Below are 122,946 nucleotides of genomic sequence, written 5' to 3'. Positions count from 1 at the left end.
CAAAGCGCAAAGCATAAAGTTGGTTCCACAGAATAATTTCCCAGGAAGCAAGTATCCTTACTTCCCTTTCTAGAGAAGAATTGAGCCTCTGGGAGGGAAGGCAATGTGTTTAAGGTCACATGAGCAAGGGATTGACATTCTCATCAGTGCCTCACCGCCTTGAACCCGGGGCAGATAGAGGACAGAGAGATTCTGCTCATCTGTCTGCCTTCATCTCGGCGGCCTCCTCCCTGAAATGTGTCCTCCGTCTCCAGATGAGGGCTGCAATGATAACTTCCCTGTTGTAGATATGCCAAGAAAATGAAGATGCAAACCAAAATGCACCTGACATGTATAGCAAAACCTAGACCCTTCTCAGTTCTGCAAACTGATAAATGAATCTGGCAGGAGGGATGGGTCTGTAACGAGAGCCATGTATCCGAGAGGACAGTTGGCCGTGAATGCATTCACAGATGTTGGGCTAATTGTAAATCAAGAAAAGGGGCTCACAGAAAGATTCTGCATTGGCTCACTGGACAAGAGAGTATTTTACACTTTAATATCGGTCTGGGAATGTGAAAAGAAAACATGTCCTAAGCTGGCAGGATACACAAAACACTTCTTGAAGCAACTTGTCAGTGTCAACACATTAACACGCCTACTTTGGGTCTAGTGATTTCCCTTCCACAGATCTCTCCTTTAAGAGACATTTGTTCATGGACAGGAAGATGAATTCCATGACATTATTATAATACTGAATACTGAAGCTAAGGGCACACTCTGTATCCATCCAGCCCATGGAAGCCACATCAGGCTTCTCAAGGTTGAAGACAAGGAAGTGTCTGCACAGTTGCACAGGCATTGGAGATCAGAAAGGGCTCCCAGACCGCTACTATGATTTCTTGGTCTGTTTTATGTGTGGCATGGTAGTCAAAAACATCTTATCTGTAAGAAGAGTAAGTAGAATGTCCCATAAATAATTAGACAAACACATGCATGGGATACCATGCAGCAAAATCAGGAAACACGCTAATTTGGATGGATCTCAAGGACATTCTATTTGATTACCAAGCACAACAGTGGTCATGAAGTGGAACCAGCGTGAACCTACGAGACAATCTATGTGTGTTGTAAATGGCACAGGTCGAAGTGGAGCTGGCTGTCCAGGCCCTTTGGCATCTGGAGGCCGGTGTTGGATCCTCTGTCAAGCACTGAACTTCATACAGTTGAACTTTGGTTCTTCCCTCTGGGGAATAAATTACTTGTTGGTTTTATAGAAGCCCACAGTTGACACTTAGCACTTTTAAAGGGACTTTGGAGTTGTAGAGAGATGTTGGTGATTTTAGAGAAACTGGATATTTTACAGATTTGGACATTTGTAATGTTTTATATTGATATTAGTGTCGCCTTGGGGACAAATGAGATAGGAAAGTTTCTAGCTGAAAAGTGGTGCTGTGCATCAAGTTGAACAAGGGGTCAGTTGTGCTGGCTAGTCTTATGTCAACTTGACACAGCTAGAATGACCTGAGGGGAGGAAACCTCAATTGGGAAAATGTGCCCACAAGATTGGGATGTAGGCAAGACTAAAGGGCATTTTCTAAGTTAGCAGTGGATGTGTGAGGGCCCTGGGTGCTGTAAGAAAGCAGCTGAGCAAACTGTGGGGAACAAACCAGTAAGCAGCACTCCTCCATGGAGTGGCCCCAGTTCCTGCCTCAGGGTTCCTGCCCTGACCTCCTTTGATGATGGGGTACCCACGTGGAGCTGTAAGATTGAAATAAGCCCTTTCCTCCCCAAGTTGCTTATGGGGGTGGTGTTTTATCACAGCATAGAAACTGCATCCCTGGTATCCCCAAATCCACTCTTCTTTCTGGGGATCTAATGCAGGTCAGGAGGCTTGGTGGGAAGTACTTTTTCCACTGAGACATGCTATGTGTCCTGAGAGTGTTATTTTTGTTTTCCAGTTGTCCCAACTTTATTTCAGGCATTATTATTATGTTATCATTGTAAGTAGTATCTCACTGCAGTTCGAGTCTACCACTAACAGCTTACATAGTATAGGTTTGCCAACACTGAGACCTTATTAACAAAACCCAGTGCACTCATACTTCCTTAGTTTCTAACCTCCTTCCTTTTCCTGCAGGATACCATTCCTGACCCCATGTGACATTTGCTGTGTTTGGCAATGAGTTTGATTTTTCTCGTCCGATGACCTCAGTTTTGGTGTCAAGGATTTCATACAACAGCCTTCTAACAGAACTTGATGTTTTCCTCAAGATTAGACTAGTATCATGGCTTTCTGAGGGGAAGACCACAGTGGTCATCATCACATGCAGTGGTACCCGTGATTTCACTAAACCTAAACATTTCATGGGTGTTGACCGTGACCACCTGGATAACGTAGGACTTAACAGGTTTCTCCAGCCAGAAGTATTATTTTTAAACCACTTTCCAAAAATGTATTCATTAGAAAACGGTTGCAAGCTTAGCCGGAATACAGTGGTGAGGACTGAGGAGATGTCTCATTGGTAAAATGCTAGCCTGAGTTTGGATACCCAGAGCCTACAGAAAACTCAGAGCACACACTGTGTGCCTGAAGACAAACACAGGACCCCCGGTGCCTGGAAGCCTACCAGGCTAACCAAATCAGGGAGCCCTTACTAAAGGAGATGCCTCAAATAAGGAAGAGGAGAGTAAGGACAGATGACACCAACCTCCGGCCTTCACATGCACCTGTACACACACAGAAAAGGGAAGAGCCATGCTCTAGGCTCCTTGAGGGAAGAACACCAACACTAATGACTTGGGGTGCTGCTTCCCACCCTGCCCGGCTTTGCCCCTCAGCCTGTCTCTATAGCAGGACACAGGATGCTGTTTCCAGAGAAAGTGATTTTCTTTTCTAATTTTTAAGAGGAAATGTTTATTTAGCTGATTTTTTTTCTTTTTGTCACATTTAAGGCTATACTTTCTACTATAGACAAATGTCATACACACATGCATGTACACTATATGTCTGTTACACAATTTAAATATATAATACAGGCAACATACGTGTATTGCTACATGCATGTTCTGATGGTTTATACTTTTGCATTCCACAAGTAACCTGGGGTAACATTCTTAGTGCAAAGCACAAACACAGCAAGTTGTAAGTGGTAAGGATATGGAACAGAATATAAAAGGCAAACAAGAGAAAATCAGAGAGTAGTCATTTGTAAAATTCTGGTTTGAGAGCTGAGCATACGAATTTGGCGTGAGCAGCCCAAGAAGCCATCAGTTGTAGCAGGTGCTAGGGGAGCCTGTTTCTACCTAAATGTTCTATTACAGAGAAATGTTCTAATGGCCAACCTGACTTATCTCACCTAACACTAAGTCCGGCAGAGGCAACACAGCTGGCTTGGCTGCTTGACCTTGTAAAGCCTCATAAACAGAAGAGCCCCAGGGCCTCCCATGGGCTTCACAGACAGTGGGTTCCTGGCAGTCATAATCAAGTAAGCAAACACAATTCTAATGCCAGACCCCGTTGTCATCACAGCAGCTATGGAGGTTCCAGCACCAGGAAACTCGACTGCTGTGTCAATGTCCCAGAAGACAACGCTGGTCAGGAACTTCCATCCCAACCTGGAGAGTGGAGCTGCGGCAGGATGGCTGTGTGGAAGCAGGAGGCAGGCATGGGCTGGATGAGATCCCCAGAACAGGAGCTGACTGCAAATGGAGAGTGAACAGTGCTTCCATGGGATGCTCCTCTTCAATCTGCACCCCCAACTCCTCTAAGCCCCTGCTCAGCCCACGGCGCTCAGTTATTTCAGAGTTTGCATGGTTACGGTAACCATTCTTCTGTTACATAGAGATTAAGCTGTCTATAACCCAAGGTTTCCTTCATCACTAATAATATATTGCTCCTTTACAAACACACGTTTAGGTGTTTCAGAAGATAAACCTAATCTCAGATGACAATGTTGGTGTGTGGGTCACCCATAAGGCATCCATAATGTGCCCCAGGGTTACTCATTCTGTTGAGCTTAACCACCTTATTTGCACAGAGATCTGATACTATCAGTGCACCAACAGGCCTATTTAACAAGTATGTGAAATAGCTATTTTAATGTTAATTTCCCTATCTGCTTATGAGATATGAGAATTAGGAATCTCAGCCTGGAACGCTCCCTTATCTGACCAAGTTATACTTATGACATTAAACTTGGAGAGTAAATATGCAAAGTTTCCATACTGGCACTTTTGGTCTCACTTTAGGTAGAACAACACAGGAAGCTCAGAGATAACAAAACACTGAAACACTGACAGCGAACAAGAAGAGACCTGAGCTACATTAATACCTAACAGCATCTCAGCAGGACACATGGGTGCCCTTGTAGGGACAGGCCATGGGAGCTGTTCTTCTCTACCTGGAGATGCTGTGGTTCGAATGTGGTTCAGAATTCAGGTTCAAGTTTAACGCTCCAGTGGCGGTATTAAGTGGGCGCTCCTGGAGCTGAGTAAGGTGCTGCTCCTGGCCTCGCCAATGCCCTTGTAATGTTGTCTGTGCCTTCTGCCACCAGAGCACAGTTGCTCGGCCTGGTATGGAGGTGGCAAGAGACAACTGGAGGCAGGGATTATTTACCATACACCATCTCCTGGCACCGACATCGTGGTCTTCCCGGACTCTACAGCAAGAATTCTGTTCTTTCAAGTGATCTAACTTCAGTTATTCTGTCACAGCTGAACAGACCAGCACAGCGCCCGAGTGGACAGGACATGCCACGGTTCACTCTGCAGAGGCTCTGTGATAGCCAAACTCTCTTGTGCATCACGGCTTTTGTTTGTAAGTTAACCCTCTGAAGACATTCTGTTCTCCACATTGCTACCTCCCGTCCCTTCATGTACTTCGTGTCTCTGCCCAACTGAAAGCTGTTCTCCTTGGTGTCCTGGTTCTGCCACAGTGCATCTGGTAAGGATTTGGGACAGGCTGCCTTCCACTACTGACTTGGGTCCTTCACCTGCTGTGGGGATGCTTGGCTGCTCTAACTCTGTATTCCTGTGACCATTCTTCCTAGACCATTTAAAATGTAAACAGAACTTCTTCAATTTCATACTGACCATGCATCCCCCCACCCTCTCTGTCTCTGTCTGTCTCTATTTTCTCTCTCTCTCTCTCTCTCTCTCTCTCTCTCCCTCTCTCTCTCTCTCTCTCTCTCTCTCTCTCTCTCTCTCTCTCTCTCTCTCTCTCTGTCTCTCTCTCTCTCGCACGGACCTGCCTGGGTAGGTTTTCTGATCTCTATTTAAGGTTCTGATGTCCGTGTCCACCTAACCTGTTTAAACAGCAATATTGTAGTTTTAATTATGTAACTTAGCCCTCTAGAAGAGCAGTTTTCAACCTGTGGGTCGCCCTACCTTTGGAGTTCAAATGGTCCTTTCATGGGGGTCACATAAGACCATCGAAAAACATACTTACATTACAATTCACAACAGTAGCAAACTTACTGTTTGAAGTAGCAATGAAGTAATTCTGTGGTTTGGGGTCACCACCACAGGATTAAAGGATATGAGCAGTAGGAAAGCTGAGAACTGCTGCTCCAGAAAATAACTTTGTAAATCCCGCCTGGCCTTATTTTAATAGCTTCTTGCTTGTAGCTCTGCCTTGTGAATGAATACAGGCTTATGGCATTTTGACCAGCTACCTAACTCTTCAGCCAACAATTCCACATCTGTAGTAAGTGAGGAGGCCTAAAACCTACTGGAGGCATTTTCAAAGCTTAATTTTTCTTGCAAGTCTACCGGACCAGAATTGGCACTGTAGCATTTAACTCCTTGCTACTCCTGGTTCTGACTCACCAGAACCAGGTTTTTGCTTTTATCGGTGTGCTTTCTACTTGGGTAAGGGATTCCTCTACAAACTTTGTTTACATGATTTGTAAGGCAGTATGAGAACTTAAGCAGCCTTAATTATATTACTTAATAATTTTTCATTATGTATTTTTGAGGGGGAAATAAGCGTTGGGCTATAATTTAAACCAGTCTTGAATTCATGATCTTTTGTGAGTCTCACTAAATTTGATTGCTTTTTGATTAATTAATTCAATTAGAGATTACCCCAAATCATCATGCTATGGGTGTCAGAATAAACTTAGTCCTGTGGTCACAATGTTCCCCATCTGGAATCAGCTTACTCATTTTAGTTATGGCCTTTTAAGTTGTATTTTACAACTATGATTACATCACTAATCATATTTTAAGGTAGTCTCCCTAGGAGAGGATGAAGCATCTTACAGGTAAGAGCTGGCCTGGTGCCTGCCAGACTGGAGTTTTGGTGAACACTTAGAATTCTCAAAAAAAGGAAAGTCATTAGGCCCCTTCATTTTGCTACTTATGCTAAATTCTTAATTTAAAATGTTAACCACTATTTAGTAGAACCCTGAATTTCAGCACCCTACAATTCTCAGCTCTGCCCTTAGCTATATTCACTTCACACTGCTATGAACATGACCCAGGGAAAACCCCAATCACTGGCAGTGAGTGGATGGGTTTGGGGATTCCCCCATACGCCCTCCTCTTCTGTCCCTGCTGAGGATACAGCCTACAACCACCATGTTCTGTCTGCAGCCTGTCACTACAGAAGAGTCTACAGATCTCAGAGGCGAATGATCAATCACTAGAGCAGGGCAGGCAGGACGAGCAAGGCAGGCAGCGTAGGGATAACCTCTTATGCAGTGTGTAGAAGCACCACCTGTCAATAAAAAGCTGATGACCAATGAGATCAGGCAGGATTAGAAGGTGGGACATCCGGTATTGGTTGGAACTCTGGGAGTTAAAGTGGGAAGATTTCCCCTGGAACTGAGGAGACAAACATGAAACTGAGACGTAACCAGCCGTGTGGCACACACGGAATAAGTAACTGTAAGCTACGGTTGGTCAGGGAATAAGCCTAAGCTTATGGCACACTCATTTATTCATAAATAAGTCTCAGAGGGAACTGGAATGTGGGTAGAAAAGACTTGGTTACAAATGGCTCACTGAATGTTGACTAGAAATCCAAGCTTAGAGCCTGAGAGCTCCCAGGTGGAAGATGGTTTCTTAGCTAAGAAGCAGAAAAGCGCGGAGAGGCAATGCAAAAGGCAGCGGTTTGGTTGTTTGGTTTGGTTTGGTTTGGTTTGGTGGTTTGGTTTGGTTTGGTTTGGTTTGGTTTGGTTTGGTTTGGTTGTTTGGTTTGGTTTGGTTTGGTTTGGTTTGGTTTGGTTTGGTTTGGTTTGGTTTTCTTAAAGCCCCCGCTGAATAGAAAAGCTGGCTCTTCTACCAGGGCCTCGAGGCACAGTAGCTGTGGCTTCTCCCAACAGCATGGTTCCAGAAAAGGGTTGGAAAGGGAGCTAGAGAGAGCTAGGCGTCCCACGGGAAAACTGCAGCCCAATTCAGCTTCACCCAGAGAAGGGGACCAACCCAAGAGGGGCACAGCCAGGGCAACATGTGGCCTGAGGAGCCTGCAGACGCACAGAAGAACAGCTGGAAAGACATTTTCGTGGTGCTGCCTTATGACTGAGGGGCTCCAGACTTATAAATTGGTAATGTATGAGTTTGAAAACGGTAAGAGAGAAACAAATATTTAGTTTCAAAAAAATAAAATAAAATGAAGTCCATAGAGAATTAAATAATATTAAAGAGAATTCCCCAGAGGAAAGAATATAGAAGAAATTAATATACAAAAAATATTAAATTTAGAAAACATTAAAAGAGAAATAAATACACATAGCAAACAGAGTCTCCAAAGAAAGGAGAAAAAAAAAATAAAGCCTCTGTCATATTTTTCCATTTTTGTGAAGAGACACCATGACCAAGGCAACTCTTATAAAGGTCAACATTTACCTGGGACTGGCTTACAGTTTCAGAGGCTCAGTCCTTTATCATCATGGTGGGAACATGGCAGCATCCAAGCAGGCATGGTGTAAAAGGAGCTGAGAGTTCTACACCTTCATCTGAGGCAGCCAGGAGGAGGCTCGCTCTTCCACACTGGGTAGAGCTTGAGCACAGGAGACCTCGAAGCTTGTCTACACAGTGACGCACTTCCTCCAACAGGGCCACACCTCCTAATACTGCCACTTTCCATGGGCCAAGAGTATACGAACCCCCACAGCCTCCAAAGGAGGGTAGGAAAATAAGTCTCCAAAGGAGAGGGCACTCGAGCGGAATGGAAAAATTATACAAGGCATTTGGAGCCCAGAGTTTGGTTTTGACCATCAATATAAAAGCAATTATATATTCAGTAATGATTATGATGTTATAGACCCTCTCTAAGATTGGAATAAAGCAGACTGAGATAAGGGCAGGATTTAAAGATGGATCCTAGCTTACAGGTCACAGAACAGACCTTAGAGGATTATTTTAATCAGAATGAACAATCTTCAGAAGAATCCAATCTGAAACCAAATGGCAGATGAGAAAATCCACGAAGGCTTGAGGAATTAGAATGGCAATCTGTAGGGATGGTATATTCCAAGTTACAAATCCAGATCTGCTCAATGCTACCTTAGAGCAATGTCACTCAGTAGCCTGTGTTCTATTTTATGGAGTTTGGAGAATTAAGATATGTACATATGTTAATACACCATCAATCGATACTCAAGATTTCAATATTTCTGCCATGAGTTCTGAAAAGGCTGATTCTGAGACTGTACACTTATTAGAGGTGATGGCTATCTTGGAGATGCCTTGAGATTAAACCTGGCAGTGCTCCAGAGTGTGTCTAGCAAAATTAAACATTTCTGCATGTTACAGGTATACCACACGATGCTACAGGACAGTTGTAGCAAGATCTAATCACACTTTAAAGGAGAGGCTTAACAAACAGAACAGGGTAGCAAAGACCCTGAGAAATAGTTTACATAGTGTTTTATTAACTTTAAGTTTTTTGAATGCTAACAATAAAAACCAACTGCTGATGAGAAACACTGGATTATGGGAAAACTGCTCAACTAAAAATCAACTTGTCTATATTGAGAATGTCTTAACCTCAGAACGGAAGGCAGGAGATGTACTGTGTTGGGGAAGAGAATACTCTCTTGTTTTAGCAGGAGAAGACAAACTATGGATTCATCAAAATCAATAAAAATGAGATTTGACCAGGGGAGAACTCCTGAAAACTCTGACTACAGACAGGAAGAATGAAATCCAGAAGATCAACAAAGCAGGTAACTTACATTGCTGATCCCCTACATGAGAACAGCTCTGAGAGCGGCTGAGACATTTTCGTTTTCCCTGTTCACAGCCAATAAATCATGTTCGCTACAGAATCTTCGAGACTTAATGCCATCATTTCAAACAGCACGGATGGAAATCTATATTGCTGTTTGGTCGTACGGTCCAAGCGAACTTATAAATTGATCCTGCTGGAACTAGAGCAGAGAATCATCTTTCTGTGAGTCGTACACACTGCACGCAGCATGTACATGCTAACGCAGAGATGCATATTACCTATGAACGCTTACACGCTTAGAAAGTAAAGGACACTGAAAGAGAGGTGGCCCTGTGATTCAAACTCACAGACCGCCTCAATCACTGCTTCTTGCATGAAATAATTATGCTCGCTACTTCCGGGAAAGCTTCTATACGGCTGACCAAGCCTCCAACTGAAACAACTGATGCTCTCTACATCCGGGAAAGCTTCTATATGGCTGACCAAGCCTCCAACTGAAACAACTGATGATATCTACTTCCAGGAAAACTTCTATATGGATGACCAAGTCATCCAACATCACAGCTCCAGCCAGGACATCAGGCTAGCCCTGCACCTTCCCATGACACAGAGGCTAGGGAACAAATGAGGCACTCACCTAGCTTTCTCAGGGTCCCCAAAAGAGAATGACGTCCCAGACAGGAGGAAGTAACCTTAGGCAACACCCCGTTGCCAGGACGTGGTAATGGATGGTTGTTGTGATCTGGGGGGTTGGTAAGGGAACAAGGTGTTAACCACCTTTGTCAGGGAGGAAACAAAGTGAGGGGCTTAGATTCAGGGATCTCTTTTTCTCTTGCTTTTTCTTTTCTCTATCCTTCTTTCTTTCCTATCTGTATTACAGGGAAAGAAGGGAGAAAGGATAAAAGGAAAAAGGGGGGTGTAGGAATGATATAGGCATAATAGGATAAAAGAGTAGATTACTGAGATCTACATTTAGACCAAAGAACAAAATCAAGCCAAATAATTTTACATTGGTAAATACCCAGGATCACAGGAGAGGCCACAACATCTGCCCCAAGGATCCAGAGATGCAGGAACCCCTTGCTCAGCCAGTGACATGGGATCCTTCCGGTCTGAACCTGTGCCCTGAGTGGACCATGGCCGTTGGCTCTACAACCAGCCCTACAATCCCACAAGGAAGACCAACTCCCAGGTGCTCTAAGACGCCCAGGACCACAGTTTGAACCTGCACCTGGAGTAGACCTGGGGTGCTGGCTCTGCATCCACTCTTAAACACCCAGAGGAAGCCTGACTGCCAGGTGTTCTGAAACGCCCAGGATAACAGGACCAGACGATCACAGAGGAAGCTCAGGAGATTGGACATACCCAGGAGCACTGGAGCTCTGACACACTCAAGATAACAATTGAGGCCACAACATGTTTCCCAACAATGACCCTGTGACCCCCACAGGAACCATGTGAACACAACCCCTGCCAGCCAGAGGCACAGGTTCCTTCCAGCTTGTAGCTGTGCCTGGAGCAAACCCAGAGCTCAGGCCCCCCATCCACTCCTGCATCATCCAGTGGTAGCTTGACTCCCAGGAGCTCTAACATACCCAGGCTCTCAGAATCACAGGATCACAGAGACAGCTGGACTCTGAGAAGTTCTGACACAACTAGGATCCCAGGAGGGACAGGCTCCAATCAGTGACAGCCAGGGCAGGAGCACTAGACAGAATCAAATGTCAAAAGGCAAAGCCCAAGAACACAAGCAACAGAAACCAAGGCCACTTGGCCTCATCAGAACCCAGTTCTCCCACCACAGCAAATCCTGGATGCCCAAACGCACCGGAAAAGCAATATTCAGATTTAAAATAACACCTTATGATGACAGAGGACTTTAGGAAGGACATAGATAACTCACTTAAAGGAATACAGGAGAACACAGGCAAACAAGTAGAAGCCCTTAAAGAGGAAACACAAAAATCCCTTAAAGAGTTACATGAGAAAAAAAAAAGTTACAGGAAAACACAAGCAAACAGGTGAAGGAATTGAACCATCCAGGATTTAAAATTGGAAATAGAAACAATAAAGAAAGCACAAAGGGAGACAACCCTGGAGATAGAAAACCTAGGAAAGAGATCAGGAGTCATAGATGTGAGCATCACCAACAGAATACAAGAGATATAAGAGAGAATCTCAGAAGCAGAAGATTCTATAGAAAACATTGACAAAATCATCAAAGATAATGTAAAACGGAAAAAGCTCCTAACCCGAAACATGCAAGAAATCCAGGACACAATGAGAAGATCAAACCTAAGGATAATAGGTATAGAAGAGAGAGAAGATTCCCAACTTAAAGGGCCAGTAAATATCTTCAACAAAATTATAGCAGAAAACTTCCCTAACCTAAAGAAAGAGATACCCATAGGCATACAAGAAGCCTACAGAACTGCAAACAGATTGGACCAGAAAAGAAACACCTCCCGTCACATAATAGTCAAAACACCAAATGCACAAAATAAAGAAAGAATATTAAAAGCAGTAAGGGAAAAAGGTCAAGTAACATATAAAGGCAGACCTATCAGAATCACACCAGACTTCTCGCCAGAAACTATGAAGGCCAGAAGATCCTGGACAGATGTCATACAGACCCTAAGAGAACACAAATGCCAGCCCAGGTTACTGTATCCTGCAAAACTCTCAATTAACATAGATGGAGAAACCAAGATACTCCATGAGAAGACCAAATTAACACGTATTTTTCCACAAATCCAGGCCTACAAAAGGATAATAGATGGAAAACTCCAACACAACAAGGGAAACTACACCCTGGAAAAAAGCAAGAAAATAATCTTCTGTCAACTAATGCAAAGGAAGAGAGTCACACAAACTTAACTCCACCTCTAACAACAAAGATAACAGGAAGCAACAGTCACTGTTCCTTAGTATCTCTCAACATCAATGGACTCAATTCCCCAATAAAAAGACATAGACTGACAGCCTAGATACGTAAAAAGGACCCAGCACTTTGCTGCATGCAGGAAAGACAGCTCAGAGACAAAGACCTCAAAGTAAAAAGCTGGAAAAAAAATTTTTTCCGGAGCAATTGGTCCCAAGAAACAAGCTAGAGGAGCCATTCTAATGTAGAATAAAATTGACTTTCAACCAAAAGTTATCAAAAAAGATAAGGAAGGACACTTCATATTCATCAAAAGAAAAAAATCTACCAAGATAAGGGCACCCACATTCATTAAAGACACTTTACTAAAGCTCAAAGCACATATTGCACCTCACACAATAATAGTGGGAGACCTCAACACCCCAGTCTCAGCAATGGACAGATCATGGAAACAGAACTGAACAGAGACACAGTGAGACTAGCAGAAGTTATGAACCAAATGGACTTAACAGATATCTATAGAACATTTCATCCTAAAAGAAAACACTACTATCTTCTTCTCAGCACCTCATGGCACCTAACTGGTCATAAAACAGGCCTCGACAGGTACAAGAAGACTGAAATAACCCCACCCATCCTGTCAGATCACCACAGACTAAAGCTGGTACATGGGTGGAAAAGGCTGTGGTTACAATCAGAGCAAAGGTCATGAACGTTTTTCCCTCATGGACTAACTCAAAGGTCGGATAAACTCAGCTTCGACTGAGTCAAAATGTTTTGATAGGTAAGTCAACTTAAGGTTGTTTTCTATCAGATCTATAAAGTTTCTGAGTAACCTAGGAATAGAATGTTCTTAGCAAGTTTCACCTCAGCCGACAGCCACACAATGCTTCTGATTAAAGGATCACGGTATGAGAGCCATCACGGGGCCGTGCACCCCGCAGAATATTCAGGGTCTATACAGCAGACTGCGAGGCTGGGATTCTTCAGCAGGGCAGCAGGGTAGGAGGTGCGCACCTGCCATCCCCGGGGTCTGGAGGACTTTGCTACACGGCAAGTTCAAGGCCAGCCTCAGCTATACAGCGAAACCCTAAAAAATGAATCAAGGAAAAGAGCCAGAAAAGAGGGTCTATGAAATGTGGGAAGTCCTGCCTTTTCTAACTTCTAAAATGTCTGAAGTCCTGAAGTCCCAGCTCGGCTAAGGCATCAGATAACCTAAATGTCTTTGACTTGAGAAATGGCCCAACGAATCACCATTAAATCAATAACCCTTTCAAGTTTGTTGTTGACACTTTGAAGGAAATTGGAGTCTTATTCATAAAAGAGTACAGCCTGTCTGTATAGAAGACATGGTCAGTAATCAATTCCAAAAGAATGAAAACCCAAGGTGCGGTTAGAAGCGGCTAAGACTAAACTTGGCTCACCATTAGCATAAAAAGCAAAACAATTCTCACTACTGAGAAAACTCTTGGGTGAAAAGATCCCCCAGTGTCCAAGGCTCATCTGCTGATGGGGCAGAGACCCCCTCATAGATGTTTAAGAAATGAGATCCATTTTTGCAAGGCATTCAAACTAAGGCATTTTATTAGCTGGCTTTTCAACTTAAATAGTATCTTTGTGACCTAAGAACAGGTGTCCGTCACTTCCCATCACACTCCAGAAGGCAGACTAGATGGACGGTTTCATTTTCAGCACAAAATAGCTTTACTCTGTTACCTTCACTAAATCTTTTCTTAGTGTTAACCAAAAAAAGCACCAGGTCACAGATGGACTCTCCCAGCCCCAGTAAGATAGGCTTCCTTAGAACACACACAGCAGGAGAGTGAAAACAGAGGCTTCTGGTTTTGGCTTGGCTGGAGGTTGAGTCCACTGAGTTAAGTGTCTTCTGATCTTCACAGTCTCAGCACAACAAATGCATTTACTGCCACCGCAAAAGGAAGGAACGAGAGTCCAATGCTGGCAGCCTGGAAGCCGGCAGCCTGGAAGCCGTGCGGGAGTGATCGTTAATACTGGTGGGCAGCTACCTGAACTTTAGTTTCTCTCATCTACACAATCATGACTGCATGCCGTTTCCTTAGCTGCACCACTGAGTGCTTCAGGGGCTGTCTCATCTGGAAACGTGGGGAGGACTGGACCGTCACTCTTTTATCTGTAAAATGAAGAAGAAGAAGATGATGCCGCTAGCATTTGACTCTTTACAACAACTGCGTGAGCCATTCCTCCCCTCACGAGTTCTCCCCACCGCTGGCCTGATACTTAGGCTTTTTTATTTTAAGATAAAATATTCATATTGCTTATGAGAATGTAGAAAAAATTCCAACTACTGAAACTTCAGTAGTTCTGTTCTGGCTATCGACTTCAAATGTCACTGCATTTGTCATATACAAGAGACATGTTTCAGAAAATGTTTATAGCTACATTAATTCAATTTTTTGGATGAATTATTTAAAATCACTGGAAGCCATTAATTTAAAGAAATATGGCTTCTACTAAGTAAAATCGGGACTCCATTCATCTGCCTGTAATGAGAAAAGCATTTGATACTTTTCTCCTCTTATCATTTAAAAACTATTTTAGTATAAATTTTAATTCCTTGTTCCAATATCATATATTCCCTTAAGCCATAAAACACCTCAGCAATGACCTTTGCCAGGTGAAACAGACAGACAGAGATAACTGGACACAGCAGATACCTCAGTGACAACGCCAGCAGCTACCGTGGAGCCACCATAACGCAGCATAAACCGCCCCAGCTCCTTGAAGTCTTTGTAGAGCTCGAGAGCCACTGGTCTTTGTGTCTGCAGCTCTACCAAGGCATTCTGGCCCTTGGTCAACAACCTGTTAGGAGTACAGGGGAAAAGAAGGGACAGATGACCACTGGAAAGGTGAGCGGTTCACACTCAGTCTTCCAAATCCAGGAGAAAAAGTTGCATACGTGTATGTTTTAAAAGGCAAGCATATGCCTTTGAATTTTTCTGGGCTAAAAGAAACTAAAGTAATTCTAGATTTAAGAACCATTAGGTAGATCTCAGGGGTGTGTGTGTGTGTAAGCCAATCTTAAAATACACCTCTCTCCCCTCTTCAGGCCCACTACATCCTATCCCCATAATGCTCAAACACCCATCTCAATCCAAGCTACGTTACCATTCCCTGGGGAAGTCTACAAGTTTAGCTGTTTAATAAAGTAAATGATACCAGTTTAATATCAGGATGCTAACACTTAATCCTTTTTATAAATGTACTATTTAATTTTGCAGTTTGGGGATTCACCCATGGGCTTCACACGTGCTAAGTGTATTGTACTAGACCTTGTAGCAGATACAGGGGGGAAACTCAAGAGTAGACACATGAGCCAACATCAACTGAAAAGACCTCCACATACTTGTCTGGGTCACACAGGCCAGACACAACCCCACATGCAAGAGCCTATGTATCACTACGTCAGATAAGAATCCTACTTCAGAGCCCAGCATGGCTGTCCTTTAGGGGCTCTTCCCAACAGCTGACTCAGAGGACTGCAGAGACTCACAGCCAAACAGTGCAAGGAGCGTGGGACTCTTATGGAAGACCAGGGGGAAGGACTGCAGGCCCTGAGGGGGGACATAGGAACTCCACAGGAAGACGGACAGAGTCAACTAACCTGGACCCTTGGGGCTCTCAGAGACTGAACCACCAACCAAAGAACATACCCAAGCTGGACCTTGGCCTCCCTGCACATAGCAGACATGTACTCTGGTTTTCATGAGAGTCCTGAACAACTGGAGTGAGAGCTGTCCCTAAAGTTATTGCCTGTCTATGAGATATGTGCTTCCTGCCGTGCTGCCTTGTCTGCTCTCAGTGGGAGAGGAAGTGCCTAGCCCTGCAGAGACCTGATGTGGGAGGGTCAGGGGAGGATACCCAGGGGGCCTCCACCCTCAGAGGACAAGGGGAGGGAGGAGGAAAGGAAGGATTGTTGGAGGGGGAGACTGGGAGGAGGAGCAGTGAGCAGGATATAAAGTGAATAAAAAGAAAATGAAAAAGAAAATATGGCACAGTTGCCATTAAAAGAAAAAAGAAAAAGGAAAAAGGAAAGAATCCTGTCTCTGTGCCTTGTAAGGCGTGTCACTTCCCTGCTTCGTGTGGTTGCTGAGGATCTAACACGCAGGAAGACACACACGACAGCCTAGAAAACATGGATCTTCTAGTGTAGTGCTTCCCAGGTCACTGGCGTGAGAAGCTAAGGACTCCTTCAAGAGAGAGGCAGAGCAGCCCTTCCCTCTGCTCCTGAGTGTGGAGACTGTCTTCACAGGCGGTCAGCACAGTACCAGGCCTTGCACAGGTGCAGAAGGTGAGAGAGGAAGGGGATTTTGGGTGGGATTCCCCATGGGCTCAAGATGAGGGAAACTCCAAATTGCAGGCAGCCAAGCAAACTGGGATGGCCTGAACTTGTACCAAGTAAGAGTCTGTATTTTGCAATATGTACTTGCATTATTTTATTTTTATTACAGTTGGCTTAGTTTCTCAGAAAGTACTTCCTGTGTCAGTCAAAGAACTGTGCAGCCTCAGACTAGACACTAGGCAATAATCTGAAAACCGACATGGAGGTGATCACTGCAGTGGAAGGGTATGTGGACGGGGGCAAACTTCCTCCCAGGGTGGAAAAGGAAGGTGCTAGGGACATGCAGAGACCCTTCTCTTAGACTAGGGACAAGCTCACAGCGCAGATGACAGAGGCAAGGGAAGCACAAGACTGAAATCTAAAACAAGGCCAACAAAGTGAAATTCATCTTTAAGAACGTAGGACTTGGGGGTGCAGAGACGGCTCAGTGGTTAAGGACCAGACTTGGGTCCCCGTCCTTACACAGCAAGCACACAGTACATCAGCTGAGCCATCACTGGTCCCTTAAAGAGTTATTTATGTATTATTTTTTAATCAGTCACTAAAAAGTGATCAGTAGAAAAGGTAATTTGGATCCCACTTATCCCAGCACACACTTGAGCTTCCCTGTAAGGAAGTGCTTACACGTTAGTGTCTATCTACAGTTTCTGCATTGGAACACTCACTTGGGCTTCTTCTTTGTGACTTCACCGGTACTTTTGTTTAGGACACTAATCAATCGCTTAATAACAGCAGGCTCACTGACGGTTTGGTAGTGTAACAGCACCTAAAACAGACAGACAGACAGAATGGGAATACTGAAGACTTGCTATAGCAGTTCCAGCCTTTGGAACTCACCAGTCACCACAGCTCCGTCAAGTCCTACGCTAGTGAGGGGCTCCTTCCCATCTCTAGCCTGCACCCAGAGTGAACTTCAGTGGGCTATATAGACAGCCTTGCTGCCCCCTTCCCTTGGGATAGCTGAAGAGGACAGGACCTGGGGAACATGGGAAAGGTGAAGAGCGGCTGCTGTTTCTAACACTCACCACCATGGCGGCATCACAAGGAGCCGCAGGTAAAGGCTCTAAGAGGCTAAGCTTTCCTTCCCATCTGTCTCCTTCCCATCTTTCACAGCACTGGGACAGGGTGAGAGAAGGGGCTTAGAAAGAAGCACAGATGTTTAGCAACTGAACTGCTTCATCACGGGCACCGAGGGAGGGAGGAGGAGCCATCATGTTCAGCAGTGATCACTACACCATTCTTGGGCAACAAGAATAAAATATCCCATGTGCAGACACAATGACGGAGAACAACATTTATAAGCATCCCTGAGTACCAAGCACCGTGGGACAGAATGTATAGGCAAAGGTTTTATTTATATAGGAGATTAGACAGGGTTTAAAGTGTAACAAACGAGGGTTCAATCACTTTCACCTGGACAAAGTTCCTTAGCTTATCCACTTAAGGTTCCACACACTGAAATGAAGATGCTCAGACGTCACGTGGCATCAACAGCAGCCAGCACAGGGGAATGCCCACATCCAGGAGACCATCTCTGACCACCCGCCCTGTCAGCTGACCTTAGATGATGACATCATACACTGACTATTGGGACTGCGTTTTAACATGAAGGGAAACAGCAGAACCTGGTCAGTTATTTGGCTATGGAACTTATGTCGCCTGAAACAGTTGAAACTACGAGTCCCTGGCTCTTCCCATGTTGGCTTACTGAGAGTCCTACAGAAATAACATGGGCACAATTCTCTATTTTATAAAGAAACTTTTTTTTTTCTTTTTTTCGGAGCTGGGGACCGAACCCAGGGCCTTGCGCTTGCTAGGCAAGTGCTCTACCACTGAGCTAAATCCCCAACCCCAAGAAACTTTTACAAAGGAAAAAAGGGGAAGCTTTGGCAGTCAAAGTCAAAACACAGGTGACTATCCTTCCTCAAATAACCTGCTTTGAGTGTTAGCAGCCTGCCTAACGTCTGAGAACAGTGCAAGACCACATTCTCAGAGAACAGCAAGGCCACCACACTTTCAATGCTTTCTGAGCATCATTCGGGGCCATTCGGTTTGTGGAAGCAGACGTGTTACATCTGGAATTTCCGAACCACAATGGTGTGCACTTGTGGAAAGGAGACGCAGCTGGCGGTAGAGGGCTTGCACACTAGGCATTGGGTCCTATCCCCCATCCTGGAAGAAGAGTGAATAAAGGAGATAACAATTGTGAGGGGTGTGAATGTCAGGCCTAGACTTTGGGAACCTTCTATAAGTCATATCAAGAGCAGTAATGGCACCGAAACTCTAGTACTCCAAAAAGGTAAAACACCTTTCTTCTTTAATGGTACTGCATGATGTGAGGTGCAAAGACTTCAAAGGAAGTAATTCCTCAGCAGGCAGATGGCAGCCACATGCTGCAAAGAGGAGGCCAATTCCAAGTATTCAATGGCTATAGGTCTTAACATGTACACTGAGAGGTAAGTGCAAGATCTAAGAGACATCGCTTCAGGACCAGAGTCCCCACTAGCCTCACACAGGACTATGTCTTCATGGCCTCCCAAACAGCAGAGAAAAGACACATGTGACCTCCCTCCCACCACTTGCTGAGCTGTATGTGGGTCCTAGAGTAACCCCAGGACTGACCAATGGGCTGTGAACAGACGGGATTGGGTTCCATGTTTCCGTCTTTCTCTACAGCATCGTGTATTATCTAAGACGGAAATTTGTCAGACATAGCTGAGATATCTATTCGCAAACAAGAGAATTTACTGTATATCACCCTGATGTATAAATATCATATATAAGAGCAAACTCATTCATAATGCAGGAGTTCACAATCTGCAGCACTGTGTTAATGGGAAAGTGCATCATGTCTCATGGTGAAAGTGACGATAGCCTGGGTCCTGGTCACCCAGTAACAACCAAACAAGAGTCTCTACTTTGTCTGTAAATATGGACAATGCTAACACAGGTGCAGAACCTCTACCCAATTCTCAGAGCCCCCAAATCTGAAAACTGAAAAGTCCTTCTCCTAAATCTACTACAAACCTATTCATGCAATTAGGTGCAGGGTGTTTCATGTGTAACTGACATTAGTAAGTTACAACAGAAGCAGTATGTTTCAGACACAGTGGTGGGTGTTGCTTCATGTTGTCTCTTCCTATGAAGAGTTCTAAACAGCATGTGTGCATTCAGTGTTCTGATAAAATCCTTAGTATTTCTGAATTCTGAAAGACACTGGCTTGAGAGCGTCAGGGATTGACCTTTGCTTCATCGGTGATTATGAGACCCAAACCATCTAGTGCTTTACTACGTTTTTATGTTAGGCAACAAAATAATCTTCCTCAAGTAGCCTTTAAAAAAAAAATCAGCAAATATATGATCATCTGAGATTGCACAAAGGTGCGGACATTATTCACTGGGGAACTAACAAGTTGTTTTCTTTTCTTTTTCTTTGAACAGATGCTGCTAGGAAACTGGATGAGCGAACTCAAAGAACTGAGTGGCAGTGCAGCTCTGCTCAGCAGCACACAACCAACCACAAAGGGACCTTGGCCTAACGCACAAGACAAACCACAGCGCTGGAAAAGAAAACCCAGGCAAAGGCTTCGTGATGCTGCCTTCGTGATGGTGGCTTTGACACTGAGCTCATGGACTTGCCACCAAAGGGCACAGCTAAGAAAAAGAAACTGGATTTCTTCAAAACTAAAAGTGTATCACACTGCAGACACTAAAAGAGTGAGAAGACAACTGCTTACTAGAATATCCTCCAGAACTATGCTCAGGCTTTGCACCAAGATGGTGCCAAAATGGAGGAAGGAAGCTCCTGCCCCTCCCGAAGCCAAAGCCAAAGCGAAGGCCTTGAAAGCTAAGAAAGCAGAGCTGAAAGACGTCCACAGCCACAAAAATAAGATCTGAACGTCACCCACCTTCCAGTGGCCCAAGACCCTGCGGCTCAGAGGCAGCCAAAATATCCTTGAAAGAGTGCACCCAGGAGAAACAAGCTTGACCACCATGCTGTCATCAAATTCCCCCTGACCACCAAGTCAGCCTTGAAGACAGAGCACAACAGGCTTGTGCTCATTGTGGATGTCAAGGCCAACAAACACCAGATCACACAGGCCGTGAAGAAACTCTGACATTGATGTGGCCAAAGTCAACACCCTGATAAGGCCTGACAGAGAGAAGGAGGCGCATGTTCACTTGACTCCTGGTTATGATGCTCTACATGGTGCTAATAAGACTGGAATCGATCAAGCCAGTCAGAGGGCCTCCCAGTACCTGAGATGCATGACTCCGCCGCTGGCCTTCTCTTCCCCAACTGGAGAATACAGGCCTTCTGGTTGCTGCCCTCATGGAGAGCTGATACCCAGCCCCAAGGAGAGACTTCAGGCCCGAGACCACAGGTAAGACCAACTTTTCTGCTCAAAGTGACCTGCCTGGTGGACTTAGGACACACAAAGGCGAAATTCCTCTGGGACCAGACACTTCTGGTTTCTAGCTGACGCCCGAACCTCGCTGATCCTAGCCCACAGCTCCCTGCTCCCAAACCCTGTGGGAGAGAGAGCTCATCATCTAAACGTGTAGGCAATCCTCAGACTGCAGGGCAGGAGAGACCGCCACTTCTACCCACCTTTGCCCACATTCTAGGCCCAAGAGGAAACTATATAGGGCCTCTGGGAACAGGAATATAGGAGCAGTCAAGCTGCAAGAGCCCTGTGATCCAGACAGGGACTGGATCTGAACGGACCCAGTCAAACAGCTCCCTGCACCCAACTCCCGTGGGAGGGAGAGCTAGACCTTCAGAAGGTCAGACACACCTGGGAAACCAGAGGAGACTACTCTCTGACCACATATCTGACTCTAGAGGAAAACACCTAACGCCATCAGGGGCTGCTGCGCACAGGGACCCAGAAGTAGGGGCAGGACTCTCTGGTTGCTGCCCTCACAGAGAGCTGAAACCGAACCCTGAGGAGCGACATCAGGCCTGAGACCAGAGGTAAAAACAACTCTTCTGCTCCAATTGACCTGCCTGGTGGACTCAGGACACACGGCCACAGGAACACCTGAAGACCAGTAAACAGGAACGAGTACACGCCTGAAAGCAGAACACTCTGTTCCCATAACTGGCTGAAAGAAAACAGGAAAACAGGTCTACAGCACTCCTGACACACAGGCCTATAGGACAGTCTAGCCACTGTCAAAATAACAGAACAAGGTAACACCAGAGATAACCTGATGGCGAGAGGCAAACGCAGGAACCCAAGCAACAGAAACCAAGACTACATGGCATCATCGGAGCCCAATTCTCCCACCAAAGGAAACACTGAATATCCAAAAACACCAGAAAAGCAAGATCTAGATTTAAAATCATATTTGATCATAATGATGGAGGACTTTAAGAAGGACATAAAGAACTCCCTTAGAGAAATACAGGAATACACAAGTAAACAAGTAGAAGACCTTAGAGAGGAAACACAAAAATCCCAAAAACAATCACAGGAAAACACAATCAAACAGGTAAAGAAAATGAAAATGGAAATAGAAACAATGAAGAAAGCACAAAGGGAGACAACCCTGGATATAGAGAACCAAAGGAAGACACAAGGAACTGTAGATACAAGACTCACCAACAGAATACAAGGGATAGAAGAGAGAATCTCAGGAGCAGAAGATTCCATAGTAATCATCGACACAACTGTCAAATATAATGTAAAACAGAAAAATCTCCTGGCCCAAAACATACAGGAAATCCAGGACTCAATGAGAAGATCAAACCTAAGGATGATAGGTATACAAGAAAGTGAAGATTCCCAGCTCAAAGGTCCAGTAAATATCTTCAACAAAATCATAGAAGGAAACTTCCCTAACCTAAAGAAAGAGATACCCATAGGCATACAAGAAGCCTACAGAACTCCAAATAGATTGGACCGGAAAAGTAACTCCTCCTGTCACATAATAGTCAAAACACCAAATGCACAAAACAAAGAAAGAATATTAAAAGCAGTAAGGGAAAAGGGTCAAATAACATATAAAGGCAGACTTATCAGAATTACAGCAGACTTCTCACCAGAGACTATGAAAGCCAGAAGATCCCGGACAGATGTCATACAGACCCTAAGAGAACACAAATAAATGCCAGCCTAGGTTACTGTATCCAGCAAAACTCTCAATTAACATAGATGGAGAAACCAAGATACTCCATGACCAAAACAAATTTACACAATATCTTTCTACAAACCCAGCCCTACAAAGGATAATAAATGGTAAAACCCAAAACAAGGAGGCAAGCTACACCCTAGAAAAAGCAAGAAACTAATTGTCTTGGCAACAAAACAAAGAGAAAACAAACGCACGAACATAATATCACCTCCAAATATGAAGATAACAGGAAGTAACAATCACTATTTCTTAATATCTCTCAACATCAACGGACTTGATTCCCCAATAAGAAGACACAGATTAACAAACTGGATACGTAATGAGGACCCAGCATTTTGCTGCCTACAGGAAACACACCTCAAAGACAAAGACAGATACTACCTCAGAGTAAAAGGCTGGAAAACAACTTTCCAAGCAAATGGTCTGAAAAAGCAAGCTGGAGTAGCCAATCTAATATTGAATAAAATCGATTTTCAATCAAAACTCATCAAAAAAGATAAGGAAGGATACTTCATACCCATTAAAGGAAAAAATCATCCACCAAGATGAAATCTCAATCCTAAATATCTATGCTCTAAATACAAGGGCATAAAAGAAACCTTACTAAAGCTCAAAGCACACATTGCACCTTACACAATAATAGTAGGAGATTTCAACAGCCCTCTTTCATCAATGGCAGATCATGGAAACAGAAATTAAACAGAGAGATAGACAGACTAAGAGAAGTTATGAAACAAATGGACTTAACAGATATTTATAGAACATTCTATCCTAAAACAAAAGGATATACCTTCTTCTCACCACCTCATGGTATTTTCTCCAAAACTGACCATATAATTGGTCATAAAACAGGCCTCAACAGGTACAGAAAGATAGAAATAATCCCATGCATGCTATCGGACCACCACGGCCTAAAACTGGTCTTCAATAACAATAAGGGAAGAATGCCCACATATACGTGGAAATTGAACAATGCTCTACTCAATGATAACCTGGTCAAGAAAGAAATAAAGAAAGAAATTAAAGACTTCTTAGAATTTAATGAAAATGAAGGTACAACATACTCAAACTTATGGGACACAATGAAAGCTGTGCTAAGAGGAAAACTCATACCTCTGAGTGCCTGCAGAAAGAAACAGGAGAGAGCATATGTCAGCAGCTTGACAGCACACCTAAAAGCTCTAGAACAAAAATAAGCAAATACACCCAGGAGGAGTAGAAGGCAGGAAATAATCAAACTCAGAGCTGAAATCAACCAAGTAGAAACAAAAAGGACCATAGAAAGAATCAACAGAACCAAAAGTTGGTTCTTTGAGAAAATCAAAAAGATAGATAAACCCTTAGCCAGACTAACGAGAGGACACAGAGTGTGTCCAAATTAACAAAATCAGAAATGAAAAGGGAGACATAACTACAGATTCAGAGGAAATTCAAAAAATCATCAGATCTTACTATAAAAACCTATATTCAACAAAACTTGAAAATCTGGAGGAAATGGACAATTTCCTAGACAGATACCAGGTACCGAAGTTAAATCAGGAACAGATAAACCAGTTAAACAACCCCATAACTCCTAAGGAAATAGAAGCAGTCATTAAAGGTCTCCCAACCAAAAAGAGCCCAGGTCCAGACGGGTTTAGTGCAGAATTCTATCAGACCTTCATAGAAGACCTCATACCAATACTATCCAGACGAAATTGAAACAGATGAAGCATTACCGAATTCCTTCTATGAAGTCACAATTACTCTTATACCTAAACCACACAATGACCCAACAAAGAAAGCGAACTTCAGACCAATTTCCCTTATGAATATCGACGGAAAAATACTGATTAAATTCTTGCAAACCAAATCCAAGAACACATCAAAACAATTATCCACTATGATCAAGTAGGCTTCATCCCAGGTATGCAGGGATGGTTTAATATACGGAAAACCATCAATGTATACCACTATATAAACAAACTGAAATATAAAAACCACATGATCATTTCATTAGATGCTGAGAAAGCATTTGACAAAATTCAACACCTCTTCATGATAAAAGTCCTGGAAAGAACAGGAATTCAAGGCCCATACCTAAACATAGTAAAAGCAATATACAGCAAACCAGTAGCTAATATTAAACTAAATGGAGAGAAACTTGAAGCAATGCCACTAAAATCAGGGACTAGACAAGGCTGCCCACTCTCTCCCTACTTATTCAATATAGTTCTCAAAGTCCTAGTCAGAGCAATCAAACAACAAAAGGAGGTCAAGGGAATACACATTGTAATGGAAGAAGTCAATCACTATTTGCAGATGATATGATAATATATTTAAGTGATTTCAAAAGTTCCACCAGAGAACTCCTAAACCTGATAAACAGCCAGCAAAGTGGCTAGGTATAAAATTAGCTCAAATAAATCAGTAGCCTTCCTCTACACAAAAGAGAAACAAGCAGAGAAAGAAATTAGGGAAACGACACCCTTCATAATAGACCCAAATAATATAAAGTACCTCGGTGTGACTTTAACCAAGCAAATGAAATATCTGTATGATAAGAACTTCAAGCCTGGGGCTGGAGAGATGGCTCAGTGGTTAAGAGCACCGACTGCTCTTCCAAAGGTCCTGAGTTCAATTCCCATCAACCACATGGTGGCTCACAACCATCTGTAAAGCGATCCGATGCCCTCTTCAGGTGTATCTGAAGACAGCTACAGTGTACTTGTATATAATAAATGAATAAATCTTTAAAAAAAAAAAAAAAAAAAAAAAAAAAGAACTTCCAGCCTCTGAGGAAAGAAATTGAAGATCTCAGAAGATGGAAAGATGCTCATGGATTGGCAGGATTAATATAGTAAAAATGGCCATTTTACCAAAAGCATTCTACAGATTCAAGGCAATCCCCATCAAAATTCCAATCCAATTCTCCAGAGTTAGAACAATTTCCAAATTCATCTGGAATAACAAAAAACCCAGGATAGCTATAACTATCCTCAACAATAAAAGGACTTCAGGGGGAATCACTATCCCTGAACTCAAACAGTGTTACAGAGCAATAGTGATAAAAACTGCATAGTATTGGTACAGAGACAGACAGATAGACCAATGGAATAGAATTGAAGACCCAGAAATGAACCCACACACCTATGGTCACTTGATTTTTGACAAAGGAGCCAAAACCATCCAATGGAAAAAAGACAGCATTTTCAGCAAATGGTGCTGGTTCAACTGGAGGTCAACATGTAGAAGAATGCAGATCATGCTTATCACCCTGTACAAAGCTTAAGTCCAAGTGGATCAAGGACCTCCACATCAAACCAGATACACTCAAACTAATAGAAGAAAAACTAGGGAAGCATCTGGAACACATGGGCACTGGAAAAAATTTCCTGAACAAAACACCAATGGCTTATGCTCTAAGATCAAGAATCGACAAATGGGATCTCATAAAACTGAAAAGCTTCTGTAAGGCAAAGGACACTGTTGTTAGGACAAAATGACAACCAACAGATTGGGAAACGATCTATCCTATAACTGATAGAGGGCTTATATCCAAAATATACAAAGAACTCACAAAGTTAGACTGCAGGGAGACAAATAATCCTATTAAAAATGGGGTTCAGAGCTAAACAAAGAATTCATAGCTGAGGAATGCCGAATGGCTGAGAAGCACCTAAAGAAATGTTCAACATCTTTAGTCATAAGGGAAATGCAAATCACTGAGATCCCACCTTACACCAGTGAGAATGGCTAAGATCAAAAACTCCAGTGTCAGCAGATGCTGGCGAGGATGCGGAGAAAGAGGAACACTCCTCCATTGTTGGTAGGATTGCAGACTGGTACAACCATTCTGGAAATCAATCTGGAGGTTGCTCAGAAAATTGGACATTGCACTACCTGAGGACCCAGCTATACCTCTCTTGGGCATATACCCAAAAGATGCTCCAACATATAACAAAGACACGTGCTCCACTATGTTCATAGCAGCCTTATTTATAATAGCCAGAAGCTGGAAAGAACCCAGATGCCCTTCAATAGAGGAATGGATACAGAAAATGTGGTACATCTACACAATGGAATATTACTCAGCTATCAAAAACAATGACTTTATGAAATTCATAGGCAAATGGACGGAACTGGAAAATATCATCCTGAGTGAGGTAACCCAATCACAGAAAAACACACATGGTATGCACTCATTGATAAGTGGATATTAGCCCAAATGCTCGAATTACCCTAGATGCACAGAACACATGAAACTCAAGAAGGATGACCAAAATGCGAATGCTTCACTCCTTCTTTAAAAGGGGAACAAGAATATCCTCGGGAGGGAATAGGGAAGCAAAGTTTAGAACAGAGGCAGAAGGAACACCCATTCAGAGCCTGCCCCACAAGTGGCCCATACATATACAGCCACCAAACTAGATAAGATGGATGAAGCAAAGAAGTGCAGGCTGACAGGAACCGGATGTAGATCTCTCCTGAGAGACACAGCCAGAATACAGCAAATACGTAGGCGAATGCCAGCAGCAAACCACTGAACTGAGAACGGGGCCCCCGCTGAAGGAATCAGAGAAAGAACTGGAAGAGCTTGAAGGGGCTCGAGACCCCACATGAACAACAATGCCAACCAACCAGAGCTTCCAGGGACTAAGCCACTACCTAAAGACTATACATGGACTGACCCTGGACTCTGACCTCATAGGTAGCAATGAATATCCTAGTAAGAGCACCAGTGGAAGGGGAAGCCCTTGGTCCTGCTAAGACTGAACCTCCAGTGAACGTGATTGTTGGGGGGAGGCGGTAATGGGGGGAGGATGGGGAGGGGAAGTGGTTAGGGGGATGTTGGCCAGGAAAGCGGGAAAGGAATAACATTTGAAATGTAAATAAGAAATACTCAAGTTAATAAAGATGGAGAAAAAAAAAAACAAGTCAGAAAAAAAAAAAACTGGACTCATTTAAAGTGAGTCCAGTTGGCTAATTCTAAATATATGCTTTTGTTCAACATAAAAAAAATTATAGTCAGAACAAGGGCTTTGGTTTGGGGTTATAAAGGTCTTGAGATGGACAGCAGTAATGGTTAAACAATACAGAGTATACAGAAGCACACACTTACCAAAGCAAATTTTCTTAGATGTAGTAACAACGAAAATATAAATTAAGTTTAATGTATCTTATAATTTCCTCTTTAAAAAATTAAGTGCTAACTAAAAGAACTTTAATTGTTTAAGAAGGGTTATCTTAATTTTCTTCTACTGCTGCAAGTAGATATGAGCACTTTTCCCATTCCAATTTGATCCTGATAGGCAGTACCACAGTGGTTCTCAACCTGTGGGTCGTGACCCCTCTGGAATGGAGTGCCCCTTTGACTAGCGTCCCATATCAGATGTCCTGTATATCAGATACTTACATTATGATTGATAACAGCAGCAAAATTATAGTTATGAAGTAGCAACAAAAATAATTCTAGGTTGGGGTCCCCACAGCAGGAGGAACTGTATTAAGGGTCTCAGTGTTAGGAAGGTGAGAAGCACTGCTGTATAGGCAGGAAGACAGTGTTACTCTTCAAAGTAAATGCTGCCATCTTGCCCTGCCTCCACTGGTGAACACTAACTACTCCATGGGCAAGCACAGACCCAATGACCTCGCTGTCCAGGAATCTGCTTCATTCATAAGTCCTAAATGGCTAACCACAGAATACTCAATTAAAACAACTCTTTTGGTGAAACTCTTTAAAAGGTGAAAAAAATACAATATGCTTATTAAAGTACGTAAATGTTTAATAAACACAATGAGTATTTATACAGAAATAAGAATCATACGTAAGTGAATCAATGCTTAAGTAAGTTTCTTCTGGTTCCTCAAACACCATCAAAGCTTTAGCAAGTTGAAAGCAATTCCTATTCCTACTTTACTTCACTTCTCTTGAGAGTTCCCAGGCTCAAGATCAAAATAAAAAGTAAAATTAGAATGATTAGTAAATTTGGGCTGCACGTCTTTCTAGATTGGAATAAGGTGTCAGTCTGACACACAATAGTACATACTTACATAAGTAATAACTTTTCTGGATTTATAAAAACAAGGGCTCTGTGCAGTGCCGTCAAGGCTGGGGACAAACCCTCTGAGAAGCCCTCTCTGCTGTCACGGAGCATCTGCACACTGACCTGACGGGGAAGGAACTGCCTGACTGTTAAGCTACAAATGCAGAGAACGGCATGAGAGTGCGGTCTTAAGTCCATGAGGACATACTGCAAGTGATTGGTCAGTAATACCTTGCAGACCAGTCACCTCACGCAGGGTCTGAAGGAGCTGCTTTAGCACAGCTGTGGAGAGAGCTCCCTCTGGGCACACCTGAAATCTGTGCACACATGCAGGGGGTGGTTCTGATGCTAAGGGCCTGCTCCCCAAGTGGTTTTTGATCTGTCAGTAAAGAAAGCCAGAGGCCAAATGCTGAGTGGAAGGTACAGACAGGCGAGGGGTCCCAGGACAGGCTAGGTGTGAATAGCCACTGAAGTTTAGGGCAGGTGGGAGGAGCAGAGACAAGAATTTCATTAAGGGCATGCTTTTCTAGGAAGGAGATAGCAATGCTCAGCAATTGTGCCCTAAGGCAAGTTGAAAAGGAACAAACTCTGTGTGAGTGTGTGTGTGTGTGTGTGTGTGTGTGTGTGTGTGTGTGTGTGTGTGTGTGTGTGTGTGCCTTTTATCTGTGGATTCAAGGGAAGCTGGGAGGGGCTGGTCGCAAAGACCAAACACATGCTGGGTCGATAGCATGTGAGCATGAAACAGGCTATCTACATATTAACAGAAGGTATCTATAGATTATGCAATTACTATTTTCTATATTTCTGTGGCTTTGTAACTGTTAATCTATCACTTTTGTAATCAAAAATACTGAAGACATATTAAACAAACCAGAATTTAAAAATACTAGTAAGCCTTACTATCCCATAAAAAGTCTATCATCCCCCAGCCCCAAAAAACTATATTATCAGCAGTTTGAATCAACTTATTATGAAAAAATACCTTCCCTTGAAAAAGTTCTCAAACTCAAGAATGAAATGTCTTCAGGGTTAAAAGCACTGGCTGCTCTTCCAGAGGACTGGGGTTCTACTGGGGTGGCCCTGTTTCTATGTATAAAATGCTAAATTCTGAACCTCAAATCAGGTTGCCATCCAGACCAGTGCATGCCCATGTACACTGCCTGGCCTTTGCTGTGCAAACCTTGCTCCCAGTTTAAAGTGACTAGTTAGTAAAAGGCCCGTGACTGGGCAGAGAGAAAGTGACTGGTTAGTAAAAGGCCCGTGACTGGGCAGAGAGAAAGTGACTGGTTAGTAAAAGGCCTGTGACTGGGCAGAGAGAAATTGACTGGTTAGTAAAAGGCCCGTGACTGGGCAGAGAGAAATGCAGGACCCGAGAAGCAAGTGAGGGATCTTGAGAGCCCACAGGGGAGAAGGAAAGAGCAGGTGGAGAAGGGAGGAGGCCGCTGGACCAGGAGCGTGTGGTCGGAAGTGCATCCTGAGGACAGGCTGATAGAGCAAGAGTGGCCCAGGTGACACTCACACACAAGGTGACAAGGGCCATGGTTTGGATCCAGGTGAGAAGAGCATAGAGCCTGCCCAATCTAGACTCACAGCTAGTAAATAAAACGCTGCGTTTCTGTGTCTTTTACATGGGCTAGCTAGAACAAATATTTCATTAACAGATTTGATTCCCACAACTTCCTGCAACTCCAGTGCCAGGGACCTCATGCTCTTCTTACCTCTGTGGGCACACACATGGTATACCAACATACATGAGAACACGCACCCACACATAGAAAATAAGTGATATAGATAATATATAGATAGATGTATAGAATGTATCTATAGAATTATAATATACATACTATATATAAAATATATAGAGAATAGTGCATGCATGCATATATACATATACATATACACATACACATACACATACATATATATATTAAAGAACCAAAAAATTACTTTCGAATCCTAACTTCTTTTCCTAACTTAGAAAAGTCATTCGGGTGAAACAAGCAGCACCTTTTGGGGTGAGTTAGGACTTCCCTGAGTCCACAGAAGCAAGGGCAAAGCACTGGACACTTACAGGAAAGCCTTTAGTGATGGGAACTTCAATATTGAAGATGAGAATCCGGGCTCTGAAGCGAGTGCAAGCTTTAATGGGTTCTTTGGGTCCACAAAATATGCAGCCAACACTGTGACAACAGAGACAGAGGTGAGAGTGAGCCGAGATGACAAAGTCCCCGTAGAGAAAGAACAACAACTAAGCCAACTATGGATTGCAAACCCATGCGCTCTGACACCGTGTATCTGATAGGAAGACTGCTTAAACCTGTTTTCTTACTCACTTGATTTTGATGATATCCATCCCAACCAAAGTAAGACTAACGTGATCTCCTGCTGCTGCCCAATCGACAGGTTCGTCGTGCAGAGTGATTCCTGGAAATGAGTAAAAGCCGAAGCCTATGGTGAAACCTCTCTGCAGAGCCGTTCACCACAGAGCCCCCTCACTAGGTCACATTTGCTCTGAGTGGTCAGCGTGAGAAGTGGAACCTAGCGTGGACGGAGCACCACTCTTCACAGCTCAGGCTCTAGAGCTTCTCCTTAAACACAATGGTGAATGCCCACAGGAGGCTGGGTGCCCCAGTTAATCAAATATTTTACTCATTGACACAATGAAGCTAGTCTCTCAGTGGGCTTTGTTTAAACACTGTTATTAACAGGCACAGGCAGGTAAGGCATATGGTCCAAACAACTGATATTATTAAATTATTCCTAATGGCAGGAAGACAGGACTGGCAACGGTGTTGGCACTGGTTTATTCCCCTGGGCTTCCCTGCGCTTCCCTGAAGCCCTGGGTTCTGGGCTCCTAGAGTATACCCTATCCTGGACAAGCGGGTTTCATCTAGAGAGTGACCTAACGGAGCTGGGTGGGGTCTGTGGAGCACTGGTGTTCAGTCGAAGGCCCACTCAGCAAGCCCTTACCATTCTTGCTCAAAGACGCCTTCTTCCCAGAGTCTGCATCCCACTCTCATTACAGGAGGGAGAAGTAAAGAAACAGCAGTAAAATCTAACCTGAAAATAGTGTGGGGCAGCACCACGCCCTGTAAACCTGTAAACTGCACACCCACTCATTCCGACAGTCCCGAAGAGCAGCTCCTGTGGCAGTGCTCGCTTCCTTGTTACATGGCTTCACGGGATAGGTTACACTTAGGGGTTAAATGACTTTTCCCTGGAGGTGGGCTTGTGGTGAAGACAGTGAACAGACCAGCCATGGGAGGACTGCTCTAGACTGACATGGTTTTTTTTTTTTTTTTTTTTGGTTCTTTTTTTCGGAGCTGGGGACCGAACCCAGGGCCTTGCGCTTCCTAGGTAAGCGCTCTACCACTGAGCTAAATCCCCAACCCCAGACATGTTTTTAATAAATCATAATCCTCTCATTTTCTTATGAAACCATACTTCCCCATCTTGTGACATGTTATTTTAAGACAATATTCTTAGCTTCAAAAAAAATTAGATATAAAATTGACAAATTTAAATATTAGTCAAACATCAACTAGTTAAATTTAACTTTTAAATGCAACTGAAAATGGCCATACCTATATTTACTAGGAAACAGGGATTTGAAAAATACAAGGTAGTTAATTTAATAAAGTAAAAATTGTCTTTGAACAATCTTTTTTAAGAGCTTTTCCTTTCTATTGACAAGTTTCCTAAAGTGGTTACCATGGTTTCCTCCCGAGCATCTTCCTATTTCACACCTACTCTTTCCAGGCTCTCTCCATGGCCAATAATTACAACAAGGGGCTTCCTTTTCCTTCTAACACTCCAGACACTTGCTAAGTTTTGTCAGACAGCCCCGGCTGGCCACCATGTAAGCCACAGTGTAGTCTAAAATGGCCCAGAAGTAACAGCAGCCCTCTCGCCTCAGCTTCTCCAATGCTGGGATTGAGGCCCACGCCATTCACTAAAGTCTGATGTCAGTAAAGTGAACGAGTGACTCTGAGTTGCTACTTAATGGCCGTCAAGCCTCCCTTCTTGAAGGACATCATACATGCACTTCACGTATTCCAACAAAGAACACACAGATCCTCACGTGAACCTAGTGAAAACAGTGGTCAGAGCCATGGGCTGGGACTGCTATGAGCCCAGGCAAGCCCCTCAGAGCGGGAACGTCTCTGAACAAGTGCCAATAAGAGGAAATGCTCAGTCTCCATATGGAGTAAGTAAGAAACGCGGGCTTTCAAAGGAAATGGAAGTTTAGTTCCACGCTCTTAACTAACAACTGCGATTATTAGTATTTCCAAGTGTCCCAGTTCTCCCCCCCCCCCCCGTGTGTGTGTGTGTGTGTGTGTGTGTGTGTGCACATGCGTGTGAGGACAGAAGTCCACCTCAGGTATTGGTCCTCAGGTACCAATCATCTCATTCTGTGCTGCTGCTTGTTCTAAGGCAGGGCTTTGCCAAGTAGGGCTAGTCTGGCTGCTAGTGAAACCCAGAAGCTGCCTGCCTGCTTCTCCAGCTCTAGGACTGTTGCTATGTGGGCTCTGGAGGCTGAGTCGAGCTCTCCCTGCTGGCGAGGTAGAATCTGACCAGCTGAGCCACCTCTGTAAACAACAGAGCAATAGAAAGTGGGTCTTCTTAAAACACACATGCCATGGTCTCTGTCAGGCAAGAAGAGAGGAGTCAAATGGAAACAATATATTTCCATTACCATAGGATCTTTAAATACAGCTTCAGCGTATTACCTAAACACACATTGACTCATTTCTTAAGCTCCCTACGGTAGCTCACACACGGATCTCGGCACTTCCCTAACAGGAATTCAGAATCAGCGTCCACCACCTAAGGGCGTGGAGTCAGGAAGAGAAGAGCAAACAACAGCAGCGAAGTCTTAAAGGACACTCAAATGTAAGACTGAGCACACACTAAGGTAAGAGCAGTCAAGGGAGGTGTCAGCATTTCCATAGCTGCACATCTGCTCACACTTGTTAGAAACAGCATTACTCCACCATGAAACACCCTCCATCTCACCCTGAACTCAGAAAGCCAGACTAAGGCTAAGCAGAACTGAGAGCTTTTTAAGCCACATTTAGACAAGAGCCTACACACAGGAAAGGCTAAACCTGGGCTGGGAATGGAATGGTTATCATCAGCCAGCACGGCGCCTCTGGAAAAGCAGTGGAGGGGGCACCTTAACCGGCTTCAACGGTACGCCTTTCACGCTGGGCTCTTACTTAGGTCTTCCTCTATTTACCACACACACACACACACACACACACACACACACACACACAGACAGAGAGACAGAGACAGAGACAGAGACAGAGACAGAGACAGAGAGACAACCAAAGGTATCACATATACATATAAACATCATCAAAGCTGCTAACGGGTTCTGAAATGCAGATTCTGTGGTGACAAGTTGCCCGCTACTGACTAGCTACTATTGGGCTGGATTCTTGACTCTCCTCTACAAATTATAATTTTATAAGACTATGTCTGGTATGTATATGGCAGGTTCGGTCTTAAACCAGATTTTATGACTCAGTGCACAAAAGAGAATGTTGTCAGCGTTAGAATGTTTCATGTACACATAGACGTATACCACAACAGGAAAAATCGTTTATGTTTTTATATTTAGTGTTCAACAGTTAGTATCATTTTGACAGTTAGTTACGATTTCAGTAAGAGACATTTACTCTAGAGCTCTCAGTGGACTGCTGAAGAAGAAACCCGCTGTCTAGGCCTGCCCGCTGTCCCTGCCTGCCCGCTGTCTCAGGCCCACCCGCTGTCCCGACCTGTTAGCAAAAGCAGGCGGCAGGCGGCTCAGTACCTTTGGCAGTACAGGTTTCATTGGGCGGCATGGCTAACAGTCGGTCACCAGTCTGGACATAGCCGGCTTCAATCTTACCAGTCACACAAAAGCCAGATCCTTGATCTGTAAAACATACCAACATCATATATGAAACACATAGTAACATTCTCTGGTAGTTAATACTGCGGCATTTGTTTCCTACATAATTTATGAAAGGCCAGGAGTCAAATGAACACAAGCAGTGGTAAGGTCAGAAGTTTCAATACCTCTACTAAACACGGCACTCCATATCCAGTTTTTCTAGCAAATAAAATTACTCAGATTACAAAAACTGAAGGTTCATTTCTTTCCAGATATTGACTGACTAGTAAAGACCAGGGATTCTATAAGCTTAGGGGTAAGAGAGGGAAACAGAGTCATTTATTAAGAAACATGGGCCAGTAAAGAGACAGACAAGAGCAGTGCCCCCCAGGGCCACAAGTATGCAGCCAAGAATCCACAGCGGCACGCTGGGGTAAGGTCGCTGGCCCGACACACGCAAGGCTCTGGGTGAGGGACGGTGGGAGACAGAGAACTAAGGAGAGATGCTGACAGCCTCAGCTAACTTCGTGTCTGAGACTCAGGTGGCCGGACACCCTACAGCCACTATTCTGAGGCAGAGGTGACACTTGGGAAGAAGCATCAGGACGTGACTACACCCACAGCCACTATTCTGAGGCAGAGGTGACACTTGGGAAGAAGCATCAGGACGTGAGCAGGACGTGAAAGCAGGCAGAGCGAGAGCAATGAGGCGTGAGAACGATCTTTCAGAGCCTGGAAAGGAAGCCCACACAGCCAGGGACAGGCCACAAAAATGAGGTGGCAGGAGAAAGTGGGCCACAGAAAACCAGGGAGAAAACTGTCAGAATGGGTATGATGATACTGTCATCAAAATGCAAATGTCAGTGCCCAGGAGTCAGACCCAGAGAGCGCTGCCTCAGCAGGACAGCTGAGGGAACCAGCAGAGGCAGAAGCCAGCCAGGAAGCTGCCCAGAGACAGAGCAGGAGGTCAAGACCCCAGTTAGGGACACCGCCTGCTTGCTGTTTCTAACAGATAACAGGCATGTCAAAAGCACTGCTTTACCCCTACCTCCACCCCTCTGGAAGCCAGTCACGGTGATGGGACTTCAATTCCGTCACTTCCTTTCCCACTCACAATCACTTCCTACTCTGCATTAAATGTACACTGTGCCAGGTACTGGACTAGATTCTCCAAAATCGGATACCAAAGACTCTGCTTGCCCTTGAGGGCTCATGACAGAGATGGGAAAGAAACCACTGTACAGAGCAACAGTGCAGAGGGAGGAAGGGATGCATGGGTGCTGTGTGCTGGGCGGGCACAGCACCATCAGAGTAAGACCTGCACAGCGCAAACGCACTCCTTATCTTCCCTGAGATAGCGGAGACTTAGGAGACGACGGACATCTTTATAAAATCAATTATTCTAAGGTATCGATATACTTTAGTTTCTATCTTTTGCCCTAGTGCCCTTCTATGGTTCTAGACAGGCCTTCTACACGGTTTTAGATGTGTTCTCGGGTATCTGCACAACACCTTCTCTATGTCACTCGGAACCTTTGCCTTCCTCAGCGCTAAGGCACGGGCTTCCTGGTACCTTAGTCACTAATCTTTCATCATACTTAATGGTTCTGATTGTTCACATTAAATTTCCCACTGACGTCTACGTGATACCATGTCCTACCCAGACTGACACAGATGGGTGGAAACAGGCAAGGATAGGAAGGAACACTTAAGCACAGAAACACGGGTAAACACAGTGCCGATCGGGATCTCAAAAGGTGTGTGTGCGTGCACATGTGTGTACATAAATATCTCATACATACATGTTTCATTATTTTTAAGAGTACATTTATGTAGTTTCTCTGTGTGCGGCCGGTCACTCACCACAGCGCAAATGTGTGAACACCAGAAGAAAACCGTCAGGGGTTGATCCTCTCCTTCTGCCACATGGGAAGGACCAGGGATCAAACTCAAGCTGTTAAGGCTTGGTGGCAATTGCCTTTACCTAGTGAGCCACCTCGCCAGCTCATTACTCTGGATGTTAAGAAATGGTGAATGATCCAATTTATCTAAGGTCAGAAAGATGAAGCTTAGGGGTCTCTGCCCCTGACAGGTAACTAAAGTGGGAGGTGGTTGTGAACTGAAGGGTGTTCAGGAGCCTGGGTCTGGGTATGTGGTGACCAAGTGCCTGCTGTCCATCCTGCTGTCCATCCTTACATTCCCACAGACATTCCACCGTCCACAGTGTCCCAACATAACAGTCCGAGAAAGCAAGACACAGAGCGGACAGGCGCACCATACAGAGCAGCACTCACCTTTGAAGACATCAGACACACATAACCTGAAAGGTTTGTCAATGGAACGCTGAGGGGGCTTGAAGGAATCTGGTAAAAAAAGGCAAAGAGCAAGGTTCAGTTTCAGTGATGGGCTGCGAATACTGCTCCACAGAGGAGCACACGCAGAGCTCAGGGCTGTTCTCCATTCCTGCACCCTCAAACCCGAACAGGACTTTTCCACCACCTCCACTGTGCCCATCACTCTCTCTTCTTGTAAAAAAAGAGTTTATTTTGTACATACTAACAATTAACAACTACCAGATTCTACACATTTATAAACTATTTCCCACATTGCTTCATTTAATTTCAACTAGTCAAGTCAGGTAGGGAAAGTTCTAAACTCAATGTGGCTTCAGAAAAACTGAGTATTACTTTAATAAGTCCACATAATTTCAAAACTGAGCACCTAGTTTATCTGATTACAAATCCTACGCTTTTTCACATGCACTCTGTCTCTTTTGAAGAACTCTAGATAACAAATATTGCGTCTACAGCACATTAACAGAGTGGTCGCAGCATACATACCAATCTGCTCCAATAAGCAGAGCCCTTTGTACCACTTCGTGAGGTCACTGGACTGTGACCTTGAAGTTAAATTCTCGCCACTCAGACCGCTGGTTGGGATAAAAGCTACATCACTCTCCTGTGAGAAGACAGAGGACAGACTTAGTCACAACTGCAAAGACCCAGCAGCTCAAACAAGCCTGCAAAATGAACAGCAGACTGAAGACCTCTGCACAATCTATAGTTCTCTGAAATCACATGTAATACAGGTAAGTACATGCACATGAAATCACATGTAACACAGGTAAGTACATGCACATGCACAGAGCTTCAATGAAGTCATACCACTTGGGGCGATAACTCTCTCAGGAGACACAGGCCGTCTAACAAAAGCTCCAGTACTAGATATGAGAAAGCTCCTCTCAAAGTCCTTGTGAGGGAAAAGTCCAAGAGATCCCCAAAACAACACACAGTACTTCTGTTGCCCCTGGTTGTCTCCCAGAAGTTGCAAATATGACCCTTTGCTAAAGACACCACACATTTTAAACACAAGACTAAGTGGAATTGAGCTGGATTGTCCTGAAAGCCTCCTCCCTGAGGACTAACAAGCTACCAAGGGAGGGACACCATCAACAACAGTCCTTCCCAGGTGACACCTCTGACCCACAGCAATGAGCAGCGCGGGAAGAGAGTCCCAAAGGTGCAAGAGCAGCACGTGTGTCCTGGCAGTAACCGACGGCTGTATGGCCTCACTCAGCCAGCTTACCCGGAGAGAAACCACGCCCAGCACTGGAAAACCGTGAAGTCATGGACTTAGAGGAGAAATGACCTCTGCCACTTACTAAATTGGTCTATTTCCTAAGAGCGTTCTAAGTATTTATGGTTTGATTCAGAGCTAAGTGTAGCTTCTCATCCCTCACCCTAGAAGCTTCTCACTGATGTAAACAGAGCCCAGGACAGAAACTCACAACTGATGAAAGTGCAGAGGACAGTCAATTATGGTCAGCTACCTCCAACAGACGCTGAAGGGACATGAGGGAAGAGAGGGACAAAGACCTTAAGTCAGAGCCAGATGCCACCTTTGACAGGCAGGACAGATGGCCAACCCTCCCACCCCACCCCAGGTCATGGGAATGGGAGAGCTGGCCCTGTCCCCTCGCTAGCTCCGGCCCTCTGGAGAGCAGCCCACACCTTGCCTAGGCAGCACAGTAGACCAGCCCTGGTGGCATGAGCGTGTGTGAGCTAGCCCCACGGGCACAAAAGCAACAGAGCTGGCCCTGCCCCTTGCTGGCTACAGCACTTGGTGAGAATGCTGAAGCCTTCAAAGGACCCGGGCAATGACAGATACAGTAACAGGGACGGGAGGCGATGCTTGGGATGCTGAGGGCTACCCTGACAAGAGCATGCAGCTGAGTGATGCTGAGAAGAGGTCTTCCCCAAGGGTGAGCCTCCTAGTGGATGAACCAATACCAAATGGTCAGCCCTGGTATCCTACACACGGAAGCAGCACCACAGAGACTCCGCAGGCTGAACTCACATATCTACACACAGTCGTCAAAACAACAGCAGTCCAAGAAAAAGAGGCCATGAATATGAGAGCAAGCAAAGGAGTGTGTGATGGTTTGCATAGGTTGGCCCAGGGAGTGCACTATTAGAGGTGTGTCCTTGTTGGAGGAAGTGTGTTACTGTGAGGATGGGCTTGGAGACCCTCCTCCTAGCTGCCTGAGGATGCTCAGTCTGTTCCTGGCTTCCTTAGGATGAAGGTGTAGACCTCTCAGCTCCTCCTGCACCAGGCCTGCCTGGACGCTGCCAAGCTCCCACCTTGATGATAATGGACTGAACCTCTGAACCTGTAAGCCAGCCTCAATCAAATATTGTCCTTTATAAGACTTGCCTTGGTCATGGTGTCTGCTCACAGCGATAAGACCCTAACTAAGACAGAGTGGTTATGGAGAAGCTGGAAGGGACAGAGGATGAGGACATGACAATAATTACGTTTTAACGTTAAAAACTATAATAACTTTAAAGAAGAATATTAATATAATTAGCTTTTTTTCTACTATAAGTAAAATGATATAGAAAAATAAACAAACTAATTTTATTTAAAATTATCATACCTTAAAACCTGCTTGCTTGAGAAAGTGCCCAAGTTTTCCAGTAATCTCTTGAAATCTTTCTTGTTGCCAATTTACCTGATAAAGATCCAATTTACACATAGAATTATACTTGAGAAGACATAAAGTCAGAATTTCCACAGTAAAATGTACATAGCCAAAATTATATCAAATATAAATTAAAATTAAAACTCAGGGAAAAAAAACTTTACCACTAATGTGGTAAGCTGATCTGTTCCTAGACTAGGAAGCCAACAGAGAACCCCTCACAGTTAGAGCCCACTAGCTATGCTAAAGGTGACTTCGAACTCGGTGAGGAGAGAGCAGTTTGTTCGGTTGTGCTGTGACCACACACTGGACCACAGTAAGGGCACCGACACGCACCTCAGCCCCCACAGTAAGCGAGCATGTAACACCAGCTCTAGGCAAAGGGCAGAGCCTAGGTCTACGTACAGCCATGTCTACAGCGTATGCACACATGCACATGGTAAAAGGGGAAATGTATGAGCATAGAGTCTACATACAGTCTTAGGCAACGGCTCCAATATGAGTGTTTTCCAAAAAGTTTCTCCATTTTCTCTACATTTGAAATATTTCATGCAAAAATGCTAGAGAAAATTTAAAGCTACACATGTAATAATAAACTACAGAGGAACCAACAGAGAATATTGGTGAATATTTATCAGATGCTAGGGTGAAGAAATATGTAAATGTAAAATTAAGTAGAATGCCTATTTGTATACGACCAAATAACCAAAACGGATAACGAGTAAACTATACAAAGAATTGCCAGGAAAATACACTTAAATATTGTTACTGTTCACAAAACAATGTTTGAATATGTTATATTAATAACATAGGCTAATATAAAGCCACTAATTTTTTTTTTTACCCAAGTAAGCATGCATAAGAGTACTGCCAACTTTTTGGAGAGGATCATATATCGTAATCCACTGGCTGTGACAGAAAGAAAAATAGAAACAATTCATTTCTATAAAAATAAAACTGGTCAATGTACAACGAAATGGCTATTATACTTTCATTTTACAGTGGTGCATATTATTTTATAACTGAGATGTTTTAAGTTCTAAAAAGCCATTTCAAAATAAGATATTCCTGCTTTAAAATTACTATTACCATGTTCAGTTAATCAGTAGATAGCAAATTTATTTTTCTTGATATGGCAACTAGACTAATAGAACATAGAGTAGTTCCGTCTGTGGGCCTCTATGTGGGCTGAACACAATCTACTTTAAAATGACTTAGGTTTGTTTATTCTGTGTGCATGAATATTTTGTCTCACGTATGTACGTGCACCACATGAGTGTCTAGTGCTTGCAGAAGCCAGGAGACAGTGTGGAATCTCTGGAACTGCGGTTCTGAATGGCTGTGAGCTGCCGTGTGTGCTGAGAAACAAACCCGGCCCCCCGAAAGCACAAGTGCTCTAGCCCTGCGCCATCTCTCCTGCTCCCAGACATCACCCTCACCAACCCCCAGCCCCTCAGTACCTGGTCCATCTTATTGACAGCCACAGCAAGCTGCGTCACTCCAAGAGATCGGACCAAAAGGCCATGCTCTCGGGTCTGTCCTCCCGTCTCAAATCCAGCTTCAAATTCTCCCCTGCTGGCATCAACGACCAAGACTGCCACGTCAGCCTGAGGAAGAAGAATCACAGCTAGAAGTGAGGCCATGCCTCCTCCATTCAAAGGACAGCTCACACAGTTCACAGCGTGCTCAGAGTTAAGGCAGGCCATAACATGAGCACACACCAGCGCACATGAAGAATACCACGGCAGGTTATAACTCTCAATAATGGTTATGACACAGAACTGGAAGCTACTCAGCAAGTCGGCTCAGCAGGTAAAAGTACTTCCTGCACAGCTTGAGTAGATGAGGTCAGTCTCCTGGACACACATGGCGGCAGGCGAGAACTGACTTCCAGGAGCTGCTCCACATGTGTTGTCACTCGAAAACAGCCACACTGATACACACATAAACAAGCATGATAAAAAGCTGTCCGTGATAGTAAACGCCTGGCTACAGGCGGAGGGGATGGTAAAAGTCAAAGTTGGCCAATATTCTCACAGGTCATTTTTCCCAAAACAGACTATTAGTTAAGATAAAATTCACGGATTTTTCTCAATAAATGCAAATAGGCAAAATTTAAATTTATTAATGACCCCCACTTTAAAAAAAAATCAAAGTGCATATTCCCAGACCCTACTTTTAGATGTCACAGGTGATCTAAGAGACACAATGATTTCTCGGATGTTGCTGGAGGACATAACCTCCAGAAGGGCATTTTGAAAGTAACTATCAGGAGTCCTAAATTATGCATATATTACTTTCTATCAATTCCACATCTTGGAATTTATCTTACAAAAACAGTTATGATACAAAACTGTCAGAATGTTATCTATAGTGAGAAAAAGTGTGACACAAATCACACATTTGTCTGCTGCAACTACTAACAGAGATCCTAGTACCACAAGCGTCTCACATTTCTCCTTTCATCCTCAAATCCACAAAACACCAGAAAAAGCAGCTCTGGCTGGGCACGATCACTGAAGGCCTCAGGCCCCTGCGCCTTGGGCTGACCATTCTTTATGGGATTCTACTCCATCTTGAGGAAAGGATTTACAAAAGTTTGCAAAAGACTCTGCAGCACAGCTGTTCTTCCAAATTCATTTTTATCAACTTTTTCTGTCAATGCCCTGTCTGGATATGTCCAAAGGATGCCATTCATTCCCCCATACACAGTCTTAGCGGTATAACTGTCCTCGGAGACACCCGGGTAATGGGACTGAATGCCTTGTGTCCCTCCAGAACCACCTGAGACTGCGGAGACTGTCTCTCCAGGGGCTGCTGATGACCACTCATGACTTTACGTGCACTGGGCTCTCAATCCTGAGTCCACCACTCTGTTTTAGCTGTTTGACAGTTTTGTTGTTTTCTGTCCTGTCTGGTTTATAGAGCATTTTACAAAGTTAATCATGTAATCCTTACCATACATAAAAGGAGATAAAATGGTGATAAAATAGAACATTCCGTACAGAACGTCATCGTGTGGATTACAGCTGCACCCCTAAGCTTGGCGAGGTAGTACCAGGCACCTGCACTCGCAGCACACGGGAGTAAAACGAAGACAGTTTGCGGCCACGTGGTGAATGAGAACTCGGCTGCTTAGAAACTCTAGGTGAGTTTGAACTCACTGCAAATTCCAGTCTCAAAAACCCCAGTCAACAACAAAAGTGGTCTTCAGGTACCGTGGGGGACAGCTCACATGGCTTTCTTCTTTTATTCTTACTTGACTCAAATACTCTTTCAGCTTCGTTCTACTTTAAAGTGTTTGCTATCATGCCAGACTTTAATTTTAGCAGTGAGGGAAAAAAGGAGGGAAAAGGGGCAAGAAATCCACACCTGTGCCATCATTTTAACACCTAACACACTCCTGCCTGATGAGTCCACAGCTGTCACATCAGGATCCTTAGACAAGTAAGCGGGGTCTAACTACTCCATTTTAAAACATTTTATGAGTTTAAAGCCTAGAATTGCAAGCTGGGTAGGTTTCAAGGACTGACGACACAACCAGTGTGCCACAGTCAGCTGGAGTAGCAGGTACCTGGGCTGCTCCTGTGATCATGTTTGGAATGAAATCCTTATGGCCTGGAGCATCCATTAAGGTAACAACTTTGGTTGTGGTTTCAAACTTCGTCATGCCAACATCCATTGTTACTCCCCTTGAACAAAACACAAAGAGGTTAAAGCCTACTGTATAAGTACATAACCACTGCTGTGGGCTACATCTCTTAGTAGTAGGCTAAGTGGCAACCTAAATCCGTCACAATAACGAATCAAAGGTTTGGGATGGAAATATCAGCTATAACTCAATATCCCTGTATGCTTTGAAACAAGGTCGCATAGACAGTAAGCTCTATCAAAATGATAGGGATTTCCCATTCCCTTAATGTTTGTAAGAAACTATAATTTATGAACAAAGAAAGCTATATACACATATCTCTAGATGAGAGAAATAAATACTACACATGAAGAAAAGATAACAAATGGTTACTTTCAAGAATTGGCTTTTCTAAAGTTCCATTGTGCTTCACTAATTATAGAAAGAAACACATAAAACTTTCCCTTGCAAAGCTGGTCAACAGTTACAATTTGAAAAAAAGGGGTATGACAGATATCCAATTTTAAATTTCATTCCATCCTTCTTAGAGACCAAGTCAGGACCTCTTTTCAGTCAAAACAAGGATTCCAATGATAAGAACTCCCTAGGAATAGCTACAAGAGCCTAAGTCATGTGACCTTGAAAATTTAAAAGGAGAAACAGGTAGACCACAGGTTTGTTCTAGTGGTTCTCAACTTATGGGTGGTGACCCCCACAGGGGTTAAATATCAGATATTTACATTAGGAATAATTAACAGTAGCAAAATAACTTCATAGCTGGGGGTCACCACAACACGAGGAAGTAAGGGGTCACGGTGTTAGGAAGGTTGACAACTCCTGCTCTAGACCATTCAAATGAAGAAACTCGGCCTGCCTTTAAGGAGCAACAGTGCTACCACCACGACCGTCAACTACAGTTTGCCAAGGCAGTCAGGAAAGTGGGTTCCTTAGTCGAGCCATTTGAGCTTGCCACAGTGATGCCCAATCCTGCTTAATGTTCTCCAACACCCAGTGGCCACAGGCAACTTTACAACACTTAGGGGTCAAGACTTATTCTCAGCTCCTCCCTGAAGTCCTTGAGCCAGTGCAGTGCTGACTCAGCACTTGTCTGTATTGAACCTTTTGTATCCTTCTGTGAGGATACGAAAATGTCTCCCAGTCTATTAACATCTATTCTTCAACATAGATTTGCCAATATTTAACATTTCAAATATATTTAAAGAACACAAAAATACCATTCTGTAGTATACTGTGGAGTGAGCTATAAGCTTGTAACGTGTTCAAGCTGTCTACAGAAGTCTAAATTCTATGGTGGTGAAAAAGACAGACCAGCGACCACAGTATCACCACAATCAGCAGGTGTTAAGCTGGAAGCTCAAACACGTGGCATTGAGGAACTGGTGCATTTAGCTCGCTAGCAGCTCAACTCACAGAAGTAAGTAAATTTGCCTATGCCCTTACAGCTTAGACCACATTCTTCTCAGTCTATTAATCTCCACCATCAGGCTACACAAAGAAAATAAAAGCTGTATATTTGATAGTCTGTTTGTTATACATGTGGGAATTACTTTGGGCTCTACTGTTTCTCAGTGAACTCACAGGTTAAGCTTTTGTGTGAGGGTAGAAAGCAGGTTCACAATAATATACAGAGAAAAAGATATATAAGGGAGAAATACCATGGAGATGCAAATACCCAGCTACCAGAAGCACTAAAGACTCGTGCAGCCTGCCTTAGAGAACCAGCTTACATATAACAGAGACAAGGACTGCAAACCCAGGTGCACTCTCTAATCACAATCAGATTAAAGACTTGAGAGATGTTCTGGCCTGTTAACTTACGACTTAGACTTAGTCATTCTGTTTCTGCCATACCACCTTATGTAGATAGACCTTGCTTCTGAGAGCCTTAAATTACATGCTTATACTTTAAAATACCTCTTCATCCTTCTGCTAGAATCCACCCAAATCAGCACTAAGTCCTGAGAGACACAGAAGGAACAACTGACAAGATAATTCAGTCATCTCTTTCTGGACTGTGTCTCAGGACAATGGGATTGGGAAGGCCATAGTCTGTACCCGCTGGGCAGCAGACAGTTTACCCTTTGCTGCTCCTTTATAACCTGGTGCAAGACTGAGTCAGATCCAACTTTAACTCAAAGTCCACACAGCAGGATATGCTGAGGGAGCAACAACGGCCCACTCCGCTCACAGCGAGACCAAGACCCCTCCCTCCAAGCCACCACTGCTTGTCTGGCCATGCTGTCCTTGTCTGGTTAGGGACAAGTATTCTCTTAATCTTCTCACAGAATAACGCATGCCCAGTATACAATCAAAAGGATTTTTAAGTCTCCTCTGCTGATGCATTTTAGCTGTTTCACATATCAACATACATTGCAACTTATTTTAAAGGACTCTATCATTTCAAACTGAAAATTTTGAAATATAGCGACTACCTTTCCCTTTCTTCTCCAGTTTCATCCAAGACCCATGCATATGCAAATGAAGCCTTGCCAGCCTTTTTAGATTCTTGCTCATACTTATGCATAGTTCTTTTGTTTACATTACCCAGAAGATAAAGCATATGGCCCATCAGAGTACTTTTCCCAGCATCAACATGACCTAAGGAAAATTGATTCAGGATTAATACTAGGTACATTTCAGATGTGGTTCACATTGAGGCATTGCAACACTAATTCAATAGCTTGTGTCAATATTTAGTGTAATAAATACCAATTTTTATCAAGGTTAAACACATAAATGGGGGAGGGGGTAAGGATTTCGCATTGTTTTAAGGAGGGCAAGTTTTCCCACTTTTTGGGAAATGCACCCCATTTTAAAAATGTTCACCAAATGAAACTGCCACAAGCCAAGTCTGATGATGCCCTCCTTGGTAACGTGGTACCACTTCACCCCGGGTGACTGGAATGCATTATGATGCAATGCCTCTTTGCTTTAAGTCTATGCTGCTCCAAGAGGCTGTGAACCTCCTGACCTGCTCCTGCTGACCCGGCAGAGCAAGCGCATACCAATGACCACTAAGTTGAGGAGCTGCTTCCCGCCCTGCCGCTTCTCCAATCCCGCTTTCACGTCTATCTGCTGCCTCAGCTTGCCAGACTTCCTCAGTGGTGTCGGAGTGCAGCCCAGCTCTTCTGACGTCTGAAGGGAGGGAGGGTGGGCGGTGGATTTCGGAGTGCCGGTCTCAGGAACATTAGGAGAGGCAATGCTCACATCATCTCCAGGAGGCCCTTTGTAAGGAGCGCGCACATTGTGTCCATTTTCCTCAGAAGGTAAGCTGCAGAAAGTAGATCAGAAAAACTGTGAGAAAGCCACTGAGATGCTGCCCAGCTGAAGCAGAAGGTAGCGGTCTCTTCGCATCCCTTTACATTTTGGGTCTCGCCTGGAAAGGAAAAGGACCAAAGGCAATCCACGCAATGAAGACTTGGAATCCTAGGCGCCTACTGAACATGACGACGCGCCGGGAGTGGTGTGCACTGTCGCAAAGCTCCTGCACCCGATGAGGTAAACGCTGCTGTTTTAAACTTTCAAGTGTCTCTAGGATCTGAAAACGTCCACTCTTGGCCCAGGCTTATACCCACAGCTAACACTGAAAGTATAAATTGGTAACAATATTTCACTTTTTCATATCACTTTATGATCTTAATTAACTTGATTTCTTATTTCTAAATGACCTTTCCAAAAGTGAGTCCATCCACTTAGAAATCTAAAGGATTCATCTTGACTTGGGCACTTACCACTAACTAATTCTTACCAGACTGAGTATAGAGTATCTGTCCTGCATTCGACATCTGAATCGCTTCTCCTCCCCTGTGTTTAGAGGTATAGATAGTTACAGTTCTCAGTGCTAATAAACTGTGCTCCAAGCAGTGAGCTACCTCTTACACGTGCACTTTACGTTCTCTCATCCAAGTTCTAGCTTTGTTTGGCTTCCATGATCAGTCAGAATCAGGAATGTATATGTGTGATGTTAGGGCCAGGCCTGGGTATATAATGCAATGGTACAGCCAAAAAAAATTTCTGGATCAACTGGGCTTCCAAGAAAATTCAATACATTATGAATGAGATTCCTTAAATTCTTGGTAACTTTTTTTTTCACATTTGTGTGTGTGTGTGTGTGTGTAGGTCAGAGAACAGCTAACGGGTGTTGTTGGTTACTGGGAATTATAGGCAGCGAGGCTTATTAGGAGCAAACAGTGTTATCTTCCCCCTAGGCCATCTTCATGGTTTTAGGCTCTATACTTTTGAGAAAGTATAAATGTTATATGCTTTTCTCTGCTGCATTTACTTGGAGTTGTTCTGAGACAGAATCTGTTCAGTCCCGTGCTGACCTGACACTGACAGTCAGCCTGTCCAGAGCGTATGGAGACTGCCTCCTCCTCTGAAACACTGGCGTCGATGAGGTGCGCCTGCTCCGGCTGGCCTCACACCTGACTTAATATGGAAAGTAATTTGCTCACTTAAAAGTCACAAAAAGATGGAACTCAAGTTAAACAACCTATATGGTTTAAATTTTTCATGTTCCGTTTTTCAAGAAACATTTGTCCAGTATTTTTTGTGTGTCCACATCTGTCTATGTTCTGAAGGCAGTCTAATCATGCAGCCAAAGCTGGTCTAAATCCAGGATCCCCTGCTACGACCTCTAGAATATTAGGACTGCAACTGTGTAGAATGCCTGGCTTCAGTAGAATATACTGTCAGCTGTCTGACTACCAAAAGCACTCCAATAAACTAGCTCTTTGTTAGATGATACTTCAAACCGTTTGACCTGAGGAGATTCTGTCAATCAGAAACACTATATTGTTTTTATTATCTAAAAGCCAGAAGGAGAAAAAGGAGGAGGAGGAAGAGGAAGAAGAGGAAGAGGAAGAAGAGGAGGAGGAGGAGGAGGACAACAACAAGAATACAGTGTATGTTTTGATTAGCTTGTACACAAATGTTCAACCGCTCTCAAAGGCTGGGACCCCAGTGTCTAGACATAGTGCTGAGACATGAAACTTGAAAGCATACATCTACTAGAATAGTCTAAGACAGAGCGTTAGGACATGGTGGCACATGCTATCTCAAGCCCTACAGAGAAACGAGTTGTCAATGTTAGAGCTATGGACCGTGACAGGTGAATAGAGAGCTTAGCATAGGTGGTCATTTAAAGGCTACTGTTTCAGCAGAATGATTTACTCTGTACTTTCCTTATAGACACCATTAGGAATCAAGCCTCACACAGCTGAAATTAATGTGAGAGTCTCCTTGTTTCTATGGTTTGTTATTTTGTTTTGGAGTCTAAACTAGGCAGGCCAAGACTTTATCCAGATTATGAGTCCTACAAAGTAGCCCATCTGTCTCCATCTTTTATTGGATATTTCATACTCTAATGACTTTTCCCACTAGGCCTTGTCAAAATGTTGACTCAAAGACTTAAAAAAAAGGGGGGGGGGGCTTTACTACATTTGGGAATGTATTTTAAATCCTCTGTGTTCCCAAGGATCCTATTATTGCCTATGATGGGCATGAGCAAGCCATCTTCATGACGCATCTAACAAGCACTGTGGGAGCTCCCAGCCAGTGTCTGGGTCTTATACAAGCTGTCCTTGGACACAGCTTCTGTGGTTACTGTGTACTGAACCCTTCACCCTTGTCATTCTGCCCACTGTCTCACAGGCACTCTGCGTGTATTCCCAATACAATGCATTACTTAAAGCTTATCTGCGAGCTGTTAAGGCTTCAGATACTCTCCATATCATGACTGTGGTCCCCTTAACATAAGAGTTGTGTGTTTTATTTGGTCAATAAAAGTCCCCCTAGCTGGACACAATGGTGCACACCTTTAATCCCAGCACTCAGGGTAGAGGCAGGTGGACCTTTGTGAATTCATGGCCAGCTTGGTATATGTAGTGAGTTCCACACCCTGTTTCAAACAAAACAAAACAAGAGACTTCCAAAACAGAATTAAGTATAACTCAACACATTAAGGATAAAAAGGGTATTCGTGTTAATTCAACTCTATGAGAGAAAAGGACAACTTTTAAAATTGAATCAGAACTTAAAATTATCTGACTATCTTAAAGTCACATGACAAAGATTATCTCGCCCATCATTAATCTGTACTGGAGGAATTCTGTCTCCTAGACCTGAGTTATTCTCATGCTCAACTTGAAATCAAGTGAATAAAGTCTCACTTTTAAATCCAAACTCTGAGCTGGGAGGCCATTAAACAAGAGGACATAGATCCCCATTACCACAGGTTTTTATATAACAAGTTAAGTTCTGAGACTGAACTTCATATGGCTAAAAACGAAATCCATCCGTGAGCACCTGCTGGTTATCAGCCTGACCTACGATGGCTCCTGACATCTGAGGAAGTCTTCCTTCTACGCTCTGATAAATGAAGCACACACACCTTATAAGTAGCACTTTTCATTTGCTTGCTCTTTTATAACAGACCCGTATAGCCTAGGCTGGCCCAGACCTCTGTAGCCAAGGATGACCCTGAACTCCTGGTCCTCCAGTTTCTACCTCCCAAGTGTTATCTAACAGCAGGTTCATGCCACAAGCCCAGCAAAAGTGGTTATTTAGAGAATAAAAATTGTGAACAACTTTAAAGAGGTTAAATATTTTATAAATTGAGATACACATAATTCATTTCCCTTCTCTACTAAAAACTACTAGAAAAATTCTAGAGATTGATTTTAAAAGAACAGGTATTATCTAGAAGAAGGAGGAAGAGGAAGAGGAGGAGGAAGAGGAAGAGGAGGAAGAGGAGGAGGAGAACAACAACAGCAACAAGAATACAGTATATGTTTTGATTAACTTGTACTTGTAGATATCCCAAATTCTAGGAGTTTTGAATTACATGAGTGACTGATACAATGAACCATTTTATTTGACAAGAGACATAGCTTTTGGTGTACAAAGTGCTTGCTGTATAAACTCGAGGGCCTGAGTTCAGATCCCCAGCACTGAGGTAAAAGCTAGGCATGGTGGTCCATTAGTAATCTTGCTGCTGGGGTGCAACACTCCACCCCATGGCTTGCTAACAGCAGTCTCGTCTCCACAGAGACAGCAACTGAGAGCACGCACAACTCTTCAGAGGACCCGAGTCCACTTCCCAGCATCAACCAGGGCAGCCTCCTCCAGCTTCCTCTTCTGACCTCCACAGGCACATCTGTGTGCACATAACCCACACAGGCACATTTACACAAAGTTAAAAAAACGTAAATCTTTATAATAAAAATAGGTGAGGAGTAAGCAAAGAAGGCAGCCATCTAATCTCTGGCCATATGTTTACACTGGTGAGTGCACATACACAAACACACACTACAACCAGACACACAAGTATGTACACATACTACATCCATACACAAAACTTTGCAAGCACACACAAACATTCTTATACTTACTACATCTACACACACAAATGTGCAAACACACAAACACTTAGAAGTACAAAAACTTCAAGGCAGTATTTTTACTTTATTTTTAATTTTTTTCCGTTAATGTACGGGCACATTTATGTGCTTTGAGTGTGTGCAATGCCTGCAAAGACCAGAAGAGGGTGCCAGATCTCCTAGAACTGGAGTTACACAGGTTGGGAGCCATCATTTGGGTGCTGGGATTTGAACATGACTACTCTGCTAAAACAGCCAGTGAGTGTGGTTAACCACTGAGCCATTTCTCCACCCCCAAAGCAGTATTTTAATTAGTGAGTCATATAAAGACAAGGCTAGAATCAAAACTAATTTCTCAGCCCTGTCTGTCCTTTGCTACATACAAAATCCATGAGATAGCTGAATTCCAATGCTTTATTATGCAAAAAAAATGAAAACAGTGCTCTACTCAATCCATGTCCACGGGTACTTTGTAAGGGGTGGAGCTGGAAAGTCTTACCCGGGCACTTCAAATCCCATGGTCTGTTTCTTCCCGGACACAGTCATCTTTGCAACTTTTGGCACAATTTCAGATTCACTCTGGGATGACCGAGATATAACTGATTTTCCTAGTTAAGGAGTAAAATATAAAAGGACAATTAATTTCCAGAAACATATGGCATATTATAGAGACTGTGATTAACTTACACAGAATTCATGTCTTATAGATATATCTTCTCTTTAAACAGTGAGATAAAGACTCCAAAAAACTAAAACCTGTTCTGGGAAATCCCCAGCCGTCTGGACACCCATATTCAACCCCACCAGATCGCTTTCAAATTTTGAGCTGACTGTTAAGTTTCAGTATTAAGAAACAAGGTGGTTTCTGCTCTGAGCCTTATTCTGACATTCTACCTAGATCCTCTCCCTACCTCTGTGACCACACCCTTTCACAACACTAAAACTGTCTGGTCAGTTAGCAGATGGCTAAACTATTTTTGATCCCCTGAGATTTATCAACTGATGAACAAGTCGAAAGTCTGCTAAAATTTGCTGGTGTTTGGTGCACAGAACATTAGATACTGTAAGGTCTATGCTATCCAGAAATACAGGAGACAAGGACAATGCAGAAAAATTAAAAGCATGGAGGATAAGCCATGAGCCAGAGTAAAGTGTGTGCATTTGACTCTTTATACATAACTCTCTAGTTTTCAAAATTAATCTTCAAGGAGTACCAACAGGACTGGGTTCACAAAAACATGGAGTTACCCTAGTAAACACACACCCAGAAAGTGCCACTTTAATCAGGAAAGATCATTAATGTACATGATGATGAAACATGGATGTGCTCACTGAAAGCCAGGCTTGCTTGAAATGCAAAGGGGAACAAGAAGAAAAGTACTCAGTGAGTCCAGACAGGAAACACAAAATGTCAAGTCAAACCATTGTCACTGCTAGGAGGAGCTCATATGTGTAAGGTGTGTTGGCAGCACCCGTGAATGAGAGAGAGCCTCCCTACACAAGCGAGAGTTGAGCTCCATGACAATCAATCACTGGTCAGTCAATGGAGAACAGGAGCCTACAGCAGAAACCAAAGCACACCCTGGAAGGCGGCTGGTCATTGACCGCGCTGTAGGAGAAAGCTGTCTGAGTGCAGAAAGAGCACCATGTGAAGCTGAAGATACCAACGACACAGGACCACTGGGCCAGCCACCAGCCCCTACTCCTTCCTGTTCTACAAGTGGACAGCACGGAGACAAGAGAGACAATACAGTAGCAATACGTAAAGACAACCACCTGAGGATAAGGAAAATGATGACATCACAGTCAGAAACCTGATCATCCGACAGCTTCAAATGGCCAGGCTTGGACTGGAGCACGCCTGCCTTTGTGAGCACACCACGGTGAGCGTGCAGGAGTGACCTATCCCCTAGGCACACACACTGTCTCAAATGGCCTGTAGGTGTGTGTGCCTTTGTATTTTCAATTGTTAACTGCGATGCTGACAGAGCTAAGTGCTGGCAGGATAGTTTGTATTGTCATTTCCTAGGCCCATCACCTGCTTTCTATATGAAAATGCTTGTCCTACCTCACCTGCCCAAAAAGAAGATTCTCTGAGATTCGCATGTTAAACTCAATTCAGGCCAAAAGGTAACACATTTGGACCAGGCACTGCCTTGCTGGCCTGACTGGATGAGTAAGGAAGAGGGTCTGTAGCATAGAGCTGATAGATGAGGCTGGGTTAGAAGGGCCACTATCTACAGGGGCAGGGAGGACAGAAGAAAGAACATGAGAAAGGCAGGGAGGCTGAGCAGACAGAGCCCCATGAGGAGACACAAGGGCGGAGACTTAAGTAGCTTTCCTTAGGTGGGCTACATGAGAGGCTGCCCAGCAGACAGGCCAACAGCCTTTTACCACATCTCCGCGCCTTTATTATTAAAACCCAAGAGGGACATGTAAAGCCCTGCACTAGAAGAGCATCTGAAAAAAAGAGATGAGGGAACAGACCAGAGTGGCCCCATTACAAAGCCCTCAAAGTACTTTCCACTGGAGCCAGGGGAAGCCAGGGAAAGGTGACAGCAAGAAAGGAAGAGAGGGGCCTGCAGCACCCCAGGACCCAAGGCTGCTGACCAATCAGGTGATAAGAGGCTGAAAACTCAGAACAAGGTGACTTTATATAAGGGTCACTGGTCGTTTACAAGAGCATTAAAAGCAAAAGAAGTAAAAGCCAGAATGAACCCAACAGCAGAAGGCCTCTGAGAAAGCAGAGACATGAGTCCCTATCTCTTCATCTGTGACTAGGACATCTTTCAAGTTTAGTAATTCATCTGGAAGCAGAATCTGGCATGAAGGAACACGAGGGTATTTACCAACAGCCTTTCTTTCAGACAGCTCCATTCCAGGGTGGGAGGAGCAATGAGCTTGAGGACAGTCTGTCTGTTACTCATCCGCAGGCTGGCAGGGCAGGCCAGGCTAGCAGGGCAGGCCAAGCTGTGCACATTGATGTTTCTGTAAACCCACGAGTTTCTGATATTCTGAAGCCAACCTGGCCATAAAGACCTGAGATGAGGATCCCAGGTGCGCAGTGACGAGACTGCATGGCAGAAAAGGGAGGTGTCAGAGCCTGGACAGGCGTCCAGGATCCCACTGGAAAGGAAACGGCTCCCTGGACACACTGCCAGCACTGACACATCTAAGAGGGCAGGAAGAGCAGGGTGCAAAGCACGGCAGACACCGAGTGAGGTAGAGCTAAAAGGGCTAACAGTGCAGCAGGCAGACATGGATGTCTAGGAACTAAACAATTAGCCTTTCTCCTGGATAACTTCCTTTTTTGTTTGTTTTAGTATAATAGCTACTTCCCTGGTGACACAGGAGAAAATGAGAAATAAAAAGAATTTTTAGTAACAAAGGAATAGTGTTACACATAAACAGAAATGCATCTGGGTATGGTGGCACACAATTTTAATCCCAGCAGAATCAGGAGGAGTTCTGAATTTGAGGCCAGCCTGGTCTATATAGTGAGTTCCAGAACAGCCAGAGCTATGTAGAGACCGTTTCAAAAAAATAAACAAAAGACAGGTGCTCAGAGCCACGATGAGACAGAACGTGCAGCATTTGCCTTTCTGGGTCTGCCTTACCTCACACAGTACACTCTTTTCTAGGTCCATTTACCTACAAATGCCATGTTCTTTTTAACAGTATTAGTACTAATACTATTCCACTGTGACTATGTTGGACATTTTCACTGTTCACTGTCCATCGTGACAGGACATGCAGATGTAGATAGGGCATTATGAGTGTGGCCGAGCATGGGTCTGAGCAGTGCGCTTTGCAGAGTGGTGTAGCTGGATCATGTGGTTGAAGATTCTCCAGACTGATTCGTAGAGTGACTGCACCGTCCGCATTCCCAGTACTAAGGAGCAAGTGTCCTCTTCCTCCCCCATTCCCAGCAGGTGCTGTCCAGTCGTTTTGTTCATCTTAGCTATTCTGACTGGGATGAGATGGAATCTCCAACAGTTTTAGTTTGCATTTACATCTTTAGGTGTTTACTAACCACTTTTATTTTCTCTATCAACAACCGTTTCGATTCCTAGCCCATTTTTAAATTGGATTATTTGTTTCCCTTAAATCTTTTTTAAAATTCTTTGTATATTCTGGATATTAATCTTCTTTGATTGTCTGGTGAAGACTTCTTACTCATTGTTTCATTAGCTGTAAGGAGACTTTCAGCTCCATGTCCTCAAACGTCAATATCTAACATGGAGCACACAACAATGCTGGAAACCAAGAGTCCAAAGGCCCACAGAGGCGGGGGCAGCCAACACAGGAGACGGGGGCAGCCAACACAGGAGACTGTGAGGTAGGAAACAGTCAAGGAGAAGGTGAGAGGTCAGTGAAGGAGAGATGAGGGCAGGTGAACACCAAGCCAAAAGGAGTCATTTAAATTACACTCAGACACACACACACACACACACACACACACACACACACACACACACACACACACACACCTTAAAGTTAAGTCACTTGAACTATGTTCCCCTTAAAGACCCACAGACTAACAAAAACACTGGTACCAATCTGAAAAACTTCTGAAATGGTTGGTTGGGGAACCCAAATGACCCCAAGATAACACAGACTATAAATGTAGCTCTCGGCTGTTTCTCAGGGATCTGGGTGGCTCTCTTGACAAAGATAGCACACACTGTGGACACAGGCTCAGCTGATAGGAGCTGGGTCTGACCCAAAAGCCTCTGTCCTTTGACCTAGCTTCCATGGTTCCAGAAAGTCCTAAGCAAGCTGACCAAGAGCAGAGGAGAGCAACTAGACCCAGCTCCAACCCCTGTGGGCAGGGCCACAGCAGTCCTACCCGGCTCCAAGCCCTGTGGAGCACTCACTCACAAAGCGCGGCTCCAAGCCCTATGGAGCACGCAGTTACAAACTCGGCTAGATATGCTAGATATTCATGAAGCTGCAGTAGCTGCTGGCATCCATATCCTGGTGGCGATCAAAATCTGCCTTAATAGACTTACAGCCCACTCAACAAGAGGGAAATCATGTCTGCACTGAAAACCTAGTCAGTTTCCCAGGGCTTAGGAAGTCATGAACCAAAACCATAAAAAAGCAAATCTATTCTTACCATTTTACTAGACTAGTTTAATTCCTTACTAATTCTAAATCTCATCCGTATACCCTCTTCACAGAAGCCCCTTTTTACAGCAAATGGAGACATGACAGGAAACCACAACTGGACACAATGCAGAGATCAGGGATCAGCAGCAGCAGATATGTGTATACGGCAGCTCCTGCATCCTATGGTACACACTACAGTCCAGGGAACACTGTGGAGGAGGAGAGGAAAGACTGTAAGAGTCCCTGAAACAGCCTCTCCTAAAATGGCTGCATGAACAATACTGTAACTTGTATGTTAATGTGAGAGGGGGAATCTCTCAGGGTCTAACACCTAAACACACATCTACAGGCAACCACGGCTGCTGAGAGAAGAATGGGCCTCTCCCGGGATAAGTCCCCCTTTGGCTGTTTAGTAGAGTGGCCGGCCTGGAAACTATATGCACACACAACAGCAAGGGCACACTCATCAAAGGCACAGCAAAAGCAGTAGGTTCATATATTTGCACATACACATATGCACATACATGTACATGTACATAACAATTATAAAAAGGAGTTTCCAACTCAGGATTCATAGTTCAAGAGACAATATGGGGACAGGCTGGAGGGAAGGGATGGGGAAACTGATCTGATTCTCTTTCAATTAAAAACATTTAAAACAAAGAATCAGGAGGTATTACAGCCTTTTTACGCTTTGTGGTTATCCATGAGACACTAACAGAAAAGGCACTGCCTGCTGCATGCGAGGTCAAGGTTCTACCCAGCAGGCGCCAGGACAAAGTAAAACCTTAAGACATTACCCTCTGAACACTGATGTGCTTAGAGACAGGACCTCTCAGCTGGACATGAGAAATGGAGAATGCCGAATGATGAGTCTGAGGGTCAAGCAAAGGCCATGGAGGCAATGGGAGTCAGTGGCTGCTAAAGTGGATCCTGGACTTGGTGAAGCACCATCGCAGGGCACGGTCATCAAGATCTCAGGAGGCAGAAGACAACTGAAGGCCAACGGCCAAGGTCTTTAATGACAAGGAAAGGAGCTGTGAGGCTGTACAGCAGCCAGGTGCACAAGAACCTGCAGAGGCCTAACCAACACAGGCAAAAGGAAACCACCACCGAGCAGACAGAGGAAAGAGTTCCAGCAAGGAGGCTGGGCAGGCAGGAAAGGAAGGGGTGGTTTCCTCAGTCCTGAGGGTAAGAATGAAGTGAAACAAGCGGATACATCCCAGGAAAGACCGGGGCAGTGCTATGGAGGGGCTGGCATTTGTGAGGAAAGCAAGATCTAGAGTTCCCAGAGTGAAGAGTGAGGGAAGATGGACAGTGATGACGACAGTGACTGTAATGGCGCTGCCGCCGCTGGTGCTGGTGCTGCTGCCGCTGCCGCTGGTGCTGCTGCTGCCGCTGGTGCTGCTGAGGGTGATGGTGTGAGGGTGAGGGTGAGGGTGAGGGTGGTGGTGCTGCTGCAGCTGGTGATGGTGACTGTGGTCAGGATGACCTTGTGATGATGATGCCAATGGTAGTGATGATGGGGATGATGCTATAATAGTGGTAGGTAAGGAGGGAGGAGACACCTGACTGGGTGAAACAAAAGGAGACAAGGTAGACTTGGACTTCTAAGAACAAGAAAAAATACAGGGTGAAAGTCTCACTCCGAGGCCCACAAGACTAATACCTTCCAGTTTCATGAAAAACATCGATTATTACACTACACTATTTACTACATCAAAATAACAAAGGTTGAGTAAGCATAGAGAAGTCAATGTGATAATCTTACACTATTTTTAGGGATGCAGCAAATTACTTTGGTATGTGTTTATATTTCAACTTTTTGATTAATTGAAAATAAACACAAAGATGCCAGTATTGTGCGCAAGAACACACTGAAAGCACAGCACTAGCTTCCTGTCTTCCTTCCTTCTAAGTCCTTAGGACACTAACAAACCCAAGGTCGCTCCTAACGAAAGCATTCAGAGAGTTCATGCTCATCCCCATCCTGGCTGGATGGGAAACAAATCCTACACACACACACACACACACACACACACACACACACACACACACACAGAGAGAGAGAGAGAGAGAGAGAGAGAGAGAGAGAGAGAGAGAGAGAGACACCAAGCAAATGGAAATCCATTCAGTGTGCAAACATGTCCGTAAATCTCAGTGCAGCAGCAGGAAAGGAGCATTGAATAGAGAGAACAGGCCTGTTGCCCAGCCCCACCCTTCTGCTAACTAGCTGGTGCCTTGCACCTTTATAACTCTCCTCTCAATCTTTTATCGGTGGTCACAGGCTGCACCACTGGGGAATTAGCCCTTCCTGTGACATGCCTTCCAGCTGGCCCTTCTCCTCAGCAGCCTGGTAAAGGAAGTGTGTCTAGTTTCTACTCACACAGTGAGGTGACATAAACGGTCCCCAGCTCGCTTGGTAGCTGTGTATAGATCACCTCCGAACACTAACAAGTTCCTCACTTCCAGCAGGCCACTAGGAGGTCAAAGTCAAATGTGTCATTCATTCTAAAAGAGCATCAAGCCCCACGCTCCAGCGCCCACTTGGGGCCGTGCAAAGGTGCGCATCCTGAAGGTGCATATGCAATGGTAGCACTGAGTCCCTGGAAGAACAGGAAGAACTGCACATGTGCTCTGTGCTTCAGTGAAACTAACTGACTTAGTTCATCAAACCTGGTTTTCCCATTTTATAGATACGTAAGGACATAGCTAAATTTCACAGTGATGTAGAGCCTGTGCCCTAAGCCGATCACCTGCACGCATCCCCAGTTCACCTCCATGCTCCAGTTCCATCTGCAATAAAGCACTCTTGGAAAATGACACCTCCTGTCCCTTCCAGTCACCCTGATTCATGCCTCCTCCAGAACTGCCTGCATCCTGGTTAGCTACTGTGGGACCTAAGCACAGACTCTCTCAGTGAGTACTTTCGAAAAGGACGCAAACGGAGAGCACTGTGGCATCATGGGAGTGTTCCAGACTCCTGTTGGATTTAATAGTGGGTCTTCTCAAAAACATAGAAACCACTCTGAGACACAAACTACAAAACTGTGAAATGGACAGAATATATGTGATAAAAGTATGTGCCTGAGAACATAAGGCTTCACTTTTAATCTGGCCCCAAACTGGGGGATGGGGGAAGCACAACAGAACTAAAACTCTAACCAACCAATAAACTTCATATTTATTTATTTTATTTATTATGCATACAGCCCTCAGCCTCTATGTATGTCTGCCTGCCAGAAGAGGGCACCAGATCTCATTATAGATGGTTGTGAGCCACCATGTGGTTGCTGGAAATTGAACTCAGGACCTCTGCAATAGCAGACAGCGCTCAACCTCTCAGCCATCTCTCCAGCCCCCATGAATCAAAACCTTGAAGAAATGTGTTTATGCATCTGGTCTTTGTCTCCCTCCCTCATCTCACACACACACACACACACACACACACACACACAGAGAGAGAGAGAGAGAGAGAGAGAGAGAGAGAGAGAGCGCACGCACGCACGCTTTGGAAGGACTTTTCCATTTACTAAATATAGAGTAAAATAAGTAGCATTAGAAATTACTAAAAACTAAGAAAAACAATAGTCCTGAAAACCCGTATGTCAATGTTTACACTTCCTTTACTTTCTCTACACCATTATAAAGGAATTTTCAAGTCTCTGCCTTAGGATCTCACTTATACTCCATAGATACATAGTTTCCTCACAGTGGCTATCAATTTAAACAAGTTTCATATGAAAAGAAATCTAACATGCTACCAGAAACTATACAGGGCACAGCTGTTGTCACACCCACAAAATGAGTATCCGCTTCAGGATGAAGGTCAAATGCAAGTTTTTTGCAAGAACACAAAAAAGCAAAATTCCCAAATAAAGCTAAGAAATCAGATTTTCATTATGTAGATAGATTACCATTGAGCCGTATTTTAGAATAACTGTGATTTGAAAATAATTATTGAAGTATAGAATCCGATGTGGACATTTCTATGCCCGTTTAGCTTCTTCAGTTCTTATAACTACAATGACAGGATCAAGAAATACAAGAACAAACAGGAACCATGCCACAAGACAGGAACTCAAAAGTACGTTTACCTTCTCTTGAACCCAGCTTTATTTGCTTAAGAATAATGCAATTAAGTCTCTAGAATACAAAACAAGAATAGTATAAACCCGATGGTATGAATCCAGGAGACTATGCTGGGACATCAGTGAGGGAAGGAGCAATAGCATATGTAAATCTGAACAAGGACGGGAAACCGGAATGTACAGCTATCAATCAAGACTCTCTGTACAATACCCGGAGTAAATTAAAAATCAGGAAATGTCACTAGACTAGCTCAATAAATTAGAGAATCAGAATTACTCCAACCAGGAGGGATGCATTCCTATATGTGTTACACACAGAAGCCAAGAAGAAGTGAGCATACAGAAACAGGAACGTACAGCGGTCAGACATTTCCTGACAGCTTTCACGGTTCTGATACTCTGCTGAAGGAGTGAAGGCTGAGGGAAGTGTTCCCTCTTACAGAGCAGTATAAAATCAGGGTAAAATCTATTCTGGACTCATCCAGTTCTCAGAAAGGATTGTTCAGTGTTCCGGACATTGTGGATGTGAAGAAGAGACTGTCCTCAGCCTTCGTTATCAGGTATTTGGCGCCACCGCCCAAATTTCTGCAGACAGTGGAACAGAATTCCTTCAGTGGAGAACCCCAGCCATTGAGAATAATTAGGAAAGGAATTAAGTGCACAGCCATACTTTATATAAAACCGCTTCCCCTCAAACCAGCAATTCTAATAATCTTTTCCTATCAGCCAACCATGACTTCAGACATTTACTGCTGGTTCCGTTCTTCAGTTTATTTTCTATCCAACTAACAACACTTCCTTTCCTTTTCTTCTCAGGAATCCCACTGAGATTTGTTCCTTCCTTCCTAACTACTGAGGACCAGATGTCTGCAGTGTCTGATAGTGTCTTATCGTCTAGCCCTTGTTCAACAAACCATCTCTTTCCTTTGTCACCGGAGTCTTTTACCCCCATGTTCACACTAAAATATAGTCAGTGTCTCCATATAAGGAAAAAGCGAAACAGAGACCAAGAACCCACTATTATACACAGGCCTTTGCAACATGGCCCCAGTGTATCTTTCAAAACCCACCTTCTAGCTGGTACTCCTGTCTGCAGACCCGGTTCTTCAGCATCAACAACTGGTTTCCTCATTTGTATAGCAATGGCTCACACCATGTCAACATTCCATACAAATGTCCTTTCATGAAAACTACATTATCCTTTCAATATATGAATATGAAATCAAGGCAGTTGACTTCTACACTCACAGCTCTGCTGATGTTATGCTATAAAGACTACAGACTGTCTGCTCTAAGTGACAAGGAACAGGACACAGCATGTAACCCTGCATGCACTTCTGCTGCCGCACGTCGAAGACTCCAACCGATCTCTGGGAGGTTATCTCCGTGCCTAGCTTTCTTATCGGTAAAACAGTATGTGGTCTACATAGTGGGAATCTCTGAGGAACCAAAAGAATCCAGATACCTCCAATGCCATAACAAGGCATTCTACCAACAGAACGGAGACAACCGGAATCAGACACTCGGCACTCATGATGGGAAGACAAACTCCAACTGTGTGACACTGTGGTAGGAACTGGATAAAAATAGGTCACAGAGGAAGGCCATGATTCAATGCAAAAGGAGCTCAGCGAAAGGAGTAAAAGAGAAATAATAAAAGGAGATCGGGAAGCATGACAGCAGTCCATGGAGGAGCCCCCCTCAACAGGTGATGCCAACAGCGTCCCTCACCACACCCTACCTGCACACCAACAGCGTCCCTCACCACACCCTACCTGCACACCAACAGCGTCCCTCACTACACCCTACCTGCACACCGGAGTTTCAGAGCTTGGCAGGCTAGATTATGACGTCATCCTGACACTGGGAACACCAGCAGGGCAGTAGTTGTAGACAGACTGATTCTGAGAGATGTGTCTGACACCAAGACAAACAAGATGGGAAGAAGTAGAGCAGTTAGCGTTCGGAGAAATGGACGAGCACCGTGGCCTGCAGGAAAACAGGAACTGCGGTGGTCACTAAGGCTAACCAGATGCACTATTAGAATACGGGTGAACTGAGTGTGGGGAGGGGAGCCATGAAAGCAGGGACCTGTGACTGCTGAGACTCTAACCAGATACATTAATTAACAGACTATGGTGATGATTAAACAACCTGCTGGTAATGAAGACAGATGCGTAGGCTGACGGGCTGAGACTCCACATCAAACACCAGACTATAGGCTGCACAACAGAATTAGTGCACAAGTCATTAAAGTCGCTAAGACACACATATCTAATACACAGTGAAGGGCAAGGAAGCAGGCAAGTGAAGAATACTCAGCAGGGAACACACACTCACTTTCCTTGCAGACCAACTGAGACCCAACTCAAATATGGAACCCGAGCTTCACATATCATGAACTTTGATGTGGTCAAACCCAACATTTTATAGACGAATATTACATGGCTACTCAAAACCGTGCTCATCTTCTCCAGGCTTTTCTCAAGGCACCATCTCTCCAGTCCCACTGCATCCAGACTGCACCTCCTCAAAACGACAGCCGTGTTCCCAAGACAACTGAATCAGGGTCTTTCTGAAGTAAAAAGCCTCGAGTCGAGTACCTCTAGGAACTGAACATGTGTTGCCCATATCTGATTCTGTAAGTTCATTGAGGCAGATGATGAATTACTATCTGAGACACTTCTGAGAAGGAAATAATGCTCAAGTCAGACCTTCTGCCAGGCAGGGTAGTGCATGCCTTTAATCCAGCACTGGGGAGGCAGAGGTAGTTACTCAGTCTGAGGCCAGCCTGTCTGCAAAGCAAGCTCAAGGACATCCAGCAGGGCTAATACCTGGGCAGGCTTCTGTTCATGCCAATTTTTAGGAGGTTAGAAAAAGGCATACATTCTAGTGAGACGCTTTTAGACCGCAGATAAAAAAACTATCTGAGCAATTTATGGGTTAGATTTGAAAGGCCTTTATTCTCTCTCTCTCTGTGTGTGTGTGTGTGTGTGTGTGTGTGTGTGTGTGTGTTTCATATGTACTATAGTAAAATATTAAAATATAGAATGTGCCCTTTCAAACTGGTCTGTATTAGTCCCAGTTGCTTTTTTAAGAAAGACTATCCTACACAATACACAGTCCAGTGAATGAAATCCCATAGGCATTCAAGTGTTTAATGAAACTGTATAATTCTGTATATGGAATGAAGCACAAACTCTGACCTAGTGGTGCTCACATCAGGAGATGTGGACGGACAGAATAACAGACATAAGAAAATGCTTATGTGGGTACATTGCAAGCATGCAGACCCAAGTGTGGATCCTAAGCACTACGTGTGAGCACATGTGTTTTTAACTCAGTACTGTGGTTGTAGATGGGGCACCCTGGGGAAGCACTGACATCCAGTAACGAGCAGCCTAGGTTCAACGAGAGATCCCTCTTAAAAGGCAAGGAGGAAAAGCAACTGAGGACAGCAACCTAAAACACCAGCCTTTGGCCTCCACAGTGCCTACACAGGAAGTACACCTGCATGCACACAGATCACAAACATGCACATGAATATCTCATACATACACACACACACAGACACATGCACATGGATGTCACACATACTCGCAGATACACGCCCCTCACAGACACATGCACATTTCAGACACAGCTGACACAGACACACAGGCACACAAGACATACACACCTCACAGACACACACAGACATGCACACCTCACACCTAAGATACACAAACATACACAACCCTGATACAGACACAAACTTCACACACATGCATACACCCTTCTCCTCACATACATACACAAGCTTCACAGACACACACACACATTTCATACACAAACATATACCAGAAGACAGAAGGAAAACACTGCACTCCTGCTCCCCCCCCCCCCCCCCCGCTCTGAAAATGTTCTCACCAGGAGATGCTGATGCTGACCGGCACCTTTCTCTAAGGAAAGAAAAAGTAATTGAGAAGCACCACATCTGTGACCTAGTATAAAACCAACTCTACACACAGCGAAGCGGGCCTCGGAGAAGCTAACCCACAGACTAACACCTTTTGCCAGTATAAGCAAGCACCCACCATGTCAGTTTGTGGTTTCTGGTTCATCACAGGTATATGCAATTCCACCCAAGAAAGAAAGGTTTGTTCCCTTAGGGTTTTAAATTTAAAAATAACTACTTAGCCTGCTCATTAGGAATCTCTCTTCTTGCCACAGACATTAATCTTCAACATGACTGCAAAAATGCCTGAACATTCACTATCACTACAAAGTACTAAACAAATAAAAACTGTTATCTGTGAGAAAAATCTTACTAAACCGAACTGAAAAACCAGGGACCCTCCCCCCGATCCCACAACTAAAATGCAAGGGACAATTTCTAAATACAAGCCTGTAGTTATCAGAGGAATTTTAACTTAGACCAGCTGCCATGCATGAGTGAGAGCCCTGGATTTACTACCAGCATCACCAGGAAGGGGGGGGGGGACGACACGGGGTGGGGGCAGAGATTGATGTATTCAAATGTGAAGCGTTCACAGAAGATGAGAAGACACTATAAATAACACTAATTTTTGCTTCAAACTAAAAATGACTTTGCCAGAAAAGGCACCTGTTGCTAAGTTCCACCCCCAGGACCGTTGCTGGAATGTGGACTTTGGACCTAGGAAAGCAATTGTTTTCATGGGGGATTAACGAGCCGCTGACAGAAGCAATGGAGAGAGCACTGCTGTGGAGAATGGAGATCATGAGGCCTGGCACAGAGGAAGAATATTAGTCAGGGCCTAGAGGTCACTGGGCCATATTGTGGCAAAGAAGGTAGCTGCTTTTCTCTTTGTCAAAAAAGACAGAGATTAAATCGGAGATTGTGGAATAGTGGAGGTTTCAGAAGTCCAGCATTGACTGTGTCACATGGTTATTAGTGGCCAATCTTATGCAGATCTTTAAAGAAAAGCAAGCTGACCTCAATGTAGCACCCAGCCCCCGACATCAATAACTACAGAAAAAGGGGGTTAAAATGCAGCTATGTTTCCCTAATGGTTTAAAAGTACAGTAATTAGGGTCTAACAGTTCATTTTCTTATTTAAAACACATATCAAAAAAGAAAATAGGATACAAAACTGTCAAGCAAGCGTGACATTATACCTGAAAGAACACACAAAAAACGCAGACAGCCTCCCCCAACCCAGCCTGCCTTGTTCTTCACCTGAGGCAGGGTCTCACTAAGGGACTGAGAGGTCAACATCTCCCGCTTCTGTTTGCAGACTCCTCCTCCAGGACTGTGAGCACTCTCACCTCAGTCTACATTAAAACTACACTGCTTTCCCATCACAGACAGTGAGAATTTCAAAAGGAGGGACGCTTCAAGCTAAATTCACAATAAACTCCTTTCATGTGAAACAAATTCTCAACGTCAAATCATTCATAACAAAACACACTATAAATTTAAAAACATTTAAGATTAAAAAAAAAAAAAATCAGGGCTTTCCAGCCGAGTCCATGTTCCGACACCAATCATGTTCCTGTAAGTACATTTCAACATACCATAAAGTCCAAACACTTTCATACACATTAACATGTTCAAAATTTCAAGAAACCGGTGTTAATTTTCAAAAGAAAAACTTCAAATAAATCACTTCGCTGAATCGAACCCAACATTAAAATTCTAGTTATCAGATGTACACTGACAAAGTACATCTTTGAGGCTAGACTAGACCACTTCCTTCAGCAGTACGGCTGCTCTGGTCTGAACAATTCCCCATCAAACCCACCACTCAGCACCCATCTCCAATAGTGAGAAGGGAACCACAAGACAGAATCACTGGGACCAGGTTTCAACCTTATGGAAATAACACCGACTCCATTAACTTGAGAAAACAGAAACTTCAAGCTCAGAGGTTGAACTGCTTGCTGCACAAGCTTAAGGACCAGAGTTCAGATCCCCAGAAACCATTAACATGTCCGTGGATATGACAGCCCACATGTAATTATAGGGTCAGAAAGACAGGGGAAGAATCAACCCTGGGCATCCACATGCACAGCACATAGGTAGATGTTCACCTACTTTGTATACATACACACATGCATAACATGGACACATGCAGGCATACTGTACACACATGCATTCATACATACAGTAAGTAGATTTCAATGTGTGCTACATACCTTGACATAAAATAACGATGTAGTACACAGAGTACAAGCCATTAATGTAGCCATTAGAACAGTAACAACTTCTGGTCTCTTGGGAAGTAACTGGTACTGTGCTGCATAAATTATTCCTTACGTCACTACATTTGGGCTTGGGGAGACAGGAGTTGGTAAGGTGCTTACTGCAAAGCAGGGAGACCAGGTTTTAACCCTCAGGATCCACATAAGAAGCCAAGCCGAGGAGGAGAGGGCAGACCCTAGCTAAGTGGTCAGGCAGCCCCTGCACCTGAATGAGGCACATTCCAAATCAGAGGGTGGGCAACACCTGAGATGACACCGAAGACCGACCTTTGGCCTCCATATGTGAATATGTACAAAGAAAACACACACACGCACAAATAAACTCACTTATCTAAACAGAAAACATTTATTAATACTATTGCTGTGACCAAAACTTTGTTTGTTTGTACATAAATTACAACAGCCTGAAAAGAAAAGCGTTTCTTAGGTTGCACATCAAACAGTTTAAACTCTCGCCCTCCCGGGAAGCCCTCTTGGTGACCACACTGTTCCTCCTCATCAGCCCTCTAGCCTGGCTGTTATTTCATTTATTTTCAACTCCAGGTTTCTCACATGGCCCATGAATCTCCTGCTTTGAGTAGCTAACACTTCACACTGATCTAATATCACAACTACCCTACAAACTGTGTGTGCGCAGACTGCTTTCAAAACTAAAGTGAGCTTGGGACTGAAGAAACGACTGCATGGTTAACAGCACCGAGCTGCAGGATCTGAGTTCCGTGCCCAGCAGCCACACAGTAGGTAGCTCCCAACCATTTCCCTGAGGGGTAAAAACAGCCCTGTATATTTCTGAGTATGTTAAAGAACACAGTTTAGACTGCTAAAAGATGGGCAAGTGAGGGAAGTTAGCGGATCATTCATGACTAAATTCTGAGGTGGTCAGCTGGGTCCAGCAAGTACCTCAGTTCACTAAAGTGGACTCTGAGAAGCGAGTGAGGCGGCCTCGTCTTGGGCGCTTTCCCTCTGAGATGCTGTATCACAGTATCCAGGGCGCTTACTTCTCAGACACTTGTGAAGCAGATGCTGTCCTCTCAGATAATGGCACTGTGACGATGCTAATACAGCAAACCACCCCAAGTACACAGTTCTGAGGCACACTGACAGCTGGTGTCACAACTGCCCACGACGGGCCACATATCTGTCCCTGCACCTAGCAGCCCCCTCCCAGGTAACAACATCCATACAAATCAGCGCCCGTCAGAGTGACATGAAGCCCTCCTCAGAGCGCACCGATGCCACTGGGACTCAGAACTCCACGGAAGAGAGAGATCAGTTTACACACCTTACAATGACGTGAAACAGCTAAGACTGTACAACTATACATTCTTATACTAGCAACTTAAATTCATGGGGTATTCGGTTAAATAAAATCACCAGACACCTCCTGTGGGAAACTACAAAGCTCTCAGGGGCAAAGCCCCCACACAGCCCTCTCAGGTCTTGAGTTCAGGTCCCAGCACCCACTTAAGAAAAGTGGCTCATAACTTCGTGAAACTCCAATCACAGAGGCCCCGATGCTCCTTCTGGCCTCTGTAAATCACATTCACACGTGTGTGCATGCAGACACACATAATTACTAATATAATCTTAGGATTCTATTCTATTCATTCTAAGGAGGCTAGATGGAGTGGTACGTGCCTCCAATTCCTGCATCTGTGAGGCAGAGACAGGAGTGAGCAGCCATCCCAGACTTCCCACCACGGCTCTCAAAACTCAAAGGGAAAGAGAGGCTGTGTTTTCACGTTTTATATGATCCTAACACCAACGCATTTTTCTGAAATCTTTCTATAAAAGGAATACAAAGTAATTAAATGCCAGCTTAACCGAATAGATTTCTCCATTCCTTCCACTGTGTCCCTCACTGAAGTACTTAGTGTAAGTAGCACGTATTCAAGCTACTCTACTAAAACTTATCATTGCCACAGAATGAAATAACTGTATGTAAATATATGATCTAATTTTAATCTTGATAATTTTTAAAAACAAAATTATTAGGGTTAAAAGGAAAAATCTATGTAATATTCAACAACTCATATGCTATATTAAATAAAAAGCTTTAAGGCTTTTTATTAGTTTTAGCTTTTTTTAGCTTTAAGGCTAAAGTAAATTACTTTTAAATTAAGCAATTCGTGTCTCAATTTTTCCAGTGTAGGTGTATACATGAAGAGAATCTGAGAACATGACAGAGTACTTAAGCTTCTTCACTGAATTCAACCACTTCCTCTCAAAAACTCCCACATATTATTAAGCACAAAGCCAATTCATTCTTAGTTATCTTTATAAGATGTACAAATTCTTACTGTTTGAATAAAAATAAGCAGTAATAGATAAATCAGTGAAAATTTTCCAAGAAAATTCATCTACAATGGACAACTAGAAAAGTTACTTATGTCAATATTAACAGCCTGCAAAAAACAAAACTTCAGTAAAATGAAATATATTTCTTGCATTACTATGGCCACATAAACTGAGAAGTAGTCAGACTCCTCATCTTAGCCCATCAGTATAGTAGTCTTCCCACCAATCACAGGATACTTACAGGACACTGAGAGAGAGGAGAGGCTGCAGCTCCTACCAACAGCCCACGTCCCATCTCCACATCTAAGGGAGCAGAGCACACGGAGAAGCAAGGGATCTCAGACAGGAGCTCGACGCTCATAGGAAACACCTCAACTCAGCCCTGGGCTAAGGATACTTTTAAACAACACCGTCTAGGCAGGCACACTTGTTACAGATACACTACATGGGGTCTGCATAATAAATAAACAAAGCCACTGTCAATACATGCTTTTTTTTTTTTTTTTTTTTTTTGAAACAAGGTCCCTGTATGTATAGCCCTGACTATCCTGGATGGAACTCACTATGTAGACCAGGCTGGCTTAGAATTCAGAGATCTGCCCGCCTCTGGCCTCCAGAGTGCTGTGATTGAAGGTGTGAGCCACCCCAGATGGGACAACTGTCAGAAAACTGACAGATTATCCTGACCGAAATCTTCTCTCATATGCTCTTTTAACAGCTCACTCCTACAAACTGGATGGATAACCCATTCTTAGGCTATGCATATTCTCTACCAGCATGTTTTAATACACATGTTAACAGCTCTCAAAATTAAAAAGATAACATTTAATACACTATTTTAGAAATTACACAAATTACTATTAAAGGTAAGGGGTTTATGCTACGTCTCCAAGGAAGAAAATGAAATATTTATAACACCGTGCTGAACATGAACCCAGAGTAGAATATAGCAAGGTCAAGAATACAAGATGGTCTGAGTTCAGCCCTGCACTCCGACACTCTTCAATGGTGCTGCGGAAAGTGAGCTTCCAGCAGCTGCAGAGAGGCTCAGCAGTAAGAGTGCCCTGCCCTTGTATGGACGCAAGCTCTGTTGTGAGCACACACACTGCAGAAACCACTTTAGCTCCAGGGGATTTTGATGCCATCTTCTGGCCCCTGTGGGCAGCTGTATTCATGTATACATACAACCCCACACACATATGGAATTTAAAATATGAAATATATTTTTTAAGCTAAATAGATTTCCCTCTTCCTCAAATAAAAAGTATTCAAATGGGCCAAAACAGAGGTTACAGGGAGATCCTCTGAGAAAAAATATAGAAAACTTAACAGCAGATGAAGAATACAGAATATAAATAAGAAAAGAAAATACTTAAGTCTAATTTATTTTCATTTTATGTACATTGGTGACTTGATTATAATCACTGAGCCATCTCTCCAACCCCCAAGAACTACTTGTATATTTAGCACGTGGACAGCAGTAAAGAACGACAGTGAGAAGAGCTTAAAGGACAGAGAGGGGGGCTGGAGAAATGTCTCCGCAGTGAATGAACACGTTTGCTCTTCTGGAGGACCTAGGTCTGAGCCCCAGCACCCACATGGTGGCTTGTTCCAGATCTTCCCCTGACCTCAGCAAGGGACCAGGCAGCCCACACACAGAGCAAACATACTCAAACGTGAAAAGGAAGACAAAGTCAACAGGACAGAGAAAAAGATCAGGAGGAAAGCTCCTAGGCAAAGAGGAGACTCAGACTACCCAGCTGTGTAGACTTGAGATAACCCCAGACTCCTCTGTGTAAACAGACGGTCCCCAGCTGGTGATGGGGCTCCTTTCACAAGGTGCAGCCTCAATGAAAGAGTGGCCCGCAGAGACAGGAGCAGGCTTTTATAACTTGACCCTGTGCTCCTGGCCTCATGGGCTTTACCCCCAAACAATGAGCCCAAATGCTCCCCAAGGTGCTAAGCAGGCTCATCACAGCAGCAAAGTCAGTAAGGACTAGACTAGTAACACACAAGAGCAGAAGACACGGAAGGCACTCCAGCAAACAAGGGGGGGGGATCCAACCTGCTATCAGCCATGACAGTACACGGTACAAAAGTCACAATCGTACTAATAACTCAAACACTAGTCTGTGATGTTCTGAAAAAAGAGAAATTGAAGTACTCAGTAAAAAGAACACAACAAGGGGTCTAATCACAAACCGACAATGCGTATAAAATAGCTGAGACCTGGAAATAGTGGCACAGACCTGTAAGTCCAGCACTGAGAAGGCTCAGGCAGGAGGATCCTAAGTTTGAACCAGTCCTGGATTCAGAGCAAGTTCTAAACCAACAATATAAACTAATGTTATGTGTGGATAGCATCTTACAACGATGGCAAACAGAATCCAGCATGGCAGACAGGATTCAAGGGGCTGCACATCACACTAAACTACTACTAAAAACCTATGAGAACACTAATACACTATCAAAGCCTTCTGTATCCATGGAAACTGTTTTCTTGACTCCAAAGATACTTTATAATCACGAAACATCCATTCTCTAAACTTAAAGAGGGGAAGAAAGCTACTTGAAAATAATTCAGAAAAACAAAGTCTGCAAAAATATTAAAACCTAAAAGAAATTCAAAAGTATTAGTAGAGCCCCAAGATAAAGAACAATTTAGTTTATGTCCTAACAGGGCTAATAATAAACCTACCTTTCTATAAAAGGTAAAGATGTTGGTGGGGAGACCAAATTTATTATGTTAGCACTTAGTGTCACTCATCAAAGACATAAAGCTAAAAATCTGGCTGAATTAGAATAAATTACTTCATATTAATTAATATAATGAATCAGAACTTTCGAACAAAGTATCTTGAAAAGACTTACAAACTTGATTTAAAAACTGAAAATTCTAAAATATAACCCAAGAGCTGAGAGCAGTGGTGCGCACCTTGTCAACCCAGCAACTGGGCCAGCGAGGAGGACGGTACAAGCCACAGTCAGCACGGGCTACACAGTGAATGGTGGGCCAACGAGGGTGACAGAAGAAAGACTCTCCAAACTAAGCCAAAATTTAAGAAACGGCAAAATAGGAATCAGGAACAACAATTACTATAAGGACTAATTTCTATAGCCTATAAATGCACATATAATTCTGCTGATAGATAAATACACACACACATATTGCTAAAACTTGCTGAACTTAAAACAGAAAAAAAAAGTAGACAAAAGGAAAGAATTAAAACTTCTAAGAACAGGGATAATTTTAAATATGAAAAGGCAAGGGAAAAAGTCTGCAGGAGTAGTAAGAGTTCCTCCTGTGAGGTGGAAATAAAAACTATTTGTGTCTGCAGATGTACTAACAACTCTTATGCGGTGGGACTAGGAAAACAGCCAGCCTCGGACACGGGAAAACACAATGGCTCCAATCTGAAGAGAGTGGAACCAGGTACAAGAGGAGAAGGGAAGGGAGAAGAGGAAGCTCAAGGACATGTGGCCATGAAACTGCACAATGGATGAAGTAAACACATAGCTACAGAGACTTAGAAAATAAAGGCTGAACAATTAGGCCAAAAAGAAGAAATTCTATGACCATCTCAGAAGAATTACACTGGGTCTGCTGTATGGAATATTTTAAGAGGAAATGCACTCAATCAAGAAACTCCTTAATGTTTCTACAGTTCTTGCTAAAGCTAACAGCTTTAAAGAGAACAGTAAAGATGGGAACTAGTGGGCCACACGATGTGTGTCAAATCACCTTGATTCATGGACCAAAACCTGGGTATACCAATGTTCATTAACATGCATTTGTAACTCCCACATCACATTTCTCAGGGCACTGTGGCCATCACTTAGAGACCTACACAGAACATTGGACAATTTGAGTAATCAACAAATAAACTCCCAGGCAAGGCCATACACAGCAACAGTATTTTTTTGTGTCAGCTCTCATAATGTAAACACGTGCTTCTGATGGTTGATCTGGTGTCATGGTTTTCTGTTTGACTTCTTAGAAGCAGAATGCTGACATGCCTACAGTCCCGAGCACCAGACAACCATGAGGAGCGCTGTGGATACGGTGCACAGCAGAAGAGGTGTTATGCTAAACTACCACCTGTGGGCTCAATGCCAAGGCCGTACATAATGAGACACAATGACACATAGTAAGCAGTCACTCTGCAACAGATGCATGTGTAAAACCAAGCTACACCTGAGTGGCTGGCATGCACGCAACCAGTAGCTCATCGGTTACAGTAATCATGCACAATGATCATGTATGTCCCATACAAAGAGTGTCTCAGTACATCCTGGTTCAGTATTTCAGTCACTTTATGCAATGTAATTAACCCAAAGAATAAGAACTAGTTACCTGCACACATGCACTTATAAACAAATGCTCACTCCTACGTTAGACATAAGAGTGGCAATCTATTATTAAGTAGCAGGTGAGGAAGAGAGGCGTCAAAGGTGATGCTGGGTTTCTGACCTAAGCAAGAGGTTAATACTAAAGATAGGAAAAAAGCAAGAAGTAGCAGTTCAGATGAGGAACAGAAAGAGATCAACTTTTGAGTTACAAGTGTTGCAACTTGTAAGGAGATGCCTATATCCACCTTCCTCTTTGAAGAATCCTCAGGCTGTTCACTTCGGTGTAGCCTGCATCTGAAACATTCTGCTTAAACAGCAAAATACAAGTCATGCACAGCAAGATAGGAAGTGTGTACTCAAGTCTTTCTCCGCCCACCACTGCCTCAGAAACCAACATTCAGTAACCTGTATGAATGCTTATGTTTCTATATGAGGCATAAATTATTAAATCACACACACACACACACACACACACACACAATCCCATGGTGGAGAAAACTATAAATGATGAATAATACATTGGAAGAAATTCTTCAACACCCAAGTGGATTGTATCTAATTTGTCTATAGAAAGATAAAAGAGTAGAACTTTCTGGATAAATTATCAAAATACCATTCTGAAGTACCAAATTTCTCTAGAAACTTCTAATGAGTAAACAAAGTTTTCATATTTAAGAAAACCTCAGAATTGTAATTTCTTTCAATGTAGCTTTTATAAAAATGTATATATACACACTCAAAATGTGACAAGTTTCCACAGTCTGAAAATTAGTTATACAATTACAGTCTTATATAATTACAAGTATAAATATTTAAGAAACAATCATAGAAATTCCTATTGACTCTTCCCATTCTATCCACAATTATCTTTGCTTATACACATTCCATTATTAAAATACAGAAAACAATTTCTAAGCTACTATAGAACTCATTTTATAAACAAATATATGTATACATATATATATATACATTTGTGTACATAAAAAGTTGACAATACATAATTCGTATTCACTATGTAACGATCCAAATACATGTTGTTCCAGGCCAACCTAGAAGACAGCAGCCATTTTACAAATGTGTTCTTTTTCTCTGCACTGTACTATCTGAAGTGCTTCCTTTTATAGTCAAAGCCCTTCCGTGGTGTCATCACGATAGCCCCTACCAATACCAACTACAATAGCTATTCCTATTTCTTTGAGAAAGAGTAAAAGAAAGGACGGTTCAAAGCAGAGGGCACACAGGTGAAAATGCAGGTGGGAAAGCAGGACACAACATCAGTGCTCTGTACTGACAGGGTTGGGGATTCTAGACAATTCTGAGAAGCATGTCCTTTACAAGGAGAATGACAAAATGCCCATAGGCACAACAGATCCTGTAAAGCTCGAAGAGAACAAAGAACCAAAGGGATCATTCTGAACACCTTTTACATCACTACGAACTAATTTTATTGTATTCCTATGTAAATGGAGGCATTTGATCATAGCACAAAGATGGCTTTGTGTGTCAACATGGATGTTTGAAATCGGAAATAAAGTAAACCTAACACAGTCAGCATCCCTGAGCTACTCAGACAGCAGCAGCTGGTACACAGCACACTTACTGTACACATACAACGGCCTGTTACCCATGAACACACCCTGTTCTTCACCAAGGACCTCAGTAAGGGTGACAGCAGACTCTCAGCCTCACTCTGAGACTCAAAAACTGTGACATTCCCAGTCAGAGGGACAAGACCTTGGTAAGCCAGACAGACAGACCAGGAGCAAGTCAAGAGAAACAGGAAGGAAGGCTAGGAAGTTAATTTTTAAAAGAAATGTTATATATGTACATATAAATACATGTATCCTATATATCATGTAAATGTAATTACACACACACACACACACACACACACACACACACACACACACAAGAACCTTTTCTGCACAAGAAAAAAAAAAATCTAAGTGGTAGTTTCGATGTTCCTCAGCCAACAAGGGCACACAGCCCACCTAACTAAGTGTAGCTCACAAAGCACTGTTTCTCTTCTCCGTGACAAAGGGTGAATAATACTTTCATGCTCTTCAGTATGGATCAAGTATGAATACCTGGCTTTCTGTGGAAAGAGAATCACATAGAGCTTAAGCTATGAGGAGGAATTCCACATTACAAACTCTCACATAAATCTGCACATAAATCTAGTTGGTAAATCGTCTAAACCATTGGGCTACTAAACTGCAAGAGGTAAAGACTAGAAAATCAAAGACAGTAGCTAAGGATAACCCAAACTTTAATGCTAGTCCTAAAATGCATGTTGTGGTTTTTATAATCTCCTAAACATTTATGAAATATTCACTTACAAACATATTATGGGACTTGTATTGTGGCTCAGTAAAATACTGAATATGGCAGTATCACGTACAGCTGAAACTATTAAAAAAATCAATCTGAATACACACACACACACACACACACACACACACATCAAAGAATAGTGAAGCAGCTGACAGGGAAAAAAAACACTTAGTGGGCAGCTAGTCAATACTTAAAAAGAAATAACTTGTCCTTGATATCACTGATTATTAGAAATTAACTTGGTCTAATATATTTGGCATTAAAATTTTTATGCCACAATCCTCCAGGAAAAGCAGACATATGTATCACGTAAGTATCATCTAGAAAATACATTCCCAAGGGCCTTCCACAGAAACCTCCTCAGCCAGTCTTGAAAAGCAGTAACAGTGACTATGTTTAGAAAACATTCTCTGGTGACTCCCAATTCTAGCTACCCATGTTGTGGAAGTGCCTTTACTCCGCTGACCATAAGCACACTCAGGGCGTGGCCACTGTGGAACTCTGGGACTGCTGGGCACACAGCCATCAGGAACAAAATGGAAAGGATCCACATCTCATTACTCACTCTACAGCAACTGTCAGAGAGCTGGTAAAACTATTTAAATAACATGCAAACATACTTCCAAATACGTTCTATATGTTTATTTTTAAAGAGGATGCCTTAAAACCTATAAAATATATAATGTATAAAAATAATTATATGTTAATCCAATTCCAGTATATACATGGTCCCTTCAAAGATTTTCATTACATCATCAAAAATTCACCTAACCAGATTTCATAGTACTTGCAAAAATCAAGAACTTTACGTTTGTCTAGTAGGAAAGTTTTAGTGGTCACCTAAATAAAATAATAAACAAGGAATGATTCAATACTAGCTGAAAATATAAGCTTGCCTCAGCTATGCCACATGTCCTCAGGACAGTCTTCAAACTGTGACAATCCAAGGAGATGACTTTCATTTAAGAAAAAAAGACAAAAATATTTCATAGAGAAAACTTAAGAAAGTTGGATATCAAATGAAATATCTGAGGTCCAAGTCACAATATCGTGTTTTCCATATGCATTGTAAACATACACTCTTATGAGCTAGCAACTTAAATGAAGTCACTACTCCAAGACATCGTTAAAAAAAATTATCAGTGCAAAAATCCTTAAGTTGTTATAATGAACTTAAGACAATTTTAATAAAAATCACAATTTGAATCCCATAATATAAAATGATCCTACAAAAACTTTACATTGAGATAAAAAGCTTACAACAGTAGCCAAGTTTTCCTTCTGTTCCTATTCTCTAGTAAATGCTCTCTTTTGATTAGCTTTGACAATGTCATCGGGAGACGCCGATTTGAAGTCAAACGGCGTTATTGCCACAAGAGGACTTATTTCCTTGTCCGATACATCTTGAACTTGTCTGCTATAAAGGAACGTCTTGTAGAGCTCAAGAGTGCGCCTCTTGCAGCTTCTCAGTGGGTAACGAAGACACAGCGTTGAGGCGAAGGCTGAAGGCCTAGCAGCAAGGGCCTTGGTCCACGGCAGAGAGAGAGGAGCTTCCCTGGCAAGGCAGGCTCTTTTGGCTTTCTTACTACCCTGAGTAGGATTGCAAGGTTTCCCTAACTTAGAACTCAGAACTTTAGTGTCTGGTGTTAAAGCAACTGATGGGTCAACTACAGGCTTTGGGACAAACTCTGGAGTTTTTATCAAGACACTAAGATCAATATTTGAATCAACTTCAGGACTCCTCATTTCAGATAAACTAAGCTCAAAGGAATCTTTCTTAATCTGAGAATTGTCTAGTTCAATCGTTTTTGCAATCAAATCAGAAAGGGATAAATTCTCCAGGTCTCTCGTGGGAGCAGTTTTACAAAATGCCAAAGATGACAGAGACCCTGTTAATTCTGACACTCCGTTAGCAGACTGAGAGCGGCTGGCCAGTTGTGACAGGGAAAGGGAGCCCAAGCTGGCAGATGACTGGTTACACAGGTCAGACAAAGTAAAGCACTGGCCAGGGCTGTTTTCTCTGTGTTGCTCAAACAGTTCAGCTAGGGATGGACTTTGATGCTGGGAAAATGGTAAACTGTTATTCTTTACGATGTTATTCGTGGCACTTTGCTCAACTTCAGTGTTTATCCTGGGATTCTTTTCCACTGGGCTACACATGTGCAATGGATTATTTAAGCTTCCCAAGCCGAGCTGCACTGGAATGCTTTGCAAATCAGGTAGCGAGCTGCTCTGAACACCCACAGGACCACTAGCTGCGGTGTCCCCCCTCATTAGGGACTCTAAGTCTGGTATTCCTTTGAGGGTAAAGTCCTCTCCAGGCGCACACACAGATGCAGCAGCTCCCATCACAGCAGCATCCAGACTCCTAAGGAGCCCACTGTGCCCACTGTGTGAGGGCGGCAGCCTGGCCGACGACTGGCCTGCACAGGAATCCCGTGGCGCGTCACGGATCAGGTGAGCTAGAGCCAGTTCTTTCGTTAACTTACATGATCCTAGTTCCTTTTCCCTTTGGGGTCTGACAGGTTTCTCTCTGCTGTGAAGTAAATAGTGACGTGGCTCAAGGGAAGAGCTATGGGATCCATACCCTGCCACTGAGCTACAACAGTCACAAGTTGTGCTACTGCTACCCAAGCGACTGTCTGACTGAGCATAAGAAGGCTGCACAGTTTTGGGTGAAACTTCAAAGGAAGAAAATAAGACTCCTTACCTTACAGGAGCCATTAATATTCAGATGCATGAGTTGACATTTGCAGGAGACAGTCACAGCAACCAAAAGGAAACATGAAATGAGGCATTTAATTACTAAGTGCTTCTATTGATCATGATCTAAATAAAATGATACTTGTTCCTTATTTAGTAATAGGGACCATGAGGAAAACAAAACAAAATTACTACCCCTAACAACCTGGCGTGGCCTTCTTACTCTGTTCACTGTGTATGTAACGGTAAGTACCAAGGTTCTAATTGTCATGAATTTACTGAATCAAAGTTCATGAATGTGAAGGTCTATCACAGTAAAATTATCAGGATTACCTTTTTGTGTTCTAAGGGCACATTATTAATACGGAAGGCATTATCATCATGGTCAATTCAAAGTACATGTTTCAGCCCCCTCCCCCCACCAGAAAAATACTGATTTCAAAGAAGTAGGCTAGGCAATTTTGCAGACGTCTAATCCAAAGATTAAAGGACATCAATACCGTTAACAAACGATCACGCTCCCACTAACAGGAATCATAACAATTAATACATGTGCACCACAATTCTCCAAGTCCACAAAACTCTATACCCCAAACCCTGTAATTTTAGCATTAAAGATCTACCATTTTCTTACGTTAGCTAAAAATGAAAGCTAAAAATGAAAATGTGACAAGTACAATTCCAGTATTTAATATTAGCTAATGATACTTAAATAACATGAAATTACAATCATCCACGAACGCTATAAACAGAGGAATATTTTAACATTAATAGCTAGGTTCTCATTTGTATCTCGTCTCACTAGGATTTTTAAATGCAATAGTTCAGTAAGAAACTAACAAGAAGGAAAAGGATTTCTTTTATCTGACTTTATTGTCTTTGTGCTAGTGTTATGCATACACTTTAACAGGAAGGGAACATAGTGCTCAAGTTGAAGAGGCGGCTCAGTGGTTAAGAGCATTAATCCCTCTACTCTGGCAGACAGTCAGGGTCTGGTTCCCAGCAGCACGCTCACAACCGTCCTTCCCTCCAGTCCCAGGGCCTGCACAGCCTCTTCTGACCTCCTGCAGCATTACACACGGGTGCAGGCAAACACTCGTGCACATAAAATCATAAGGCTGCAAGCTAGCAGCTGACCAACGTGAGCCAAGCCCAGCGTCTGGGCACCCCAGGAGGCAGACAGAGCAGGTGAAGGCATACCTTTTGAAGGCTGTCCTGCACACACTGCTCGCTCACTCTTCTCCTTCAAAGTCTGCACACCATCTTGTTCCAGAACCACCGACAACGCCTTCTGCACATCAAACTTATGTTTCAGAATTGCCTCAGTCAGTATGTCATCAGGCACGGCGTCCCCCAGTACCTCTCTCATGTGATCAAGGCATGAATAAAGGCGAGCTAGAACACACAACAGAGCAGAAAGCTGAACTATGCAGTGTCTTGAAAGAGCTCTACATCGTCACATTTGAGAATCTGAAACACTAGAATACTCAAACCTTCCTTCTCTTTGGTAGAAGTTATAACAGTTACATTTTTCTACTATGCACCTGTCTCCATAAGTCTCCTTAGTGAAGAAATCAATGTTTCTGAATAACACCTGGAAAATACAGACAACATGTACATAACAATGCCCGTTCTCAATACAAGACGATGTTCTATGTCTCCAGAGCAATACTGCCTTTTGCTTTAAAAATACCAGTGGACGGAGCTGGAGAGACGGTTCAGAGGGTAAGAGCAGCACTGTTCCTACAGAACAGTTTACTCCCAAGCACAATACTTTTAGTATGCCTCAAAAGGGAAAGGGACTGTGAACTACTCTGAACTTGGTGAACCCAGTTAATCACTAACTATATCTCTTACGTATTATAAATTACTACTTTTAAGGGTTTTTTTCAAACTAATGAGCTCTCCACAGCCAACATAAAGTTATCAAAACAATTTAGCATAAAATAATGAAGTCCATAAAACTAAGACAGAAGGGAACACTCATTTTTAAAACTATATTTAATCCTGAGATTGCAATGTTTAAAGATTTTCAGTATTCTTATAATATAAAGTCAGTATTACACTCATCTGAGTTTTCATAACCTTAAGAGCTAAAAACCTGGGGCTTACGAATAGAACGAACACACATTTGCACACTGCAGCATGTGGCTGTTCCACACTGATCATACCCATCCTCACAGGAACTCTGTATGCCAGACACCTTGGAACGCAGTCTTCATGCACCCCAGAGGCTGCTGTGCCCAACATCTACTAGGAGGCGTCTCCTGTCCAGACTCCCTGTGTAAATGCTGCATTACACGCCTAACTGCAGTTTTGATTGTTACAAGAATCTCCTTAAACACCAGCACAAGTCTGCTTTCTATCTGTGTAAGGTTTGCTTTAAAAGGTGTGCGGCTTCCCCGTGACTAGGGAAGCAATGTGGTGGATTAATACATGAACCACTGAAACTGGAAGTCAGCAGTCAGCAGAGAGAGCATGAAAGTCTCTAAGATCCTACAGGATCTACATCCCTAACCACTCATAAAGAGCAACTGTGGTAATGGGTAAAAAGTGGAGACCATCTGGGTAGACTGGTCTAACTGATCCATATCCTACTTGTGTCCCTATGCAATAAGACTGACGGGTAAGCCAATCATGTTCAGGGTGTTGGTACAGTGCCAGCAAAGCACCTGGTAAATACATGACTGTATACAGACAGCCGCATGCCCGGCTGGAGAACCAGCCTTCCTTCTCAGACATGACTGGACTTTTGTAAGTCCCTAACTACCAACCAGGAAGCAGGCGTAGCAGACTTGTAGCAGACTTCTACCGTCTTAGCCCTCAAGACTCTGCTGAGAGTACAAAGAGGGGGTTGGGGATTTAGCTCAGTGGTAGAGCGCTTGCCTAGCAATCGCAAAGCCCTGGGTTCGGTCCCCAGCTCCGGGGAAAAAAAAAAAAAAAAAACGAAGAGAGTACAAAGAGAACTGCAGAGTGCACAGACCAGCTCGGCATTCCACCAGATGGTCAAGTGAGTCTACCAAAAAAAATTTAATTTCTTATGTCTTTATTGTTCCTAATCTCTAATTTTATATACTTTTGTCTTCTTTCCATTTATCCTGATTTTGTTAGCACCTGGCATTAAAAGTATATTAATTTATTTATAAACTTTGTATGTGATGAGTGTTTTGCCTGTAATGTATGTATGTATGTATGTATGTACGTACGTACGTACGTACGTACATGCGTGCTTGCGTGCACCAAGTCCAGGCCTGGTGGCACAGAGGCAGAAGAGAGAACTGGGTTGATGGGTGCATGTGAGGCACCATGTGGGTACTGAGAGCAGGCCCCAGGTCTCCTAGAAGAGCAGCAAGTGCTCTTAAGCACTGAGCCGTCTCCCAGCCCAGCAGTTGCTGTTTTATTCAAAGATCAGCTTACAGACTCACCCTCGCTCCCTACTTCCAGATGGATCATGAACTCACAAGTTAGAAACATGAACAGAGAGGAATCCACCCCAAGGGAAGAGTGAGCATCTCAGCCCCCCCCCCCTCCTTCCCACAGACAGCACCACGCATGCCCCTGGCCAGCTCAGTGCTCCTTCAGTCTGTGGCTTGGGTGACACTGAAGCAGTGGCAATGAGAAATATACTTGTAAAAGGAAGCCAAAACACAGTCAGCCCTTTTCAAATGTTTAAGGGCTGAAACAAGCAGTCAGCCGCTGCTGCTGCTTCCTGGATCTCCGGGAAGTTCCTGTCAGGCAGGCAGCAGAGCAGCGGCAGCCTGCTACTCTGCTCTTCAGTGCTTTCTTCCGTAGACCTCCTGCAAGCCATGCTCTTGTCATTTCATCATCTGCCCCATGAAAGCTCACGAGCGCTAATTCTTTCCATGTTCTTCTAACCAATCATTGGACGCTCTCCTCCATAAAAAGGGTAAGAGGAAGAGAAACTCACAGTCCACAGCCCTGTGACTGAGTAGCTGCGGTGCTCGATGGAATCGATTTCTTGACACACAATTAAACAGACTCTCAAAAATACAGCAAATAAAATGGATGTGCTTTTATTATTAATGTCTATAAACATTACCATGAAGAACTTCCATAAAATTTACAAATTCTTACTCAGTGATTAATCACTTCAGCCAATGAAGACATGCTATTTTTTAAAAAGCCATACCTTGGTCGATTTCACTTAATTGGTGATTCAAAAGAGAATTAGAAGACTCTTTCAGATCTTCATAACCATATTCTTCTTCAGGGTTGTCACGTCGTGAGTAAATGAACTGAGCAGCTAGAATAGAAAATGAAAAATGCTATAATATAGCCAATTCCCAATATTTTCTTAGTTTTTCCTAACACAAGCGAAGATAAAGGAGATGTGGTTATAGCTCACTGGTAAAGTGCTTCCCTAGTATATGCAAGGTCCTAGAGGTTTGCCTCTCAGTACTGAAAACAAAAAAGCTAAAAATTAAAAACCCTGTGGCTAAGAAGCTGCCTTGGGGCGTAGAGTGCTTGTTCTGCAACCACAGTAAATCAGCTGGGAATACCCAGCACCCACGGAGAAAAGCGACAGGCTACACATGCCTGTATCCCTATGCTACAGGGACAAAGTCCAGCAGCTAGCCGGCCAGTGGCCTAGCCTAAACAGCAAGTTTCCAGCCCAGTGAGAAATCCTGTCTAAAGGCTCTAAAGAGAGAAACAGGAAAATACCAGGATGTCCTGCTCTGGCCTGTTTATGCTCATACATAGGGTGCAAGTATCTGCATATTCACATGCGTGCACCTCACATACACACACAGGCAAACATGCACATGGACAGACATGCACAAACTCGCATGAATAAATACACACACACAGCCAGCTGTCCACGTCTGGCAAGAGTGATGAATTAGCCATGTCCCAGGATGGTATAAATCCACCCAAATTCTACCCAAATCCTCAGACTAAGGATCTACTAATCTCCTGCTGGTCTCCTCCTTTCCCCTAATCTCCAAGACCATTCCATTCATCTAGTTTCATCCTTGCCCACAATCATGCTCCTTTATTTTCTTGGTACTGAGATTTTAAAGCACACATCAAACTCATTTACTTAAGAAAGCACTTCAATTATTTCCACAGGGAAGCAAACATTTAACTTCTACTACCTAAGAAACACTAATTTTGACAGAATCCAAAAAGTTACTGAAAGCATTAAATTCAGTTCGTGTTTTTATTTACTATGAATGTATGAATATGCTGCTCCAGTATGCATCTGTGCAGCACAAGCATGCTACGTGCCCTCGCAGGTGCCCTTGCACATCAGCAGGGGCATTGGATCCTCTGGAACTGAGGTGATGGGTGGTGCCCCATAGTAGTGTGCTTAACCGCTGAGCCATCATCTCTCCACGCCTCAACAGGCCTCAGACTTTGAACAACTCATTTTTCAATCATACAAAGGCACAATAAACCAGTCAGTCACACAGACACATGCACACACACAAACTTGTTACTCTAATACATGGCTTAAGCCATTCATTAAAGACAGAAACACAAACGCAGCACCGCAGAACAGGGTCCTCACAGTATTTCACTTTCCTAAGAACATATTAAGCCCACTGAACAGAATTCCTACATTGGACTTGTGTGCAGCTCCCAGGGAGGTATTAACTGAAGGAGAAATTACCTCCAAAATGTACTAATAATGCAGAAAATATGAAGTTACAGCTCATATGTAATATCTATATCCAGAAATCAGAAGGCCATAAGTCAATGACCATATAGATTAGCAGGAAAGACGGAAGAAAATTGTACTGTTGTGTTTTAAAGTCCAAATGAGTAACATATGAGTACTGGAGAAACAAAGTACTCACTGGAGACTGAAGCAGTTCCAATAAAGGAGGTCAGAGCATAGAAAAATTGGAAGATTGAACAAGAAGTCAATACAAGCAAGGAAACTGAGAACTAAAAGCAAGTGTAGTAATTAGTAGAAAAGGGTGTGAAGAGGGTGTCACAGCAGAGATGCTTTAGTCTAGACAATGCCACCCAACACGTCAGTGTTCTTTGGAAGTCTGATTTCTACTGCACCTGTAGGTACACTGACCAACGCCTTCTTTCTCAGTTTAGCTACAGCCTTGTTCCAGGAATATTTAATATGCACATTAATATAATGCTGCCTTTGCAACATTACCCATTAGTCATCATCCTTACACCTCTTCCAATCAAGCATTTGCCCTTTAGAGGTAAAAAGTCCTGAACCCATATTCTTTATTAGAGACGAATATCCCTCTCCAAATGTGCAAGCATTTCCAGTAAGATGGTTACTGGTTCTGTGAGTGATCCACAGGTTGAAAGACATGTCCTAATCTTATTTTCCCTGTAATTATTCTTAATTTTATTTTTGAACACCACAAAGTATTTCAAGGATGCACATATTATTGACATATATGTGTATTCTTCCCCATCTTATGGCAAGGAAATAAAATTATTACAGAAGAAACATTCTGTTTCAGATTCTCCAAGAATAAATTTTCCACAGTTAAAATCACAGACCAGAGATGTCTTAGACCCATCAAGTAATACTTAGATTGACAGTCTATTTCTAGTGATCTGTAAATCTTTAAAATCCTGGCATTTTAGATTCACTCTGTCAGCCTAAAAATACAAATGGTGCTGTTTTCTACCTAGAGATTTCCAACAGTTTTCCAGGTTTTCGTGAACTGTATTTTGCTTAGCTCAACGTTAACTGTGTATATTCTCCAAGTGTCTACTAGTACTGCAACCCGAGAAACTGAAGACTGGTCAATGCTGACTGAGGTGAAAAATTAGACACTTCCCTCAACAAATTTCACTAGAGAGAGCAAAGCGGAAGTTAAAGCTTATAAGTGCCGGGGCTGGGGATTTAGCTCAGTGGTAGAGCGCTTACCTAGGAAGCGCAAGGCCCTGGGTTCGATCCCCAGCTCCGAAAAAAAGAACCAAAAAAAAAAAAAAAAAAAAAAAAAAAAAAAAAAAGCTTATAAGTGCCTGTACCATCTACTAGAAGCTTCTGTTTCTGGGGATAGTCCCTACTTCCCAAACCAAAAGAAAAGGAAAGAAAACAAAGTCCACTTGCAGACTTGTACTATGGTCGTAGTTACAGAAGTCCTTGCTAGTGGTTTGACCACGTAGGTCAATAGATTAAGGGACCATAGAGGCTGAGGTTAGGAAGGGGACAGAGGTGGCAGAAGACGAGGGGCAGTCCAAACCTCAAAGCTGAACTCAAAGTCCAAATTAAAAAAGAAACCTGCACTGAGCAGCCACTCTGCTGTTCCCTACTGCAGGAGAGCTGAAGACACTGTCCTGCTCGGAGTAGTAGTGCACATCGGTAATGCCAGCTTGGGGGGGGGGGGGGCAAGCTCAAGACCAGCCTGGTCTACAGAGTGAGTTCCAGGACAGCCAGTCTAGTTTGTACCTCATCAGTCACCTCCCCTCCCTGCTCAGATATCTCCAGTTAAACCTGACACAGACACAAATGACAAAGACTTTTCATAACTGGTTCCTGTGTCCCACCCATTATTTCATGCTGTGACGTGCATGAATTCCGTGAGTCTCCCAAAACCAACATCACTCAGTAGCCATTGCTCTACCTACATACGCCCCAGCGTACCAGCCCTACTCACCCTTCCTGGCAAGCATGCTCAGACCTAAGTCAGGATCATGCTCTACCCATCAGACTACAGCAGCAAACTATGAGAACAGGACCTTACACAGCTACTGTATAGTGAAAGAAAAAAATAGGGCTTTTCTTACACATAAATTAATGATGAGTAAAGGTTCAGAACAAATATATCAAAAAGCTACGTCCACTCACTTTAATTGAACAAAATAGACTATTCAAGTTGCTTTTCCTGGTTCTTTTGCTGTTAGTGTCCTGACATTCACTCAATAATCAGTATGAAAAAAATCTTTGTAAAGAACATTTTTAAAGCGCTACATTTAAAGAAAAACAATTTTTAATCAATAAAAAAAAAAAAAAGCATGCATCCATGGCTAAAGTTGAGAGGTCTCTATTGATTGGTAAAGCAGCTCAATTACAGGCTTCATTAGCCCATGAGTAGAGTATGTTCACCTCCTGAATGAATCAAAAGGGAGACTGTTATTCCCTGAGCTCCTCACGACATCATGTGTTCATTCATCCTCAAAGGAGAAGTATCTTCTGAAGGGTGTGCGGACAGTGTGGTGCCTGATCCTGCTGTGAAGACGGAACCCCCGCTGAGGAACTGTCACCAGCACAGTGACCCATGAGCATGTCTCTTGGGGCATTTCTGTTACACAAACCTGTCCTACCAAGTTGCTTTTGGTCATGATATTTGATTAATTTCAATGAAGGAAAAAAATAGGACAGATACCAACAATGACCCAGTAACAAGGATGAGTCTGCTTCACAAAGCAGCCAGAAAGGCCCAGCAGCTATTCTGCTGCCCTGCCACGGCAGGCTACTGCTCTAAGTAACAGAACTAGTCCAAAGCTCTCACTTCTCATTGCCAGTTTCCTGACAGTGCACACGAAGAAAATAACCTAGGCCAAGCACAGGGCACACGGGCCAGTGATCCCAACATCAGGGACACTGAAGCAGGGACTCCCAGACTGTAGGCTAGCCTGTGGTACAAGTGAAGTTCAAGCCAGGCTAGTTTCCACTCTGGTGCGACGGCTGGGCCACACACTTTCCTTCCCTAGATTGCTTTTGGTAGTGGTCTTTTTGTCACTGCTGTCAGGGTGACGATGGTGGTCACACCCTGGATCTCTCGCATGCCTACTAAGCACCCTGAAAACGTTCTAGAAAATAAACAATTCAAATTTACATGCTTTTGTTAAAAGTAAGTTTATCAAAAAGGGGAAAGCATTTAACTACCTCCTGGGTGGTGATGTCAACAGATTTTCAAAAAGTTCAACAGTAACTCATAGCTAGGATGTCAGGAACGTGAACAATACAAGATGGAAGTCAAGCCATGAGAGAGACACGGAAGTCTGTGACCAACCATCAAGTAAGTCAGGCCACACGTGTAACTCTCAGGAGAACAACTTCTGAAAGAATAACTTGTGCTGTTAGCACACCAGGTAAATGCTGCCTATCTAGAGAGAGACCTTGAATTTGTACTATTTGTGAGCAAACTCTGCTGTATGAACAATCCACTTCAAACTATATTCAGCAAACCCTGAAGATCTCAAAACACACACACACACACACACACACACACACACACACACACACACACACGGGGGGGGGGGGGGCACGTATACACAGACAGGGTCTCTGTGGCTGTGGCTGGCCTGATTTGTATATACATATACCAAAGTGGCCTTAAACTCACTGAGATCAGCCTGCTTCAGACTGATCCCCTGAGTCCTGGGAGGAAAGGCATATACCACCACACCTAGTAGACCTCAACTCTTGTGAGCCTCCCTAATCTGTCTAAATATTACTATTCTTTCCCTAAATAAATTGTTCCCAGATGCCAGTCTAATATTCAAAATATTCCTGATATAAAATTTATTACTACCTGCCTTCAGAGGTCTAAGAATTTCACTAATCATCAAGTATTTTAGTGAATTTATATAACTACATGTTACAGAGATTATTAGAAAAACAAAGGCACCAAGGCTTTTCTTAAACTGCTTCATTTTTCCTTAACACATCTCAGCTCTTACTGCACAAAGCATGAAGGCCTGAATTCAATCCCTAATACCCATCAAAATCAGGTGTAGTCATGTACATGTCTGTAACCACAGCACTTTGAATGGCAGAGACACAGGGTCTCTGAAGCTTGCTGGTCACCATCTTAGATCACAGTTCAGTGAGAAATCCTGGCATAAAGAACTAAGAGGGAGAATGGTACAAGATTCCCGAGGTCCCTGTGCACTCCCATGTATGTGCAGAAGAAGCATACACCTAAACAAAGGCAAACAAGACATATGCACACAGGTGTGAGCGCTCGCTCACGCTCGCGCTCTCTCTCTCTCTCTCTCTCTCTCTCCTTCCCTCCCTCCCTCCCTCACACACACGCACACACACGCACACGCACGCATACGCTCGCAGAAAACAAAAACTATTCATGAGTAAAGAAAGTCTTGCAGGTGAACTTGGTGGGGCATATTTACTTACAGTCCATCCAAGTATGACTAAAGCTGGAGGACCACCAGGAGTTCAAGGCCACCCTGGCCTATATAACATCTATTTTTTGTTTTCAAATAATCCATTATAAAAACTTTAAATATTAACATGTGCATATATAAAGACATACACACATATACATATCTTTTTCAACATTACATATTACAGTCTCATGAACATTCTGGTCCAGGATGACAATTATACTTTGTTGACATTGTAGACAGCGAAATCAAAGAAACCATTTTTTAACACTTACCTGTTGATGGTGAGATGCAATAGTCATCCTCCACAGACTGGCCGTACAAGTCATCATCTTCAAAATCTAAAAAGGAAAAACTCTGTTACAAGCCCAATCAGCCTTGTGTATTAGTGAAGAAACATCTGAATTACCTACAAAGTAAGTTAACATACCAACTTTGAAGGATGCTGAAATGTCCACCTTTCCATAAATTCTAAGAGCTCTTCCCACAGAGAAGGCATGCATTAACAGTCTACGTTACTGACAATTTATACTTAAAAGACATACCTATGTCTTATGCTTTTAAGTTAAGTGGGCTTTATTTAATTTTCTCACATTACCTCCCTCCTCCCCTCCAGCCACGCATCTTTATAGAACCAGTAAGCACAGGGTAAATACATCAACCATACGGACATTCTTTGTGGGGAACCAGGATGCCTAACTTTGGTGATCACTAACTGACCTCAATGAATATGTTCTTTGTTGAGATTTTTCCTAAGGTTGCTTCTTTTTCTAGGTAAGCTCCCTGAAGTCTTCCTGCCACCTTAACCTTCCAACAGCCACCTCTAATTTCTTGTCTTCCAAGTACAACAGGTTTCAATAAATGAGAAATAACAGTTCCTTTCTGGCATACATAGGCCACTAAATTAGTGTGTTTACAGGTTAACAAATCAAACTGCTTTAAAACTGCAAGGAACACATATAATTTTATACCAGGGCCTACTATGGAGACATTTTTTAGACATTGGAAGTGTGCATACATTCCCAGCTCTCTTAATGCCAGAGCTCTAACAAACCAGAATAGAGTGATGACAAATTCCATGACAATTAGGCAGCATGAGGAAATACTGAGCAAGCTGGGAACACATGTGAGCGAAACGTGAAATTCCCCAGGAAGAAAACATTCAAACCAATTCTAAAGGAGGGAGGAGGCCAGTTTTCTAGGGCAAGCAGGCATCAGGAAAACCATGCTTAAAGGCCAAGACCTAATGCTGTGGCAAAGGAAAGTTGTATGACTGCTTTAAAACTGGATTAAAAAAAAAAGTAAGATTAAGTGAAATCAGAATGTAACCTCAAATTTAAAATTTCACTCACAATCTTTAGACATTACAAATCACTTCTGCTAGTTTGGTTGGCTTCAAGCAAGACAAAATATAAATATGAAGAGAACTCTTCCTGATGTTTCCCTAAAAGTGCTTCACTTATTCAACAAAACATTGGAGGGATTTACTACACCTAAGGCTGAACTATTTACTGAACTACTGTGCACAGTCCTAGGTCCCAACGCCAGTACTGTATAAACCGGGCCTGCCAGTCCATGCCTGTCACCTGATCAGAGGCAGGAGGATCATTCATTCATCATCCTTGGCTACACCTTGAATACAAGTCCAACAGGGGCTACATGAAATTGTCTCAAAACAAAAACCTAGTGGTGGAAGCAGTCATGAAAAGTACAGTAACACAGGGTTACACAGAGGAACCAACAGGTGTTTGCCCATAGACCAACTATAATGATTAGAATACTTCGGTGAAGTTTTAATTATTGAAAGCCTAAGGGGAAGCCTAACTGGGAAGAAGAAAACTGAAAATAAATTGAACTTTTGTAAACAGGAAGGGAGGACCATCCCAGGACAGGCTAGGCTCCGTTATGATGTCACCGATTGTTACAAAGAAATAAAACCTGACCTCAGCTGGCCGAGGTAAGAAGGGCTCAGAGGACACAAGGAATCCCAAGCCCTTCTAATTTACACCCTCTCTTTCACACCCTTCCTATGTTACTGTCATGACACTGTGTGGAAGCTCTCAGGCTTTAACCAGCTGTTACTTTAAAACAGTCAATATGTTAAGGAGTACTCTTAATTTTTTTTTTTTTCCTGGAGCTGGGGACCGAACCCAGGGCCTTGCGCTTGTTAGGCAAGTGCTCTACCACTGAGCTAAATCCCCAACCCCTTAAGTTGACAATCATCACTGGATAAGGAAAGAAATTAACAAACGTTCTTTACTTCACAGCTACAAAACGTCTTCCAGTCTAAAGTCATTTCTTTGTGGTAGTGGTCCACCGGGGCATTTTATACAGTCACTACATATTCTTACAGTGAATGTCTGCCAAGGAAGATATTCCAGGCAGACTGGGTCCAAGTCTGCAAATGCAGCCCAGAGTGTTAGATGCCAAAACCTGTTGCAGATGTTGAAACTCACAACCCTACCCCACCACCCCACCCACCACCACCCTCACTCCTGCCAAAGGGGGTTAATAACAACCATCTTCTTAAAACATTACATATTCTCCGTTTTAAAAAGCAGCAGGTCTAGGATTTTTGCATTAGTTTACATTTGTGTTTATTTTTAGTTTCTATGATGCTTAATAATGCTTATTATTATCCACTCAGTGCATGATGTATTTTTCCTAAAACCACTTCAACTCGTAGAGTGCATTCATATACATTTTTCATTAAAAAAAAAAAAAGCAAATTGCGAGTCCCTTTCTCACGACCTCCCCGCTAGTGTTGTTTTCCATTTCCTTTTAAAAATAAATGTACATTAAGCATTATCAGCCAATAACTGAGTGTGTATACACCTGAAGACCAGCAAATCGACCTAATTTCTTGACCCTTTTAAACAAGACTCTTTTCTGTTTCTCACGTCGCCAGTTTTGAAATTCTTTGAAAAATTCGGGAGGGGTTAAGTTCTGCAGTCAAAACGCACGGACGCGGGGGGAAAAAAAAAACAAACCCTAAATGAATCTGACGTTTGTAGCAGGCCGGCTGCAGGTAAGCGCTAAGCCAGCCTGTTTTAATAACTAAGTAACGCCTTATGGTTACGTCTGAAGGAGGGCTTATGAAACAGAAGTCAGAAACAGAAGTGGGGGGTCCCTGAATGAAACAAGGAAAGAGGAGGTGATGCTCGGATGCGAACAACATCGGATCCCGACCTCGCCACACCAGTGGGCCCTGGAGATGCTACACTCTTGCCCCGTCCGTAAACCTGCTCAGTCAGAAGACAGACAACACGCCGGCTTCCTCCCCGGGGCTCGCAGGTCCTATCCTCCGCCTGGTCCCCCCAAACCGTAGACACCAATGCGAACGTGACTCCGGGATCCAAGCTCGAATCCAGGCGGACGTAAGAGCGGCCAGGGCGGCAGCTGGAAGATCTAAGATGACGGCCAGCGCGGCCCTGCCACCCACCTTCATCATAGTTATAGCCCCGGACGTTCCGATGCCGGGCCATCGCGCATAGAGGGCGTCTGCCGCCGTCCCTTCCAGAAGAACTCCGCTCAGACACCGACGAGACGCGGACCGCAGGAGGGAAACCTCTGCCGCGCCATCTTGCCTTCCGCCAGGCCTCTGCGCCGAGCGTCCGCGCATGCGCAACGTCATACCTGCGCACTGCGCGACGGCTTGCTCTCCGTGTCACGGCCAGCGCCCCGGGGACGCATGCGCTCTCGCGAGCTGCCCGGTGGCGTGAGGTCCCGCCCACAACGAGTTGACTGACGTGGACTTAACCGGCCAGAAATCTAGAAACCACCGCGCTGTTGAACTGGAATCTTTGACCTACACCGGTTTTTAGAATTATTTCCCAACTTTGGTTTTTGATCATCAGAAAAGCTGCCTATTTCGCTCATTAAAGCAAGGACTTTATTTCAGCTTTTAAGCCTTAGTGAACACGATAGGCAGTCAACAAACGTGTAACTTTGGCATAATAATTAGTCCAAGCTGGAGAGGGAGACTTTTTAAACGAGTAATTTTAAGTTGGAAATGTAGCCATACTGGGTCAATATTCTTTGCATGTAACTCATGGGTTCAGGTATGGGCTCCATATGAAATTCATTAACAGCTCTGGTAAGCAACTGTCTGACCTTAGCTTTGTAAAATATTTCATTAGCACGGATTAATTAAGAAGGAAGCCTTAGGCATTGATTGAATACACAAACATGTGAACTTGCTAAGGGTGTTTAGTACAGTTTTTCAGACACAGAACTAGCCTTGGGTGCTTATGATGTAATAGTAACACATAAATCTATAACCTGTTATTAAACATCCTCGTTTTGTACAACATAAGGCTAATAATGCTGTGTAAAAGAAAACATCAACCTTATTATCATACTGAGCAAACCACTTTGTTGTAGCTTGTGTTTTCAATGCCAAGACCTTGTATCAAAGGTAAGTGTCAAATTCTGCCTTACTCAGCTTTTCTTATCCACAACAATGAAAAATAACACATTAAATTCATATTTGTAAATGGCTCAGATTTGAGTTCTGATTACCCAATGGTTGTTCTTAACTATCTTTGTTTCCTATGACTCCAAGGCAAAATTTTATGGACAAAAAAAAGTAGATGCTAATTTTATATGATTTTTAAGTGTTTTGTTTTACACTTTTAAGTAATTTCCACATTGCAGCCTATCTGTTTGTAAGTGAAGATATTATCTTACACATTATCAAACTCATAAATAATATTTGCCCATGTAAGAGGACTTAGCACTGAACATTAAGTGCTAAAACATATCAAATGTGCTCCACCTGGTGGCTCACTCCTTTAATCCTGGTAGATAGAGGCAGGTGGATCAGGAGTTCAAGGTCACCCTTGGCTACACAGGGACCAGACAGCCAACCAGCACTATTTGAGCCCCTGTCTCAGCTTCATATACATAAAACTTAAAAACAAAGGGCAGCTTCTATCCCACTGTAATCGTGAACGCTGCTAATTACAAGTCACTGACGCTGCTCTTGCAGTAAATGAGTTATAAATCGACCACTTAACGAGTTTGGTGAACAAGAAAACAATCCTGCCTCAGACATGATGCATAATTTGGGTCTGTGCACCAGTTCATTTTGTATTGACTCATGAAAATAGTCTATTATTTACACGTGCTAGTTTCAGTGGCAAGTTGACATAACAGAGTCACCTGGAAGTCGCCTTATCAGATTGTCCTATGAGGCACTGTCTTGATTGACAATTGACACAAGAGGTTCCAGGCTACTCTATAGCCTCCTTAGTAGGCAGGCCTGGGACGTAAGAGCATGAGCGGAAGAGTGGGCCTGCAAGGGAAAGCTAGCCGAGCATGAGCAGAAGAGTGGGCCTGTAAGGGAAAGCTAGCCGAGCATGAGCGGAAGAGTGGGCCTGCAAGGGAAAGCTAGCCGAGCATGAGCAGAAGAGTGGGCCTGTAAGCCGTTTCTTCTACGGTCTCGGCTTCCATTTCTGCTTTGCTTTCTGCCCTGACGTCCCTCAGTGATGGATTATAACTTGGAAGTGTAAGCCCAATAAACCCTTTCCTCCTACCAGTTGCTTTTTATCAGTCACTGTACTGGCTGGTTTCATATCAGAGTCATCAAAGAGAAAGGATCCTCAGTTGAGGAAATGTCTCCATGAGATCCAGCTATAAGACATTTTCTCAACTATGGTGAGAGTCCAGCCCATTGTGGGTGGTGCTATCCCTGGGCAAGCTGAGCAAGTCAGGGAAAACAAGTCAGAAAGAGGCACCCTCCATGGCCTCTGCATCAGCTCCTGACTCTCTTTTGGTGATGATCAGCAACGTGGGAGTGTAAGCTGAATCACCCTTTTTCCCCAACTTGCTTTTTGGTCCTGGTTTTTTGCTGCAGCTATAAAACCCTAACTAAGACACACAGCAAAAGATGAAACTCGAAAAGTACCTATTGATAGTGATACTGGAGTGACTTTGAAAACCACAACGGGACATGCTCTAAGTCTACAATCTGGGATGTTTGCACATATGTAAACACCAGCAACGCCTCCAACCCAACGAAGGCAACATATGCAGACTCTCAAGCATTTATATGCAGAATATAAGAATGTGAAAAGGTCCTGGCATCCTCCTGCTCTCCGTGGCTCCCTAACACGGCCTTCCGCAACAGCAGATCAGCTTTCTGTCACTAAAACTCCATTTGTATTTTTTTAAACCTTCACGTAGACAAAACATGACAGTGTGTGTTCTTATATCTTCATTTACTCAACTATTTTGAGGTTCAGCCACATTGGTCCGCGAATCAACAGCTCATTCCTTTTTCTCTCAGAAAGAATTCCATGTAGGAACGTTGGAGGAAATGCCAGCATGACCTGACGGCCAGCCTACTTGGCGGACTGCAATTCTAAATAAGAAGCATGACGCACCACTCTCCCGAAGTCACAACATGGGGCTCTCAAGAAGAAGCTGGTAGCTGTCCTTGAAGAGCCTGAACTCTTCATGTCTCCTTTGTGTGTGTCTTCTGCATAGAGACCCTGGGGGTGTGAGCGCTCACTATTCAGTCCAAGGTAATGTGCCAGCCAGTCACAGGCCACAGGCTTCTGCTCATGCTCAAAGCAGATGTGTTCGCTGAAACTGTCCCCAAAGTGGTTTATCTCCACGCCCTTTAGCTGTCTTGTCGAGGGATGCCCCAGGAAAAAAAAGCATGGAGACACCATGATTTGGATTACTTCCATTAAGCTATTGAAACCCACTTTGGTTATTTTCAGTGTTGACTACTACAAATTAGACTGCTATGAGTATTCATTACAAATTCTTCTGTGAAAATAACCTCTCTATTCCCTGAATAAATACTAGACCACGAAATGGTTAGACAGGGTGATTGTCATTTACCTTTTAGCAGTGCTGAGGATATAGTTCAATGGTAGAACCCTTGCCTCATGTGCACAAAAGCACTGTGACTGTGCCCAGCACCATAAAAGGAAAAAGACAGGAAGTGCGCGGCAGTTGGCAAAGCGGTTGGACAATTCTACACATCCCTGAGTGGTGGTCCTGCATCAGCCTTCCAAAACGTCTCACTGTCTGAAGACACTTGATTTTCTGATGAGCTCTCAGAAAGTGTCTGACTTGTTCAGTGCTTCCTAATGAGGCGTTTGCCTTCTTACCTCAATATTTTTGATATTCATAATACAATTCCTTTGTATAATTGCGATGTATAATTTGGCAACATTTCTCCCAGTGTGTGACTGATGGCTGCAGTTCTTCTTGTAGGGTAGGAGATGAAACGTGGGGTCTTGAGGGTTCTAGACAAGCACTGTACCACTGAGCATCTTCAACCATTTTTATTCTTTTAATAGTGTCTTTTTTAACATTTTTTTTGTTTTGTCGAAATCCCGTTTATTCATTTTTGGGCTTTCATGAATGATGCTAATGATTTCCCATCTAAGAAATCTTTACCAGAACAAAAGTCACACACGTTTTCTTCCAGCTTTTACGGTTTACCGTGTCAGGTGTTAAATTTAGGCTCCTGATGCATTTTCAGTTGAGCTTTTGAAAGAATGAAAAAATGCAGCCAAGAAGTCAGAAGTTTAGAAATGCTAAAATGCTATCTCACCCCTAGGAAGCCCTAAATATCTCAAATTCCAGACCCTGCTCTCTGTCAGTCAATAGGTAAAAAGTCACATTTCTTGAGCCTGCTCTCTGTAAGGAACTAGGTGTAAGGGCAAGATCGGCCCTTAAGTATGTGATCCCGACCTAGTAAGATAATAGAAAGCTTCTCCCAGGAACTAGCTGACCATAAAGTTAGATTACAATCTTGAAAACAATCTTGAGGAACAAAACGCTTCTCCATGTGATCTTTCACTGGTATTCTCGACATTTTCCAATGACGCTATCCCTACCGGCTTGGGTTGTGGTTTCTTCCTTTAAATACCCCTTCTCCCAGCTACTCGGGGTCGAACTCCTCTACTCCTGCGTGGGATACGAGTCTCAACCCCAGTGCACTGGTTCCTATCAATAAACCTCATATGATTACAGCAAAGACGGTTTCTCATGAGTTCTTGGGGGGTCGCATCATCCCAAGACTTGAGTGAGAGTCTCCCGGCTCCAGGGGTCTTTCACTTTGTGTATAGTGAAGATTTAGAGCACAGTCCATTTCTTGAAAAATGGCTGTTTATAGCACCAAATGTTGTGTTTTAGAAAAAGATAAGGGGAGAAGGAATATGTTTGGGGGACAGGGTGCCTCCGAGAGCCCATGATGAGGCATCTCTTCCTCCTGAGGAACTAACAACGTGATGGTATAGTATAGAATAGAGTTTATTTAGGGGAGGGGAGTTAAGAGGGTAGGAGAGACGAGGGGGGGTGGAGTAGAGGCTGGCCATGAACATGTGGAGAGGGGGGAGGGGAATGGGTAGAGAAGGGGAAGGAGTGAGAAGACAAAGCAAGAGAGTGGGAAGGAGGCCAGCAGCCCCTTTTATAGTGAGTCAGGTATACCTGGCTGTTGCCAGGTAACTGTGGGGCAGACAAAATGCCAACAATTGTGATGGAAATTACGAATTGTATTCTGAATATGTTTGTTCGGTTCTGTGACGGGGATTGAACACAGGGTCTTGAGCATTTTGGGTAAGTACACTCTACCATTCAGCTTCCACCTGGAAAGGTTAACAATCAGATTCCTGTAACTTAAGTTTTGTAATTTAAATGTAATTTCTGGGGCCGGGAAGATGACCCAAAACAAAGTATTTGGAGCCCCAGAACACACATAAAAACCCAGACAGCAGCTGCAATGTGCATCTGTACTCTCAGGACTGAAGACAAAGATTGGGGAGAGGGGGGCAATCCTTGGAGCTCACTGCCCAACCAGCTCAGCAGGCAAGCTCCAGCTTCAGTGAGAGTCCCTGTCACAAAAACTAAGACAAAAAGCAACTAAAGAATACACACGACATAGATCTCAGCTTTGGCCTGTATGCACACACATACACATTCCCAACAATCGAGTGAAATCATGACTCAATAAACTGTAATTAATCAATCAGATTTATATGTTAAGTTCTCAATCCACAGTACATCCTCACAATGAACTCACAACCAATTGATGAGGATAAGATAAATTTGCCTACAGAGATCCAACCCAACTACCTTGGCAATTCAAGACCACCCAGATCTGGATCGTCCTTCTCTGTCTCCATCTTGATTCTCCTTCCTTTCCCTTCTCTCCTGCCTTACAAAAATTTCATCCCTGCCTCATTTTTTTACTGTCCAATCACGACCTTGGCCTAACCTGTGCCAGCCCTCACCTGCAAATGGACATCAACCTACAACAAAGAATGGCGCTGCATGAGTTACATTGTCTACACAGAGTCTGTACATATACAAACAGGGCGACACTGAACAAGTCTCAGAGACGTTATGAACAAGGACCCAGGCATTGGATCCCTGTAGAGCCTTGCAGAACAAGCCAAACTCTTTTACTGAGGCAGGAAACAGATTATTGGAATATTTGAGATCAATGTGAATAAGGCTGGGGAGAAAGAACTAAACAGAGCTCTGTGGAGTCGTGTATGGTCACACACCCTTGCAACCCCAGCACTCAGGAAGCTCAAGCAGGGGGATTACAACTTGGAAGCAGTCTCAACAATAAATACATAAATGTATAGTTAGTTATATTGGAGTCTGACGTGCTCTGTACACGACTATGAGTGAGTTAAATGGTCTTACAGGTCTGTAAATTGTATTATGCTAGACATCTAAGGCTTATGAACCTTGTGTCACATAAGTTATACCCAAGGTAAGTTCATAAGTGTAGAGTGCAAAAACTAAAGAAAATGTAAAAAAAAAAAAAAAACCTAAGTAAAATTTTCCTGTCTGATGAATTATGCATACATGTGTTTTTTACCTATTTCAAGTATGCATTTATTTTAAATACTTTGCTTGTGACTCCTACATACAATTTTGGATATGCAAATAAACTTTAAGTCAAGTAACAGACTATGTCATATTACAGTGTGTGTCTTTTTTCTGCTCTGAGGTGAGCAGTCATTATCCACGGAATTTAAATTAAAATGGCTTTGTTATGGCTGAAATAATCCTACGCTTGCCAGGCACTTAAATACCCTTATGCTTTTTCATGAATTACAGTGATTTCTGTTATCTGTAATTATTACAGTGAGATGGGATTGATTTTGATTATTGGAAAGGAAGTGGAGGGACGGTAATTAATAACTGTGACATTGAACATGATAGATCTCAAGAGTTCTAGAGATTTATAATCAGACGTGTAGGGATGTTTAGCCTGCACTACAAACTATCAAATGCCCTGAGTCTTGGGCCTAGGGAGTTAGCCTAAGTCTGTAAAGGACTTGCTGTGCAACCAGGAGGACCTGAGTTCAGGTGCCCTGCACCCACATTAAAAGTCTGGTGAGACAGGTATCTATGATCCCAGCATTGGGCAGGTGGAGAGAGGACCCCTGGAGCAGCCTGGCCAGTTAGTCTAACTAAATTGGTAAGTTCCAGATTCCTTGAGAGCTCCTGTCTCAGAAATAGGGTGGAGAGCAATTGAAAAAGACACCCAAATCCAGCCTCTGACTCCCCAGTGTGAACAGATACTCACATGTATACACCTGAATTCAGACACCCAGACACACATATGCACATATCACACACACACACACACACACACACACACACACACACACACACACACACACACACACCGAGAGAGAGAGAGACTGAGACAGAGACAGAGACACTGGCCTACATCCTTCAAGTCTTTTATTGTCCATTGCAGATTATTTTAGGACTTGTAATTACACAGTAACTAAAATCCATTCATCTTTGCTATGGTTGACAAACGCCTGTAAAGCTAATGATATTTTTATCCTCCGTGGAATTTCTCCTCCTGTTCCTTATGTTACTGGTTTTCTAACAACGTTTTCTCTTTTCCTTTTATATTTTTAAAAGGCAGAATGTTGCAAGAGTCTGTGAATAGATCTTCAAAAGGTGCAGTTCTCACCCCCAAAAGACCACGCAGGGGATCTGCGTTTGACAGAAGCGCTGACCGCACACCTAAACAAACACAGCGATGTGTGGATCTCTTCAAAGAAGACTCCGGGGGTTTTTTCTCATTTCTTTGTGGTATTGTGGAGCAAATACAGAATGTAGTAAGAGGGTGGAAGGGGGACAGTGTGAGTCATGGACTTATCAAGCGGTATGATCCCCGCAAGGACAAAACAGAACTCCGAGTTCCATACGGAGACACGCAGACGGGCGTTTGCAGGGGAATGCCAGCACAGCAGTTAGCACCTGCGCGCAGCCTTCTACGGTCCCTCTTTCAAGACCCCGCCCATGCTGTCTAGCTGTCAATCATGTTATCAGGAAACATAATAGTAAAGCTACTTCACAAGTTCTTTACAAGACTCACTTTTCAAAAGTTCGTGTCGTTCTAAATGCTCTAGTAAGAATTTTAATCCTCCCGATTAAAATCTTTCAGTGGAAGCATTTCAAGCCCAAACCCCTACAAAGACAGGATTTCCACGATGATTTCAACCCTGCCTGGCTTCTCACCTCACCTGCTCTGTTACCCAGTCAGTGGCACTGCAGGTCGCAGATCCTACTTTTAAGGTTTCAAGTCTGGTTATGTCCTCTGCCCCAGGGCAGTAGGACATATTGTTCCTTCAGGCTAGACTTATCATGTCCTCTTTTATTACTCGGGGTAATGTCACCAGGGTCATGCATAGTGTAACATGTGCCTTGAGAATAAGAACATCCCTTCTATGCCCTCCAAATACTCTCCGATTGCGTTAGAGTGCATATGAGAGATACTCTAACTCTGCCTTTGCCCCAGTCAACCTCCTCGCTGGACAAGAGTTCCTCAGAGACAGGGACAGTCATCAGATCATTGTCCCTCTAGCAGCTATCACAATGACTGATACAAAACTGGACTAAATTAACTAAAACGCTCTGAGTAGTGACTCTTGAAAGTGTGTATGACATGTAAATAAGTATGCTTTGTAAAATATTAAAATTAGAACCTAGAAACATTAATATAAACAGGACTCTGGGAAAAGAAACTATTTGAAAAGAATAAGAAAGTGAATAGAGGCTATTCCACTGTTAGTGTCTCACGGTAATGTGCTGGAATTCCAGGTTGGCACTAACAAGATCCACCCTGAGGGATGCTTTCACATAAATCTGTGGCATGTGAAAATTTTCAAATCAAGTGGGCTGGACTTAGTGGGGAAAAGAGTTTTACATGTACATCCTCAAGAAATGAAAATGTATGTCCACATAGAAGTTTCACACCAATATCCATAGAAGCTTTATTCACAGGAGTCAAAAAGCAGGTTTAAAACCTCCATTATCTGACCACTAAATACATAAAATGGTGGCTATTCATACAGTAGACTCTAGCATTGGGTAGGGAAAAGGAGTAAAGTTATGAGGATACGTTGTAATGTGGATGAACCTCAAAACCAATACACTAAGAGAAGGAAGTGGGTTAACAAAGACCACACATTGCTTGGTTCCATCGAGACTTTGTTTCTTACATGATACAAAGTACACCAGCCCAATTCAGGGCTGGAGAGACGGGGCAAGGGTGGCATTCAAGGGTGGGCAGGGATAGAGAGAGACAGCTAAAGCAGTAGAGGCTGTTCCAGGGCTGATGGAAACATTCTAAAAGTGTCGCAGTAGAGGTTACACAGCCCTATACATATAACAAAAATTACTTTTAAAACTGCATACTTAACTGAGTAACTTGGGTGTGTTGGTTAGTTATTAACACTTTTTTTTTAAAAAAAAAAATTTAAAGTCCTTTTCAAGAAAGCGTAATGATTACTCAGTCCATTTGAAGGTACAGTGTCTGCTACGGGCATAAGTGAAATGAGTAGTTTCTGTAACTTGGAGCAGAGGGGACCTGCCCTGCACAGTGACCATTGACTGAAGTGGTTATGGGCCATCTAAGTCACACAGCCCATGCTTCCCTTTGCCAACCATAGGGCTGTGTGCCAGTCTCCATCACTTGTCTTTGTTATCATCCCTCAGGATGAAAGGGTGGGAGCTAGGATGCCTTCCTTGGCTAATGACGTCATCGCTAATGACACTCATAAGAGTGTCCCAGCAATGTACATGTTCCCTGTTCCCTGCCTCCCTGATTTCCATGGTGGTAAGATAAACCTTGTCAGTTCTGGGCTGGTGCTTGGTGCTGAAGTCCCCTCCAAGGCCCTTGAGCTATATGCTGTTTCTGTAGGTATAATGATGGTTCTCGTTGCTTTCTCAGCTCTCTGAGGCAGTGTGTGACACTCAGAGAACCTTCCTCCATCACCGATAATCAGTCCACAGCCAGGGACCACACCGCCTCCTGCCTAGCGCTCAACATCACTTCCGTGCCATAGCAAGTGAGGGATTTGGTAAGGAACCTTGGACAAAGGAGGTTAAGGCAAGACAAAACCACTTCCAAGAGCTCCAGGATGTATCTAATCCATCTCGATTCTATCAACTCTCTCTCTCTCTCTCTCTCTCTCTCTCTCTCTCTCTCTCTCTCTCTCTCTCTCCATCTTGCTGTGTGACCTTTACTGGTCTCACACTTCTAGGCGCAAGTCATCTCTTGACACATGCTCCTGAACTACAAGTTTGCCACACTAGCCTTCTCCATCTGGAAAGCTCAGCTGCTGCTACTCGGGGTAAAGAGATCTTCTCTACACAAATGTGATATTCTTTCTAAAAAGAGTACTTCAGTGAAAGCCGGAATGTAAATTTGTGTTCTGTCCTGGTCAGAATCCATACCGGGTGCATATCCCCTTGTTAGTGTATACCCAAATTCTAGGTGTCTAATCCGCCTACTTGTGGGTGTCATTGTGAACACCTTCTGTGTACACATCACTTAGGGTCCCACAAGGTCCTTTAGCGATGAGAAAGAATTATATCCACAGGGCAGAATATTTCAAGTCACCAACAGAATATTAGTGGGGGAAAAAAATCAAAGGAAAAGGCATTTTTAAACCCCATGAAAAAAAAATACAAAGTAAAGAAAATTTGTGAACAAAAAATTTAACACATAAAAGGTAGGGTTTAAAAGGCGTAAAAGGGCCTCCGCTCTTGTGAGAAGTCATTTAAAACAGGGAGCTGTTGGAGGAATTTCCCCTCCTTGCCCAGTCTTGCTCTGCGTCTTTTGAAAGTCAGATGGCGTGTACTGTCAATGTGTCGTGAAACCTGGAGGAACTCTGAAAAGGCAAGAGGAAGATCGTGTCCGTGAGAAACCTCTCCGCCTCTGCACAGGTCCCTGACTCGATTGTCCTAAGAGGAGTGCGGTGTGAAATGTGTGCTGGGATGACAGTAGTGCTCATCTTGAAATCAGGTCATAGGTCATTCGCACGGCAGTGTGATCTCAGAACTGACCGGAGATTTGGCAAACTCTCCCCAAACAGTCACAGGAGAATGAGGTCACTCGGTACTGATGTTACGCGTGTGAGAGGAATCATTTCGAAGACTTTGCTTTTCATTTCCATTTCTCTCGAGGAAGCAGCCAATCTAGTTAGACTTTTCTATCCTTTTTCATAAAAATAAAACAACAACAACAAAAAAACCTCTCCTTATTTCACAACTTTTGATTTTAGAGTTAGCCAGGGAAGAATTGTTTCTGAACCTAGTTAAGAGATATATTACTACACTGGGGTAAATGAAAGGTTTATATCCACATCGAAATATAAATAAGTAGATAGAAATAGAAATATAGATAAATACATATGATACAATAAAAATAACAAAATAAAATGTAATGAAAAGAGAGATTATAGGTGGAAATAGATAAATATAGATGACAGATGATAGATAGTTAAATAGATGATTGATTGATAGATAGATAGGAAGATAGATAAATAGATGATAGATGATAGATAGATAGAAAGATAGAAAAATAGATGATTGATAGATAGATATAGATGACAGATAGAAAGATAGATAATAGATGATAGATAGATAGACAGACAGATGATAGACAGTCAGACAGACAGACAGACAGACAGACCTAGTGAGCCCCCAGTCCTTCTGCCGCAGAACTCTGGCAGCAATGAGTCTTACGATTTCCAATCGGCACTGTGGCGGAGAATCTCTTTCTATGTTGACCATTCAGCGTATCCTATCCAGAATGTTTCCACCCCGTGATGCTCGTACTCCTGCACTGAAAGATGGGAACACTCACTTACCTAGAGACGCCTCCTCCTGCCAACCCTGGGACATCCCATGACTACAGTGGCAGCAACGCCATGCACCTGCTAAGGTTAAGCTACAAAAATGGTCCATCTTCCACCTGGGAAAGCTCACTCTGGAAAAACCAGCCACTCTATAGCAAGATTCTCTACAGTGTTTTGGCAGCGCCTCAGTTAAGGACCAAGTAACACTCAGCATCTATGACCAGATGTGCCCATTGACAAGGCTTCAGATGGTCACCGGTCTTTCAGCCGCTGTTCAGCGGAAGAGAGGCAGTCAAGCCTCATCAATCCCATCACAGTGAAGCCTTAGGAACAGTATAATTGTGACTACAGAATCGGCTTCTACAGTGATTTGGTGTGTGATAATATATAACTCGAATTATTAATACAAAAAATTCATAGGTGATGAATATCTACATGTGTTAATAAAAAGTTTCTGCTTATAGACTCATGATTTATAAAGATGTCAATTGAGTAAATGGTTAAAAAGAATACAGCTGGCTGTGATCATTTGTGGGGCAAGAATCAAAGAGTAGGAAGTGGGTTTCCCATGACATTTGCTTCAGTCACAGACCACAGGTCTGAAAACTGCCTCCTGGGTACACCGTGGGAACTCACAGAAGAGCTTTTTATTCTATCCTATGGAAATGTAAGACTAAAATGATCCAGGAAGGTGAGTGTGTAGTAAAGACTTGGTTTTCTGACCAGAAACTCACATTATGAAATTCTGTAGTTTCTGCCCTTTCACATTACCCAACACATCAACTGCCTGAAAGGTTCAAGAAACAGTTTTATTCTTTTTTAAAAAGCCACAGCTCAACAATGAAACTTTTGATAAACTTTTCCCTTCCCAGGATAGAACGTGAGCGCTGGTTATTATTTTTTTTTAATTACTATGGGGTTTCTTCATTCTGATTGTGCTGATAATTGATTCCAATCTACCTTAAGGACTGCCTGTTCCTTAGGCTACCTTTTGATTAGTAATTGAGAAAGAACAGGAAATTAAACAACAGGTGACTCATCATGTCACCAGGGCCGTCCTGATCAAATTTAATAAACACAGCCATTCTCCATGAGAGTTTTCAAATGTTCCGAAAAATTCCAAAGAATTAATTATTCCCTCCCAGGTATTTTAGGACAAGCAAAGACAGAGGACGAACTTGTTCCCATGCTCAAAACACACTAGTACATGTTGATGCGCTTCAATGTATAGAAACAAACTCTCTTATCTGCTATAAAGCTTATTGCTGTTTGAGCAAGACCAGTAGTGTGCTTATCAGGAAAATGATATTAGACATTATGACCCCAGGCACTGCGATTGACAAGAAGGCAGAAAGAGCCAGCCATAGACCGCCATCATCCCTGCGCTCTCTCTTCTCCACCCTGGATTTAGGAGTGTCAGCTTGATGAAGTCAGAATGGTTTATAAAGAGATTGAATATTCTCACCAGCTCATCCTGCTTTGGCAAATGTTGATAGGGTGTGCTAATGCTTAGAAAGGAAGTGTCTCAGAGGAAGAAGAAGCCTGGGAACGTTCTTCAGATGTGGGAATCAATATAGAGCAGTGGGTAAAAAATAAACCAAGAGATTTAGAAAGAATCCATTTCTGTGAGACTGCGGTGTCCCTCAAGTCATGACAAATGTCCAACGTATGTCCCAGGCACCCTAAAATAAAACTACACATCGCTTACTAGTGTAGACAGCGTAAACCGTAAACAGTGGCTGGAGATTTCTTAATAAGGATGAGAAAGTCAGGACAATTTCACTTTTGCCTCCTTTTAAGATCGATTTAATTTAAATAGAAGGAATATCTGACTATAACTTACAGACTCTGGTTCTTCTTCGGTTGCTCATCCACAGTGACTCTCTTTTGTCCCTCTCCGCTCGGTTATTTGTGTTTAAACAATTTTATTCCTAGTCTCTACGTTCCTTCCGAGTCGAGCGTTTCTGTGGCTCTGGGACTGCAGCATCTATTACCTCTGAATGTAAAAGCAGGAAGCACATTGTTATACTCAGGGTATAAAGTGTTCCCTGTTGTGCGATCCCTTCAGTAGGATTCAGAGACGGAACCATGAGGGGCTTGAGTTCACCGACTGGTGAATAATCCACTCGTACAGTCATAGCCGAATAAACAATTAGGATGTGTGACCTACTTAAAGGAAAGAGATCACTTGTGGGTGACCATGGAGTGTGTGTCACATCCCCTGCCCCTCCCCACCCCCACCGAGAGGTGAGCACCCCAGCACCATCATATCTTTCTCTACCACATTTGTCTTATCTCAGTTCCCGAGGTGGCTGATGTCAGAGCTAGGCCCCAACATAAGCCCCTCCCCTTTAGGTTGGTCCTTCCTGCACGTCACATTCCTAGAACTGAAGCAGCACACGCACACACAGAGTTTTCCGCTAGCTCTGAAAATATAAATACATTCCTAGTCTTTCACTGCTTAAACTAACCACGCAGTCTGTCCAAAAAGCCTTAGAGGTTACAACAAACAAAACATAGGCAATTAGAGATGCTAATTTTCCACATAGAAAGTTGCCTTAAATTCCCCGTCTCGACATCTACCTTGATAATTATTTTAGAAGAAACTGCTTCCCAAATCTTCTCCATCTTTTGATGTGTTACGTTTGTGAGATGTAAGGCCTGGAGCCTGGGAAAACGGCTCACTTGGAAAAGCGCTCTCTAAGTAGCAATGCGGACCTGGGTTTGACTGCCAGCATTCACAGAAAAAGCTGGGCCAGCAGTAAGTCCTCCAGTGCTGGGGTCAGGGTAGAGGTAGGGGTGGGGGTGGAAGAAAGGACGCAGACTGAGCCTCAGGCTCAGTGGCTTGTCAATCCAGACAGATCGGTAAGATTGTCTCAAAAGACAAGGTAGACAGTGCCTAAGAAATTTCATGAGGTTGAGCCCTGGCCTACACATGCACGTACACACATGGACACTCTGTCAGGGCTTCTACTGCTGCGATGAGACCCCATGACCACAAAGCAAGTAGGGACAAAGAGGTTGATTTAACTTAACCCTTCCACATCATTGAAGGAAGCCAGAACAGGAACTCAAATTGGGCAGGAACCTGAAGGCAGGAACTGGTGCAGAGACCATGGAGGGGTGCTGCTTACTGGTTTGCTCCTCCTGGCTTTTTTTTCTTGTAGAACACAGGACTACCAGCTCAGGAATGGCACCATTCACAAAGGGTTGGGCCCTCCCCACTCATCACTAAGGAAATGCCCTACACATTTGGCTGCAGCCAACCTTACGATGGTATCTCCTTGAGGCCCCTTTCCCTTGGATGACTCTAGCTTGTGTCAAGCAGACACAAAAGTAGCCAGCACACATGCACATATGCGGGAATGTATACTCAAGAAGGAGACCTAAGGGGCAATGGAATCTCTGTAACCAAATTGTTACAAGCAGTGTGTCCAGGTTTGGACACTTTGAAACATCTAAAAGCTAAACAACCAGATAAGGAAGGTGAAGAAAGAAAAACGTCATATTGGATGCTTATGTGTCATTCAGATTGGTATGCTGAGAGTCTAATCTCAGAGGTAGAGACCTTGAAAGATAATTAACTGAGAACGATAGAACCGAGGCCTGGCACCCTCTACTCTCGATATGAGGACTCAGGAAAGGAGGGGCATCTACAGACTAAGAGATAGGTCCCACCTGACCCTGAGTCATTGCTTCCTGTTAGAATAGCCCAAATGAACCGAAGCATGAAGACTTGGGTCCTGTGTGATCACGCACCGTCACGGAGAGTGAGGAACCAAGCATAAGCTAGCTCGCCCAGAGAAGAGAAAGACAGTGCAGGTAGGAACGCAGTGGGCAGGTACTGTAAGAACTGCTCCGTGGTTGAAAGATCGCTTATTTTGTGTTATTACAGAAGAGTGGCCTTTGTTAGGGGATGGTCTCTCTTAAACACGGGGATAGCGTAAAAAGGTTTCCCAGCAACGAAATAAAGGAATTAGGAAACAGTGAATTTTCCATTGCGAAAAACTGTTTAAAAAAAAAATAAAACAAAAAGTAAGCATTTTGGATTTGGGGTCAGGATTGAACTAGTCCTTTTAAGAGAAACTCTTCTAGCCAGTCTTGAGTTTTACCTTTAGACAGCAAGCTAGGGGCTGGAGAGACGTCAGCAGCCATTGCTTCCTGTTCTCCAGGAGGACCCTAATTTGGTATTTAGCACTCACACTAGGTGGTTCACAACCACCTGTAACTTCAGGTCCAGGGAATCCACAGCTTTTTTCTGGTCTCCAGAGACAGGTAGACACGCACACACATGCCTATGCACACGCACAAATAACGATAAACAAAACAAACCTTCATAAATGATAACCTAGGACAGGAAGACACTTCAAGTATAAAACAGAGAGAGTGGAAGGAGTTAATGAGTATTCAGAAGAGTAAACAGAAAACACGTAATAGAGCAAGGTAAGATCAGTAAGGATAGTTGGCCAGATAGTCTCCTCACAGCGGACCCCACCGTGCTCCATCCGCACTTGAGACTCCACTTGTTGTGGTTTGCCCTGAAGGTATCTGTATTTTGATGCTAATTCCACTGCCCCAAGGACAGCTGCCTAGCCAAGTATCAGAACTTTGGTGACTTCACCAGAACCACCTCCCCATTGAATTGTAAAGTACAGGAGAGGGGCAGGTACAGGATAGAAGGAGGCCTATCATTGGAGGAGAAGGAGGGATGGGCAGGAGAGAAGTTTGAAGGAGGAGGAGGAGACTAGGAAAGAGAAAGGAAGAGACCGGAGGGAGAGAGGGTGAGAAGCCATGGCAGGTGATGTTAAGATTCTGCTCTGTGTATTTACAAAGGTTGTTATCAATGTTCCTCAGGGATGAATGGTACCGGGTTTTGTATGTTTAAGTAGGCAATTATATCTTATCAATTGGATCTAAGATTATTGTATTGTGTGTTCTTTTATGTGATGGTTTGAGTGTAGGAAAGTGAGCGGCGGCTGGAGACACTGAGCCACTGAGGAGTTGGGATGTGTTTCCGCCAAGATATCTAGCAGATATCTTGGGGCACTGTGGTGCCTCACCTAGCGGGGTAAAAGACAACTATACTTTTTTATTTTTATATTTATACAACAACATCCACCGTGCTCCATCCTCACAGGGGACCGCACTGTTCTCCACCTCAGCACCGAGCAGTCAGTGACTGACACCATAGGAGTTTAGATGAAAGAAGACTTGGATATGGACTAAATCACTGGGCATTTTCTTTTGTTAATTTTGGGATTTATGCCCGTGGGAGGTGTGGTAGAGAAGGAGGAAGCTGAGAAGCTGGAGACACAAGCAGACGAGATGTGTGGGGCTATCAGTCGGATGGGGAGCTAACTACTCCATGTAGTTTACATGTAAGGTATTCATTCACACAGTGTTCCTAGACGTCGGTCGAAGGGAGGCCCTCTCTGACAAGTAACGAAAACAGGCGCTCACGTGCAGACATTAATGTTTGCGGACTATTTCAAGAAGATGGTGTGCTGATACTATCCTCACATCCGCTAAATTCCAAATCAGTTACATCCCACTTCCCGAATTCTCTGTGTGTGACCACAGCAAGTCAGACTTCACTTCCTTAAAACCTAATAAAACAAGTCTAGAGTCGTATATGTAATTACTGTGCATAGGATAATATGATTCTTAGATATTCTTAAAAATAGATACAGAACTCCTTACATCTCTATAACAAAGTCTCTCTCTCTCTCTCTCTCTCTCTATATATATATATATATATATATATACATATATATATTATCATGACTAGGAGATATAATTAATTTTACATAGCAATATGGTTTCTGATGCACAGAACACATGAAACTCAAGAAGGATGACCAAAATGCGAATGCTTCACTCCTTCTTTAAAAGGGGAACAAGAATACCCTTGGGAGGGAATAGGGGGACAAAGGTTAGAACAGAGGCAGAAGGAACACCCATTCAGAGCCTGCCCCACATGTGGCCCATATATATACAGCAAAGAAGTACAGACTGACACGAACCGAATGTAGATCTCTCCTGAGAGACACAGCCAGAATACAGCAAATACATAGGCGAATGCCGGCAGCAAACCACTGAACTGAGAACGGGACCCCCGTTGAAGGAATCAGAGAAAGGACTGAAAGAGCTTGAAAGGGCTTAAGACCCCATATGAACAACAATGACAACCAACCAGGGCTTCCAGGGACTAAGCCACTACCTAAAGACTATACATGGACTGACCCTGGACTCCAACTGCATAGGTAGCAATGAATAGCGTAGTAAGGGCACCAGTGGAAGGGGAAGCCCTTGGTCCTGCCAAGACTGAACCCCCAGTGAATGGGATTGTTGGGGGAAGGGTGGTAATGGGGGGAGGATGGGGAGGGGAACAGCTATCTAGAAGGGGAGGGGAAAGGGTTAGGGGGATGTTGGCCCAGAAACCGGGAAAGGTAATAACAATTGAAATGTAAATAAGAAATACCCAATTTAATAAAGATGGAGAAAAAAGATAGATTAGTAAAAAATATCCTTCCAAATTTTCTGGTGTTTTGTATGGTTCTCTGTGGAGTAATATTTAGGTTCACAATAGTAGCATTATGGATCACAGTGGCTCATCCCAATGCTTGGAAGCTGAGTTCAAGGCCAGCCTGGGTAATACAATGGAACCTCATCTCGGCTGGGATGTACACATCGTTGGTAGTGGAGTGTGTGTCTGCACACTGTTCCTCAACCGGTGGGCCATAACCCCTTCGGGAGTCTGACTACTTTCTCACAAGAGTCACATATCCGACATCCTGCACATCAAATATTTATATTACAATTCACAACAGTAATAAAATTACAGTTATGAAGTAGTTAAGAAATAATTTTATGGTGTGGGGGGGTTCACCACAACATAAGGAACTGTGTTAAGAGGCCACACCATTAGGAAGGTTGAGAACTGCTGCTCTGGTATCTGAAGCCCTGTGTTTGAAATCCGTCACCAGCAAGGATTAGATAAATAAATACATATGTACATACAAAGAAAGAAGAAAATCAAAAGAGGAAAGAAAAAAGGGAAGGAGGTGGGGGAGGGAGGGAACGCGGAGGAGGAACGAATATCGGCCTCGACCTGCGTCTTTACTTCTCAGAATCCAGGCGCTTTCTGACTTCTCCCTCGATCAAGACAAGACCTAACTTGGCTTCGTTGTCAGAAATCCTGGCATCCTGGGAAGGTGGGACTCTGGCCCTGGTCCAGTAAACTCTCACAGTAATATTCTTTCAGCTTCATTCTGGCTTAACCTGATAACCAGGAAGAAAAGAACTGCTTAGCGGCATGTCCGCTCACTAGCTAGCTAGCTTCATGTGTGGAGAATGTAAAATCCCATCATCCATTGCGAGGATGGATGTCATATCGTACAAAGACTAATCTTGTCCAACGGATGCTCTTTTAAAATGCCCAAATCTACTTGAGAACCAACCTGGTAAGAAAGCCATGGCCGCAGAGAGGTTTCAGTTCCATCGATGTGCTTGTCACTCAGACGTCGACGAAGAAAATAAATAACGTGATGGGGGCAGGTGGCTGTTAAGAGCATGCTCAGTCTTGATCATAGGAAGACATTGGCAAAAATGAAAACTTTCCTAAAAGTCCACACAACCGTGTTTTTAAGACTCTATGGCATGAACTCGAGAAGACAAGCTGTCAGCTTGCCTGAAAAATTAGTGAGTGTTATTAAATCTTTCCTTTGCTCTGGCTGTGATCGTGATTGTTTTAAACTGAGGCTACACATTTTGTCCTGCCACATTCTTAAATTTCAGCGGACAGACAAATTTTTAAAATTGGAATTATACCTTTCCCATGTTTCAAGTACTATATTTAGTTTATATAACAGTAGGAAGGGAGGGCCAATTCTTAAATGCACCTTCAGAAATTATAGTCCACCTCCTCGTTTTCCCTGGATTCTTCTTATTTTCTTGCCCCAGCTACTTTCATTGTTTGTGAGTACAGCTTATGAGTGATATGGTTTTACTTATATAAACTATTATCCAGGTTAACTAGACTAAAACTGAAGCCAATGGCCACTATTTACACGTTCTTTTGTAATTTGTTAACATGCTTTGGTTGTGTGCATTTCAATAGGAGAAACTTCCTTTGAATCTAATTAAATAATACTGAGAAAGGAACATTTGGAACATTTCATTAAGTCCTGCCCTTAAGAAACCAGATTTTATTACACTATCTAGTTGTTGACTGAGAGTACACATGTAATCCTAGCAGTTGAAGCAGAAGTTGAAGCAGAAGAGCTAAATATCTTGGCTGGGTGGTCTATACGGTGAGTTTTAGGCCATCTTGTCTTAAAAATTAAATTTCATTTTAAAAAACGTAACCAACACCTCTGTCTTAGTCACTGTTCTACTGCTGTGAAGAGATACCAAGACAAGCATTTAACAGGGTGCTTGATGACAGTTTCAGAAGTTTAGTTCATTATCATGAAGGAGAGCGTGGGAGCATTGAGGAAGGCACTGCTGCAGTAGCTAAGAGCTATATTCTGATCTGGAGAAAGACAGAGAGAGAGAGAGAGAGAGAGAGAGAGAGAGGGAGGGAGGGAGGGAGGGAGGGAGGGAGGGAGAGAGAGAGAGAGAGAGAGAGAGAGAGAGAGAGAGAGAGAAAGCCTCAAAGCCCACCCCCAAGACACACCTCCAACAAGGCCACACCTCATAATCCTTCCAATCCTTTCAAACAGTCCCACTCCTTGGTAACCAATCATTCAAATGCATGAGCCTATAGGGGCCATTCTCATTCAAACAACCACACTCCATCCCTGGCCCTCATAGTCTTATAGCCAAAACATAATGAAAAACAATGCATTCGGTTCAACTTCAAAAGTTCCATAGTCTATCACAATCTCAACACTATCTAAAAGTCCGAGGTCTCTTTTGAGATTTGAGACAATCTCTTGGTTTTAATCCCTTGAAACTGAAACTCAATGTTCAATGGCAAAACACATCCATTACCATTTCAAAGGGGGAAGGAAGGCTCATAGAAAGGAAATACTGGACCAAATCGAGACCTAACACCAGCAGAGCAAACTCTAAATTCTACATCTCCATGTCTGATGTCAAAGGACTTCTCATCACATCAACTCCTTTCAGTTTTGCTCACTGCAACACTCTTCTCTTTCCTGAACTGGTTCCACACTGTTAGAAGCTCTCCTTGGCAGGAATCCCATGGGCTCTGGCATCTCTAACATGTTGGGGTCTCCAAGGCAACTCAGGCTTCATCTTCATAGTATGTATGCAATGGCCTCTCTGGGCCTCCATGCAAGGACACCGCTGACACATGCCTGATCTTGGAAGTTTTCCTTAGCCACAGAGGAAGATTCCACAACCCCTGTATCGTATCCTTGACTCTAAATACAGAACCACAAGGCCAAATCTTCCAAGTTCTGCCACTTGATGGGACTAGAGTTTGATCCCCTCTGCTTTCTAATAACCACAGCAGTTGGTACCAGGCTGTCTTGAAATCTCCAATGCTAAGTGGAAATGCCAATGCCGTTAATCCAACAACTCCTCCATTTAGCCTTGGGATTTTTAGGACAAGGGCAAAAGGCAGCCATGTTCTTTCCCAAAATACCACAAGAACAGTCTCTAGGTCACTTACTGATATTCTTCCCTTCTGAAACTTCTTGGGCTGTCATAACTTACATCAATGTCTTCCACACTCCTTAATGTCCCATTAAGGCCTACAAAGGTGTTAAATTGCTTTCCTAATCCGAAGTCCCAAAGTCCACATTCTGTCAACATGCCGCATAGCCTGGCAACATCCAAACTCTCGTATTGATACCCAACTTGGTACCCTTCGCACCAACTCCTGTCCTAGTCACTGTTCTATTGCTGTGAGGAGACACCATGGCCACGACAACTCTTATTTAACTGACAAAAGCTTGTAATCGGGGGCGTTTAGAGTTTCAGAGGGTTAGTTGTTTAGTTGTTTAGTCCATCTTCATAGAAGGGAACATGGCGGCTGGCACTGGAGCAGTAGCTAAGAGTTGTAGCCTGATCTATAGACACAGGGAGGGATGGACGGAGGGAGGGAAGGAGGGGCGGGGGAGACAGAGATAGAGACAAAGTCATAGACAGACAGACAGACAGACAGAGATAGACAGATAGACAGAGACACAGAGACAGAGAAGGGAAAAAGAGAGAGACTGGGTCTGGCTGGCATGGGCGTTTGAAATCTCAAAACCCACCAGTGACTTACTCCAGCAAGTCCATACCTCCTAATCCTTATAATTCAAACATCCCAAACATTTAAATAGAGGAGCCTGTGGTGGCCATTCTTATTCAAACATATATATATATATATATATATATATATATGTATGTATGTATGTATGTATGTATGTATGTATGTATTTCTTCCCTCTAAAGCATGCAAGCATAAGAGATAGTTCAGCTTGGCTATTTTGTTTTGTTTATGCACACACACACACACACACACACACACACACACACACACACACACCTTACACTTGGCAGTCTGCACAGGTTCCCCAAACAATGCACCCACCAACCTTAGACTCTTATCACCCACACCCGCATTGGGTTTCGTATGTTTCCATTTCTGAAGAACAGTATAAGTTTCCCCTACCCTAATAAGAAACAAAATTGAAAAGTTTCTAGTTAAGCATATTTCCATTGTGTGCTTTAGGAAGACCAGAAGGGCTAATCCAGTCTGAACTGGTTTGGGGTGCACATGCAGCGAAGTGAAACTGCATCCTCTAGTAAAACTTTAGGGAGAACCTCTACTTAGCATCTTATGCTTATTCATAGAGTTGGTTGTGCATATCATTAAAATCAGATGCATTGTGGGGAGGGAAATGTACAGTAGAAAAAAAATGAATAAACAATTAGTCCATTAACCATAACAGAGGTTGAGCCAGACTATTTTATTCTCTTAGTAACCATCCCTCCTTTTGAACCTTATAAATAGAAGGCCTGAACAATACTTGGGGCTTTTAAATACTGGTCCTCTTGTTGCACACTTTCAGCCTTCACAGTGTATCTATCAGCAATCCATTCCTTTGCTGTGAGTACTTTGTTTCTTTTGCAAAGCCTTGTGAACCCTTGTTTTCAACTCTTTGGACCAGAGGCCAAGAACCTGGAAAAACCTACCTCAGACCGGCCTACACACCAGTAACATCCCCCTACATTAGAAAGCACACAGGGCCAAACAAAGGACTATCCCGTTATCTGACAGATTGCTTAGTGACTTTTATTGTTCCTGAAACCTGAATTTGTCCTGAGTTACATAGAATAAATTAGCAACTTTACTCGTAACATGCAATCGTCCATCAATTTATATTTTTTCTTTCAAACTTGCATTTGAGTAAGATATAGAAGTAGAATTATTTTTTTCTTTTTTCTTTAGTATACTAGGAGACAAATATCATAGCAACTTAGTTTAAAGATTAAAGTTGACTTTATTTTGGTTTCTAGTGACGTGTGTCCTTGGAGCATGAACAGGGTCTTTTTCAGCTCTTACTGGGCTTAACTTGAGGAGCTGGGTCACCAAAGACACCAAGTCAGTGGCTTTCAAATTCATTGTCTCGCCACAAACAAGGGGATGGGCAAAAGGAGAAGGCAGAGCAAGGGTAGGTTTGTTAAGAAAACTAAGAACTGAGCACTCAGTGGTAGGAGGGCTTCCAATGGAATGTCATCGTGCTGCCCCGATCAGGAGGTGACTGCAGCCGTTTGGAGACTTCAGTCATCTCTACTGGGATTGGTCATGTGTGATGGCAAGTTGACCCAGGAGTACTTTTTCTAGCTGCAGACACTTAGAATAATACTTTCGCTATGATCTGAAAATGTTTCCATATAACAACGCCCAGTGCTGTTTCTGTACTTTTTGCTCGATGCCCATCCTGGGGGGATTTGAGAGCAGGAAATGTCTTGATTTTTATTTGCTGCCGTATTTCTAATGCCTTCCACATAAAGCTAAGGCCCTAGGAGGTGCCCGTAAGCACTTTCTAGTTGAATACATTGAAACGAAGATAGGAACATGAGAACACCTGATGTGGTGATGGAACTTGGCTGTGTTCTGTGTGACGTCCATAGGCATTTTCAGGACGCATGTCCCAAGTCGCCCTTTGTGATGCTGGGATGGAGATTGTGAAGCACTTTGCTCCTTTACTATCTGATTCCTGATAAAGCTCAATTAATAGAAGATGCTAGAAGGATATAAGAAGACTAGAGTTGAAAAAAATAATGCTTTCTTTTTCCTTCCTTCCTTCCTTGACAGGGTCACACTACATACCCCTGGTTGGCCTGGAACTCACTATGTAAACTCACAGAATTCCGTCTGTCTTTGCCTCCTGGGCACTGAGTTTGAAGGCAAACAATGAAAGACCCCACCAAGCTCTTGCTTATTTTTCTATGTCCACCAAATCCTCAGCCTAGAAGAGAGGAATTTTTTTTCCTACCTTTCCAAATCCTCCTGGAACCAGTTTCATGGTGGCTCCACATTGGCACTATGAGAGCTCACTGAGGAAAACAAGGGTGCCCATCTTTGAAAACTATTAGTATAGTAGATAAGAAACTTATCAAATACTACAGACTGGAGTGAAAGTGTGCTAGCTCAGAGAGGCAGAGAAAGAAACCCAGTTGACTTTCTGCCTCCACCTACATCCCAGAAGGAAAAAGCTTCTTCTCCATGCTGACTTAAATACCCTTTGACTCAAAGACCCTCCTTTCTCTTTCCTGGGTTTTCTTGTATCCACTCCCTGTCAACTGGTTGCTTGCTCTGCCTCTTAACCTAGAGTTGACTTCATTTAGGTCTTGTTTACAGAAAGCTCTTGGGCTTAAATGGGTATGTTAGGGCTATGCCACACCACAGCAAGAAACACACTTTTCCAGTTCCCAATGCACGGTTCACAAGGTGATCAAATAGTCTGCAACCGGAAACCAACACCGAAAAGCTGGACTGGTCAAATCCTTGAAGCCTAGCACGGTTGGGGCTCAGTCTCAGAGGAGAGGCCCTGCCTAGCTGGTACAGGTCCCTGGAGCTCAAGGGCACTGGAAAGCATGGGACTGGAGCTCAGACATAAGAAGCGCTGCCTCCCTGGTGGGCACGCGCATGCTGAGCTCAGCTTCTTTGACTGTGTTTACTGCTGGGACTCAAACAGCTAAAAACAAACAAACAAACAACATGTTTACCGAGCTTGTGAGAGGACAAAGAAAATCCATGTTCATCCGTGGATACAGTCATTGTTGTAATGATTCACTTCCTGGTCTGCCAGAGTCCTTCCTTCTCCTTTCCTCCTCCTCTCTTTACTTTCCTCCCCAACCCCTTCCTTCCTCCTCTCTCCAGTCCCCTTCCCTCTCCTTTCCCCTCTCCCTCTCTGCCTTGGTCTCTGTCTCTCTATTTCCCTCCCCAAACCCCACATGTTCAAAACAGAGGATATGAGCCACAAAGTACCAACCCAGAAAGAATGAAAAGGAAAAAAAAAACAACCCCTGATATTTAATTGTTAGCCTAAGAAAAGAAACTCTAAATAGTGCTAAGACACCGTTTCCATATGGATTGTTATAGAGTTCAGAGTGTTGGGGGCGTCTCTTAGATCTCATAAGTCCAGGTGGATCATAAATTGTACAATAGATTACCCTTGCTATCACAGAGATACAGAAATTGTCACCACACTGTGGTGAAAGTTCCCACCCAGTGAGATAAAGCCAGTGTGTCAGGGTTAAAGGCATAGCTTAGAAAACATGTTTTTACACAAATATTAGATCCTTCCCTCATTGTTCGTGTGTGTGTGTGTGTGTGTGTGTGTGTGTGTGTGTGTGTGTGTGTGTGTATGTTGTTGTTGTTGTTGTTGTACTAGGGCCTTGTTCTTGTGCGTGTAAAGCAGGCACTTTAATACTACTCCATTTCTCTAGCCCTAACCTAGAGGTTACATTTTGATTTCATGAGGTTACTCATTAACTAGCTATTGATATTTTCTGATTAAAATACAAACCCTCGCGTGTGATCCTGAAACATGTGTATGTACTCATGGATAACACAATGGTACATAACCCCTGATTGAAAAGAAGAATTGGTTTGTTTAAACTGTGTGCCGATTTAACTAGGCATTGCTGGCTTTGTGACATGTGGAAAACACAAGTCACAAATATTGAAAGTAATTTAATGTGATGGTGATGTTTATATTCACAGAATCCCTTTAAGATCATTCTCCCACTTGACCTCTTGAGTATAGAACTAAAAGTCAGCAATTCAACTTGTGTTTCGTTACTTAAAAAAAAAAAAAGAGGTGTCTAAAAAAAGAAGAGAAATTGGGTCACCAGATTCTATCCACAAATTTCACTTGAAACCTTTTACCTTAAATTAGATTAAATATCACTTTATGGATACTCCTCATGGTTAGAGTCTTTAGCAGTTTTATTGATACTAAGGAATACTAGTTGTCTAATCATGATGCACACAAATGATGTCGAATGCAGAGGAGTGTTTTTAAAGGCCTTGAAAACCACTACTGCATATGCTGCAGGCACCCTGCAGTACGGTAGTACATCCTTGCAACTCTGATTCACAGTAGCCATGTTTTATATCAATATATTATGTATATCTTAAGTGCCCCATCTGTTCAATGTTTCTGTCTGTTTAATTATTTACACAGTAAGTACAATGTAAGCATGGCACGTCTGCTATGAACAGCAGTGTTTTCTGTGGAGAAGAGTTTGTAAGCTTTGCAACATGGTAAGGGAGGCTGGTGGCTTTGTTTGTTTGGTGCGTTTCTTGAGATAGGATTCCTCCGTGTAGCCCTGGCTGTCCCTGAACTCTGTAGACCAGGCTGTCCTCAAACTCAGATCAGCCTGTCCTGCCTCGGCCTCCTGAGTGGTAGGATTAAAGCCGCCACTCCCTGGCTATATATATTTATTTAAGCTGTTATTTTTAAATTGGAAAACAATGTTTGCAAAAACTAGAAAGAAGAAATACTGAGTTTTACATGAAAAAATACTCTGGGAGTTGAAAGTGTGGTGCAGGGACATGGACACACACACAGAGACAGAGAAAAGAGTCAGAGAGAGACAGAGACAGAGAGAGAGACAGAAGAACAGACAGACAGGCAGAGTCATACAGATACATAGACACAGACACAGACACACACACACACACACACACACAGAGAGAGAGAGAGAGAGAGAGAGAGAGAGAGAGAGAGAGAGAGAGAGAGAGTCATTCAGCAATGGTAGAACTGTACAAGGAACTTAGGGAAGCCTTGCTCAGTAATTAGCTGACCAGTGGGCTAAGCAACTAAGACAGGTATAACAAGAATTTTCAGACTTTACAGAATGACATGGGAAACTTATTAAGCAAGCCAACTTCAGCCACAGCAAGACACCCTGAGCAAGGGGATAATGTGATTTCCGGAGCTCTTACATTATAATATTTTCAACAACTGATTTCAAACAGCAAAGCCAAAAGTACCAGGGACACAAAGAAACGATGCTTGGCCACTGTTACAGGACAACGACAGCCAGTAGACGTTGCCCCTGAGGAAAAACAGAATTTAAACGTCCTTTAAGAACAAATCAAAACTCAAGGCCGGAGAGATGCCTCAGCAGTTAAGAGCACCAGCTGCTCTTCTAGGAGACCTTAGTTTAATTCCCTGCATCCACGTGGTAGCCCACGACCATCTGTAACTCCAGTTTCAGAAATTCTGACGTCCTCTTCTGGCCTCCAAAGGCACCAGGTGCACCTGCAGTAACATTGACACACATGCAGGTGAAATATCCATAGAAATAAAACAATTTAAAAAAAGAACCTTCAAATCAGCTATAGTGCCAGTACACAACGAGCTGAGAAACATCCCGGCTAAAGGGTAAGCAAGGTATAAGGGTGGGTGCCTGCAGTTCTAGCTTCCTGAGTCAGGAAGAGTGCTTGATCCCTGAGTTAAAGCTCACCCGGGGCAACAGAGAGATGAGTGATTTCTTTAAAAATAAATAAATACATAGAATGGTATAGCATAGCGTTGTATCGCATAGCACAGCACAGCATAGCATAACACGAAGGGGGGAAATACAAGAATAGTATGCCATCGATTTCTAGCTAACCCAGGCTAGCCTCAAAATCATGATTTCCCTCCTACCCTAGCCTCCAAAGTTTTAGGACTAGAGGTATGTACCACCACATAGAGATTAAAGTGGGTTCGGGGTGATCTAAATATACGGCACAGCGGTTCATACCTATACCAGTTGCTCAAGGGATGAGATAGAAAGACTTCCCGAGTCCATACGTTTAGGGCCAGATTGGGTATCACGTGTCTCCAAATAAAAACAAGCAAGCAGATAAACAAGCTAGAACCACAGAACCCTACGTAGAAGCCCTAACCTCTAAAGATGAAAAGAACAACAATGAGATTTTCACTGTATGCACGGACAGCAAATTTAAAGAGGCAGAAGAGAGAACTTACTAACTTGGGACTATGCAGCTGAGGAACAGAAATTTTATAAAGGGCCACCGACCAAGAGGCAGGGGCATGTAGACCACTGTAAGTTCAAGGACAGCCTGGCCTACATAGTGAGTTCCTGGACAACCAGGGCTACATAGTGAAACCTGTTTCACACATTCACATACTTCCTGTCGCAGATGAAAGGGGAACAAGGATAGAGATGGTGGGAGGGAGGATGAAAGATGAAAGGAAGGAAGGGAGGGAGGGGGAAGGGAGGGAGGAAGGGAAGGAGGGGGAAGGGAGGGAGGAAGGGAAGGAGGGGGAAGGGAGAAGAAGGAAGGAAGAAGAAAGGGGAAGGAAAACGAAAGGAGGAAGGAAGGAAGAAGAGAGAAAAAGGAGAAAGAAGGAAAGAAGAAAAAAGGAAGAAGGACTGGAGAGATGGCTCAGTGGTTAAGAGCACTGACTGCTCTTCCAGAGGTCCTGAGTTCAAATCCTAGCAACCACAGGGTGGCTCACAGCCATCTGCAATGGGATCCAAAGCCTTCTTCTGGTGTGTCTGAAGACAGCAACAGGGTACTCGTATAAATTAAATAAAATAAATCTTCAAAAAAAAAAGAAAGAAGGAAGAAGAGAGGAAGAAGGGAAGAGGAAGAGAGAAAGAAGGAAGAAGAAGGAAAAAGGGAGGAAAAGGAAGAAGGGAGGGGAGGAGGAAGAAGGGAGGAGGGGAGGAAGGTCCTGACCAACTTATAGGGCATCAATGATAACAATAAACATGAAACTGATGGACTTCTGACAAGGCTTATGGCCACTAAGAATGTATAACAAAAATGTCACAACGGAAGAGTGTTACAGGTGGGTGAAATAGGAACTGTTCCCTAACAAACTCATTGTGTTGACTTTGTCCCCTACTGATGGTGCTGCTTTGGGAGGTCCTGGACGTGTTAGGAATTGGGTCCTGGCTGGAGGAAACGGGACACAGGCGGTGTCTTCTTACAGGCTGTCTAAGAGCCTGTTTATTTCTCTCTCTGCCTGGTGTCTGCTGGGAGGGACCGGCTTCCTCCACAGGTTCCAGCCTCCAGGGTGTTCTCCCTCAACGTGGACTCCAAATCAACAGAGCCAAGGACTGAAGACTGAAATTTCTGAACACATGAGCCATAAGTAAATACCACAGTAAAGTAAATCCTTACCCCTTAAGTTCTTTCTCTCAGGCATTTGCTCACAACTAAACAAAGTGACAAATACAGAGAAGGAACAGAGTCTCATTGGAGCAAACTATTTGCATACTATTTAAATTAAGTCACTAGGTTGTTTTAAATTTGCATTTTTAAAGAAATGTTTTAAATAAATAATAGAAGTAGATTATATTTTTTATAACCCTTAGGAAAATCATTAAAAAGTGTAGCTCGGGGCTGGGGATTTAGCTCAGTGGTAGAGCGCTTACCTAGGAAGCGCAAGGCCCTGGGTTCGGTCCCCAGCTCCGAAAAAAGGAACCAAAAAAAAAAAAAAAAAGTGTAGCTCATGGAGCTGGAGAGATTACTCCAAGGTTAAGATCACCTGCACACACTGTCGGGGAAGTATATCTCTTGGCCCTAATTATATACATGTTTTGGATTTTTTTTCCCCAAAATGGGGTCTCACCATATAGACCTGGCTATCCTGGAACTCACTTTGTAGCCTTAACTGGCCTGGAATTCACTATGTAGCCCAGGCTAGCCCCCAGACCTGGTTGTCCCAGACACGACAGAGTCCGCAAGTAGACCCAAGTGATGGTATGAGACCATCAGCCAATAGCTGGGTAGAAGAGACATAGGCAGGTTTTGGGGTTCCCAGGCCTGGCGGGGAAAGGGGACAGGTATCATGAGAGAACCACAAGGGAGAGAAGAAGGTGAACGGAGGAAGGAGACGCCTTGGGTTAGGTGAGTCATAAGAATGTGGCCCTGAGGGCTGGTCAGCTGGAGTTAAGAGTGGCTCAGATGAAACACAGTAAGTAATAACTCGGTGTTATCGATAGGAAAGTAGACATCTGCCCAGTTCTTTTGCTGCTAAAGGCTTATTGTAAGTATAAAGGTGGTGTGTGTGTGTGTGTGTGTGTGTGTGTGTGTGTGTGTGTGTGTGTGTTACAGACCATAGGACAGTTTCTGCTATTGTGCTTATACAGTCTGAATTATAAGGTCCCGCAGGTTACCGTAGTTGTGGGAGATTCTGCTTAAATATCCCACGAGCAAGAACTCAGCAAGGATAACTTCCACTTCACCAGGCAACCTAGAGAGGGGTCCACGCTGGAGTTCTGGATTCCTCTGACTTGAAACTTCCATAATAATAAGTCCTTAGTGTCCCATAAACGAAGACCATTCTTGTATCAGAAATCCACTTGTGTGGAACGTCTTTGATTTTCTGTTGCAACTGTACATCTATAAGAGAGCAGGAAGTAAAATCTACATCATAAGCCTGAAGAGGACCCAGGAAGCCTTCGCTGTCCGTGCATCAGCATACGGGAATCCTGGCCAGCAACCTGTACCGAACTTGACTGCTGTCGTCGGAGCCACTCCTACTGCCTGCGCTCACTCCTGGAATCTTCGCTGAGGCATCCTGGGTAATGTTCCCGGAACTATAACTTCTGGTGGTGACTGATGATCTTTCATGTGGTGTCTTATGACAAACAACTTAACCAGCGTTCTGTGCAACAGCCTCCTCCACACTCCATGTCCATCGGCATCCCCAGTAACAGCAAGGGAGCGCCCTCCTCAGGTTCGAGCCGGTGGATGCTGGTCTGGGAAGTTTTCTGCACATTCGTGGCTCCATGTCCTGTGAGCACGCGGGGAGGTCATACCTGATCTGTAAAGATCTTGAACAGTTTAGAAAAGAAGAGCAGGCTGTACCAAAGAGGAATGTCAGGGCGACTGGACTCCTCTACGCTGAGCGCCCTTGTCCCTGAGCTCACAGCCTGGTCCGAAAGCAGATAGGAACTATCTTTGCCTGTTCAGTATCTCCCTAATGGCTTGGTGTCCAACTTGCTACCAGAGATTGTCGGTAGCTTCCAGTGTTAAGCTATTTGGCAAAATGAAGATAAGACTAGTAGAAAACAAATACCAGTTTCTTTTAAAAAATAAAATAAAATAAAGCCGGCTTTATATGTAAGCAATGCTTTTCATTTATTTTGAGACAGTGTCTCACCATGAAGCCTTGACGATCTGGGACTCACTATGTTGACCAGCCTGGCTTTGAACTCACCGAGATCCACTTGCCTTCCAAACACAGTGCGACAATTAGATACATGGGCAACCACGCCCAGTGTAAACCATGCGTTTTAAAGAATAGCACTGTGGCTGGAGAGATGGCTCAGAGGTTAAGAGCCCTGACTGCTGTTCCAGAGGTCCTGAGTTCAATTCCCAGTAACCATATGGTGGCTCACAACCATCTGTAATGGGATCCAGTGCCCTGTTCTGGTGTGTCTGAAGACAGAGACAGTGTACTCACATACATGAAATAAATAAGCTAATCTTTTTTTTAAAAAAAAATAGTACTTCTCTTTACTTATTTTTAGCCACATTTGGAAGAAGACAAGGAAGCTTATTAATTTGTTGAAAATGGGAAATTAGTCTGAGATTTAGAAAAGTACTATGAAGTAGCCATTCGTTACTTCCTATTCACAATGCTAGACGAAGACGAGAAAAAGAAGGAAAAAAACCCCACAAAAC

At 43.3% G+C, this 122,946-nt stretch overlaps 1 protein-coding gene, 3 long non-coding RNA genes and 1 pseudogene across 15 annotated transcripts in view; 3 read left to right on the top strand and 2 right to left on the bottom strand.

The window, feature by feature from the left end:
- Positions 1-13,591: 13,591 nt before the first annotated feature.
- Hbs1l (HBS1-like translational GTPase) lies at positions 13,592-91,274 on the bottom strand. Of its 11 annotated transcripts, NM_001439728.1 has the most exon segments (19): positions 13,592-14,187; positions 14,732-14,876; positions 17,082-17,182; positions 30,655-30,763; positions 30,917-31,007; positions 34,402-34,506; positions 36,759-36,827; positions 37,305-37,422; positions 39,401-39,475; positions 40,906-41,052; positions 43,020-43,137; positions 45,530-45,695; positions 46,103-46,368; positions 50,976-51,084; positions 77,376-77,591; positions 78,790-78,984; positions 81,740-81,853; positions 87,945-88,010; positions 91,112-91,274. In NM_001439728.1, coding segments are annotated over 14 exon segments (1,569 nt in total). In that variant the 5' UTR covers positions 51,023-51,084; positions 77,376-77,591; positions 78,790-78,984; positions 81,740-81,853; positions 87,945-88,010; positions 91,112-91,274; the 3' UTR covers positions 13,592-14,175.
- On the top strand, positions 20,017-30,578 carry Rpl23a-ps3 (ribosomal protein L23a, pseudogene 3; annotated as a pseudogene).
- LOC134484961 (uncharacterized) lies at positions 45,938-62,741 on the top strand. The gene is made up of 3 exons (XR_015649128.1): positions 45,938-46,595; positions 47,912-48,001; positions 60,496-62,741. It is a non-coding gene; the product is annotated as an uncharacterized LOC134484961 (long non-coding RNA).
- A 129-nt stretch (positions 91,275-91,403) lies between the features above and the next one.
- Positions 91,404-99,038, top strand: LOC134484960 (uncharacterized). 2 transcript variants are annotated; one of them, XR_015649127.1, is made up of 3 exons: positions 91,404-92,086; positions 93,959-94,196; positions 98,587-99,038. It is a non-coding gene; the product is annotated as an uncharacterized LOC134484960 (long non-coding RNA). The 2 variants fall into 2 exon arrangements; XR_015649126.1 differs by lacking the exon at positions 98,587-99,038 and having other exon boundaries at positions 93,959-95,668.
- A 15,692-nt stretch (positions 99,039-114,730) lies between these two features.
- The window catches only part of LOC134484958 (uncharacterized), an 8,999-nt gene continuing 783 nt past the window's right edge, over positions 114,731-122,946 (bottom strand). The window contains exons 2-3 of the long non-coding RNA XR_015649118.1: positions 121,434-122,083; positions 114,731-118,555 (exon numbers count right to left, since the gene is read on the bottom strand). This is a non-coding gene — a long non-coding RNA (uncharacterized LOC134484958). The remainder of the gene's footprint in view (positions 118,556-121,433; positions 122,084-122,946) is intronic.

This window comes from Rattus norvegicus, chromosome 1 (genome assembly GCF_021556685.1).
Source record: "Rattus norvegicus strain SHRSP/BbbUtx chromosome 1, alternate assembly SHRSP_T2T, whole genome shotgun sequence".
In the NCBI taxonomy this organism is placed as follows: Eukaryota; Metazoa; Chordata; class Mammalia; order Rodentia; family Muridae; genus Rattus; species Rattus norvegicus.
This window is presented reverse-complemented; position numbering and strand designations above follow the sequence as displayed.

Coding starts and splice junctions, on each gene's coding strand:
- Hbs1l (XM_087659446.1), bottom strand. CDS start 51,022: ATGACTGTGTCCGGGAAGAAACAGACCATGGGATTTGAAGTGCCCGG. Junction 46,369..50,975: donor ATGGGATTTGAAGTGCCCGG/GTAAGACTTTCC, acceptor TACTTTCTGCAG/CTTACCTTCTGAGGAAAATG. Junction 14,877..17,081: donor GTCACAAAGAAGAAGCCCAA/GTGAGTGTTCCA, acceptor TACTCCTAACAG/GTTGTTGACCAAGGGCCAGA.